Here is a 139011-nt window from a genome sequence, read left to right as displayed (position 1 = left end):
GTATGGAGAATTTTTTTTTTTTTTTGGGGGGGGGGCACAGATAGAAGATCGAGCACGATGAAAATGGGATACACTATTTTCCAATGGATGATTCAATTGAAAATGCACTTGCAGGAGGAAACAGAATAGTAAAAGTGGGGGCTTACCTGGCATGAAAAGAACGATTTAAATAAGCAACTTAATCATTATGGAGGCCATGGGCGGAAATCCCAGACGGGACGTGCGCCGCCGCGCCCCCCTACCAAAAATAGCTGGGGATCAACACAATATCAAATGCCCCCCTCCCCCTCCCTACTATTCTTGGTCTTTTAAGATGGAGAAAAATATATCACCTCACAGTCGAAATAATAAATGTATTTTAGAGTAAACGACCTTCCATTTTGATCGAGTGAAAACCGCGGCCCCTTTTTTATTTATCTATTTTTTTCCACAGCTTTGCTTGTCATATTTTCCAGGCCCTGGTCCCCCCTTACTTTGGGGACATATTTCCGCCCATGACTAGGGCAAAGAGGGATCCTTGTCTAAGCTAAAAAAATAAATAAAAAAAAGAAAAAGAAGAAGAAGCAATATAATATTTAGTGCTATGAGTATAGGGATTGTGTGTATACCTGCCCCCCCCCCCCCCAAGATCTCCACTCATTGCATGAGTTATATATCCATCAACACTAACCACTGTCAGATAATTGTCACTAGCCGGCATTATTTTCTGTAACAGTCTTGTTGAAGAGCTTTTATGCGCTTTTATGGGCCTATAGACTACCTCGGGGTCCGACGGGCGGAGGGACGGATGAAAATATAGCATTCTGCCTAAATACTGTAGGACCTGAAATTAGGCAAGCCTATATCTCTGCATGGAATCATCTTTGTATTTTAAACATAATGCATTTAATAAAACTGTCTGACCGACATTATCTTATATAAAAAACTATATTACAAAATATTTTTTTCACACTTCAGGCCTACTTTTGAAGAAATAAAAGATGAATCTTGAGGTTTGAAAAATATTTTATAAGGAAGGAAGGAATAAATGAAGGAAGAAAGAAAGAAAGAAAGAAAGAAAGAAAGAGAAAGGAGGGCTGGGAATAGAAGACTAAAGGAAAATGATGTAGGAGAATGTGAAGAAAAAAAGGAAAAGGTGGAAATATAAGAAATGAGCTTTAAGGGAGACGGAATTAGGAAGGAATGAAAAGGGAAGAAAGAGAGAAATTACATTTGAGGATTTAAGAACAAGACATCCATGAATATTAAGATATGAGAGAGATGGGGGGAACAAAGGATGCAAAATGGAACGGAAAGGATGAAGGGAAATGGGGAAAAAGGAACACACAAAAAAAGTAAATAAATCAGGATCACTAGCGTACCTATGGGGGGCAGTCTGCCCCCGGCCCCCCCCCCCCCCGACGAGTCACAACCAATGCAAAGGATGTATCCCTGCCCCCCTGACGTGCATGAAACACCTTTTTTGCCCCCCCCCCGACGAGCTTGAATACCTTTATTGCCCCCCTGACGAGCTTGAAGACCCCCTTTTTTTTGCTTGTCACTTTTTTCTGGTACAATATCCTTTATTTGTGATTGAAGACTTTTTTTTTGCTTGTCAAATTTTTTGGCAGACGGTTCCCCCCCCCCTGTGGAAAATCCTAGGTACGCCACTGATCAGGATCATAGTCAACAAGAAATAATAAGGTGGGGGGGTTCCCACATAAGTACCTTTCTCTTTATTTCTTCACCTTTCTCCTCTTTTTCTAATCTTTTCTTTTGGGGGTCACTGCTCCCGCCTCCCCGTCCATCCTCCATGCATACACAACTCCAAAACTTGCTAAATTATTATGAATCTTTCAGAATAACTGCATTAAACACACACATCAACCAACTCTTTGCAACTCCAAACACAACTACTTACCTCACTGACCATCAATCTCAGTCCCATTTCATAAACGCCTGTAGTGTTCGAACAACACATGCACATTTACATTTATTTATTTACATATAATACATTTATTGATATATTCATATTCCACAATCATCAAAGTACATTTCGTAATCATGTTTACAATGAAAAAAAATGCATAACATATGCAGGATTGAAACGTAGCAATGAAATTAAAAAAGTGGAGGGGCCTACTAAAAAGCAGAGCTTGTAAAATGTAGACCCCCTATCAAAACTTTATACAAGGGTAATATGATACAAATAGAGTAAAATAATCAGCAAAATTTTATAAAATTATATAGATATAAACACTGTAACACAAATGTATTTACACTATATACAAAATTAAATATTGACTTTAAAAAATAATCAATACTACCGTGGATAAGTATGACGTTCACAAATATTAGATTGAATCAATACGAATTCAGGAGAAATTTTTTGATGAGTAATTTAAATCGTATAAGACTAGCTGCCTCTTTCATTTCTCTGTCCAGAGAATTCCAGAGTTTTGGTCCTGTGAAAAATACAGTTTTGCTAGAAAATACTGTTTTACTTTTAGGTAAGTGATAGTCATTTGATTGTCTCGTATTATATGAATGTAAAGTATTGTTTCTCATAAATTTCTTTTGTAGGACATTAGGTACACTATTTCTATCTAGCTGATACATGAATTGGAATAGTTGCAAGCGGTACAGGTCATTGATTTTAAGGATACGTTTCTGACGAAACAATTCATCCGTATGAGCTCTAAAGGACATATTGCATATTATTCTCAGTACTTTTTTCTGAAGTAGCAAGACTTTATTTAGTCTCGTTTGAGAGGCATTACCCCATGCCAGAATTCCATAATAATGGTAGAATTAATGCACAATACAACATGGATAGCGCCTGTGCTGGTAGAACGTATTTAAGCTTATTGATGACTCCAATATTTCTTGACACAGTTTTGCAAGTATTGTTGATATGAGCATTCCACGTAAGCTTGTTATCAATAGTAAGACCTAAAAATTTTGTTGTTTGCACTTCTTTGATTTCAGTATTATCTAAAAGTATTTGATGCGGTAGATGTTTCAATGAATGACTAAAAAGCATATAATTAGTTTTTTGCAGATTCAGTGACAATTTGTTGGCTTTAATCCAGTTTGTTACTTTTTTAAATTCTGTATTCATAGTGCTCACAAGTACATGTGGATCGTGGTGTGTATAGAAAATATTGGAATCATCAGCAAAGAGAATAAATGAAAGAACAAACCATCAAGCAATCAGATTGGTGGATTTCAGTAGCTTTTAAAGGTCAAATCCACCTCAGAAAAATGTTGATTTGAATCAATAGAGAAAAATCAGACAAGCACAATGCTGAAAATTTCATCAAAATCGGATGTAAAATAAGAAAGTTATGACATTTCAAAGTTTCGCTTATTTTTAACAAAATAGTTAAACGAGCCAGTTACATCCAAATGAGAGTCGATGTCACTCACTCACTATTTCTTTTGTTTTTTATTGTTTGAATTATACAATAATTCAATTTATACGAATTTGACAATTAGGACCTCCTTGCCTGAAGCACAAAATGTTAAAATAATGGAATTCCACGTGTTTAGGGAGGAATGAAACTTCATTTCACATGACAATGACGAGAAAATAACAATATTTCATATAATAAAATACAAAAAAAATAGTGATGTCATCAGTTCCTCATTTGCATACCGACCGAGATGTGCATATAACTGTTTTATAAAATGAAGTGAAACTTTAAAATGCCATAACTTCCTTATTTTACATCCGATTTTGATGAAATTTTCAGTGTTATGCTTGTTGAATTTTTCTTTTTATTCAAATCAAGTTCTTGTTTGGGTGGACTTGTCCTTTAACTGATATTGCAAATGTATTATGACAAGTTTTATGAAACAGGGGCCCTAATCATCATCATGCATAGCCTTAAACTCTACAATCTCTCTCACACGGTCATACAATAAATATTCCGCGGGGGGGTGAGGCACTCGACCAAAAAAGTGGTGGGGGTGTGCCGCGGGCGAGACAAAAAAACGGGGGCCTTGGAGTGGGCTTATTGTAAAAAGGAGGGTCCTCAAACATGCTTCGAAACTACAAATGTTTGTGAAAACGGGCGTCCTTGGAACAGATCGCCAGCGTGTGAGTGCGTATGCATCCCTATGGAACGGGCGCGCTGTTTCACTCCCATAGGCTATGTACAAAATAAGCCCTTTCAAGTACGCGCGCACGAAATCCTCGCGCGCTGCCCAGCCAGCTGATATGCTATTTCAACTTTTACACTACTCGACGATCAACTGTAAGATTTCAATTCAACATGTGTTAAAAAGCTACATTTTTGGAGGTTTGCCTTACCTTTTAAGATTATGCCTCCATCGTCATATGGTATCTCCAAAATTTCACGAGAAATCACATTCCAAATTTCTAAAATCCTTATCATTTTGATGATATTCACATAAATCCTGAAAGTTCCACTCTTATTAGTGACATTTTCAGTGCAATCGCGAATGAGCCTGGCCCCTGGGACTCGCAGAGAGCGACCATTTCAGGCATAATATCTTGAAAAACACTACTCCGATTTGGTGTTCTCAACGTCTCAAAAGATATAATGTCTTGCTTAATAATATATCCGATCGGCATCAATAACCCATCATTAGTTGTCTTTTACTTCTACTTTTGCTACCCAGTACGACTAATGCACGTCAAATACCATATACGGTCTTTGACGTTGCCAAGTTTCTTCTGGGAACTTATAACACGATCATTGTTTCATTATAAGATTTGGAAGGTGTATATTTCATGAATAAAGTAACAAATTCAAATAAAAATAAGTTTGTTAGAAGTTTTAGATATTTTTTGTTAAGTTTTGTCAGAAAAATTATGACGATATGTTGAATTTACTTTATATAGATTTGAATCATTGAAATTTATAAATACCAATTGGCAATCGATCCTTCACCGCTAACGATTTACGATTTATTTGTAAACAAAACTATCTGGACGTCATCGATCACACTTTGAATGCGGAAATGGGTCTAGATCTAACGTTAGGTCCAAGACCGGACCAAACACAGCGAGACCACTTGAACAAATGTATTTGTTTTAGAGGAAAATTCTACTTGAATTATTCCATTACTCTTCTCATAATTAAAATTTGAGAGAAATGTTGCAACTAAAACGATTCACGTTCGTCTGACAGCATTTTGTGATCCTTTTTAGACTTGATCCTGGGGAGAGCCTATTTTAGAATGGGAGATCGAGTCGACGATACCAAGTACATGTACCATGCACGGATCATGATTGATCATGGAAAAAAATTATTTCTTCTAACTAGCTGTCATCATATAAGCCATGAGAGTACATTGGCCTATTTTTTCAATGGCATGAATTGCTTAAGTTGGCGGTCCTCTAAAAAAATAGGCAAACTCTTTCTCATTAAAAAAATGAAAAAAATAAATAACTTGTTATAGTAGCCTAAGTAGGAATATTTAAGAGGGATGGGTCAAGCTGAATGAAATGTTGATGACCCCCCCCCAAAAAAAAAAAAAACAGAGTCTTAGCCTTCAATTTTTGGTCGTCCCTAACCCCCCCAAAAAAAAAATAAAAAAGAAATAAATGAATAAATAAATAATTGAATAAAAAAGGGTCTTTCAAAAAATTTAGTAAGGGCGGTCTTTTTTTTCTATCTCGGCGCTTCCCTCTTGAAAACTTATAGATCATTTTAATCTTAAATCTGCCTTTTTTATTTGTAATGTTTCATGATTTTATGCTTTTCCATCATGCTAATCATTTGTAAATATTGTGATTGTTATGATTTACTTCAATAAAAACTTGAATATAAAAAATAGTGTTTTTTTTAATTGTGGTGGGGGTGGGAGGGTTAAAAAAATTGAAGGGGGTTTAACCCCTGTAACCCCCACCCCTGTGTATGCCACTGACTTGATAATACCGAACCAGATCCAGAGACAGGGGCCGGCCCCGGGGCCATCTTACTTTTGAGGATAAGGCAGTCCCCCCCCCCCCCGCCCCTTCTGGAAAGTGGTGTTAGGTGCCGTGGAAGTTTTGAAAATGGGGGCTGACCATGCAATAATCATATTTATATGGTAATTTTTATGTTTTTGTACATGGTTTTAGAAAGCCCTCACAGCCCCCCCCCCCTCACAGCCCCTGGTGTTGACTAGTATCATTGTCACTGATTTTTTTTTAAAATAACTTTACTTGTTAAATTTTTTAAATGGAAACTATGTTTTTTCTTATTGTGGAGGTGAAATATTACCCCCCCCCCCACCGTCATAAATACCCAAGCCAATCCAACCCCACAATACCTCAGAGGAAGGTCCAGTATTTTTAAAATCAAGAGGGTGCAAAGAGCAAAACTGAAAATTGAGTGGGTGCAGATGACAATTTTCTATGCAATTTCCTAAAACTAGCTATAGGCCTATAGTTATATTAGCAGTATGTTCAATTGAGATTTTTTTTCAAAATGAGGAGGGGGGGGGACATCCCTTCCAACCCTGCCTTTGACTCTGGTTTTTCAGTTCATCAATACTGCCTTTGTCCCGTTTCATTAATTGTTTGTTGTCAGTGATCAAGGATTTAATATACATCGGCCCCATTGCATAAAAAAGTTACAATTATGATTTACCATGCAAATACAACTTGTATGGAGTCCTTGATCTTGATTGGCTTTGATTAGTGTTAACATGGTAGTTACCATTTGATAACAAGGTTACCATAATACTAACTTTTATGCAATTGGGGCACTGGAGAAGGCAAAATTGAGGAAGGGGTGGCGTATTAATGACAATGGCCTTTCATTTGGATAAGGCTGCCTAATCAAGGAGTCATTCTCAAAATATAGCATGCCAGGCAGCATACAAGTACATGTGCCTCACCCTTGTGCCTTTATCCTTGATTATACAGCAGAATGTTAGATGTCTCAAGTAGTCATGGCAGGTCATCCCTTGCTTATAAAAAGAGTAAGATTATATAAACGAATTTCATTCAAAATTTACAATAAAATTGCAGTGAATTACTACATATTTTAGGAAGTTTAGATACGGATAGAGTTTCATTCACATTCAACTATTTATTGAACCACATTTGAAAATTTGCCCTCCAGTGACATTACATGCACAGATATATATATATAAATAAACATCAAGACAATAATTTTACTTGAAAGAAACCTTCCAATAAAATAATATTTTAATAAGCATGTATAACAACTGAGGTAGGAGGTAAAGTTCAATCTCTACATGTCTGTTGGGTTAATGAAACCCTCGTAACTTTATAAAAGCTATGAAATATGGATGAAAGGAGAAGGGATTGAACTCCTAAATGAAAACAATGGTCACTTGTCAGGTCTGCATTATCTACCCCCTCCCAAAAAAAGAATTAATATGAATATGAAAAAATCAGTCATTTTAAAACAATATATTTGCAAATTTCATGTGATCTACCACTCACACAGCCATAAAAATTGGTTATCTATCATTGTTGTATGCATATCAATTACAGTGTACATAACAATTAAAAAAAACACTGAAAAAATACTTTCACCTTCACATGCCTGGCAAATTCAGTACCCCGTGGATAAATTTTTTTATGCAATGATACAAGACTTAAAAATACAGTAAATATAAATTACAAATCAGATAAGTGACTACTGGTAATTGATTAGATTGGATATGACATGCACATGTAGCTCATTCCTTTATATTCTCAAAATTATTGAATTTGTAAAAATAATCTGAATCTCGTTGTTCTCTGCATTTTAAGTGACTAGAAATGTAAACCATAGTCATAATTCATATGATACAATATAATACATTGCTATTATAATACATATTTTCAGTTGTTTTTAACCTACTATTTAACATACAATTCAATTCAATTCAAGGTTTATTAGAAACATGAGTCGCAGCCAAATGGCTGAATTGTTCATGTATACAAAGTAAAAACAATAAAAAGACTCATTACATATTTTAAACATTAAAAAACAGTAACCTTTGTAAAAACTGACATGAGAAATATGTGTATAGGCAAGAATACTTTGGCAAAGAAAATTTATATACATGTACATAAGATAATGAGGAAATAGTAAATTAAAAATAATAAAAAATAAAATACGTAAACGTTTGTAAAAGATCAATAAAAATATATGGATATTAAAAAGAGTTGATTTCCTCATTCATTCAAGACGGGCGTATAAAAAGTGATGCCTGTAGTCTTTGAATTAAAGTTTGAAGTGAAATATATCTAAATTATTGGAACTAAATTTTTTTTTTCAATTTGAATATTAGATTATTATGACATTTTCCTACTAGTGTAGTATAATTAGACATGTCATGAATAATAACTGTAGAGAGACATTCCAGAAGTCTTTTTTTTTATTGATAATTGAATTTAATATTATTCAATTATTGGCATTTAACTCGACAAATACTTTTTCCATTATCCACCCATTTCCATACCGAACTTCTGACCATATTGAATTGCATAATAATGCAGGCAAGACTGCCAGAGATGTCTTATTTGTATTGAAATACATTCATGTTAATACCCTCCTTTTAAATAAATTTGTCAGCTTGCAATCAGAATTTGATCAATTCTAACTGCATATCAATTAAAAACAAATATAGCGCAGGTAAGTTTTGAAATTGTTTAAAATGCTTTGACTTGTCTCTTCTTCCAGATGAATAGTTCTGAACTAATCTAGGATATTTTCAGCTACTAACACCTAATAGATGTTTTGGGTGAATTCTATCTTGATCTTTATAAGTACATCAAAGGCTGCAAGAACTCTTTTCCCGTATCCTATGGTTGCGGACTTTAAAATTTCACTGTAGCATTTAACCTTGCAGCAAATATTCTGCACATGGATATTGGTACATATACTTGCACATGTTTCTCAAAACTCTTATTACTGACATCGTTTAATAATTATTGATAAAAAAATAATGAATTTGTCAGATTTGATGGAGAAATACTAAATTTGAAAAAAAATAATTATAAGCAAAAGATAGGGAATCCAATAAACCACCTTTTCTGACTAAGTAATTTTCAGTTGATTATTAACATTAGGCAGTTGATTATTAACATTAGGCCTTTGACCCATTATCCTAATGAAAGTACATGTATTACCCAAGGATCAGATGTAGTGTGAACATAATTGATGCAGAAATAAAGGAATGTGACCAAGTTGAACAAAAACTTGACCTTTTGACCCCAACTTCCTTTTGTAGTGAGTACCTCAGTAAATACTGAAAACATAATGAATGAAAAGTTTCACCATGTCCAATTTGTAGAACTTTTTCCTAGATAATGTTACAAGTAGACCGTTTTTTAACTATATGTGAACTTGAGGTTTACTGTGTTTGTAGCAAAACTGGGCTCCTAAAAACATTCACAGGACATGTTAACTACAATAAAGGCCAGTAGAAGTAGAACAACAAGAAGCTCTTGAAAAAGCTGGAATCACACTTGAAGCAGCTAAACATTCATTCGTGGAAAGAGCCTCCAGTTCATTGTTTGGAAGAAGCGTTAGGAAGATGGTCACGTCGAAATCAACAAGATACCTGGAACAGTAAGTAACGCAAATTCTTAGCACTGTGAATTACATGAGAGAATTATCTCAATTCAAAGCTCATCACCTGTACAAATGCAACATACTACTTGTTTATTTCTTTGAAATATAGATAAAACATAATTTTTTTAAAGAATGGTTTACAAGTATAGATGTTGATCTACTTATAGTTGGAAAAAAAGTATATATCCCCTTCCTTATGATATCCAAATCACTTTGATTTCTCATCTTCAAGCATTTTCTTCCATATTGACTAATTTTTACATTTAAGTAATAGTAACTGTGATAGAAATTGACACAATATTCAGAAAGTAATATGTTTCACCCTTTTACTTTCCTTTTCTTATCCCCTTTTCTTTGTGGTGAAAATTTTGGGAGCCATGAACCAGTGTGTACATGCAAGTGAGTGGGGGCATTTTCTTTCAACCTGTATAGTGGCAGATGAATTTAAAAGCACCAAATTTGAATTGCGGGGGGGGGGGGGGTGTCTTCTAATGAATGGCCATCAAAATATTAAATCAAAATTGTTATGTATATATGCTTTAGAGCTTATACATGTGAAGAAAGCTTCTTCTTGTTTAATAGTCATTCAAAGAGATTTACATAACAAGATGCAGCAAAGACATTGGCCATGATGAATGATGGGCACCTTAATTGGTCCACAGTACAGACAGATGAATAGGTAATTTTCACTGAGAATTAATGTCATACTGACCTCACTGTCTTTATTATCTCCGTTCTTCTTATCAATGGATAACCACTGAAGACCTGGCTCAAGATCTCTGGCAGTGCATGGCTCCTTGGGGTGGGGGGGGGGCTGACCAACGGGAATTGCATCGTCTGATCTTCACAGTCAAATGTAGTGTCCCATCACTGCTATAGCCCCATTCCTGCATAAGATTTTGCATATGTTGCAATTGCATTCTGTAGGTAATCAAGAAATGACCAGGTTTGCCAATCCTCACTTGAACTATGGACAGTCAACAGTGATTCACTAGGTCCATAGCAGAGTCACAGACTGGAGGTGGTTAGACAACAGAAACAGAAAGAAAAGTTAGCACCAGAATATTGCTTTATTTTTAATAGTTTTAATGATCATAAAGAATGTGAAATCAATAAATTCATCTCAAGGACATTGCCACAAAGGATTATTCATGATCATTTCATTTGCACCTTTAAATGACAATAGATATTATAATCTGCCACCAGATTCATGATTAAATTCATCAAAAGTGAGAATAATATATACAATCATAAATCTTTCCTGGAGACAGAATAAAGCATTGGATTTGTACTAAAACAAGTTTTTGAGCAAATTTTGATCTGATATGCACTTGCATAATTGTATTATTTTTTTAAAACTGTGCCGATTGTCACCAGTGTGGCCTCAAATTTTGCATTACCAGAAGACTCAAACGAAAAAGAGTAATAGAAATATCTTTAAAAATGTTGAGGGAGGCCAGCCTTTTTTTTCATAGCTAAAGCTATTAATTGGTAGAAATCATCAAAACCTACCCATATGTTCATGTTCCATCATCTTTCCACAGGAATGGATTTCTCACAACTCACGATGGGGCAATTCCTGAAGAAGAGGTGTGGATTAAGTTTGGGGGAGATCATGGTGGACAGGTGGAGGCTCATTTAAGTTGGTGATACAGAGGTCTGCAATGTGGAAAACACAATGCCTCATAGAAATCCTTGTTTGTTGGATGCTATGAAGGTTCCTTCCATCTCATTGCTTCAGAAAATGACTCATTCCATCACCAAGCAACTGACAAATGAAGAAGATTAAATGTAGAAGTCAGGATATTGGAGACATAAATTTCAAATTATTCTATTTTGTAACGTCACAGATGTGTAGATTATTACTGAAAATTGTGTGATATAATTTTTTAATTTTTTTATATAAAAAGTAATATAGCTGGCAGTTGTTTTAGATGTTTATTTTATCTGATGTAATATAGGTATGATTTAGATTTAACCTCTGATGTAACATACATATTTTTTCCTTCAATTTTTGAGACTAGGGGAACTAGTTGAAAGGATACATAAAATAAAAAGACCTATAAATATATTGGTAATAATGTCATTTTCATGTGTGAAATTAGATTTTTCAGATTATGTTGGTGACATTAGTTAAATATGACGTATCAACACTCAAATCAACAAAAGAAGAAATTCTTTGAATACATGTTTCACCAGAGAACAACTATCATGATGATAAAAAAGACGAACAGAATTTATGCTAATCTTCCCTGTACAAAACGTGCACACAGAAGACATGTTATATTAAAGATAAAAGGATCTTTGAAAAATGAAAGTCATCTTATGATGAAATTTAGTAAACAAGAAATGCCACAAAAGAAGCGCGTGCAGAGATAAACTATCATGTATGAACTATAATAATAAATGTATATTTTGGTCTGATACAATAGAAAATTAAAATTTAGGGCCTACCTGACCTATGTGTGTATAGTTTCTTGTGAATAAATGTAGCAATGTGTGTTATTGATTCATTGAAACTAAAAAATTGAGAAAACAAAGAAATAAAAAACACAAAATCCTTCATTTCAGACCCAATTCCCCGGACCCACCGTATAGACTCTATGAAGTACAGCATATTTTTAACGCAATACCCCCCCCCCCCCCCATGTATCTGAAAAAACCTCAAGCAGAATCTAACCCTAAAAAAATCAATTAAAAAATCTAAAGAAATAAAAAAACACAAAATCCTTCATTTCAAACCCAATCCCCAGACCCGCCGTATAGACTCTATGCAGTACAGCATATTTTTAATGCAATACCCCCCCCCCCCATGTATCTGGAAAAACCTCAAACCTCAAGCAGAATCTAACCCACCCTAAAAAAATCAATTAAAATATCTAGAATCTATAGGGCCTACTAGTACTACCACTTAGCCGAGAGGACTCAGTGATATTTTTTATGATTTTGATAATATTGTCATTTGATCAAATGGCAATATCAAAATCATAAAAAATATGATCACCGAGTCCTCCAGGCTAACTAGCAGTAGCACTGCTGGCCTTGAATCTAGTCACTAGTGCGATGTAGTCAATATAGCCGCAGTATCACAGATATGGGTAACACTGACTGTAAATTTGTATGCAAAAAAAAAACAAATGGCCAAAAATATTGCAAGTGTTGTCATGATTGTGAAAATAAGAGTCTAGACCAAGACTGTGAAATACCCTTTTTTACGAGTCAAAGTTAGCACTCAGCAGCATTAGGCGCAGCCAAATCATTACATGTACAGCAAATGCACTCTCAGTCTCACTCAGGCAGTCTGGCTCAGCTAGCTCTGCCTTAACCCAGGGAGCGCCGGCCCGCAGAGCGGTCCGGCGCCCAGGAGCTCATGTATTGACCCATACTCACGGGACAAGGGTAGATTATGGTCAAAATATCTAGCAAGATAAATTATGAAAACAGAAATTATGCACTTACCACGATTACGGTATATGGATGAAGGTCTAACGCGTGGCAATTCATAACAAAAATGGCCGATCGAGACGGGGGTAGGAGAAAACTTTTCGTTTTTTTGAGGTTCCAGTCTGTGCCCAGATGTCTGAAAAACTGCCACTCGTTAGACCATCATCCATATAGGCCTAATCGTGGTAAGTGCATAATTTCTGTTTTCATAATTTATCTTGCTAGATATTTTGACCATAATCTACCCTTGTAGACCATTGAGTATGGTCAATTACACGGTAAGCTCCTGGGCTCCCGCCCGCTACGCGGACGGGAGTTCCCTGGGTTAGCTCTGCCTCAGCTCACGAAACGCAGCTGAGCTGCTGTGTACATGAGCGGTGTCTGACCACACAGCCAGGCGGCCCGCGACCCGGCCCTGCCCGGCTTCACCCGAGGTAGCGGCGCCCACATCCTGTAAAAACAGAATGTGCTGTATCGAAAAATGAACCTAAAGTAAATTCTAATGTTGGGTCCCACGAAAAAATGCGCCAGATGAATCTTAAGTGCAATGAAAACAAAACTAAAATAAATACGAAATGCTGACAAACCGGACTTTTTACATTTTGGACCTTATAAAGTTCCATAATTAGGTCCAGATTTGCGAGTTAACATTGGATTATGCAAACGCAAACAACATCACAAAATGGAAAAAAAAACAGAAAACGTATAATCCCATTGCCATACTTACGACTTCAAACATGGAAAAAAATGTTTCCTCCACGGAATTCTTGCGAAATAAATAAACTGTTGGGGACAGACAGAGAGAGTTGGTCGTGTCAGCGCCAGATGCCACAACATTCGCCAAAGATTTTTTCATCGCCCCTGTAGAGATTGCAGCACAACAACGTTAAATGCATATGCGCACTTGGGCCGCGAGGGGGCGCTAAGCTTATTTTCACTCTGAAACAGCCGTGGGGCCGGGCGTGTGTGTATGGTGCAGCAGAGGTGATGGTCAGACAGTGCTCTGCGGCCGCTTTTCACCAAAAATGCAGCTCCTTGTAACAGATCAATACGACCGGAACAGCGTAACGAAAAATATGCGAAGCGTTGGAGCAGCTTTCTTTGTTCTTTTTTTCAATAAGAAAAAAATGCTACGCCTTGGAACGGAAATTTGAGAGTAAAAAAGGGGATACCTCCACGGCACATACCCACTATGCATTACATAATGAGTGCCCCCCCCCCGGTAAATATTATGGAAGTTGCACAACATTTTTGCAATGGAACTGCTTTAATGCTTGGTCAAACATCTTCGTACAGGAGGGGGAGGGAGGGGGATAAAAAACAAAAACGAAACCATTAATTGGCACTATAAAAGGGCTGCTAACCTTACAAAAAAAAAAAATCCTGTTGCTATCATCCCATTTTCATGCCTAAATTTCTAAAAATGCTATTAGGATAAAATCCTGATTTGCAGATCAGGACCCAATTGTACAAAGAGTCACAATTGATCCAATCAATCGTAACTCTATGGACATCCATCAGTGTCATAACTTTTCTCTACAGGAAATGTGCAAAATGTCCTTTGTAAATAAAGGAGAACTGTCAAGAGATCAATGAATTTATGGATATACATTAATATCTAAAATTTGAGGAAACATGCATTTTATATGTTGACTTTGATGGCTTTCCATAGTTGCGATTGATCGGATCAATTGCAAGTCTTTGTAAGACGGGCCCCTGATATGTGTGTTGATGGGTGCTTAATACAGGATACTTGAGTCAGATGGATCATAACATTTAAAGTGATTTATTATTTCTTGAAATCAATTCTCTGACGAGGTAAACTTTCACACTAAAGCTAGGCCCATGATGAGATTTCAAAGTTTAGTCTTATCTTCCAGACCTGGGGGTTGTTTCACAAAGATTTAAGTATGACTTAGAGTTGCATTTACATGCAGAGTTGCATGCGGTATAAAAGACATGGCCGCACTGGTCAGATCATGCATAGAGCACACACACTACTGCCTATTGATCAATAAGACTGCGCGTTGCGTATCATGAACGTGTCAGCATTTAAGTGCGACTCTTTAGTCATACTTAAATCTTTGTGACGCATCCCTCTGATATCATCAATTACAAATCCTACTTGATATTAGTAATCAGTCGATAGTTGTGATTGACAGATTTAATTGAATTGAATGTAATATTGGCGATTGATGGTAAACTTTTATTGATATTCACAAATAATTGCAAATTTGCAGTTGATTTCGCTTTCCACTCGGCAACAAAGACGTAGGCTACGTATTTATGCGCATATGGGACTGAAGACGAGATGTGTATTCTCAACCGGCTAGACTACGCCAATACACCCGGCGGGAACGGACGGAGGAGAGTCCGTCACGGTAATGCACAATATGTAGTGATAAGCGCATGCGCATTGTCATTGTATTTTTTTTCTGGGAAATTAGTGCCCCCCTACTAGTAGCCCCGGCTAGTAGCTAGCTGCCCCCTTTCAGTTCCGCTGCCCCTGCAGATTTGAGTAAAGGATGCTAATGACAATTACCTCAACAGACTAAAAAATATGAAAAAAATGCACAATAAGCGGATTCAAATGAGGCATGGAGAAATTTATAGGGGCACACAGCTAGTGCAGAAGATCGCGCGAACACGATGAAAATGGGATATACACTAATTTCTAATGGATGATTCAATTGAAAATGTACACTTGCAGGAGGAAACAGAATACTAAAAATGGGGGCTTACCTGGCATGAAAAGAATGATTTAAATAGGCAACTTAATCATATATTGAGGCCATGGGCTGAAATCCCAGAGGGGACGTGCACCGCGCCCCCTACCGAAATAGCGGGGGATCGACACAATATCAAATGCCCCCCCCCCCTACTCCCGCCACTACTATTCTTGGTCTTTTAAGATGGAGAAAAATGTATCATTTCACAGTCAAAATAATGCATGTATTTTAGAGTAAATGACCTTCCATTTTGATTGAGTGAAAACCTTTTTTTTTATTTATCTATTTTTGCTTGTGAAATTTTCCAGGCCCTGGTCCCCCTTACTTTGGGGACAGATTTCCGCCCATGACTGAGGCAAAGAGGGATCCTTGTCTAAGCTAAAAAAAAAGGAATATATAGTGTTTCAAAGAGTATAGGGAAGGTGTGTACACTATACTGCACAACTCTACAACTTGCTAAATTATTAAGAATCTTTCTGAATAACTGCATTAAACACACACATCAACCAACTCTTTGCAACTCCAAACACAACTACGTATCTCACTGTCCAACAATCTCAGTCCCATTTCATAAACGCCTGTAGTGTTCGAACATCAAATGCACAAATGCAACAAATCAGACTGATGGATTTTAGTAGCTTTTTACTGATATTACAAATGTATTATGACAAGTTTTATGAAACAGGGGCCCTAGCTAATCATTCATCATCATGCATAGCCCTAAAAACTCTACAATCTCTCTCACATGGCCATAAAATAAATAGGGAAGTTGCACAACATTTTTGCAATGAAACTGCTCTAATGCTTGGTCAAACATCTTCGTACAGGAGGGGGATAAAAAAAAACGAAACCATTAATTGGCACTATATAAGGGCTGCTAACCTTACAACAAAAAATCTTGTTTCTATCATCCCATTTTCATGCCTAAATTTCTAAAAATTCTATTAGGATAAAATCCTAATTTGCAGATCAGGGCCCTATCGTACAAAGAGTCACAATTGATCCAATCAATCGTAACTCTATGGACATCCATCAGTGTCATAACTTTTCTCTACAGGAAATGTGCAAAATGTCCTTTGTAAATAAAGGAGAACTGTCAAGAGATCAATGAATTCATGGATATACATTAATATCTAGAAAAAAATCTTGAGCAAATAAATATGCATTTTATATGTTGACTTTGCTGGCTTTCCATAGTTGCGATTGATTGGATTAATTGCAAGTCTTTGTAAGACGGGCCCCTGATATGTGTGTTGATGGGTGCTTAATACAGGAGACTTGAGTCAGATGGATCATAACATTTAAAGTGATTTATTATTTCTTGAAATCAATTCTCTGACGAGGTAAACTTTCACACTAAAGCTAGGCCCATGATGAGATTTCAAAGTTTAGTCTTATCTTCCAGACCTGGGGGTTGTTTCACAAAGATTTAAGTATGACTTAGAGTTGCATTTACATGCCTAGTTGCATGCGGTACAAAAGACATGGCCGCACTGGTCAGATCATGCATAGAGCACACACACTACTGCCTATTGATCAATAAGACTGCGCGTTGCGTATCATGAACGTGTCGGCATTTAAGTGCGCTCTTTAGTCATACTTAAATCTTTGTGACGCATCCCTCTGATATCATCGATTACAAATCCTACTTGATATTAGTAATCAGTCGATAGTTGTGATTGACAGATTTAATTGAATTGAATGTAATATTCGCGATTGATGGTAAACTTTTATTGATATTCACAAATAATTGCAAATTTGCAGTTGGATATAAAATATGGATTCCAATTTGAAAGTTATATTTGCAACTGAATGCATTGACCCCTTAAATGATGGTTTAACAATCATTTTAACTGAAGATTATCAGGTTCTCGACTAAAAGCTAAGGAGACTGATCTGTGCTACAAACATCACCTTCAGGAAGTATTTGAAACCTCTATCATCGCAATGAAGTCAAGATATTTTGCTGGAAGTATATTCATATAATGAGGGCGATTGTTACATAATAAACATCTTAACAGAGACAAGGTGTAACAGGAAATTAAGAACAAACTATTGTACTATCATAAATAAATCTTCAACTTTGAATATACAATAAATACCAAGTTATCATAAATTAAAGTAAAATTCATATATTAATTCTATATATTTACAAGTTATATTTTTTCATAAAATATGAAGAAATGGAAACACATAAACATATATATTTCTAGCTTTCCTCCAAACAAGTTTCCTTTTCTAAGGATTTAAGAATATTCAAGCAGGAAAATAATCAAAGATAATATTTCTTTTTGAAATTGCTTATTACAACAGGACAATAAATCATCATTGCACAAAAATTGTTAAAGCTGTAATTTCTATGAATATTTGCTTCAAAATCAACCGTGTTTACAAATTACAGGTTCCCTGGACCAACTATTATAACTTTGCTTTTTACAGGTTTTTCTCTTTTTATTTCATAAAGTTGATAAACAAGAATGAAATTAATCAAATAAATATTAGATTGCAATTTGTGATTGATAGATTAAATCAGCAATCATTTGAACATGGGTTCAAATTTGCAATTTATTCTTGCATTGATTCCAAATTAAAGCAATTAAACCTAATTCATAATTGTTGAACAATTTCAACTATGAAAATATTATCAGGTACTCAGATAAATGCTAGGGAGACTGGTACTTGCTACGAACATCATATTCAATAGGTATTTGGAACTTCTGTCATCAAAATTGTTTCAGATTTCGCTGGAAGAATATTCATGTTACATCTTTAGAGAGACAAGGGGCCCGTTTCACAAAGAGTTGCAACTGTTGTAACTTCGTCACTATGGCAACTACCGTGGCACACTTGATTGTGATTGGCTTGTGTTAGTTACCAAAATGGTAAAGTGTAACTCTTTATGAAATGGGCCCAAGGTCTTCAAGCAAATCAATAATGTAAACAAATATATATCATGGACAAGTCTACAACTTTGAATTTACAATAAATACCAATTTGCCTTAAATAAATACAATTCACATATTAATTCTATATATTTACAAATTACTTGTGGTAATAAAAAACATGGGAAAATGGAAACACATAAACAAAAATATTTCTAGCTTTGCTCCAATTAGGTTTTTCTTTAAAAATGATTTAAGAATATTTAAGTGGGAAATAATCAAGGTAATAATACTCTTTTTTCATAAAGTGCTTCATACAACAGGACAAATGTCTCTTGGCACTTTACAGATATATCATTAAAGGGGAAGTTCACCCTGAAGAAAACTTTTTTGTAAAAACAGCAGAAAAAATAGTAAAAAATATTGGTGAAGGTTTGAGGAAAATCCGTTAAAGTGTAAGAAAGTTATTAGAGTTCAAAGTTTTGGATTTGTGACGTCATAAACGAGCAGCTGCCTCATGTGTTATGTAATATAAAATGTATGAATTTCAAATTTTGTATGGTTCCTGATGACTTAATTTTGTTTTCTTTTCATGATCGGATGTGAAATGATTTGTCTATTGATATACAAAAGGTACAGTGAAAACTATTTTCAATTTTCTGAGAAAATGGCATTTTATTGTTTTTTTACCATTCGCTACGTAGGAATGCTGCTCGCATATGACGTCACAAATCAAATAATTGAAATTCTAATCACTTTTTAATTATTTGATGAATTTTTCTCTAACCTTCGGCAATATTTTTATTATTTTTTCTGCTATTTTTACAATAAATTTTTTGTCAGACTGAACTTCCCCTTTAACACACAATGGAAACATATAATCAAACATTCAAGCTTCTACTAATCTATTTCTCTAGAAGGCAAGCTTTCACTGACTCCTGTGGACTTCCTCAGGCTACGTGTTCCTTATACTTCCTCCAGTCTTGCAATAAGTGGACCGAAGATAGGTGAAAGCGAATAAGAAGAATCCATATTTAGAATTAGATCAGCACCGACTCAGAATCCTTACATACCATTTCCCCTCTTTGCCAGAAGTTACTTTCAAGGGGAACGTGTGAGTGATCACTTGGCTCGAAAGAGTCCACAGTTTTGGAAGATTCTTGAGAAGAACGTTGGTAGCAGCTAGAAAACTTGTTTGATAACCCTAAATAATAAAAGTCTTCTGCATTTGAATGCATGCACTTTCTTCACTCCCAGGAGAGCATTCCAGCGAGAGCTACCAAGCTCTATTGATTGGAAGCCAATCCTTGCATTAATTCTGGGCCCAGTCTTCAAAAGAGTTTCGATTGATCAAATTAATCTATGGAAATCCATCAGTGTCATAAATTTTTCTACAGGAAATTTGCAAAATGTCCTTTGTAAACAAAGGGGAGAACTCCAAATTGTCAAGAAAACAATGAATTTATGAATATACATCATATATATCCAGAAAATATTTTGAACAAACATGCATTTGCAAGATGCTGACGTTGCTGGCTTTCCATAGTTACGATTGATCAGATCAATCATCACTTTTTTGTAAGACGGCGCCCTGGACTTCTTTATTAGCAGTTGGAGCAGTGGTGTTTGTGGGATACCCTGGAGCACTGCTAGTACTACTTACTGGGATTAAACTAGTAGAAATTGACAAAGTAGTCAGGAAAGGGAATAAAGTGCATTAGTTCATCAGACTTCTTCTGAGCCACTGTCATGGTGAAGCTGTTCCTTTCGCCAATCCTGGATGTCTTTAGTAGTGCTTAGGGGAGTGGTGCCTCTGGGGTATACTGGAGCACTGCCTGCACTACTCGCTGGGATCAAACTGGTACAACTTGACAAAGCAGTCAGGAAAGGAATAAAGCTCTATAGTATCATCAGACTTCTTCTGAACCACTATGAAACAGAGTGAAGTCGTTCCCTCCACTAATCCTGGAATCCTGGATCTCTTTAGTAAGAGGTTGAAGCAGTGGTGTTTCTGGGGTACACTGGAGCACTGCTTGCACTACTTACTGGGTTCATACTGGCACAACTTGGTAAAGCAGTCAGGAAAGAGAATAAAGTTCTGTAATATAATCAGTCTTCTTCTGAACCACTGTCATAGTGAAGTTGTTCCTTCCACCAATCCTGGACCTCTTTAGTAGCGCTTGGGGGAGGGGTGCCTCTGGGGTACACTGGAGCACTGCTTTTACTACTTACTGGGGTCAAACTGGCAGAACTTGATAAAGCAGTCAGGAAAGGGAATAAAGTTCTGTAATATAATCAGTCTTCTTCTGAACCACTGTCATAGTGAAGTTGTTCCTTCCACCAATCCTGGACCTCTTTAGTAGCAGTTGGAGCAGTGGTGTTTCTGGGGTACACTGGAGCACTGCTAGTACTGCTCACTGGGGTCACACTGGTAGAACTTGATGATGAACCTAAAAGAACAATGGTAGAAGAGCCAGAAGGATTGAAAGTAAGACAGAATGCAATAGACATATGGATATACAATCAGTCCTTGTCAAATTACTCTTTCGAAGTACAAATCACCTGAGGAGCTATTCATAAGGAAGTCCCCCCTCAAGTGTTAGTACAACAGCTGGTGACTGGGTGAACACTCTTGGTCTCCCCCTCCCATCTCTCCCTCTTTCTCTATATTTCTCACATCTTTCTTACCCGTTTTGAATCTCCTGTTGGATCTTGTAGGTCCAAGGCTAGCGCTGTCTTCGCCACCACGTTTAACGCTACCTTCTGGGTGGACTCTCTTGCCCCCCCCCCTCTGTCTTTCCTGTCTTTCACCCTGGCTCTCTATCTTACTCTGTCTCTTACATGTCCTTACCTTTTTGGTATCTCCTGTTTGATCTTCTATGTCTGAGGCTAGCGCTTTCTTTGCCATCAGGTTTGACGTTACCCTCAGACAGTGTTGGCACCAGAAGCCTGTGACCGGATGAACTCTCTCGGTCTCCCAATCCCTTTATCTATCTCTCTCTCCCTTTCTGCCTCTCTATTTCTATCTGTCTCCCACACATCCCTTTAACCTACTCGGTATCTCCTGTTAGATCTTCTAGGTCTGAGGCTAGCACTGTCTTCGCCATCAAGTTTGACGTTACCCTCAGAAAGTGTTGGTACCAGGGGCTTGTGACAGATGAACTCTCTCGGTCTTTTAACCCTGAATCCTGTTGTCTCTCTCTTTTTCCCTCTCTCTTTCTGTCTCCCACACATCCTTCATACCTATTTGGTATCTCCTGTTAGATCTTCTAGGTCTGAGGCTAGCACTGTCTTCGCCATCAGGTTTGACATTACCCTCAGACAGTGTTGGCACCAGAAGCCTGTGACCGGATGAACTCGCTGGCCCGTATTCTGAAGTCGGGTTTAACTCAGGTTTAAAGTTGTGGTTTAAGTATGGGAAGCCAAAAGTATCAAATTTTTTATTAAATTGTATGTTTACTGTGCTCTTTCCTGATTCACCGATGGTGAAGACCATAATATATTCATACTTCCTAGACAATTATGAATGATTTGAGAGCCAAATGAGCTGAAGTATGATATCTCTACTATTAGTGATTTATGTAACAATTGGCTATCCATACTTAAACCACAACTTTAAACCTGAGTTTAAGTTAAACCTATCAGAATACGGGCCTCTCAGTCTATCAACCCCCTTGTCTCTCTCTTTTTCCCTCTCTATTTCTATCTGTCTCACACACATCCTTCTTACCTGTCTGGTATCTCCTGTTTGATCTTCTAGGTCTGAGGCTAGCACTGTCTTCGCCATCAGGTTTGACGTTACCCTCAGACAGTGCTGACACCAGAAGCCTGTTACCGGATGAACTTTCTCAGTCTATCAACCCCCTTGTCTCTCTCTCTTTCCCTCTCTATTTCTATCTGTCTCACACACATCCTTCTTACCTGTCTGGTATCTCCTGTTTGATCTTCTAGGTCTGAGGCTAGCGCTGTCTTCACCATCAGGTTTGACGTTACCCTCAGACAGTGTTGGCACCAGAAGCTTGTGACCGGGTGAGCTGGGAGCACCGTGCTCAGGCTTTGTCTGAGCATGTGGAGAAAAAGCCAATTTTGGGGTTTGTTAAAGAATGTGACAAGATCACACCACAATTTTCAATCAAAGAACTTGCTTTTAAGTGGAGATAATGGGAACTTTAGCCTAAGTATAATATTTTGAGACCACAGAAATTTAATACCTGTTTTTCCTAATATGGGTCTTGTAAATTCAATTCAATTCAATTAATTTATTTTTACTCAATAAAAATATAATTCACACAAGTTATGAAATAAAATTACATACTGGCAAGAAAGAACAAAAATACCAAATACAGAAAATGACGAGACTTTGAGTGTGGACTGGTATTAAAGATCTGATATATCATAGCACTTCCTGCCCAGTAAAGACAAGCAAGGTTCACAGAACAGCACATGCAAAGAAAAACACACACAGAGGGAAAACAATCATTAGCTAGTGTTAATAAAGTGTTTGCCTTTATGGAAGAATGATAGAAAAGAGGAAGAGGACTGAACAAAGACTTGTTACAATAACAAATGCAAAATCAAGCCGACTTCAGTAGCTTTTAAACTCTAATTGCAAATTTGTTATGAAACAGATCGAAGGTCTAAAACCTTGCTTCAACTTTGGTGAATATTCAACTAAGAAAAGGTTGACTAATGTGAGTTCATAATAATAATAATAATAGGCATTCATAATAGAAATATTCTTTTCCGAGGCGCGTTGTTATTATTATTGCCCCGGCTTTAGCTCGAGCTGCCTTTCAGCGCTCATGCATTCAAGGAATTAATCCTGCCGGGTACCCATTCACCTCACCTGGATTGAGTGCAGCACAATGTGGATAAATTTCTTGCTGAAGGAAATTACCCCATGGCTGGGATTCGAACCCACGACCCTGTTTCAAAGTCAGAAGACTTATCCACTGGGCCACAACGCTCCACATGCTCCAGCTCATCTGTATCAATAATTTCTAGCTCATTTGGTTGACAGGCGATTGCTCCTACAACAACTGCTCCAGGCTTCATTTCCTCTGAGGATTAGGGTAAGGGTTATGGTTATGGTTGCAATAGGGTTGGAAGTCATTCAATTAGTATGTGGAATTTAAAGTGGAGCAATTGTCGCCAGAGAAAACATGGAATCAGTTATTGGCAATATGGAAACAATAATGTTTGCCTGGAAAGGTTAAACTCACCGGATCTTTATTTGTTTCAGGGATTGGAATGATGTTGTCTAAGACTGGTGTTTCTTCCTTGTTCTTGTTGCTATCTTCTTTAGGCGGACTTGGAGTGGTAATGAAAGCTGGGGGTACTACCAGTCTCTCCGGTTTCTCGCCCCCGTAGAATGGATTGCTGTATGATGAATGGTGACTCTTCTCTTTCTGCTTATAAATCACATCACAATTATGGATTCAGGGTTATCAAAATTATCACGCAATACACGAACCAATTACTATATTGGCAGATTTGGCAACAATTAAAATGGCAACAAAATAGCAGCCTCTATAGCTCCACCCCAATTCCTCAAATACTTACTTCTTATTGTCATATATAACATTAATGGTTTTGTTCATTTGCACGACCCCATAGTAAAACAGCCTTGCAGCTTAATAGGGATTTTATCATGAATAAATTAAATATATCAATACATCAATACATTATGTTTTTTCAATGATTTACAATTTTACATTCTTATATTGGTTTTGATAAATGAATTTGAACTCAAACTAAAATTGGAATATTACTGATGTTATGATTATTATTATTTTATTTGGCATTCAAAAGACAAAGAATACAAACAGATCAAAGACAAGATCAATCAAACTTGTACATGATAGAGAAAATAAGACCTGGATGAGAGTTGGAGAGGCTGCCTGGGTATGGAAAAGGCTAACTTAATAGCCATAACCCACAGGTCTTCCTCCCCAAACCTCCCAACCCCATCCAGGTCATAACAGTAATGGTGAAAATAAAAATAAGATGAAGATATTTAGAATCGGCAAAATACAATGGTCATACATGTGACTTTGTCACCTCAAGTCAACCCCCACAATACCTCCCCAATCACATCATTATGTATCTATACAAGCATTAGAATGATAAGCATCAAACATTAAAGCAATCGTAAATTTAAATTTGTAAATAATACTGCATCTACCATAAATAATGGAATATAGGACAATAAGAATTGATAAAACCATATAAGATTAAATGACATGATGTTGAGGCTGAAATAGGCCGGATTAAATTTAGTGTACAAATTATGAATAAACTTGCTCTTTAGTTTATGATGACATGACTTACAGCTCTCATTCTGATGAGGCATTTATCCAGCCAGTTGCGTATCGTCTCCTTGGCGACTTCCTCTTCAATGTTATATTCCAATTCCTCTCTGGCCAAGAGTTCATCTAGCTGCAGTGATTTCCTGATGTCCACAGACCGGTAAGACAGCATACTGTCAAAACATAAGGCAATTGAGATGCTAAATTGAACTACACTTGCTTTTTCCACTTTTAATGTCTCATCTCGCATGATCTAATCCAACACGTCCACCCAGGACAAGAACATTTCAGTAGTTTAAAACTGAAATTTAGTATTTTGGTGAGGAATTCAGTACTTTATAAGAAATACAGAAGGACAACACATAAAAATGAACTTTAGAAATCAGCATTTTGCAAGATATGATCGTCCAGTTGGAATGACAGCTCTTTATTAAACACAGATGTGTTTTTCCATTATCCGGAACATTCAGGTTTTTAATCAATAGTTTTTTTTAAAGATTCTTTTTTATTCTGTTTTGAAATTTTTTTTTAAATGCAAATTTTTTTATTTTCAAGACATAAGATTTAACCCCCTAACAACAACATTCTAGTACGAAATATTGTACAATGCCTACTTAGCTTGTTGTACGCAAGCAAATGGGAGACTAAATGTCAAACGTTCGTACTGTTGCACACACGATGTACCATCCAAAATGTACCATTGCATGGCTTTAGGAGGTGATGTCACAATACGATTCAATTCATTGCTGTCAGTAAAAAATGAAGATGAAATACGCGTATCGCCTGCTGACTAAAAATGTGCAATGCTGCCCGCGGGATTTTGCTTTTCGCATTCAATATTTTTGCTCCCTTTTCATCAATTAATGCAGGGGACAACTCTTGGGTTTTTTTTAAATATTTTTGCTAAACTCCGAGGCCTTGGACATTACAAATAGTGAATATTCTTATTCGTGCAATGGTGCAAGATTTCGCATTCGGATAAAGAAAGAGACACTCTACTCAACACTGCTATAGCCTCGTTGAGTATCCTTCTTTCACCTCATGCGAAATCTCGCACCATCGCACTCATGTCTATTTGTTATTTGTATACTGATTTTATTTTATAACAATCTATACCATAGTTCTTCCCCAGAATGCAAGTATACAAACCTGAGGACATCGTGAAAGGTAACATCCTGCCCGTTTCTCATCTTCTCTATCTCACAGCACATGTGTTTGTACAGGAGGTGGTCCTTCTCCATGTCCACTTCAAGACGCCCTCGCAGCAGACGAAGCACAAACTTGACCCGGCTGACTGGAATCACCCCCTAGACAGAGAAATCAATGAATATTGTTATAATGATAATAATATGCAACATTTACAGTTGTACTAAAAAGTTAGTGAACCTCCCCACAAAATGCACTCCTTCATGCTGAGTTGCCTTCATGCTGACCTTTGACCAATCCTTTGGCAAGATTCTTAGTACGCGGAATGGATGTCCTCTCTATTCATCTATCACTCTGCTTTAAGATGCTTGTTAACATCAGGAATTTCAATCTGAAAAAGAAATCCAATTGTATCTATCGCGAATGGGAATCAAAATGATTTAGAAGCTGTTTTAGGTCCCAAGAATTGATTGATTTGCTCGACAATAAAACTACAATTTTCGGTAGGCCCAGAGAAACAAACTTCACCGAATGTAAGATTTTATCACCTGACTTCACAATAACATATCTAAAACATGGCAGAACTTGAACACTTTAAATATCTTCATTTTCTGTTGGGGTTCACTAACTTTTGAGCACCACTGTATATAGCGCTCAATACAATGTTCTTAGTGCTGCATACTATTACCCCAGCTTTAGCGTGGCTACCCTGATCAGATACTCGAGCATTCAAGGAATTTCTTGATACCAAGTACCCATTTACTACACCAGGGTGGAGAGTGGCAAATGTAGATAAACGTAAATGTAGTATGCCAATGTGTGTGGTCAGCCAGTCGTTTTTTTTTCTTTAACTTCATTTTAATCCCTTAAAGAAATACTGAAATCTAAGGCCTTACCTTTCTATGTATATCGACCATATTCCATGTGATTTGAAAGTTCTTGATGTCTGCATAACTCAGCAATGCATCTTCTTCGTTTGAGTAAAATAGAGAAAAGTTCTCCATAATGATACCTGATAAGAAGAAAGACCAAACATCAAGCCATTTGATTAATATATGAAACTAGCAGTAAATATATAGATGGATGGATGGATGGATGGATAGATAGATAAATAGATAGATAGATAGATAGGATAGATAAGATAGATAGATAGATGAGGATAGATAGACAGACAGACAGAGAGATATATAGATAGATAGATAGATAGATAGATAGACAGAGAGACAGACAGACAGACAGATAGATAGATAGATATATGTGGTATAGAAGACTCACCGACAAGTAGATTGATAACAATGTAAGCTATGAGGACATAGAAAGAACAAAAGTACACCATGGAAGCCTTGCTGTTGCCGCAGTCAGTCTCCCAGTAATTCTCCCCTTTCTTGCTGCAGAACGGCTCACTGATCTGTGGGAACAGAATCAATAAATTGTAGGAATAATTTGTTATCACTAATAAATTACCTCTTAAAGGTATTGTTTAACTTTGTGAGCAGCCGATTTAAAAAATTCTCAAACCAAGATGAAACACGTGTACAAGTGCATGTATTAGAACTAATAAACCCTGAAAACAACCATTATTGAGAATGAAAAGCTAAAACTACAAGGCAAACCCCGATTTTGTAAATAGGCGTCTTATAGACACCTAAATAGTACACATAAGTGTATGGGATGAAATTAAGATGGTGTTTCCGGTCACTTTATATTTCAATTTTTGAAGCACTAAATAATAATTTTCGAACGCAATTTTTTCTGGGCTTCATTTTTGTAACGTATCACAGACACAGGTGACAAGTGTGACCTTCTAGCTCAGAATTTTTAAAAGTCAAACCAATGTTAACCAATCACTTTAATGTCCATGAAATGTTTGCACTCTCAATCACCAAGTTCACCATCACAATACCCATTTTAAAGAATTATGTCACTTATGGCCTGCTAGAATAGTGTAATGAAATCCATAAGACACCATTTCCCTGTAATTTGGAACTCGATCACTAAAGACATAATTGAATGTAAGTAAGTTAATTCCTTCAAAAAAAGAATTGAAGCAGTTTCTTTATCTGAAGTATGCATGGTCATTTCTTTATTGTAAATTGTAATTTTTGTTCTTTTGTCTGTTGACTTTGTTCATATCATGTATATTTTATCTTGTCATTTCTTCACAATGTATTCTACATAATATTTTAGGAACTGCGCATGTACAAGGCCTCTTGGGTTTTTTTTGCAGTCCCCATTTCACTTTCATTTTTTTACTTTAGCTTGTTGAATATTTTGTGTATTTTGTATTATGTATATTTTTAACCGAAAATGAAATTAATGTGAATTGAAATATATTGATTGTGGAAAATTATTGAATTTCAGGGTCTATTCCTTTCATTCTAAAGGCTACAGCAAGCAATTATGCTGTCAAAGTACCTCTCATTACTCTGCAGTACATAGAAAAGTGATTTTCTAAATTTTCTTGAATGTTGTATGTGGCAGATCTTGTGATTACTTTAAAAGAGAAGATCGTTTCAAAGCATTTGATTTTGGAATTTTCCCCCCATGACAGCCCAAATCGCTCATTCAATCATATATTCATGCATCAAGTAAATATCTCACAAATAAAATCAATTTATCTCTTTCTTTTCCATCATCATCATCAATTCCTCGTTATCAAATCATATACTTTTAATTTTTTTTTATTTCCAGCAAAGTCATTAAATGTAACAGTATATATGAATTTTGCAAAGTGGGGAATAACAAAGTTACTATTATCTAGGTTATCCCATTACAAACAAGTACAGAAAAAAGCATAAGCACATATTAGGATCATCATAAGAACATGTCCTGCTTGCTAACAAACTAATTTCCCTTTTTTTACTTGTAAACATTATCAACAAAAAAAAAAATCAAGAAAGAAACATCTTTGGCTTCCCAAAGTTTTAGCACAGAGCTTTTTAGCCATGACTTTTCATGTACTTGAACATAAATTTGGTGGATTCCTATCGGTTGAAGTGGACTGGCGGAATTCGATGCGGCCAGCATGCATAAAATCATGCCGATTACCGGGGTCCAGAAGGCGAGAGAGAATTGTGCTGCATATTTCTTAGACCGTTTTCAGTGAATTCTTCCTCCGCATTTGCCATATTGTTTTCATTTTTGAAGCATCACAGTCACTCACATTACAGTCCACATAGCGCTGTGCGCTGCCTGCAGCTGCGCGAGAGTGACCCCGAAGTTAGAAATCAGCCTGCCCGCTGCAACCAACAGATGGTGAACCATAATGTGAATTCACCGCATTGCTTGATGAAAGACAAAAGAGTTAAGGCCTACCATACAGTCATGCATGATCTTATTCCAGTCTTCACCAGTGACAATCCTAAATAGTGTGGCCATCGCGTTGGGGGCGCTCTCAAAGTTAGCATGTCTGAAAGCAATTCATAGAAATGAGTCATAAACGAAAAGAAAAAAAAACATTGAAGATAAAAGAAATTAGATGCAGCAAAAAATTATTTCATGAGGAAGTCTTTAAAATCAAGGTTAATTGCCACAATATTTTCATACATCTAGATCTGGTACATTGAAATAAACTTACTTTTGTGAAATCATAAAATTTTAGCTGAAAACTGATGATCACTGACACAAAAAGTCACATGTGGGACAGTGTAAAAATGTTACTTCTGTGCTTATTTTGCTCATTTCTCGCAATTACACATTTTTCCCCAAGAGTCATTGGCACATATATTTTATTAATACATACAAACACTTGGGTGGCCATTTTATTGGATTCTGTGCAAATTCCTTTAAGATCGTTACCACAACTGGTATATATCTTTTAACAGCAATTAGGAGCACACCATCAATCTGGAAAACTATCCCGTGGAAGCATCTTGGTGCAGGGATTGTGACTCTCAAATTGTAATCAAAGGGGAGTACGTTGAAATCCTAAGGCAGCCTGGCGGCGTCCTTTGGCAAGGCATTAATCCACACTCTGCCACCCTTGACCCAGGTGCTAAACGGGTACGCGGTAGGATGTGAAAGTCATTGTAGCTTGTCCAGTACTGTTAGCGCCTCACTGGCGACTGACTGGAATACTCCCCAGGGGCTGGAGGACGTGCACACATTGTGTGCGGGAATGACTGATTGAATCCGATGACTGGGGTAATAATATATCAGTAAAGTGCTTAGACATGTCGTTGCAATGTATTACGCCCTACATAAAAGCGAACTATTATTACCATTATTTATCATTACAACTCTTATTTTGATTTTTCATGGACCATCACTGTGCAATAAGAGCTCATCTGCATTTGGGTTACTCCTGACCTCGCCAGATTTTAAGTTGTTCAACCTCAGGGGGTGCTTCTCAAGGATGTTTAGTGTCGCTAAAATCAGAGGAATACATCACTTGGGAGATTACTCACCTGCCTAGATGCTCTCCGTATTTGACCTTGCCGAAGAGAACAACACCCAGGAATGCATAGAAGGTGATCAGTAGGAACAGGCCGACGATGATGAAGAAAGACTTCACACAGGATACCACGATGGTCATCATCAGCATCTTCAGAGTTGGCTACAAACAAGAACAATTCAATTACCCCATTAAATAAAAAAATTATTATGTAACAAATTTATCTAATACTAAAGAGTTACATAAAGACAGGACAGTTATAAGTTTGCATGTTGCATATCATGTGTGCATCAGCACCAAGTATGACTTAAAGGAAAATGAATCCCTTGAAACAGGATAGCTTGTGCAAAAATGGAAAAATCATAGAAACAGATCAACGAAAGTTTGAGAAATAATATTAGTTATGCATTTGAAGTTAAGATCATTATTGTAATGTAGACCCTCTCATTGGCAATGCAACAAAGATGTGTGATGTCACATGTGAACAACTTTCCCATTACTTTTCTATATACATCACTTAAAATGCCTCTTTGGTCACATCAGAAGATCATGTGTTCTTTCTATAGGAGGGCATGTAATACTGATTTTCAAAGAATACATTATGGATAAAGAGTTCGTATCAACCTAAGAAACAGCAAAAACAGAAATTTTTTGGGTATTTCATATGAAATGATTTTGGGGGATAAAACATTATATTTTTCAACTTGTCTGTCACCAACATGTATATATTATGATTTGGGATTTTAAAAAGAGGATTTTACATGAAACCAGTGCTGTTTTCAGCCTTTTTTTTTTTTCAAATCTGTCAAAAAAGGGAACCTTTGTCATTGCTACCCACGTACATTCATGGACAGGTAGAAAATATACTCACATGTTTCCCAGTGATAGTAAAGAATCGGAAGAGAACTGTTGCTGCTCCAAATGCAAAGCTCATATTGTTCTATAAAGAAATTTATGAAATGGGGATAAGAATACATTTTGCATCTTTCTTTCTTTTTTTTATTCTTTATTATTACAATCTTCATAAAAAAACATTCAAATCAAGAAATATGAATATTTCAATAAAATACAATATAAAACAATTGAGAATATTAAGAATAGTAGAAGGATCACAGAAAAGTTTCATAGAACTTATAAATTAATGATCCTGAAATTAACACATAATAACACAATAAAAAAAAATTAATGCAGTATAAAACGAAATATATCTTGACGGTAATATTATCACGTAGACTTCTGATAACTGCATTGGATACTATTCACACAGCACAAATTCAAGTTAATCCTCAGTGAGCTACTCAGACTCACCCTTTTGGTGAATTAAATACATGTACAAGTAAACAAGTCATACTGAACCCATAAAAGTGCAAGGGGGGGGGGGCAAAATAGTTTTCTGTTTAATATGCCAGCATCCAATCATTCCTCCCTAGCTCCTCCCCTCCCTCCTCCCACCCCCATCAGCACCAAACATACATTACTACCTCCTCACCTTATCTTTCACAAACACCATCATCATTATCACCATCATTTTCATCATCATCGTCGTCTTCATCGTCATCATCATCGTCATCATATTCATCATCATCATCACCATCATCATCATCACCATCATCATCACCACTACCATCACCCAGCTACACTTATCATATTGGTGAAGCACAGTTTGAGTCATACCACACCCATCAAAGTGACTACTAGATCGTATCTTTTCCGTCACCACAACTACCTCCAACATCATCATCATCATCATACTCATCATCATCACAATCATCATCACCTCCATCATCATCACTATCAACATCACCATCACCATCATCATCATAATCACCATCACCACCATCATCATAATCATCATAATCACCATCAACATCATCACCACCATCATCATAATCATCATCATCATCACCATCATCATCATAATCACAGAGATGCCAACTTTTGGAAATCAGAATTAGGGAGGATTTGCAACTGCCACCAAATTATGTGCGCGTAGCGCACATCTCGAGCGCGGAGCGCTCGACCCTTGCGGCCGGGGTCCAGGGCCCGCCTTAGGGCCCTGGAAGCTCTGGGTTTCTAGATGCTCTCTGGTGCAATCTGACCCTTATTTTGGGGCATTTCACATGTTTTCAAATAAAAATTGTTCCCACTTTTTTAACATAAAAAATATCAAATATGCATTCTTACATGTAAAAAAATGAGGGGACAAAAGAAGTACCTGTTCAACAATAATAATTAATAAGGAGGAATTATCACTATCGGCTATAGGCAGGTTATGTTCCACTATAAATCCAGTAAAGAAAAGCTCAGCGCTGGTCCCTTGCTTGGTGAAATAAAGTCAACAGGGTACTAGTGGAGCTTGAAGATCTTGTCTTCGTAATGTCCGTAGGCCTATGCCGTTTGCTCCGGCTCCCGAACGGTGCTTCCGAATATCATCACGACCTCCGTACTCAACTGAAATGTCCACGCTGCAAGTTGCGCAAAATGCATGGTAAATTCCTCTTTCCGACTTCCGAATACACAGGTACTGGAGACTGTATTCAGTCTTATACTTCTGAGACCATTTCTTGGTCTTCTTTTGTTGATTTTCCGCCATTTCGTGTCAATATCAACCCATCAATACGCCAAAATCACACACCGATATTCCACCGCACGACTCGACAAATCCAGTGGCCGCGAGCGCACACGCCTCGCGAAGCTAGCCGGGCCTACCGGCCTGGTGCACAGTGGATTCCCGTTGGGCATATCACATGCACCAGCTTTTCGCTGCTCCTTATTTGTCTACCTTTAACACACAGAATTTAGTAGCAGCGAACGTAATGGAGTTACTACATGCTAAAGTTAGCAGACGATACATGTCCTTCCAATCCAATTTGATCAATTCAAAAAAATCGTAATTTCGGGAGGATAAGGATGGTAATCGTAAGGGCGGGAGTTGGGATGAATTTTCGGGAGCCTCCCGATGAAATCGGGAGGGTTGGCATCTCTGTAATCACCATCAACATCATCACCACCATCATAATCATCATTATCATCATCTTCATCTTAATCATCATCGTCATCATCCTGCTATTATTACCATATAAGTGAAGTGCAGAATGAGTCATACCACACCCATCAGAGTGACTACTAGATCGTATCTATTCCGTCACATCTACCTCCAAAATCACCTTCATCATCATCATGTTATATATAAGAATAATAGTAGAATTGTGAAAGCAGTTACATTAATTTATTAGTTATTTCCTCTTTAAGAATAGCCTAGAATGATCAAGTACATTCCACAGCATGTTTGTAAGAACGTTCCAGAATGTCTTTTTATTATGCAGGCCTTGCCTATTTAAAGGCCAAGGAGTTTTATTGTTATATCTGAATAGAGATTAGGAACAATAGGCTTAGCTATGTTATTGACACTGCTGATTTCAATGAGGTCATTCAAGAATGTTTTAGAAATGAAGAAGGCTCCTGAAAGAGGAAGAATATTCTTTTGGAAGGCAATGCTAGAACTTTCCATTATAGTGAAATCTAGAAGGATAGCTGTAATGGGTATATAAAGCTGCAGTTTCTTTAAGGATATCATCACATCATATGAGAGCAGGAGATCACATCACATCATATGAGATCACTTCACCAGATCAGATCAGAGCAGTTTATGCCCACCATCAATGAACTGTTTGCAGTTATTTTGAGAGAGAAATTATCAGTTCTCATCGAGATCATCAACATCATCAACCTGTTCAATGAACACGTTTCAACCCATGGATTGCTGAAATTGACTGTTAATCATCATCAACATCGTCTTCACGGACATTTCAACTCGTTACAGTGACTCTTATTATTCATCGTACTTCAACATCAGTTTCATCATCGCCATCATTGTGAATTTTCGCCAGTCAACTGGGATTTTATCATTTGGATTATTACTTGGATATAGTATCATCACTTCGGGATTTTACATCGGACACTTCAAGAGATTTATGTAAGATCATTATTTGTTTTATTTATGTATAATTATTTCCTGTAATAAAAAAAGAGGAAATAAAAAAAAATCAAATTTACTTGTTATTTGTTGCAGTATCGTAACAATCATAATCATCCTCCTTTACACCACCATCATCATCATCATCCTTATCCTCCTCCTCATCATCATCGCCATCATCCTCCTCCTCATCATCACCATAGTCACCATCATCATCATCATAATCACCATCATCATCGCCACTATCATCACCACAATCATCATCGCCACCATCACGCTCTACTCACCATATTAGTGAAGTGCAAAATGAGCCATACCACGCCCATCAACGTCACCACCAGATCGTATCTATTCCGTCTGCTGTGCCAGTAACCGATGGGACTCAGGGAGATGCATTTCAAGATGACTTCAAGAACAAACATCAGAGTGAGGACCACCGAGATGTAGGCTAGTACCATCGCTGTCCTAGTATCCTCCCACTGTGTGATGCAACAAAAAGAAATCTTCACCGCTTTGATCAATAGTGAGTTTCGCAACTGCTACGGGGACGGATTCTACAACATAGTAAATCTATTGAAAATGCCCGTCAAAATCACAATGAACAGCTGACAGGTCTTTGTCAAAAATTGGTGAACCAGGGGGGCGTTTCATGAAAGGACTTGTCAGACATTTTATCCGACAGTTACCATAGGAACAGTGCCTCTCAGCCAATCAGAATCAAGGAAAGATGTCAGATCTGACAACTTGTCGGATGAAAATATTGAGGAAACGCTCCCCAGGACGGCTAGTCGGCGCAAAAATTCTGAGCTGATGAAAAATGGCAAATATGGTCAGTTCTCCCAAGTCTGCGCACCCGCGTATCTGCGCGATTCTAGTAAAAGAAGATACGCAACGAGCACGAACTTTACCATGCAATACAAAGACAGGTATTCATAAAAAAATCCGACTCAAAATGATGGAAAAATAATGAATTCAGGGCATTTCATGTGACGGCCTCAAAATGCGGCCTTTCTCAACAAAATCCCCGAATCGTGTGCCAAGTGAATGAGTGCGCAGACATGGGGTACCAATTTTTTTTCAATCTGAAAATGACTGCCCGAGGCTTTTTCAAGAAAATCCTACATTTTCTTTCATTTTTTAATGAGAAATTTGGTACACTTACTCATAATAATATAAGGGACATTATTCACCGAAAGATTTCGTGAAATAAGAAGAAATTTATGTTAAATCTTAACTCAAATTGTTAGGTGCGCAGACTTGGGGCCCACCATCATACAGTTGTTTGTCCAGAGTCACAGAGGACACTGCTGTTTTGATTCACAGATTGTCAACAAAGGCTGCATGTAGTTTGTCATGAAGGGCTTTTGATTGATTGATTTGATAGCATTTTATTCCATTCATCATAAAAAACAAATACAAGGCACATACAAAGTTTACATGAATTACATGAGAAAATTTCAGATATTACAATGATAAAATCTGGAAAACAGCTGAATAAAAAGAAAAGAGTGTGCATGATTTATAAATGAATGAGGAGGCAAATAGAAAGGGATAGCCTTATTAGCGCTGCCACCTTAACAAAATCTGGAAAATGAATGTATAAATGATATTGTAAAATGCAAGATGTAATAAATACTGAATACCAGATATAAATATTGAACATAAAAGGGGAAAACACAAATTATAACACAATGACAATGTATATAAATAATATATCAACGAAAAAAAAAAAAAAACCTGATCATACATGATTTGAATATTTACTGATAAGTTGGGTTTTATATCTCCTTTTAAAAACATTTAATGATGGGCTAGACAATAGACTCTATGTTCCAGAAAGCTTCAACATAATGTTGCAAAAACTCCCTTATAAATGTGAAATGGAACTTCAATGATAGAGGTAACCATAATAAAGGTTTTCCCACCAAATTTCTTATGTTGCATTTGTATTAATGAATGGGTGTTTCAACCATATTTGTCAAATTTGCTCCTAATTGAATGATAACATCGTTAAATTGATGGGAATTGATGGGAGTTTAATGGGAAAACCTATAAAAGAAATAGTAATGATAATGGGAAAAAGCATTCTCTTGAAATGAAGAATCCCAACAAACAAAAGAGGCATCAAAGTGTAAAAAAAGAAATCCTGATGCTTTTAGCGTCCCATAATTTCAGTCCAGAAATATGGGGTGTCACAAGACGCTTGCAATCGATCGCAAATCAACTTTTGTTCCTGAAATCAATCAGAAGTCAGGCAGATAATAGCAAAATGGCAAATGATTGTTGGTCTACTTCTTGCAATAAAAACTATACATTGAGTTAATATCATTACAATTGATACATCAATCAGTTTGCGATTGATTGCAAATATTTTCTTTCAACGTCCCCTTAGTAAGTTAAACCGGGGTTCAGAATATGCGCCCTTACCTTAGATGAAAGGAGAAAGAAGTTGACTAGAACCAAGAATGCAATGAATCTCTTGAAGTACTTGTGCTGCGACAAATCATACAGCTTGGCCCGGAACCGAGAATGATCTAAAGTAAAAACAGTCAGAAAATAGTCAGAAAATTTGAAAAGAATGAATATAAAGCAAGCATTCACTATACGATTCAATTAAACATATCAAACCTTCAACCTGGTTGGGGGGCGGGGCTAACTTAGATTTAAGCAAAATACTTGGCCATAAGCGGCACTTGAATAGCAAAGATGGGTATGCATTTTAATTCAGAAGAATACTTAAGTAAAATTCTGAGTTAAGTATGGAATTGAATACCAGCTTAAATCAAATTCTTGAAGTCTATTTAGTACTCTTGATGGTACACGAATTCTATTTTCAGGTGATAAGTGCAGTACATGCAGATCTGGGCCCCGTCTTACAAAGAGTTATGATTGATCCAATCAATTGTAACTCTATGGAAATCAATCAATGTCATAATTTTTTTCTACAGGAAATTTGCACAATGTCCTTTGTAAACAAAAAGGACAGTGAATTCTTAAGAAAACATTGAATGCATGAATATACATCATAATTAGAAAATATTTTGAACAAACATGCATGATAGATGTTGGCACTGCTGGCCGTCCATAGTTGTGATTGATCCGATCAATCATAACTCTTTGTAAGACAGGGCCCTGAGTTGATCTTACCAGGTCGTGGTGGGAGATGGAGTGGTTGGGCAAGCTGAAGTCTGCCCTTTAGATCCTGCCATCTTCTCTGATCAATAGTCAGCAAAGTGGTTCCCTGGAAATACATCAAGAAAATATAAACATTGGCAACTAAACAGCGATGAGTATTGTTTATGCGTGTAGAGCGTGACCTAAAAATGTAAGTGATGGAGGAGTAAAAAGATAGTTACTATCACATCATCAAAATCGTGGAGCGTTGTGGCCCAGTGGATTAGTCTTCGGACTTTGAAACAGAGGGTCGTGGCTTCGAATCCCAGCAATGGCGTAATTTCCTTCAGCAAGAAACTGATCCACAATGTGCTGCACTCAACCCAGGTGAGGTAAATGGGTACCGGTAGGAAGTAATTCCTTAAAAAGCTGTGTGCGCTATGAACGCCTAGCTGAGCCGGGTACTATAGGAATGCCTTGAGCACCTAACAAGGTGGATATGTGCGCAATATAAATACCCTATATTATTATTATTATTAATCACCAACATCATTATCATCAACATCATTAATACAATTATAAATATCAATATTTTCATCACCACTGTCATTATCATTATTACCCTGTAACTCCTGTTCTTCATTAACCATCAGCATAAAATCATCATTATCATTATCATCATGAACAACACTGTCATCATTATCATCACTGTGTACATAATAATCTATATCATTATCATCATCATCTTCATTGTTATCCACACCATCATCATTATCATCTTCTTCTTCATTATCATCATCAGCAGCAGCAGCAGCAGTAGTAGCAACATCTCCCTCCTCCTCTTCTTCATCTTAATCAGTATCATTGTAATATCATCAACATCATCATCACCTCACCTCATCATCATCACCTTCCTTATCATCATCATCACCGCTCTCACCATCATCATCACCACCATCTCAATCATAATCATCATCATTCTCTTCCTCTTCTTTATTCTAATCACTATCATTGTAATATCATCATCATCATCATCATCACCTCATCATCATCATCACCTTCATCATCATCATCATCATCACCGCTCTCACCATCATCATCACCACCATCTCAATCATAATCATCATCATTCTCTTCCTCTTCTTTATTCTAATCATTATCATTGTAATATCATCAACATCATCATCACCTCATCATCATCATCATCACCTTCATCATCATCATCATCACCGCTCTCACCATCATCATCACCACCATCTCAATCATAATCATCATCATTCTCTTCCTCTTCTTTATTCTAATCACTATCATTGTAATATCATCATCATCATCATTACCTCCTCTACCATTATCGCTATCATCATTATCATCGTAATTATCATCATCATCATCATCAACAACAGTATAATTAACATCATTATCAACATCATCATGATCATCTACATCATCTTCATCCTTACCTTGTTTTCAAAGTAGTTTGAGATGACCACACCAACAAATAGAGTGAGTCCAATCATGCAACCGATGAAGACAAAGATGTGTATGTAGAAGGTATGCCACTATCAAGAACAACAAAAAGAGTGAAACTAGAATCAATCGTTAAGCCTGGCCCACACTTTCATATTTTGGGCTGCGTATTGGTGCGTTAGACAAAAGCAACAATATGCAGTAATTTTCCTTTTTACCAGTAAATAAAACAGAAATTCCGTTTGGTTCTATTACTTTTCATATAAAAATTCATGGAATTCACCTTAGCAAAATGGAATTCAGGTTTTTGTTGTGTACATTTTCAGTGACAAGACGGAATTTCCATTTTTCGATCCAAGTTGAAACAGAATTACAATTTTTTCGGAAACGGAACAGACCATTCTTTTAAACAGAAAATCAGTCTCTACAGCTTGACGCACGATACAACACAGCACGGTATTTCGCTGCAATCACACTTTTTTTGCCTATAAGCTCGTCAGAGATTGTACAGAGTTGAACACAGTAAAGCAAACCGATGCACACTTAAGTTCAGATATACTTTCATTGCATTAAATGCAAAGGAACAAAAAAGGCGCACTAACTATGAAAATGTTAGTAAATTTAATGTTTTACTTGTTTTATTTACCTTCAATTTAAGCTGCAAAGCACTTAGATTTTTTTAGTATTACACGCTATATAAATACTCCATATTTCTATTATTCATTATTATCATTTGTAAAGCCAGGCCCACACCTTTACGTTTTGGGCTGCGTACTGCTGAGGTAAATGAAAACAACTTAACGTAGGATTCTACGCAGTATAATATTGGTTGCAATAACACTTTTTTTTTGCCTACAAGCTCACTACTTAACATCAGAGATTGTACACAGAACCCAAGATTGAACACAGTAAAGCAAAGCAATGCACGCTAAAGTTCAGATACAATTTCATTGCATTAAATACAAAGGAACAAAGAAGGCAGACTATTTTAGTAACAGAATTTCATTGCCTATCTGATATTACCACAACTGAAATGTTGGCTTACCATATTTGTCTGATTAATGATGATGTCTCGAACTTCCAACCAGCCTTCCAGAGAGAGTACTTCAAACAATGCTAACAGAGCACTGCCCAAGTTATCAAAGTTGAAGTTACGTGGGTTGGCCCTGTAACAAAGCAAAAAAATAGAATGCACAAGTAGCTGGCTTGACAGTGGTACTCTGCAACAAAATGATATTATGCAACATTGATACAATGCATGATAAAAACATCTTGAAGTGCTGAATATTATCACCTCTGTTTTATAGCATAGGAGCCAAAAAAGCCACTTCTTAGTATTTCTGAGAATAAATTCCAGCAAGGTATGCATTTAACCCAACTGGGTCAGGTGTAGCTCAATGCCTAGCCAAAGGCCATTGGGGCCAAGGAGGGAACAGAACCCCAAACCTTGTGATCTATAGCGAGAGACTAATCCACCAGACCACAAGAAGAGGAGGAACAAAGAATAGGTGGAACATAAGGGGGAATAAGAGGGAAGGAAGAGGGATGGTGAAAGAGAAGGAGCAAGGCAGATGGGAAGAATGAGAAGTAGAGGGGGGAGAGAGAAACGGAAGATGAGGAAGGAGAGGGAACTTACCACACTCTTGGAACCAAGAAAGTAGGCAATTCTTCTTCTGGCGAATCTGGTTTGTGAGTCTTTACAACGCTAACAAGAATCCGGAATTCTCCTACGCATTCACTCTGAAATTAAGAACATATCATCCATATGTTAGACCTTCATTTTTGAGGTGCGCGATTGCGCTGGCGCTCCTACTGCGCTCTTTAAAAAAATGATGAGAGCAAAAAATCACGCTCCTAAAAAAAAAAAAAACTGCTAAAATCTTTAAATCCATGAAATGGCCATCTATTTTCCACAATTTTCCATAATTCCTTGAAATTATTTTGATTTACATGTAGTTGAAAACTATCAGAAAAATGAAGAATATTCACCTCTTTCCTGACTCTGATTTGAATTTGAACTCGGTAAATATTGTAGTCCCATATGTAGATTTTCATGGCACCACCATTGAAGTCTACATGTGGGACTACAGTATTTACCGAGAGTAAGTTCAAATCACAGTTGGGAAAGAGGTGAATATTCTTCATTTTTCTGATAGTTTTCACCTAAATCAAAATACATTCAAGGAATTGTGGAAAATAGATGGCCATTTCATGGATTTTAAGATGTAAAATGTGAAATTTTAGCAATTTTTTTTCTTTTAACAAGAGCGCAATATTTTGTAAACGTATTGACCCAAGCCTAGTTTCACCAGATTAATTAATAGCTACACAGCTATTGCATATACAATGTTACGAAAAATCTACAATTTATCATATGTGTATTGTATTGAATTGATTTGAGATCCTCAAGGAGAGTGATTCTGAGGAGCTCAATTGAGCTCCTCAAGAAATTAAGGAGAGCAATTTATTGAGCTCCACGAAATTATAAACATGAAGGACTGATGTTATTAGTCAATATTATTAATTCCAATTCCACTTGGGAGGGGAAAGAAAGGACAAGGCTCTAGAGATTGAATATTTGTAATAATTACAATTCAATACCACTTGCAATAAAACTTATTGGATTATCAACTGCATCTAGTCAAATGATATGCCAGATCAAAAAATATATTACAAACCTCTCTTTTAGAATATTTCATCAACGACCCTTGACCTTTTACCAATTGCACCCAATCAAATCATGTCATCCTCGCTAATCATCCTATGCATACATGAGCCACCAAGTTTTACTTTGAGAGATTGATTGATTCTCAGGTATGAATTGACAGACGGACAGATATCCTAAAATTACTTCTACAACCTCCACCTTCGACTGTGGAGGCAGGCGACAGCTTGGTTCATACCTCGTTTTTAATGGTAGGGTCATTGCACTTAGCCAGCCTTGTTGCGAAGATCTGCACACCGTAGCTGGCGAAGACAAATATAAGAGCAAGAAGGAGAACAGAGACAAGGAAAATCTCTTTGAAGCTACGCAGAAGCTCGTAGAACAGCTTCCTCAGATGGGGCACCAGTGCGAATATGCGAAGTGGGCGACAGCATCGCAGTACGAGAAATACCTACAGAGGACAGATACAGTATTAAGAATAATTATCAATAAGTTCTTTTGATAAAGATTTTATATCTGTGAACTGCCACTTCAAAAACCTAAAAAAGTCGCCCAAAATAATTGAAATGTTTTTATTGAGCTTGATAATACACATCCTAAGCTTTACGTCATTCAAGATCAAGATTGATGAACAATAACCCACACAGGAGTTTGAATAAACGAAGAAGAAATTCAGTGAAAGCTTAAAAAAATAATGAGAAAACACGGTTTGAAGTTTCGGGTTCACTCAAGTGAATTTCCCAGCAGCCCACAAAATGTGGTGCATAAACAATCCAAATCTTCTCTTTCATTTCACTTTACAATGACGAATTTTAACAGTATGATACTCTATCAGATAAACTCATTTTCTAAGTTTTATTTTTTGAACCCATAGAGGCAAGGGCAGACTATGCAATTCATTGTTATTCGAATTTCAGAGAAATTGTAATAACACTTGATATAAACGTTCCAACCAATAAAATCTTAGCGATCAGAGTTCAGAATAGTAGTAGGACTTACTGAAATCAAAGTTCAGTCAATTTCGAGCCTCCTTGTAGGAATAAAGGCAAATCTAATTCCAAATTGTAATAACTTCATCATCGGCTACGACTTTTAAGCCGATTTGGACATTACTCTGACCGCAGGGCTTGCCGCTGAGTAAATTTATGATTTTATTATTCCTAACATTAGGCCGCGCTTCAAATACAATAATGTTACTTCTTGGAACTTTCATGCTTTTTAATGCAAAATGCGATTTATTGAAAAACTTGCATCGTATCGGATTGCATTGTGTGCACTGGGCTTAAAACATCCATAATTATGACAGGGCTTACGTGAGCTAAAGAGGCAGGCTGGACATTCTTGGGCATCCAACACAGAAAGATGAGACTGATCAGATAGATGAAAACATCCAAGAATCCTCCAACATCTCGTATCAGAGCTTTTGGTGTGAAGAACAGACCGTCAGCTAGAATCTAGTCCATAGAAGAAAAAGAAAGAAAAAAATAGTATTGCCCAGTATTTCAATATTGATACCAAACTGGTGCTTACTTTTACCCCTAAAAAGTGCTGTGTAAATTAAGTCCCCATTTTCCGTATACATAATTGTTCTCTTCTTTAGAAGTTATGCACCAACTTGATACAAAATTGAAGACAAAGGGACAGGTTCACCCTGACATTTAATTGGTTTTGATAAAAGCAGAAAAATTAGAAAAAAAATATTGGTGAGAGTTAGAAGAAAACCAATCAAAGAAGTGTGGAAGTTATGAATTTTTTTTATTGTTTAACATCACAGACAAGCAGCTCCGCCACATGTATTTTATGTGATATAAATTTTTTTTTTAAATGCAAAGTGCTTTCACTTGTGTAGGGGTTATATATCGTAAGATTTATCACTTTCTAAAGAGAAGTTTTTTATTCACGTACCACTTCAAGAAAAATTTAGTTTACATGATATAAGGGGAGCTGCTTGCATATGATGTCACAAATTAAAATAATTTACAATCCATAACTCTCTTACTCTTCAATGGATTTTGATCAAACCTTCACCACTAATTTTCAAAAATTTGTCTGCTTTTATCAAACCACCTTATCAGGGGGGGGGGGAGGGGTGACTTCCCTTTAGTGTTTATTTGACCTTTGCATATTGAAAATCATGACTGCAAAAACCTGGTTAAAATTGAAAACGTAGAAAGAGGCACTTTCAGTCCTGTTGCAAAGGAATTGTTTTCACAATGTCTCTTCTATCGATATATTCTGTATGTCCTGGATTTGAATGTACTTTTTAATGAATCTTGTAAACAGAAAACAAATTAGCAATGTCTTGAAATTAGAATGCATCTTTTAACCCTAACAGAACTAGGATTTGTGGATCTTAAAGGGCATACAACTAAATAAATGTAAGAAGAAGACATACCTTCAAGATCATTTCTGATCCCATGAAAATGACAAAGATGTATTCTGCAATGAGCAGAACCTTGTGATCCATGACTCTGTTATCAGGACTCTCGTACATCATAGATATACAGGTCGCCGTGGTAACTACGATGGAACACCACGTCATGTATGTCACCATGGCAACAAAATCACTGAAAATGAAACCAATATAAGGCCTACATGTTATTTGTATTCCTGTACAACACAGATATTATTAGATACTACGATAAAGCTAATAAACAATCTTTAACATATAAATGCCAGTTGTAGTAACAAAATGAGTCTGAAAAAAATCTTTGTTGTATCAATTGTTCTTTTTCAAAAAACACTGAATGATTGTGTTAGAAAATTTGTAATTTCCGAGAAATAAATATTATGGCATTTTGATCAGATATAATGCCTTTTTAAGCAATAATAATGCATTGTCCCACATGTACTTAACTATCTATTGTTGGTGATCTTCAGCGTGATCAATTTTTAAAGATGATATTCATGACCTCACAAGGTTTGGTTGTACGTAACTGTACCAGATCTATATCAATGGCAATATGGTGCCATTCAACCTCCTTGATTTCAAAGATTTTCTCAAAAAAATTGTCTGCTTGAATAATATTAGTTTACAATGAAGATTTAAGTACATAATTATTACTATGACAATCAATAACTATGAATAACAGTATTATGGGGAGCAAACTCACTGGATCTCCTGATATCTCCTCTTGATGACCATTCCAGACTCATCAGTATGGGTTCTGAACAAACAAAGAAAGAAAATGAGTCAAAGACACTGTGGGTCATCAAATAAGGCTCGGGAAAGGGGGAAATAAAATCTTTCTTTTTTTCTGAATTGTGTTATTTACCTACTTCAATAATGGCACTTTATGTGAATCCAGTCACTTTTTGCTGCCACAGCATTTTTCCAACTTTATAAGGAGTATATTGGACAAATGCCCCTTACACCTCAAAATACTTTTCCCAACCTAACATTAACATTCTCATGAAAGGTATTATATGACACCTAGAGAGATCCTTGGGATTTGATTGGGTGTTTGATATCGTTCATTCAGCCTGTTTTGCAATCAACCGTGCAATTTTGGATCCATACCATTTTTCCATTGCACGCCCGCACCGAGACTGCAGCTGCATGCACCAGCAGTGCACATGTTGTAATGACGTAACAATCAAGACTGAACGTGCACTGCATGAGCATGTTTTGCATCGAAATTCATGAATTTCATATGACCCCCAAAAAAATCAAAATTTAGGTGTCATATAAAACCAAATAATTATTTTTTTTTCATTCGTGCAATGGACAGAATACTTCATTGGACAGAATACTTCATTCGGTGAAGAGATGAAATAATTATCCATTCAACTCGGCTATGCCTCCCTGAATGAATCATTTCATGCAAGAAGTATTATGTCCACTGCACTCATAAACATTCATTATTTGTATACTATACTATATTTTCTGTACCCAGCCAGATATAAAGGAGTACATGAGCAATGTGGCCCATCTGGGTCCTTTTTCATAAAGACTTGTCAAATTCACAATTACTATTAATATAATTAGCAACATTATTATCAGCCAATCAAAGTGATTCATTTCAGTAGTTTTTAACTGTTAGTGCAAATTGTTAATATAACAGGTGGGTGTTTCATAAAGCTGTTCGTAAGTTAAGAGCGACTATAAGAACGACTGGTGATCCTTTCTTGCGGTAAATGCAGAGCTGCCAACCTGAACAAGAACATTTCAGTATTTTCAAGGCTGAAAATCAGTATTTTGGTGAGGAAATTAGTATTTTCACAGGAATACCATAGGACAACACATAAACTGAAACAAAAGAAATTAGTATTTTGCATGAAACCATCAGTATTCTTCTTATTTTCAGTACTAAATACGGAAAATCAGTACTACTTGACAGCTCTGTAAATGGTATATTGAACTGGCGATGGTTTAGCGCGTAAGAAAGGTTCACCAGTCGTTCTTAAAGTCGCTCTTAACTTACGAACAGCTTCATGAAACGGCCCCCTGGTTTAATGAGAGAGCCCCTGGTATTTACTACCACTTCCTCCATTTCTTACTTGGGTATACACATAACAATATTCAAAGGGTAACTTCACAAAAATTGTCAATGCATTGATGCAGTAAACAGTAAATAGCTAAAATGATGATTACAGTCTTACGAAGTAAAACATATCCTGTAATTCATTGGAAATAATCATCGGATTGGCGTAATGAAATGAGAAGAAAACGACTACGCCTGGACCCCACCTTACAAAGAGTTACGATTGATCCGATCAATCACAACTATGGACGGCCAGCAACATCTATTATGCATGTTTGTTCAGAATATTTTCTATGATGTATATTCATGCATTCATTGTTTTCTTGAAAGTTCGCTGTGCTTCTCTTTGTTTTCAAAAGACATTGTGCAAATTTCCTGTAGAAAAAAATTATGACACTAATGGATTTCCACAGAGTTACAATTGATTGGATCAATAGTGACTCTTTGTAAGACGGGGCCCTGAACTTACAAGCAAACAGAGATATCCATTCATTCATGTGATGTGTACAGTATAACAGGACATCTTATCAATATATTTATAAAACAGTATATGATAGGTTGCAGGATGAGACAGGGACAGAGACAGAGACAGAGAGAAAGGGTGATATGAGGTGAACTTACGCATTGTATCTCGCATAGACGATTCCCATACAGAATTTCCTGAGCTTGCTCTCCCGTCCGACAGCAAAGAGAGGCATATCAAAGTATGGATGGTTCTCTCTTAGATCCTCCTCTTTAGCATTCCTTTCAAATCATAAAATAAATCAAAATCAATAAATGGCAAGAACAAGATAAATTTCATTTACCTTGTACTCCTAATACTACTACAACTAATACTACTGCCACAATACTGCTGCTATATTTACTGAATGTAATAAATAAAACAATCCTCCTCCTGCCACGCCGCCACCACTGCTTCTACTGCTACTACGACTACTATCACTACGACTACTACTACTACTACTTCTACTACTACTTCTACTGCTACTACCACTACTGCTACTACCACTACTACTCCTACTAATTCTACTTCTACTACCACTACTACCACTACTACTGCTACTACTTTTACTCATTCTACTTCTACTACTACTACAATTTCTACTCCTAATACTACAACTACTACTACTATTACTACTGACTTAAATGGGATGTCACTGTTACAGGTATTTCCAATGTTTTTTTTAGAAAGTAGGGGGTCGGCATATAGTGATCCTTCCCCATGAACGATGATGAACCACTGACTTTAATATTCACCATTTCATAGCAGCACTGTCAAGAGGGACACACACACACACCACCCAAACACTGCACCTAGCACACTGTATATAGTGCACTAAGATTACCACCACAGGATAACCACGTCACCTGAAGCAGTGGCAGCACCTGACACAGCACAACCCTCTCCAGGACAGCATGTACACTTCTGGGGAGAGTACCTCTTCAAGGTTCAAGGTGTGACTTACTTACCTCTTCTGTACAGCTTGCTGCTTCCTCTCTTGGATGACCTTGATGTTGAAGGATACATTCCTGTTGGCGATGTCACTGTTGTCTTTGATAGATTCCATGGGCTTGTGCCCCCGTATAGATCCCCTCAATGCCCTGTACCAGTAGAGTGGAAAACAATGGGACCCACATAAAGCATATGCCTCAAAGTAATATATCGTAATGGGACAAGAACAAAACTTATGTCATGATACCATTGATACAGAAATTGGACCCACGTAAAACCTATGTCTGGAGGTCATTTATCGTAAAGGGAACAGGAATTAACCTATGTTGCAATGTCTTTTACCACTGATACAGAAATTGGAACCACAAAAAGCAGATATGTCTCGATATTGGGATCTGAATGGGGCATGATGTCACAAACCTTTGAGATAGGAAGGGGACCAACATAACGCATAAGTTTTAATTCCATATACTGTCAACAATGCATTGGGATTGAAATTAACCAAAAATCAATATGAACCTATTGTAGCTTATGCAATTACTGCTACTCGTAATTATAATTTTGTATCTATCCTGCTTACAAAAGATAAAGGCATGGACATCTTGGTACATTTGGTGTACTATAAGACAGAAATAGATTCTATAGAATTAAAAAAATTTCAATCAGTAACTCTGTTAAACCTCTTTAATAAATATTACTTGACACAATTGCATTTCATAATCTAATAACAGTGACCCCAAGCTTTTTTCATTTGCACAATCAAGTAAACATATTCAGCTCTTTCAAAATATTGTGCATATTTTTCTTTTCTTTGCATGCTTCAATTTCATCATCACACTTGCCTATCTATCGACTTACACAATTTGAACATTCATAAACAAATTTGGAAAAGATATGGAGTTCTAAAAAACATCTCCTTTGGGAACTTTTCAATTCCAGAATCCGATATCGGGGGTGAGAACTTTGTAATGATCACCTTGAGACGGGGAAGATGGATCATATGCTGTAAAAAAGGGTATTTTCATAAATCCCAGGACTTGAGAATTTAATTCTAATACATATGTACTTACAGTTGTTCCTGTTCAGTAATATTCAGATAAAATGTTAATAGTTAGTAAGGTCCGAGGGATATGAATCATGGGCAATGCTTTCCAAGGTACGGTATTAAAAACAAGGTTAAAAGCTGGGTTTTTCGATTTCCATTCATGATTTTGTTAATTCTGGTTTAGTAAGGACTATATATAATGAGGCCCGATAAAGTTCATTGTAGGAAAGCCAATTCTAAACTACTGCATTTTTAAACATTTCACAGATATTTCATGCAGTTTGGGAGTCTGCTTTACTGACCCCATTTAAAAAATACTATTGCTGCACAACAACTCCTTATCATGACACATTATTATATAAATTCAATTATATAATTCATTTCACTACTAAGATAATAATATAATTAATCTATGTCCATAAATATTTATGTAATGTAGCAAAATGCTTTTGGGTAATAAATTCTTGGTCAATTGAAGTCCCATTAAATAGGATCTAAAGTTACCAAAGACAGCCTCTGTAATACTTCGTCAAGCATAAATCATAATTTATTCCCATACAAAATATTGAAGTACTTAATATTACTGAATATCTACAAAAAAAGGAAGAAAATTTTACCAAATAGTCAAATACTGATTTATCCATAATTTTTTTTTACTGCATATCATTACTTATAGCATGCATTTTTTTAAATTACCATATTTGTATTAATTCTAAGGGAGAAAATGTTGTTTGCTGCTTTTTAATCATATTCTTAACAAACAACTTTGAAAAACTAATGATAGCATAATAAAGATGTTTAATAACTAACACCAACCTATAATTAAGTCTACTATATTTTATTGAATATTGAAAACAGGGGAGGGTTTCATGTCAGTGATTTTCACTGACTACTGCAAGGACTTCAGTAGCTTATAACACCCGTCAGTGAACATCAATGACTCGTGAAACCCTCCCCGGAAGGCTGAGGGGGTGGGTGAAATGAATCACATCATATTGCTCGGATGAATGAAAATGATGAACAGCTATGATAGATAGGATCAAGCGTGATACTGTTATAGAGGAAAAGTATGAATGTGAGATGATATATATACAAGCCAGTTTGTAAACAACATTAGTCAGAGAGAGAAAAAAGAAACACCTCACCGTGTCATCGAATTAGAATCAATGCCGTATCAGAGGTTGTTGGCTGGATTTTAATATTTTTTGCAATACTATAAACTGACAAATTTCACAGAATTTGGGAAAAATACAAAATTCATGAAATTTCAAATAAAACATCATTTTCAGGCCAAAAACATTTTATGGCGAACACGCACCGTGACAATCGTGAAAATAAAAATAAAAATTAACCATCAATGGTGCATCGCGGAAAGTCTGCCGATCAAACCAACATAATATATTCTGTGTGTAAGCACGTACAAGCTTATTTGAACGCCTGTACATGTATCATGTAGGAACTTGTGATTATATATGACTTAATGCTGAATATTTTGTTGTACCAGTAGGGTATTAAGTAGTTGGCTTACATCACTTGTTGCTATTTACAGTAAAGCAAGCTTTGGGGTTATCAAGAACCTCTTAAAAATATCCCCGAAATATAATTATGTTGGTAAATAGGGCTCTTGAACCTTGTAGGCCAAGTCCATTTGGGGATAATAGACAAATTGAACTATCATGGCAAAATAGCACAGTACATGTAAATGTACCACACAGTCGCCAAGTTGCAGATAAATTATAAAATTCTTTTTTTCTTTCAAAATATGAATATTACAAAGTGGCCCATGATTACAAACTGGCTTTTTGATATTTTAGAATAATGAATGATGTTGAAATCTACAAGAGCATGAACACTAAAATCAATGCAAAGTGTTTATACAAAAAAAAACAATAGTATTTTGTTATGATTATTTTATGTAGAAGTAGTCAAGCTTGAATGAATACAGTAGTGTAATCTAAATGTAAACATGGACGATTTAAAACTTTTTTTTTTTGATGGAGGTAAATACCAAATGTTTGTATTGCTTTATGTCAAAAACATTAATACCTGTGCATAAAAAGATTTTGTGGATTTTTAAAAATCATTTTTGTCTTTCAATATTCTTTCTAACAATTAAGCAAGCATAACTTTGAAAGATATAGATATACATATTTATCTTTGATGAACTTTGAATTCCAGTGTGATATGGGTAGTATTTCACAAAGCATTTAGTCAGTGACATTCACTGACTAATTTACTCTGAGCCAATCAAATGCAAGGATTTCAGTAGCTTATAACACATTGTCAGTGAATATCACTGACAATTTGTTTACTGAAACTCTCCCAAGGACTCACAAAGATTGTTTTGAATTTGTGGTCCAAAACTATAGTTCATGCAGATACATACATGTACATTTGATCTGATCAATCATTTTTCATTATTTAATTCAATTAATTATGCCAAATGATGAATGAAGGTATGATCAAAAGATCACTAAATCTTTGGTTACATAGGCTCTATTGAAAAAATTAAATGAAAAGAAAATAAAATCAGCAAATATATACACAATGCATTGTAACATGAACCGACTTCTGGAAGAAGCAGCAGCAAAATGTATAAGGCAATATTCATGCATTAAGCTTTTTCCAGAAATTTATTTTTCTTTCTTTTAAATATTTATGAGTCAATGAATTTGTGATTTTGAAATAAAGGGATAAATTAGCAAAGTTCGGAACCTAGTTTTCCGGTTAACTCAATCTATAACGACTACTCTTAAAATGAAAAAATACTTGAATGTGTAACATTAGCATTTCCACTTTTTGATTGTTTGCAACCAAAATGTAAAATGACTATGTGGAAATTGCCCATGTTAAAAATAAACAATGTTTATATAAACAGAAGAATCAGATATGGATTTAAATTTTGATATTTTGATTCCTACTTTAATCAAACAATGATTTTTGAAGGACTCACATAGAAATTATAGAAACCCTGCAAAAACATTAGCTCATACAGTAACACATTTCATGCAGTGATCTAACATTTGCTCCTCAAACAATTGCTTCGTCTTGCTTTTCCTATCCTCTGACAAAGAGTTGGTGATAGGGTCAAATCAGGGGAGTGTTTCATCAACATTTTTGTCCGACAAGTTGTCAGATCTGACAACTTTCCTTGATTTTGATTGGCTGATAAGCAATGTTACTATGGTAACTGTTGGATATTACAGGACTTGTCGGATAAAATGTCCGACAAGTCCTTTCATGAAATGATCCCCTGGCTGTCCTCTAGAAGTGTCTGTCACTGTTCAAGCTTATGACTACACTGAATGAACATGTATATCAGATCACTTTCACGGTACGGATGGTAAAAAATGAAAATATATCTTAGGTTTCAGTGACTGATTTTTGCGAGTTTACCTGAACAGGATCCTAACCAATATAAGAAGTATTTGCAGATTTTTTTTTTTGGGGGGGGGTCTTCAATTGGGGGGACAAAAGGAGGGGTATGAAATAACTTCTCAAGAATGGAATGGACTTCAATTTCAGGATAGAATTTTTCAAAGCTTTCTGATACCTAATACAAACAAAAAATAAGGCACAGGATATCATCAAAGGTTGAATCAAATTTTCAGAGAATCAAGGAATGAAAAAAAAAATGAGTCCATTGTCACTGAACTTGTGCAAAATTTCAATCTTAGATGATACTCTATCATAATTCACAAAATTGAGCCTTTAAAAGTTTAATATCAAAGAGAGGATTAGGATTTGAGTCAGGGTTGTGGTTAGGTTATATACCTGGCTAATGCACAGGGTCCTCTTTCACAAAGACTTCCTATAAAAAACATTTCTATAACAAGTTTACTATCAGCCAATCAAATTGATGGATTTCGGTAGCTTTATATTGTCACTGCAAATTTGTTATTCGGACAAGTCTCTTATACAACAAGCCCCTGGGGGCCATTTCATAAAGCTGTTCGTAAGTTAAGAGCGACTTTAAGTACGACTGGTGAACCTTTCTTACGCGCTAAACCATCGCCAATGGTGTATTGCATTTACCAAAAGAAAGGATCACCAGTCGTTCTTAAAGTCGCTCTTATCTTACGAACAGCTTTATGAAACACCCACCTGATTTCCTTTAGAAGCAAATGTGAGGAGAGCAAACGTAGTGAAATACTTTTTCATGCACAGAGACAGTCATGCTTACACAAGGCTATCAATCTACGGGACGAACCACACGTCATGCGAAGAAAAACCTCCGATCCTGATCGGAGCGAGGTCGTGATATCATGCATCACCAGTGTGCAGGTGACCCCGTGTCAAAGGTCACGGATTGACAGAACATCGAAAACAGCACGGACAGCCCGAGGCAACCAATGGAAGGTTTATAGGAAGAAGGGGATAACTACTTGGTAGAATACCGCAAGCGCCTATCACGGCTCCCGTATTCACTCAGCATTCGGCCTCGTACGCCGACTGCGCTGAAACCGAGGCTGACCACCCGCTGGTGAGCAGAGTCCCTGTCGTGAGAAACAAACGAAACCTTGATTATTCTACTTATCTGGGGCCCGTAACACAAAGCTTAGCAATGATCATAGAACATTTTTCTACGATTGATTGCATAGACTACAATGTACAATCGATCGCGAAAATCAAGCATACGATTAATCACCAAGCTTTGTGTTACAGTGCCCTGACGTTGCAATAGAACATTCTTCCTTAAGACAGTGCTGATGCCAAGGCCATACACTCGGAGTCGCCAACCTGATAAAAAATATTTCAGTGTTTTAAAAGCTGAACATCAGTCTTTTCAAAGAAATATCGCATGACAACACATAAATAAACAAGTGGAATGCCTCTGGCCGTCTCACCTGCATCACGCGGTTCAATATAGCAGCAGTGCTGACTTTGAATACTACTCTAACTCGCACAAGATGTTCAGTGATCCATGGTTACTCTTATGTCCACTTTTTATGAGCTAGACCAATAAACTTACAGAGATATGATGGTTATTCACCAAAAAACCCCAACATGGCCAAAGTTCATTGACCTTACATGACCTTTGACCATGATCATGTGACCTGAAACTCAAACAGGATATTCAGTGATACTTGATTACTCTTATGTACAAGTTTCATGAATCAGATCCATAAACTTTCAAAGTTATGATGGTAATTCAACAGATACACCCAATTCGGCCAAAGTTCATTGACCTTTGACCTTGGTCATGTGACCTGAAACGTGCACAGGATGTTCAGTGATACTTGATTACTCTAATGTCCAAGTTTAATGAACTAGCCCAATAAACTTCCAAAGTTATGATGGTAATTCAACAGATACCCCCGATTCGGCCAAAGTTCATTGACCCTAATGACCTTTGACCTTAATCATGAGACCTGAAACTTGCACAAAATTTTCAGTGATGCTTGATTACTATTATGTCCAAGTTTCATGAATCAGATCCATAAACTTTCAAAGTTATGATGGGAATTCAACAGATATCCCCAATTCGGCCAAAGTTCATTGACCCTAAATGACCTTTGACCTTGGTCATGTGACGTGAAACTCATGCAGGATGTTCAGTGATACTTGATTAACCTTATGTCCAAGTTTCATGAACTAGGTCCATATATTTTCTAAGTTATGATGACATTTCAAAAACTTTACCACAGGTTAAGATTTCGATGTTGATTCCTCCAACATGGTCTAAGTTCATTGACCCTAAATGACCTTTGACCTTGGTCATGTGACATGAAACTCTAATAGGATGTTCAGTAATACTTGATTAACCTTATGGCCAAGTTTCATGAACTAGGTCCATATACTTTCTAAGTTATGATGTCATTTCAAAAACTTAACCTCAGGTTAAGATTTGATGTTGACGCCGCCGCCGCCGCCGCCGCCGCCGTCGCCGCCGCCGTCGGAAAAGCGGCGCCTATAGTCTCACTTTGCTTCGCAGGTGAGACAAAAACTGAAACTTTAGAAATCAGTATTTTGCAAATCAAACCGTCATTATTCTTCTCATTTTTCAGTACTCGTTACTGAAAATAAGTATTACTGCAAATTGCAGCTGTTGTTGATGTTTGGCTTATTTCTACATCAGCTACAGCACCAAACTTAAAATTGTCCATAGTGTAAAGTGCTTACCCTTGGTGCTTGTCTTAACACAAAATTGACACAAGTCTTCTACTCTAGGTTCATTTTTCAAAGCATTGTGCTTACTCGCTAAAACAGTTACATGTATAATCAGTGTTAAATTCCTACCAGAAAACACAATTAACACCATATTTATTCTAAAGTTTTACCTTATATCACTTCAAGGTATTGCGTAAAGTGCTTATCTAGCAATAAATTAAGTGTACGGTGTTTACCTGACAATACAGTTAACACCAGTTTTCTTCTGTAGTTTTCCTTGTATCTGTGTAGTAAACGCCGGTAGTCGTCTGCTCATCAGGTACAGGGGCGAGGTCGGGCAGGCGTAGGTGGCCGGGGGTAGGGCCAGCGCTAGGGTACCACTGCTCTCTCTGTTGGCAGATCTCTTCAGCAAGCGTTCCATGTCCGTGCCAGTCTCTACAAACTGTCTTATGAAGCTATCTCTGTATGTATCATCCAAAAGAAATAATAATAAACATTTATTACATAGCGCATTATAACGTCTCTACAGAGATGAGATTCCAAAGGACTTAGATATTATTGCCACGCTTTAGAAAGAGGGAAAGGAATCAAGAAAAAAATGATTAGACAATGAAGATCTTAAATCAGGACTTAAATTTCTCCAAGGCCAACAAATCTATATCATTTGGGTGTCATCAGGCAAAAAAAAATATCTGGCCCTTCAGGCTGGATGAGCTAAAAAAAACCTTTTTACACATAGTGCCTATGCAGGGACACTGCAAATGCATGGTGTTTAGGGACTGATGTGATTATGTGAAAATCACACATAAAGCATGATACAATTTAGACTTAAAGGTCAAGTCCACCTCAGAAAAATGTTAATTTGAATCAATAGAGAAAAATCAGACAAGCACAATGCTGAAAATTTCATCAAAATCGGATGTAAAATAAGAAAGTTATGACATTTCAAAGTTTCGCTTATTTTTAACAAAATAATTATATGAACGAGCCAGTTACATCCAAATGAGAGAGTCGATGATGTCATTCACTCACTATTTCTTTTGTTTTTTATTGTTTGAATTATACAATATTTCAATTTTTACGAATTTGACGATTAGGACCTCCTTGCCTGAAGCACAAAATGTTAAAATAATGGAATTCCATGTGTTCAGGGAGGAATGAAACTTCATTTCACATAACAATGACGAGAAAATAAAAATATTTCATATAATAAAATACAAAAGAAATAGTGAGTGATGTCATCAGTTCCTCATTTGCATACCAACCGAGATGTGCATATAACTGTTTTGTGAAATGAAGCGAAACTTTAAAATGTCATAACTTTCTTATTTTACATCCGATTTTGATGAAATTTTCAGTGTTATGCTTGTTGAATTTTTCTCTTTTATTTCAAATCAAGTTTGTGTGGGGTAGACTTGTCCTTTAAGGAATATAGCAACGTCGATCTGCCACTGCACAGTGGCTGCTGGGACAACGATAAAAATATTGATTTTTAATAGCTTTTTCAAAACATGCTGATTTCAGGTTTTGACACTGAATTCCTCCAAAGCATTTCTTGATTACTTAAAATGAGGTACCTTCTGCCAACATACATGGTGTTGTGTGAAAAATAAGACCTATTCTACATGAATGAATAGATTTAATACTCACCGTATCTTTGGTAATGTAAATTCTGATGGAATCTTGGAAAGCATGATCATCTGAGGCTTATCACTGCAAGAAAAAACAAACAAGTAAACTACGGAAATCTATGTTTTGACATTTCAACTATCTTAAGTTTATAATTATCAATCCCAGACAGTTAAAGGAAAATTCAAAGTATCAAATAAGCTGATAAAAAGAACTTCTACTTTAAGTGATTGATGTCACAAATGGCTATCCATATTTACTTTAAACCAGGGGGGTGTTTCACAAAGATTTAAGTATGACTTAGAGTCGCACTTAAATACCGAGTTGCGTACGATATGAAAGGCTTGACCGCATTGGTCAGATCGTGTCATGAGGACGCGCACTAATGCGTATCTATCAATAAGATCGCGCGTTGCATATCATGTACGCGTCGACATTTAAGTGCGACTTAAGTCATACTTAAATCTTTGTGAAACACCCCCCTGGGGGCTGTTTCATACAGCTGTTCGTAAGTTAAGAGCAACTTTAATTACGATTAGTGATCTTTTATTGTGGTAAATGGTATACACCAAAATGTTCATCAGTTGTTTTTAAAGTCTCCCTTGACTTAATGAAACACCCCCCGGCCCTTATTCTGAAGTTGGGTTTAATGTAGACCGTGTTCTAACTCCATGCTAAAATTATGGGAAGCCAAAAATGTCAATATTTTGTTACATTGTATCTTTCTTATGTTCACTGCGGTTTTGTCTAATACTTGAAGGGAGAAGACGATATCTTAATTTACCCTTCCCAGGCAGTTAAGAATGATTTGAGAGCCAAATGAGCTGCTACATGTAACCTTATCATTAGAGATTTATGTTACATCTGGCTTTCCATCGTTAAACTACAACTTTAAAATCAAACTTGAGTTCAGGGGGACGTTTCATTAACATTTTTGTCCGACAAGTTTTCAGGTCCGACAACTCTCCTTGATTATTGGCTGAGAGGCACTGTTACCTTAGTAACTGTCGGTTAAAACAGGACTTGTCGGATAAAATGTCTGACAAGTCCTTCCATGAAACGCTCCCCAGAACACATGCCAATAACTTCAACTTACGGGAACTTTTGGAAGACCCTGAGCCTCCGCGGTAGGACCTTGTCTGCCGTCTTCTGTTCTGACGCTTTCATTTGCTTGATTCCTTTGAAGTCTTCTCCCAGCTCCAAGTTGTCCAAGATGACAGCAACGAACAAACTGAGCACAATCTAGAGTTAGGAGTGTAAACAAGATCTTGATCAAAATTGTTCTCTACAGTTGCATGTATAATAGTAATAATGATAGCCAGGGATTCTTTTTTTAATTTTTTTTTTTTGGGGGGGGCTAGTTTTGAGTTCACCAGCCCAACTTTGCTTCATTAAATTACATTTTACTTTGGACCCTATAGGAATTTCAGGGCCTCTTTTATTAATTTTCCACAGCTCTGCAGGGTTTTTCGGGGCAAATTTGTCAGTTTGTAATTTTTCCCTGCAATAAACTGACTTTTGTAAAGCACATTGTCAATTAAGACTGCTCTATACACTTTACATAGTATATTTTTTATACTAATTTTTTTCTCAATAATCAGGTGTAATCCTTTCATGTTTCAATTATTTTCTCTGAGAGTGATTTCATTTTGATCATTTTGATCGCCTTGTTCTAAATCTTTTAAAGTTTGTGTACATAACTTCAACGTTAGAGAAATCTTGATCTTATATTTTAAATGTTGACAACCATAATTCACAGTGAATATACTTTCATTTGAAGTTTAAGAATCTTTTAGTTTTTATAGAGGAAATATAACAATGATTCAAGAGTGGTGAAACTTCAGTGCAAAGCAAATTTCTTCATATTCAAAATTAATCCAACATTAATCCAAAATCCATAAAACACTTTATGAATTTATAAATTGATGCTCAGAATTGAATCCTACATAAACATGTATTTTATTTGTATTATATAACCACTGAAATCACATTTTTCCTTTAATAACACTGAAAATATAATACTTTTAATGGCTACTGCTGAATTAAAAAAAAAAATTGAAAAATATTGTATTACCTTTCAAGTCCAAAATGATAACCAAAATTGTAAGAAATAAGCATTTAGCCCAAAACAACAAAATCACACAAAACACCCACAATCTGCATGCATTATGAACAATGTAATCAGTCACAAATCATGCTCCGTTCATTTGATAGAGAGTGCGAAAGTAAAAGAGTCCACTGATTGCACCCAACATGTTTAAAAGGCAGTGCCAACGAGACAATAGGGAGTTTTCGCAACTACTTTGCAGACGCTTCCTGGAACGTAGATGATCTATTGTCAAAAGCCCTTCATGACAAAACAGCCTTTGTCGAAAATTGGTGAATCAAACAGCAGGGTAGTCCCGGCCCAGGGAGCATTTCATCAATAATTTTGTCAGATCTGACAACTGTCCTTTATTTCAATTGGCTGAGAAGCACTGTTACCATGGTAACTGTCGGATGAAACAGGACTTGCCGGATAAAACGTCTGAAAAGTTCTTTCATGAAATGCTCCCCTGGAGGGCGTTTCATCAACATTTTTGTCCAACAAGTTGTCAGATCTGACAACTTTACTGGATTTTGATTGGCTGAGAAGCACTGTTACAATGGTAACTTTCGGATAAAACAGGACTTGCTGGATAAAACGTCTGAAAAGTTCTTTCATGAAATGCTCCCCTGAACTCTCGACGAACGATATATTTGCGATTTTTCGTCAGCCCCGAATCTTTGACGACCTGCTGTCCTTGTTATACCAACTTTTGACGGACATTTTCAATAGATTTACTATGTTGTAGAATCCATCTCTGTTGCAATTGCGAAAGCTCCCTAATAAATCAAATCACAGCTAAGTGTTTGAATTGATAACTGAGAGTAGGAACCACTACACAGAAAATGCCCCCAGATAATCATCTCAATTCTCAACATGCTGTAGCAATGTCAAATAGTATCACGGAAAATACTTTAAAGTCTAATAGAAGTGTAGGCCTACAATCAAACACCGAAATGACATTTTTGTCATGTAAGTAATGAAATGTATTTTTATGACTTCACCTGAAGTTTCAGTGGCAAATCCCACGGTTAGGTTTTCCAAATTTGTACCATCAATTGCTATTTTGATTTATTTTTTTAATTCATTACAATTTTCGGAAAAATTACTTTTTGTAAAAAAAATAAATAAATCGGTTACTATCCTTTTCCATCCAGGGAAAATGTTTATTTTTTCTTTCTTTTCTACAGCTCACCAGCCCAAATTTGCTGCTGTACATTCTATCAAAGTTTGTTAGAACCTTGAGGTCTTTAGGGGCTCTTTCTTATATTTATTTCATGGCCTTTTTAGGCCTTTTCTGCTGCAAATCCCCCCCCCCCCCCAGCCCAGAGAATTTTCCCCCATTTTAATCTGTTGAGCATTTATAAGCAGTATACATTTATTTGAACAAGAGACAGAACATGCACATGCAGTGCCAAATAGACATACATGTACCAACACTCAACAGCGTATAATTTGCAAATATCATAATTTGAAATATCAGAATAATACAGAAAATACACATACATGTTAACAGATAACAGTCATCAGATTAAGCCTGGGCCTTGTTTCATAAAGCATGACATCAATAGGAAATGTAATTCATCTGTATTTAGCCAATCAAATTGTACTATTTCAGTAGCTTACAACAGTGGATTCCAACTTCCCATTGATAACACAAGTTTGTGAGACAGGACCCCTGTCTAGCTTTTTCCTAACACAGGACAGGGAACACACATTAATTGACAAAAAATGATACCAAACAACAATATCCACACAAACTCTAGTATGATGCTGAATAAATTAAGGTAATAAAAGTTTGTGAAAGAGACAAACTCTTTCTATGAGGCTGAGAAGAAAAAAAAATCTAATCAGAAAAACACAAGAAAATGATATTAGATATTTAAATTTAAGATCTCACACAATTATTGTCTTTAAAATAAAGAAAAAAAATACATAAATTGAAAAGCAGCAACTAGACATGTAGCAAATTTTACAGTTAATTTGTGAAGCATTTAATTTACATTTACACTATTTACAATCTACTATGGCTTCCAAAATGTGGATCAATGTGGCTTCCAAATGTGATCATTGTTTTCAGTGAAATATATATTTTCTTTTTATAAAGGAACTGAATATTATATTCATCATTGGAGTTTACATGTAATACATGTAAAGTGAGCTGGCAGCAACAGAAGAATTGAAGAAATTAGAATGCAAGATTGCGTCCAGTTCTGCGAAAAAGGTTTTGGAAGAAGGGGATGCTTTCATGCCTGTCTCTCCAATTTATGGCTGTCATGCAGTAATTCCTTAACATTCAGTTGAATTTCATTCTATTGCAGAAATTAAAATGTCTCCATGGTTCGAAATATAACCTACATCATTATCTGATAAAGGGGAATATGATAAATTTGCATCAATAGTGTACTAGTGTCCCATATGTTTTCATTTTTAAGTGTACTGTTAACAGAAGAATGTACTAAAAAATTAGAAGACCTTTTTTTATTAACACCTATAAAATAAAATGTGTATTTTATTGCTGTATATTCTGAAAAAGTATGGACAAATTTTGCACCCAAAATGTAGTTCACTCTTTCTATCGATTTAAGTTAACACGATAATCAAACCTGTTACCTACATGTCCCATTGATATTTGATTTTTAAAATTTTATAAACCATTCACAATAAAACAATGACACAAATTGAAACAAAAATGGTTAACATAGTATTTGTATAAATCGAAACCAACATGAAAACAACAGTGTACCTAATAAAATATGCAACTCTAAATACACTGCATATGTGACACAGAAACTGTAAACATTTCAAAACTGGTATATTGATACGAAATCATATTTGTGCAAGATTTTGCTGTAAAATATCACTTCACTGCAAACAGTGTAGAGTAATCAGTGTACGTCATGCTGTGTTTGGAATCCAAAGAATGTAGCTGAGGTGGGGGGGGGGGGGGGTGTTTCACAAATAGTTAAGTATGAATAAAAGTCATGTTTATGTGCAAAGTGCACTATGCATGATTTCAATGATCAAAACACGATAGGGATCATCCCAAGTGTGTGACCTTAATATACAATCATCAATCTTAAGTGCAATTTAAGTCAGCCTTAAAGGATAAGTCCACCTCAGCAAAAACTTGATTTGAATAAAAAGAGAAAAATAATGCAAGCATAACACTGAAAATTTCATCAAATTCGGATGTAAAATGAGAAAGTTATGACATTTTAAACTTTCGCTTTATTTTTCACAAAACAGTGATATGCACAAGTCAGTGACATCTAAAACAGTAGATAATGTCCTTCACTCACTATTTTTTTTTATTGTTTGACCTGTACAATATTTAATTCTTTAAATATTTGACAGTAAGGACCAACTTGACTGAACAATATAGTATTAAATAATACTAATTCCACAGGTTCAGGGAGGAATTAATCGTTGTTTCACTGGAAAATGAGGAGAAAATTAGAATATTTCATATTTAATAAAATACAAAAGAAATGGTGAGTGGATGACGTCATCAGTCTCCTCATTTGCATACCAACCAGGATGTGTATATAACTGTTTTATGAAATTAAGCAAAACTTTCATATGTCATAACTTTCTTATTTTACATCCCATTTTGATGAAATTTTCAATGTTATGCTTGTTGGATTTTTCTCTTTTTATTCAAATCAACTTTTTGTTGGAGTGTACTTGTCCTTTAAGTATGAATAAAAGTCATGTTTATGTTCCAAGTGCACTAAGCATAATTTCAATGATTAAAACACGATAGGGTGCATCCCATGCCTGCAACCTAAATTGCAGTGGAGCATTAATTGTAAACTTCATACAATCATCAATTTTAAGTGCGATTTAAGTCAGACTTAAATCTTTGTGAAACACCAACCAGTGTGTGTGCTCTACAGAGAAAGGTTGGCCTACTTTATTTATTATTGAGCAATAAATTCAATCAGCTTTTTTTTCTATACAATACAACCATTAAAATGAAAGAGTGTATAATTGTACTCGGGAAACGTGTTTAGGTGCAGTGTTTTAACATGTATGAGCAACTGAGGCAATTTTTACAGGAAATCACAATTAATTAGAGTGGCTATGATGTTTGTGCTTATATGCATACTTAGTGTAAAACTAGTGTTTTAATTGTAAAATAAGTCTACCAGTATTTCAAAGGAATATTTCTCAAGTCTAATTCAGACATGGCTAGCAAGTTGGTTCTATTACCTTGAAAGTGATTTCTACATGTGAGTTAAACTGATGTTGACAGTTTGCTTGTAGAGCAAGGGATATATACAGAGGTACAATACCAAAGATTTGATGACAAAAAACACCTACTTTTTTACATTAACCTTTATATATCACAGAATAAAATATCCATAGACTTTTAAGTTTGGGAGAGGCTTCTCTTTTAAAGGAAACCAAAACCAAAGGAAAATCAATCTTATTGGAAAGAGAAAACGAGAGGGGCAATTAAAAATGAGTTTCATCAAAATTGGTAAGACAGTTGTGGAAATTTGTAAAGTGTTTCATCACTTTCTATAGGGAACCTCATATTGGACAACAGGCTTCAGAATGGCTGATTTGTGGACAACTCTCCATTTGTTTTGTACACAAATGTCCAGATTTTCCCCTTTATATTATTGCCTCACCTTGACTTCGCTACATGCTGTGTGCCTTGATTATGTAATGTAAATTATTATTTTCATTGATAATTTGTCACAATATCAATTAAAGTCAGATTACTCAAGAGAAATGGCATATATTTGATATGATTAACAGCTAAATAATCAGTAACATTTCTAAAGTTTACTTATTCCATATCTTGAAGCATAATTCAGTGTATTTGCTATGTATTATTCTTGATATATTGCATGAATTGGCGGTGAATAGTCATAACTATGACCTGATTCCTTAATAGGCAGTGCAGTGTCAAGTGCAGCGTATAACCTGTGCTTCTGAGTGCAAAATTAGTGGAGAACAAAACAATAAATAAAACAATAAAAACAAGAGGGAGAAAGAATGGGGACAAGGAACCTACATGAAAAGAAACGTAATAAAAAAGGAGCGCACTGTATCTTCGGGGGGAGGGGCAGGTGTTCAATCAAACCAGATCGATGTTAACAAATTTTTAGGACTTGAAGTAAAGGTCCTCACCAATTTTCTGTTTCTAGCCATTTGAATTTGGGACATTTCATGATATACATGTATGCAAATAGGGGATTTTTTTTCTCATGTGATACTGATGACATTTTAGGCGTAATTGTCGGAAATAACATGTTCTCTGCACCCACTGTTTCTCCATCTATTTTGAGTGGATATATTTATGTTATCAAGCTGGTTTAGATATAGTTAGTTTATTAGGATTATCAATAAAAAGCTTCATTTTGTTTAAATGGCAGGAAGAAAAATTTGGAGGGGTTATTTCTCAGGATAGGTGTTATAACAGTTCAGGGAAAAGGGAATACTGTTGATGTCATGTTTAGTGCAGATTTTTCAAAGGAATTCAATAATGTTAAAGTAAAAATATGAGTGGTACGTGAAAAATTTGGGGCTAAGAGGGACAAGCGCTAATTTCAAAACTTGTGAAAAGTACCAGCAGTTTCCAAGCCCTAGTCATTTGGATTGTGATTATCTTGAGTATGCGTTACAGAATCAGAATAATTACTTTCAGAGTGAAAATTTTGTACGTAATCAGAATCTACGTCAGTTTCAGTGCTGAATAGCTCGACTCCTTTTGGCTTTAATGTGCATGCGTACATATTTGTGGAATAACATTCTTGCGAATGTGGTGCAGCAAGAAATTCAAGAACCCACGAAGAAGCTTTTGCTTCGCTCACCACAAAAATTACAAATATCTTGTGAAAATAAGAGCATTTATGGGAATCAAGCCATGAAGCCCTATGCTGAGATAGGCTAGGTGCTATCAAGTTATCTAGTCTATTTCAAAGATAATCAGATTTTTTTTATTAAGAGTGCATAATTGAACACAGTTATGATCTTCGCTATGGCTAAAGCCCTAGAAATAATAGCTGCGCGTTGTATCCTCTGGAAAAGACACATTATGAATCCAGCTGAATAATTCATAAGGGAGCCAAAGATTTTAAATTAGGGAAAAGATGTTAATTATTTAAAATATTGAATATTCAATTTCTAGAGTCTATTAACAAAGGACAATGGGGGTTAATAAATGGGACAGCCTAAAATGATATTAGGTATTAAACAAAAATAAGGTCCAAGCCTGTGGTATGAAATAAACAAGGAATCAATCAAAGCGGCTAACTGAAATTTACAATTTCATAAGAGAGAATTTCAATAATACCTAGATTTCATTTGACAAATCACTGGGGTACAGTTGCTTCTTTCCATCTGCATGAATGTCAAGGGAATTACATGTTGCTCTAAAAATAATCTAAGTGATCAGAGGGGATTACTTTTTTTAATGTGATAAAGCTATTATCCACAAAGTGAAATCGGTGATTTAAAATACGTTGTGTGGTTATAGGAGTCCAAATAATTGAAGTCTTCAAAAATTATCCAAATGAAGACATGCAGAAAGCAGTGTGCACACATTCTGAGTTGTAAAAAAAGTAAATAGTTTGTGCGCTCCTTTGATGTTTATGATATATTTTTGTATTTAGTGTACATAGCAACATGTGACATTTGAAACATTGTAGCATAATGACTGACGATAATACTGTACACATGTTGTATGTGTTTGTGAGTGTTTTGATCTTGGCGATAAATTTAAAGTCACTGTTCTTATTCACTTAGCCAAACAAGCTAATGATCATTTGATTGGTGATCTCACAAGAGTTTTAGCTTATGCTTAAGATCGGAAATTTAATAAATCTAATATAATCTGTAAAGACAACTTTATTTGCCCCACTATTATAGCAAACCCTATTAAAGGAGAGGATTTAGACACAAAATACTATTATTATGATCTCACGTTATCAAATACAGGAGGATAACAACATCCGCTAAAGTATGTGCATGAAGTGCATTACATTTTTTTTTCCAATTTTTTTGCCTTGTACATGCAAAAAAGCAATCTTCAATCTTCAAACATGCAAAAAGATGCAAAGGAAGCATAAACAGGGAATAATTTCACAGCTCAAATTTGCATAGGATTTCTGATTTTAAGAGAAAATCTCTCAACTATGTTCTGTACAGTTGAATGTAAATACTGTATTGCCACACAGACAACATTTTGTGTAGCAGTCATAAAAAATATGGAGCAAAATTGCAATGCGATTATGAAAAACTATTCCCTGATGAATGAACTAAATCCTATTTGAAATTAATGACATTTCCATCAATATTTTACAATGAAAAAAAAAAACAGATGAAGGAGATACTTTGCATGCAATGTAAATCTGTGCAGCACAAATCAAGGCAAGCAAGACAGCTACCGTACAATAAAAAAAAATTCATGCATCGTTACTAAAACAGACATTCTACACCACAACAAAAGAGATGGAGAAGAAGTGGCTAAATCATATGCGCATATCGTTTTTATTTTATTTTCTGACGAAAGGCACTATGAAATTGGAGCCCCGTTCGGGGGCGCATTCCGGGACGAGACAAATATGAAAGAGAGTGATAGAAGTATAATTACCACAGTGGCAAAGAGGTGGTATGCAATGAAGTAGACGGCTATTACAGGCGCCAAGGCGTTGTTGTCTGCCGCCAGCATACACTCATACATGACGATAGCCCAACCCTTTTGAGTCAGGATTTGGAACATGGACATGAAAGCCTGCCCACGGAGTCATCAGGGGAGACAGGGAGAGAGAGAGATTGAGGGGGGGGGGAGGATGGGTAGATGGAATGACAAATATAGGAGATGGAGACAAAGAGAGAAGGAAAGAGATGAAATGCAAGAGAGTGAGAGAAGGGGTGGAATGAGAGAACAATGTGGAAAGCATCAAATAGAGACGCATAGTGATAGAGTGATAAGAAGACAAACAAAAGGAAAGGGGCAGTGGACAAACAGGTATTAAGACAGAGATCGAGGGAATCAAACACAAGGTGTGAAAACAAAGAGGCAGAAAAGAGGGATGAAGGGACAGATGTAGAAGGGAGATAGGGTAACACGTATAAAGGATGGCAACGGATACAAGATTGCGACAGCGAGAGAGAAAACAAGACAGACAGATAGACAACACGAGAAAGACAGAAAAGATGAGTGAACATCAAGGGAGGGATGATAAATATGTGTGAAGAGGGAGAAAATCATAAATGAAATATACAAGAAGCAAAAAAATGGAAATGATAGTAATGATAAGGAACGTTGCGAATAAAACCGAAAGAATCAGAGAGATGAAATGAGGAGGGGCAATATCAGATGTGGAATGAGGCAATATTAGAAAAACGGACAGGAGATCAAATGGGATTCAGAAAGGGATGTGTGGGTGGGGGAGGAAGGGGGAGAGAGAGGAGAATTAATGAGGGGGGAGGACAAAGGGGTGGAAGTATAATGAATGAGTGGGGAAGATTGAGGAGTTAGTGGGAATGAATGGGTAGAGGAGGGGTGAAAGGGGGATGAATGGGTGGGGAGGAATGGGTGTGAGGGAAATTAATGGATGGGGGAGGAGGGGTGAGAGGAATGAATGGGTGGGGTGAGAGGAATGAATGGGTGGGGAGAGAATGAATGGGTGGGGGAGATTGAGGAGTTAGACGAAAAGAATGGGTAGAGGAGAAGGGGGTGAGGTGTGAATGAATGGATGGGGGGAGAGGTAAGAGGGAAATGAATGGATGGGGGGAAGGGGTAAGAGGGGTGAGGGAAATGAATAGGGGAGGATAGCAGCAGGATAGCATCATAGGAATAGTATGGTCAGATTGTGTATTCCATGTGTGAATAAACAAACAAATACATAAACAAACAGACAAACATTCAACAAAACCATAGAAGCAGTTTGGGAGATAGAGAAGAAAGGAAGTCAACAAACAAGAGAATATAAGGAAAGAAATTGAAACAAAGGAAGATGTTAAAGTGTTTTCTGTAGTTTAGTTGTGTCACGGAAGCCATTTTCCTGTAAACTAATATTACGGTCGTTATCAACTAAAATTACTATTACAGTTGTTTAATTCTGAAATATTCATTATTATGAACAATGTGTGCATCTAACATCAGGAGTTATAGCTAGCCTAGTTTATAGCCTCGAAGTCTATCCTCTTACAATATGTATGACAATGCAAAAATAACAAAAGTTTTAAAATATTGATGCAAAATGTATCAAATTGATCCAATTTTCACCAGTTGCTTTATTTTACTCCATTTTAATTATTATTTAATACAAAAATTCAATTTATTAATTTTGATATCCATGAAAAGAAGTCTGAGAATTTTATACTGAGCATTCTAAACTTTTGCATGCCCAAAAAATTCAGAAAATAGAAGAATGTTCTATAAAATGCATGCAGAATTGCACTTCTTTCTTTTCTTTTTGTGGATAGAGTAGAGAATTCTAGATAATATCTGTCATTCATTTTAAATTCAATTCAACTTCATTCAGAACGCTTGAAGTGTTATCATGCAATGTCATATTTACATTATTCCACAATTTACTACAATAAAATCTAAAGGTTGTAATAACAGGGGAGTGTTTCACGAAGAGTCTTGTCAGTGAAATTTACTCATAAATATGTCCTCAGCCAATCAGCTGCCATGATTTCAGTAGCTTATAACATTCATATAAAAATCATATTCATGTGAAAATCATGGCCAAGACGGTTCCTGAAACACACCCCTGAATTAGAGATGTATGGATTGAATACACACAATTCTCTGTAGCAGGAACTTGTTCTTACATATAATGCATGTAAACATTTCCAGCGATGCTAGTCAAATTAATCAGGGTCAGAAAATTTTCATTGAATTGCTTTGTACCGGAGTCAGAACTATAAATAGCTTGGAAAAATATTACTTGGAACCAAGTAATATTAGGGTTTGATGACAATTCTCTGTGAATGTATCAATGATAACTGAAGAAAAATCAAAAGTTTCACTTAAATATCAATAAATTAATTATTTGCAAAGGAATGAAGAAAAAAAGATTGTACAGGTGTTTCCCCCATTTTACCTTAAATGGGAATGTTCTTGATAGCTTTAATAATTTCTCTCAAATATATTTTGAAAGTGTGGCATTTATAGCAGTAGAAATTACTGCCTGGACCAGCTTGCAAATCAGCATAAATAATATACATGTAGGCCAGGAAACTAATCGCCTGCATATAAATGTAATAAGATCAATATTCCCGAGCAGAATGCATGTATTCAACCAAACTACAGAGATTAGACAGCTTTATATCTGTGATGGAACTATGCTGAATTATATGCATGTGCAAGACAGCTCTTGCTTCCTCCAACTTCTCAAAAATTCTGGGTCAATTCATTGTCAAAGTAATGAAATTTTCCAAGCTTAGCTTGGAATTTGACATCACAAATAAAGACAGGTTAAATGCCAAATTGCCTGATTGATTAATTGCAAATTGCCAAAACCTGAAGCAAATTTGCAACTGACCGCAAAAGGAAACAGGGGGTAGAGAAAGATGTGCATCAGAGAAGTCGCATCACAAATATAAAGCTACCTATCATTTCATGAAGAACTGGGTCCTGTAACACAAAGGTTAGCGATCGATCGTACGCTTGATTTTCGCGACCGATTGCACATTGTAGTCAATGTAGTCAATCGTAGATTAATGTTCTACGATCATTGCTCAAGCTGTGTGTTACAGGCCCCTGGAAAGGGAAAGAAGAGCGAGTTAACCAGAACACCGAGAGTCAGTTGTATAGCAAACACGATTATATCAATCAAGTCAGTCAGTTACTGCGTGCCGTTTGGGTTGCAATGGAGAAGATAGAGGAGGGTGGCGGGCTTGACGGTTTGTTGGGCTTACCGAGGAGGAGAAGACGTGAATGAGGACAAAATACAGGGCGACGAGGACGGTGAGTTCCGGCTTGCAAGCCAGGAAACACTCGTCAACGACCTCGACCCAACCCTCCTGGGTCAAGATTTGAAACAGGGACATGACTGCCTACAAAATGAGTGAGGATTGAAGGATGGTATATCACACTGACGCTCTTCAAAAGAAGGCAAAAGCAATTTTGTGTCTCGCCCACTTACTAAAATAACAAGAAATATTGTGATTTGCGAGGGCACGCAACAGAATTGTATAAAAACTTCATTGTGAAATGACTGGGATGGAATAGCACTTGTCATACGAGCCTTGCACGTAAACTTTAACGCTGACCTCAAAATGACCTTTGACCTTACCATGTGACCTCCCACTGCAGCAAAACATGCCCGTCGCCTAAGTACATCTACCATTCAAGTTTGGTTGAAAAGCGACTTATGGTTGCGGAGTTAGGTGTCATAAGAGAGTCTTGCATGTAAACTTTAACATTGACCTGAAAATTACCTTTGACCTTACCATGTGACCTCCGACTGCAGCATAACATGCAGGTCCCCCAAGTCCATCTACCATCCAAGTTTGGTTGAAAAGCGACTTACGGTTGCAGAGTTAGGTGTCATAAGAGAGTCTTGCATTTAAACTTAAATATTGACCTGAAAAGTTACCATCCAAGTTTGGTTGTGGAGTTATGTGTCATTAGATTTGTGACAGACGTACGGATGGACGACATTTGGATCCCTAAATCTCGCCTTCACCTCTGGTGGGCAAGACAATAAACCCCAGTTGTCTTTAACAATTTCAAAATAAGGTTTTTTTAGAATCCAATCAAACGAACACCCAAGTGTTGATTTGCATAGATTAGATATATGTGCCAAAGGATTCGGGAAGAAATTGTGCAATTAAGCAAGCATGGGATTTGAGTCAAATGCTTGGTATTATTCCAAGCAATAATGATACACTGTCCCACATGTGCCCATCTGTGTTGGCGATCAGCAGTGTGATCGTTTTTCAGCTTAGATTTCAGGATTTAGTTCGACTAGTTGAGTTTAGTTTATGAAACTGTACCAGATCTAGCTCCATTGTAATACAGTTAAATTAATCTTCGGCTCACAGCTTTTATCGTAAAATCAGTGAGTACTGCAACTACATTCAATTGTCTTTAAATTGTTTCTTCAAAGCATCTGGGGGGTGTTTCACAAACATTTAAGTATGACTTCAATCGCACTTAAATTCCAAAGCGTATCTGAAATGCAACGCGCAATCTTATTGATCAATACGCAGTAGTGCGCGTCCTCTTTGCATGATCTGACCAATGCGGTTATGCCTTTTATACACACGCAACTAGGCATTTAAGTGCGACTCTAAATCATACTTAAATCTTTGTGAAAACCCCCCTGGTTTGATTTCCGACTTCAATCCAAAGTGTCACATAAGGCAGACATGTATTTAATATCATACATGTATAATGAAATTTACTTAAGTCATTAAGTTTGGACTGGATATCTTTCAGTCACCCATGAGGGAAAGGGATTATAATGTACAGGTTAGATTTTTCCTGCTTGCAAAGGATTGTAAACAGTGCAAATTGAAAAAAAAAGTTGTTTTATGCTCAAATATTTACAATACTGTAAATGTGGAGGAGGTGGAATCACTAAAAGTTTCTTGGTGGGTATGACATGAAGCTGTTGGTAAGTTTCGAATTACTTTCCAAGCGACTGGTGACCATTTCTTCGGAACTAAATCAACGCCAATGCAAATCTGGTATGCATCACGAGTCATTCTTAAAGTTGCTCTTAACTTACGAACAGCTTTATGAAACACCCACCGGGAGTCATTTTCAATACAGAGGGGCTTTTTGGTTATTAAGCTCATGTAAACATTTCTGAGGAACTCCTTAAGATAAATTTGACGAAACGTTTGGTTAATAGCGAAAGTGGAAATAACACAAATGGCTATTACCTGGACTAGTAGGACACAAGATAAGATCAGACTACATGGCCTTTCTTTCATTCATTTCACATCTTTGAATCTTAAAATGCTTTGTTACCAGGGTTGTGTAACACATAGGTTAGTAATCAATTGTATGTTTGATTTCTACGATAAATCATACATTGTAGTCAATGCAATCAATCATTAAAACTATGATGTACGATGGTTGCTAAGCTTTGTGTTACGAGCCCCAGCACAGAAACTTTAATAGTGTGATTTTTACACCTGCAAACAGGGCCTTGTAATTATATAAAGAATGGAATCAACAAGTCCTTAATTTTCAACGTTCAATTTTGTTTTCTAACAGAAAACTTTGTATTGAAAAAGCAATCAATCCCATCTCACAGCTGTAAAGAAATGTCAGTAGAATAACACATATGACAAAAATAAACTATTTTCTTTTAAAGGTATTATCCCATACAATTTTCAATGCATGAATGTCAAATACTTTTGCAATAAAATGAAATCTCAACATCATCCAAAAGTCTTATTCCATGTCTTGTCAAACTTCTGTCAATCAAATAGTTCATGTGCTGTTGCTTAAGGAATTCAAGTGTGTTTTTCATGACCGTTGTAACAATGACCTTTAACCTTAACATGATCCTAATTCTTGGTCCCATTTTCAAGCACATCTATCTGGTTTTTATAAATGGTTGAAGAGTTAAAGCTGGAAAATATTTATATTGTGTTTTCAGTGACCTCTGTCACAATGAACTTTGCTCTTTTGACCAATCATATGCAAGCATATTAAAGTCAGAGGTTGACCAATCAAATGAAGCTTGACTTCACGTAGGAAAATCAATTGTCATCCGTACATTTTTCTGTGTGGCCTTTAACCTTCAACCTCCATACAACTTCCAAACATTTCATGGAATGCATTTTACGTCCTACCTATCTTAAAGAGGTATATGAACCATTCTATCTTGAGATAATGTTGAACAATCAATTTTCACGCATACACCTTTCTCTGCGACCTTTGACCTTTGTGGGATTTTTTCATCATTCTATGGAATGCATTATAAGTTCTATCCTAATGATATTAAGATTCTTTCTGTTGTTAGAAATGAATGAAACTTGACACAGCGGGAGTGTTATACAAATTAATTTTTGGTGTATTCAATGTTTTCTGCGTCATTTGACCTGTGACCTATGTTAAGATGGGTAAGTGTATTAAAGATGGCTGGCATACTTACATTTGGGAATGTATCAAACTGTTTGAGATTTTCCACGTAGCAGAAGAGTTGTAGACTAATCACCGAGACTAAGATAAGTGAACTCATTGTGAACAGGATCAGGGTTCCCAACTTGATGAATGGCCCAAAGATCTAAACCAGACAAATATCATTATCGATATTATCATATAATTATCATTATCATCACCAATATCAATATCATTATCACTATCATTGTCATTATCATTCTCAATATCACTATTATCATTATCATCAATACCATTATCAATATCACTAACACTATCATTATCATCATCATCATAATCATCATCATCGCCATTGTCATCATCATTATCATCATCATCGTTATCATCATTATCACCATCATCAATATCATCATCGTTATTATCGTTATCATCATCATTTTCATCATTATCACTATCATTATCATCATCATCGCCATTGTCATCATCATTATCATCATCATCATCATCATTATCACTATCATCATCAACATCATTATCATTATTATCGTTATCATCATCAGCATCATCATCATCATCACTATCATTATCATCATCATCATCGTTATCATCATTATCACTATCATTATCATCATTAGGAATGGGTTCTCCCGTTATGTTTTGTTCTTGACTGGTGACTGCCCTACCTTTCTGCTAAAGTCTTCCAAAGTCGGTGAAAGCTTGATAAGACGGAAACAGCGCATAACCTGTCAAGAATCAAACAGAAAAAATAAATTAAAATCAGAAAAGAATGAAATAAGAATAGAATTCATTATGTTACATATCAGCTAAATATTAATGAAATGTTCACTGTATGGCAGTGAGTCCAAACTTTGCCCGTCCATACTTCGCGGATGGTCATTATCTCAAAAACTAGCCAATATCCTGAAAATCTGACATCATCAACGTGAAAAGCGACCTAAAATTACCCTTTGGTGAAGGTTTCTTTAGGATGAGTTCAGTATTCATGAAAATATTGACAAAAGATCGGCAAATTTAAACTCAACAAGCATCACGATATCACCTTTTTGCAAGCAGAAATCATCAAAAATGTGAGTTAAATGTGGTAATAACCAATTCTATAGCATTTTATCATCAATCTGATATAAATATCTCACTTTTTAAGCTTGAGTTTTTGTTTAAATCTCCACAAAAGCTTTGGTGCGCGAAGTTAGGTCACACTTTTTCTGAACGGTTTTTCAGCACAGCCCGCATTCGCCGATTGGAATAGAATTTTGAGATCGCGATACCGGCGAAACCCCTTGACCTACTTCAGATTTTTGTCCATGATTTTACAGTTTACGATCTTGCCGTCAACGTGGTAACTATTTCTCGAATTGGTTTTGTATAAATTATGAATATTTTGTGAAAAAATATTAAGCCTGATGAATATTTTTGAAAAGTGCGCGAAATTTGGACACCCCATCATACTGTACTGTCCAAATCCAATGGGCTAGCTCAAAGAGAGTATGTAGACAAAATGATGAACTTGTACCATGCATTGCACAAGATAAAAGAGCATATGTTGACAAGATAATACTATTATAATTGGGAAAGTACAATTTTTGGACTTCATAGAGAATGGATTAGGCCAAGTAAAATAAGAAAGTAGTTGATCGTCCTCGCGCGCATCACTTTTGGCCGCCGCATGAAAATTTTTGCTATTTACTATTTTCTAAAAAAAAAAAAAAAAAAAAAAAATTGTGTTGTTTCTCGTCCTCGCCATCTTCCCTTTTTAATTGCAGCATCAATTTTCTTGTTATTAACTATTTTTATGGCTGCTGAATAACGAAAAAATTCACAAGATTACTCTGGGATCTCTCTCGCAACTTCAAAAACAATTGCAAAGTCCGATATCGCCGTAATTGCAAGAAAGAAAAAAATTCTGATTTGTTTTTTTATTGGATTTTGAAGATACCATCATAAATTAGCGAGGAAATAAAGTTTGCTAACTCGGAAAAGATCGCGGATTTCTTCATTTTTAGTGCATTTTCGGGGACCCCGCTTACTGAATCTGAACTAATCCGTCGCATGCTCTTGAAATATGGCGCAGATAAATCAATTCTAATGACGTAATTTGTATTTCAGCTGGGTTTTTTGGTGAGTGATAGCGCCTGTACTTAGATGTGTGTTACGGTGATTGTGTGCTTGTGACTCTGTTGGGAGAACTGCATGTGTGCTAGGATGATGTGATTGACTGTGCTGGCGTGACATGTGAATGTGTGAAATGCATTGAATTTCTGCCGAGTTTTCTAATGTCAGGAGGCAATGCATCGAATATTCAATGAGGGATTTAATATTCAATATCAATTTTAAAAATGAATAAAAATTGAGCAGTAGTATTAAACATTATGTAAACGAACAAGCACCCGAAAACTGCGATGCGAAACCATACCCAGAGCTACAAATGAGATTGGCTCTGGAAAATTGAACAAGACTCCATGACAATAAAAAAGACCCCCATGCATTTTTTTACCCTTACATAAATTAAAATGTTTAAATTATTCACTTGACATGAACATTCTGTTTGACAACAATACAGTACCAGTATACATCAGTAATAATTCATCAATAGATTTTATTTTCCATAGATTTCCAATCAATCGTAGATATTTATACATATATAATATGTATATATATATTTCTAATCATTTATTATTACTATTGAGCATACATCGATCACATAATTCGAGCTTGACATGGCCTGACAATCATTTGAATAAAAAATAGCAAAAAAAATAGTAAATAGTAAGGACCTCCCTCATCACTGATGTCAAAAATCGGACCGAGAAAATGCCTCCGTGTTCTTAAAAAAAATAGTAAGATAGCAAATAGCAAGGACCTCCCTCATCACCGCTCTCAAAAAACCCGGACGATCAACTACTATCTTTTTTTACTTGGCCATATACTTTCCACCTTTCATGCAGGTAGACTGAAAATTATACTTCAGAGTCAAGCTTGAAGGGAATATTATTGATTTTCTGAACTTTCCAACTAAATCCTGAATGTGAACATTGGCGGCGGAAGCCCCAAAAAATAAGGGGGGTCAACCTGAAATTTTGTAATGGACTCAGGTAAAAAATTGACAAGCAAAAAAAAAAAAAAAATAGGTCATCAGCCTGAATTTTAGGGGGGGACGAGAGACATTTTAAGGTGGGGTCCACGTGAACTTAGGGGGGACGCAGGAAACAAAATTGACAAGGAAAAAAAAAGGTTATCAACAAAAATTTTAGGGGGACTGTCCCCCCACCTCAAATTTAAGGGGGAGACATGTCCCCCCCCCATCCCCCCGCTTCTGCCGCCTATGAATGTGAAGATATGAAATGTGAAATTTCAACAAGTTTGAGGTGTTTTTTTTTCTTCTAAATACGTTCAGACTGCTGTCAAAGTAGGAAAAGTTTCATGCTTGTAAAAGTTGTTTGAACGTCACATAAACATTTTGACTCATCCCTAGTTTTACTGAATGTGCTTATTAACGAACCTGAAAATAAGCAAGCTGTGATGAGTAGAGTCTATCAGGATACATGATGCGAATGGAGTTACCGATGGCGAGGCAGAGCTCAAACTTGTGGAGAGATCGCTTGAAGTAGCCACGGAAACCAAGACACCATACCTTAAACAACACTTCCACATCAAACAGAAGAGTGAATCCAACCTGCAGAGTCATAACATGAGAAGAGTTTTTCCATTTAATGTGGGGGGATCATCCCAGGATAGCTCTGAAGCTGCTGAAAGGGATAAATCTTCAAGGTTCAAGGTGCTTCTTTGTCTAGTGGATATGTATCTTGTCTTTCAATCAGAGGGACATGGGTTCGAATCCCAGCCATGGTGTTTTCCTTCAGCAAGAAATTTACCCACATTGTGCGGCACTCAACCCAGGTGAGGTGAACGGGTACCAAGCAGGATCAAGGGGTTTTAGCAGCTGGAGCTAAATCTAAGGTAATATATATTGCGCCATTGAATAGTCAACTAGGTAATCTGCACCTCATAAATGTTATACATTATTTTAATTTTGTCTACTTCTAAGTACACCCACCCATCCATTCATTCATCCACCCACCCACCCATCCATCCATGCATCCATCCATAAACCCACCCACCGATCCATCCATCCATCCAACCACCCACCCACCGATCCATCCATCCAACCACCCACCCACCGATCCATCCACCCACCCACCCATCCATCCACCCATCCATCCACCCATCCATCCATCCATCCACCCACCCATCCACCCATCCATCCATCTATCCATCCATCCATCCACCCATCCATCCACCCATCCATCCATCAATCCACCCACCCATCCACCCATCCATCCATCTATCCATCCATCCATCCACCCACCCATCTATCCATCCATCCATCAATCCACACATCCATCCATACATCCATCCACACATCCATCCATCCACCCATCCATCTATCCATCCACCCACCCATCCACTCATCTATCCACCCATCTATTCATCCATCCATACATCTATTCATCCATCCATCCATCCATCTACATGAATTACCTGTGCTATGTAGAGTCCTTGATGATACCTCGTCTTGAGCGGTTCATTGTCTTGGTAAAACATGTTGTAGGTTGATGCTAGGACAGCATCAACGGCCACCATACCCAAGATAAAGAAGTGACAAGAGCGGGACTCCAAAACCCTTTGGCAGCACATCGGGGCAGGACCACGGCTGTTATTTTCATCCACGATGGTCAATTTCCATGGTGTGTAGGTTCCGTCGTCTTGCAGAACCTGGAATAAAGGTCAACAACTCTTTGGGTACTCGTCAGGGCATTCACAAGCTTCTGATTGGATGAAAATCAACTTGCATTCAATTGTTGGAGTTGTATTTGATTGCAGCTGTTTTTAGAATCAGGCCCCCATATAGTCAAAGATACTACAAGGGGAAGATCAGACAGTACATAGACCGCCAAACTGAAGAGCACCCCACAGCGTTGAGTAAGGAACAATCGTTTTATTACCTTTGTATCGCGAGATGGTTGTGTAAAAAACATATGAGAGAAATGGTGAAGAGTTGAATAGACTATTTTTACATTCTAACATTTTTTTCATTCAATTTTTTTTCTTGAATTAAAGATGAATATATTTCAGAGGTTTCTGGGTAATAAAAGGTCGAATTATTCCCATGCACCACCCTCTCATCCCCCCATATGTTTATACACAGCTGCATGCCGATGTGCGATGGTTTACTTACTCAACGCTAGTGGGCGTCCTTCCCCATGAGCATTTATTGGGTATTTGGGAGCGTTTCAAAAAATTGCTGAAGTGTCTAATCTTCCTCTTGTAGTATCTTTGCTATAGAATACACAGTTATGTCATGTGCATGTACAATTATTCGCAAAATAAAGCGAAGCTTCAAAATGGGGCAACTTTCTTATTTCATCAATCTGTTTAAAGTTACCTTTGAATCAAAAGACTGAGCAGTGCCACCTCTGGTCCACATCTGCCGGAACTGCACCCTGATCTCAGCAAAGGTCTCGATGATAACAGCTATGAAAACATTCTATGGATAGAGATAGAAACAAAAGTAGACATTGTGATTCAAGTGATTTCCCTTAAGATGCTGTAGGAGGGACAGGCACACTATATACAGTGCACCAAGAATATCACCACAGGATTCGACACAGCATATCTCTCTTCAGGGCTCCATAACACAAAACAAAGTCATTGATTTTTACGATTGATTGTACATTGTAGTCGATCCAATCAATCGTGAAAATTTGTTCTACAATCATTGCTAAGCTTTGTGTTACGGGCTCCTGGGCAGCTTGTACACTTTTTGGGAGAGTACTTCTTCAAGGTTAAAATAAATGAATGTGTTTGGTGCAACAAATCGGAAAACGGCATTAAAAACTAAGATACTGAACATTTCTACATTCACTCATTCTAGTAAAATAGCTAGCATGGACACACCGTTAGAATACTACTATTTATAATAGAAACGAAAGACTGTGGGTGCTAAATAATGAGCTATGATTGGCTGTCAAGGTAAACTGATAAGGCTTTAAAATTGCCCTGTATATATACTTACCTTTACAAGCCAGGCCAAGAAGAAGATCATCGTGATGAAGAAGAAGTAGCCCCGCCACGATGGGAAACTGTCAGTCACTTTATACATAATAAAGACCCAGCCTTCCAGAGAGGCACTCTCATACACTGTGAAGATGCTTACACCTTCAAGAATAAACAAAAAAAAATATCATGTTGAATCATGCAAAAAAAAAATATTTCTACCACCTACAGAAGTACATACAGTAGTGCCTAAAACTGCAACATATTGGAGGGTTCCATGACATAATGGAAAATCTGGATTCATAAAATGTAACCTCCAAAACTACCGGTAAATAAACCCTAATCCTTATCTTTACATTATTCTGAACAAAAATTACAAACAATTACATTCCCAACTCTAAACCTATGCCCTCTGAGATATCAAGACCGGAGCATGCGTCGCAGGAGCAAATTTTTACGGAATCAGGGCACTTGTTCGCCCCCCGAGCCCCCTTGTTTCTTTTCTGTGTATCGAATGATTGAGCATCTGGGGAGCGTTTCATGAAAGGACTTGTCGGATAAAATGTCTGTTTTATCCGACAATTACTATAGTAACAGTGCTTGTCAACCAATCAGAATTCAGAATAGTTGTCAGATCTGACAACTTGTTGGACAAAAATATTGATGAAATGCCCCCCAGGACACTGGAACTATGAATGCAGCCTGTGAGACAGGGTGCTAAGAAATAAATTTATATTTGTATCACCTTTTCAAGGTATATATAGCCCTAATTAATGAAATAATGAAATCGGCTAAGCTGGAAAGCAATCACACTGAAGATAACCAACACAGATAAGCATAAGTGGGACACTGTATCACTGTCACTTGAAAAAAGATCACACATCTGGCTGGAATTCCATGCTTATTTTAACTATTTTTCAGCAATTACAACTTTTCTTCCAGAATTATAATTTTAATAATAATAATAACAATATGCAACATTTATATCACACTTTGTTTCTTAGTGCTGCATACTTTTACCTCGGCTTTAGCAGGGTTACCCTGATCAGACACTCGAGCATTCAAGGGATTCCTTCCTACCAGGCACCCATTTAACTACACCTGGGTGGAGAGTGGCAAATGTAGATAAATGCTTTGCCAAAGGACGCGAGTGCTTTGGTGGGATTTGAACTCCGAACCTTGCGGTTGCAAAGTCCAGAGACTTATCCACTGAGCCACAACAGATAGATTCTGTTCAAAATGATTTTCATATTGTTACTACAGCTGGCATTTAAGTTTAAGAATATAGGATAATTAGGATATGAGATAATCAAGTGAAAACCAGGGGCCTGTTTCATAAAGGACTTGCAACTGTTGTAACTTTGCCATCATGGCAACTACCATGGTAACCTTGATTATGATTGGCTGCTGAGCCATGTTACCATGGTAGTTGCCATAATGGCAAAGTTACAACAGTTGCAAGTCCTTTATGAAAAGGGCCCCTGACTCATACTGACCTATATGTCTGAAGCTATTGTATCCCTGTACAGCTGGAGTCAGTATGATATTCCTGCATACCATCCCGTTTGGACACTGAGAACCAATCTCTTTCTCTAAATTACAATGCGTGTCTGGAATAGCTAGGTAGTTGACATTCGTACTCCTGCAAGCAAAAGAAAAAATTGTTGTAGACACGGAATAGAAATGATTAGTAACAACAAATCAATATTTGTGCACTTGATGGCGCTTACATGAACTACAGGTTAGGTCTACCAAGAGAAACATATGCATTGGGTCATTTGGGTGAATATCATGTGAGTCAATGTGACTAGCCACACCAAAATCAACCATATGTCGCCAGGGACGGTTCTCTGTAGACAAAATAGTAAATTGGTCTTCAAAAAGCAAAAAAAATTATAGAAAATCATTTTTAAAATTTCTAAAATTTAGTTTTCAGATTACCTTGAATTCATAGAGTGTGGTCTTACTGACGAGCAGTAAATATAAAACATTTGTACAAGTCTTCAGAAGGTTAGCATATTTCCAGGTGCTTTAAGTGATATAATTATTTTCAGGCCAGACTACCCCTATAACAGAATTCTTACTCGGGACTGTAACTGGTTTGGTTGTCCATTCCCTTAGTTCGGTTGTCCATTTCCTTAATTTGGTGGTCCATTTCCTTGATAGTTTGGTTGTACATTTCCATGTTGACACAATGTGTTGACAGATCACCAAACATCTGAACTCCTAGCATTCCATACAACACCAAGAAAAACACCAAGAAGATGGTGACACTCCATACCTGCTGACCAGATCGCCTGTAGGGAAACGAATCATGTAGATGTAGATATGGATAAGTAGTCTGCAGGCACAGACCCTGATTGGCATGCGGTCATAGATTGATTAGTCTGTAGGCACAGACCCTGCTTTTAATAGCATATAGTCATATATGTAGATTAGTCTGTACCACAGACCTTCATTGGCATGTAAAAAAATGGATTTCAGTCTGCACTCTGCATGCACAGACCCTTGTTGGCATTTTCATCAACTAGTTGACCTTAAAAGAAGTCTAGCAAAGTTCTATATTGTTGTTTTGCTTTTTGGCTTTCTCATTAAATCACTTTTTCCTTTTGGGCATTAATAAAAAATATAATAAAGCAAAAAGTTTGCAGGAAAAAGGAAATAAAGTCGAGTATTTTGTGTATTGGAGCAAATTGAAAGGGTTATTCCTTATCCTACAACGCAATGCCATTATTTACACAGACAATGTGAAACTGCCATGTGTACCTTCTCATTACTATATTGTATAGCTTTGGAAAACTAATTTCTTTGTTTTTATTCAAACTTTGGGCAATTTTTCCCCCGAAATGCTCAAAAGTGCCCCGGAAAAAGAAAGAAGAGCTCCTAAAAATCCCAATGCACTGCAATGTTAAAGCTGGGTGGCCCACAAATATTTTTGCCTGCTTTTCAGACAGCATAAAAAGATGAAAAGAGATCTTAATTTTTTTTTACTTACTTGAAGATTGATTTGACTCTAGCTTTGGGAAGTTTGAACTTGAGATAAACTCTGAAGGATCTGATCATGATGAACGGCCTCGGGGCTCGGAGGATGGTTAATGGTGTGTATTTCTCCACCTTTCCAGCAATTTGGCAGATCTAAGATATTTTTTTTTATCAATAAGAAAATAATTAATGAAGAGGAAATGAGGAAATAGAAGTACTTTTGCAATGTAATAAGGACTTTTAATAAGTGCAGGTCAACATTTCGATATGATCAAAATTATGCGATACTGAAAAATATTGAATATGATAGTCTCATGATGACATGTATGTTGATGTATATTGCAGTAACAAAATATGATAAAATGATATTGTTGATCATGAAACAAGTGAAAAATAAAGTGACTGTAAACACCATCTTCATTTCACCTCATACACTAACATGGGGATTCCCAACTCAATGGGCATTCCTTCACAAAGTCACATGAAATATTATCATGAATTTCTCCCAATATAATCAACATACTTCATTTACACGTCAATATAATTGCAAGAACATGGACAGATATATGCGCTACTCTCATTCATATTGCAACTTTGCCACACAAAGGTCACATACACAGCCGTCAAAATATGACGAGACTCACGTTGAGTCACTCGCAAGCAGCTGCATGTACATTATGCATTATTGAGTCTCCCGTACCCAGCCAAATCCCTAAATCATATCCGGATATGCACCGGTCCCAACTCCCAACACGTTCGGTACAAGAGGGTGAACTGTAAATATCATACCTGTAACAGAATAGAGACCCACAATGAGAGGACCATAGAAGTGTCAAATCGTCCCCAGTTATCTCGAAGGTAGGCATTTTCCCCCTGAAAGGAAAGATAAGAAAAAATGAATAGGCATATATCTACTTTTGTCTGTGTTCAATACACTTAGAAAATAACAAACTCATTTATTGTTTTGTCCCGTCTTGGGTTGAGTCTGCATACATGTACATAATTATGATGCAGCCTTGTTGCACTCCGCCAAGTTTGTTGAGAAATGTGGGGGTCGCCGAGCAAGCAGGTTACTTATTGGCTTTTGGGAGATTTTGTTTTGAAGGTTTCCAATATAGAGTTGTCTATATTCAATCCATTCAAATACTTAATGGTTTGAGGGAAGAAACTGTATCAACGAGTATCTCTTTTAAGTTTAACTAGTTGGTGTCAAAGTTTGAGGCTATGAATGTTTAACAATATTCTTTTTAAATCATTATAACCATCATGATTGAATTCCCACATCTTGGAAATGATCAAAGCTTTCAATAAGGGATCAAGCATATTCAGCTATGGCATGCCTTAGGCAAGCAAAAATGAGTAGTTGAACAATGAATTAATTGTTTCTAAATATGATCGATCGGTCTTGAATTCTCGAATACATGTACACACATAAAAAAATCATACAATATTGGAAGCGAAGTGTTTGGTTGTGGATTTTGAAAAAAAAAAACGAGTCAGCCTCATATCAGGTGGGTCTAATGAGTACAATAAATTTCTATATTTTTGGCAATTATGTTTGTCTTTGAATTTACAAAATATTTTGGTTTTATGAAAATGATTTAATTATCAGACAATTCCATTACAGAGTTGACATACAGGTATATTCTACACCAAAACTTTTTACATAATTTTGGGGGCAAAATATATCCCCCCTCCCTGAACCATGTTATGAACAATACATGTACTTACAAAGATTACTCCTCTGGTGGTCATCTTGGCAATCATTTCTGCGAAGAATAGGAGGGTGACGACAGAGTCAACGACGAGCGTCATGTACTCCATGAACCTCATCACCTCGAATGTCTTTGGCGTGTTAAAGCAGAGCGAGATGAAACTGACCATGGCAGCCCCTCTGAGCAGCTTCCGAACCCATGGCTGATTCACCCATTGGATCTTGGCATTGTCGGTGATGTTTTCGTCCGCACCATAGTCGGCGATGGCTATGTCATCGCCAAGTCGCGTCGTACTCTGTTTTCTTTTCTTCAGCACCATGGTGAGAGTCTCAGGTGGAGAGTCTATCAAATTCTCTCCTCAATGCAAATTCTGTACAACTACAGACTACTGCGGAAGACGTAGGCACTCTTCTGGTGTTAATGTACAGCCACTTTTGTGTCTATTACATGATCATCCTGCAACATGAGAGAAAATTTTCAGATCTTTCAATATTTTGTATATTCATTCCCAACAGAACAAAATAAAATGCTACTCATTACAATGACATTTGCATACATCATGAATCCAGACATAGGCCTATGTATGAATTTATTTTGGCCATCAGTAAAAACAAAAAAATAAGGTTCATCGCTAATCAGTACCGCAATGCATTATGTGATCGAAAAGGGGGCAAACAAGCTAGCTAATCGCACACGAACTGCGGACAGTCCAGTGTGCGGAGCTGGCTTGTTTGCCCCCTTTTCAATCCCATGACGCATTGCGGTTCTGATTAGCGATAAACCTTATCTGGGAATTATCATCATCATCATCTGTGAAAGCAAAGGCCACCAGGTTGGTGAAATTGAGGGAAGGATCCACTAAAAAGCAAATGCTTATAGTTTGTGGACCCCTCATATATTTGCCTACAAAGACTGGGAAAACACACAATAGAGACCACAAGAACAAAATGCATTCAACAAAAACAAAAGGAAAGGAAAAGAAAAACAAACATGAAACGACAAAGATACTGCAATTGAAGCAGTGTTACCAATATGTGATCTGCCACCCATTCACCAACAATATAAGACACTGAGGAAAGGCATCCTGTAAATTTAATAGCCAAAATAGTAATGTTGTCTTCAAAATACCATTTTGAAAATTAGGTCACCTGAAACTGAGTAATCATTGGTCAATTCATGTCACATCAAACCTGTGCTTGTCATCCAACCCCTTTCAATTTTCTTTACACCCATTGTTTCCAGTGTCCAGTGGAAACTTTTCAGATATTTCGCCTTAAGTTCAAATGGTTGCTAAGATACAGTCTCACTACGCAACCAAATTTGAAGCTTGTCGGATGACAAAATGTATGGAAATTGGTTGATATGATGTTTTGTTAACCCTTATTTTTCTTCATACTGCTGTAAAAATGATAAATTTGTAAAGTTGCAAGACATGATGAATTTCTTTGAAACCACTTGGTCATTGCTTGGAATTTTCCCAGAGGGAGGCCAGTCAAATATATTGCTGTACACGTGTGTGACCCACCCCCCAAAAAAATAAAATATGGGAGTTTTTTGTCACGCACTTGTATACAGCAATATATTTGACCCCCGTTCTTTGATTCTCTCACTAAAAATGTCCACACATATCAAGTTCCCGTGCCGTACTTGCATGGATGAGTTAGAATTTAATCAATTTTCATTTCAAACCTTAGACTATGCTTCATTTTTTAATTTAAGCTCCATAAATTCAAGATTCATTTGGCAACTTGTAAAGACAGAGACAATCTGCACTGCAGAGCTGTGGCATTTCACACACAACACACAGTCATACTCATAATATACAAAACCTCACTCGTCAGATGGAATGCAAATCCCTGCAACCCCATACTGAGCTATGCACTGCAAATAGCCCACCACACACGATAGCAATGAAGTGGAATTCGAGTTATGCTCACAAATACACACACCACTGATCCGCGCTCACACAGTTCACCAACACACACAGCGGCAACTCCTATACAGCGTAGCGCTAGCGCAGCCGCTACGTTTTCTCATCATCCAACTAAAAATAATGCAATGCTTCTAAATATGTAATCCTATTTTCGGTCATATGCACACGTATTTTCATTTATAAATATCACCAAATGGTGTACAAGCTATTGAATATCGAAAAAATGCAACATATTAACCTGTTTTTGTGAGAAACGCTGCAGAATCTCTCCGAAGAGAGGAATCTCTCCGAGTCAGTCGTCAGTAAGTTGCCATTATGTCGCCATTTTCAGCTGTGTGAATCGTTCATTTAGTGAAATAGGGATGTATTTTTTTATTAGTATTTTTTATATCTTTATACTTAAAACATAACATTAAAAAGTATGCTAGAAAAGCAGCAAAAATATAATTAATCATATCATAGAGGAATTTATTTTTAATAATATTGCTGCAAGAGTGTATGCAATTTGATTAATTTTTTTTTTCAACACGACTATACCCTTATAAAATATGGACTAGTCCATTAATACCATACGATCCGATCCCATATGCATTTGAGTGATTATTCTACATCTACTGTAGATGACAAAAAACTCTTGCAGTATTAGCATTACATGTGGTGTCTTGTTATAGTGATTATTTTTCGCTGACAAGTTTGTTCCAAACCAATCAGTAGCGTATAACACAAAGTCAATAAAATCACAGACAAATTGTTTTGTGAAATGCTTCTCGTTTCTTGCCTATTTATAAAAATGATGTTTCTCAAATCCGTCTACCGACTTTCTTTTTGGTTGAATGATGCTTGGAACCGTCTCTTTACTAATAAGTAAAAGGCCTAATCATATTCTACAAAGTTATTGACCCTCAAATTCTTTCAATTATAAAAGATTATACAAATGCATTGAATTTCTTTTGAATGTGAATAAAAATGATATCGTATCTAAATCAAAGGCCAAATAATGACAGCAAGTTTCGCAGCAGAATTACATTTTTTTCTTCTCTTCATTTTTCCTCCTTTTAATCTATGCAATTCAGTACCAATATTTCTTGATTTTTTTTCTCTCCCTTGAATACTCCTTCATTGTACAGGCATAGTTATTCTAATGTATTTTCTATTTAGCCTTGGCTCTGAATATGTTGTTTTGTTTCTTTTGATCCAGTGGGGCAACGAATGATCCGGTCCGAGCAGGAGTGGTGATAAAAAATAAAACAGAAGTGTGCCCCCCCCCCCTCCTTCGAAATTGAAGACCTTTTTTTCTTTTTTCTTTTTATTTTGCTTGGTCAAAATTTTCCTTGGCAAATATAACTCAATCTTGCTCACGTACGTAATGTAGCGAAATGACCTTTGCAATAAACTTAAAGGACGGTCCAACCTAACAGAAAGTTAATTAAGAAAATAAAAGAGCCGGGAAAAAAACGAGCGTTACAATGGAAATTTTTATCCAAATCGGAAGTTAAATAAGAATTTTATGACATTTCAAGGTTTTGCTTCTTTTCACAAAAGAGTTATCATGGTTATGTTCATTTTTCTGGTCGGTATGCAAATCATGGCATTATCCGCTCACTATTTCTTTTGCATTTTATTGTTTGGTAATATTTTGTTTCCTCATTGTCATACGAAACAAAGTTTTATTCTTCAATTCACAGAGGGGTGCATCCAAATTCTAGGTGCCAGGTAAAAATGGCAGAGGTAATAATGGCAGAGGTAATAATGGCAGAGGTAATAATGGCAGAGGTAAAAATGGCAGAGGTAATAATGGCAGAGGTAATAATGGCAGAGGTAAAAATGGCAGAGGTAAAAATGGCAGAGGTAAAAATGGCAGAGGTAAAAATGGCAGAGGTAAAAATGGCAGAGGTAAAAATGGCAGAGGTAAAAATGGCAGAGGTAAAAATGGCAGAGGTAAAATTGGCAGAGGTAAAAATGGCAGAGGTAAAGATGATAAAGATAGGCTACATTATGATCCATGACCGGACTCTTGTCGACGAAATGGGCTATAAAAACTGATTAAATATTATGTTGTTTTTCGTCATTTAAGATCTAAACTCAATCATTTTCTTGCCAAAATGATTTCAATTAGTGACTGCATGATGAAAGGATCTTAAGCTCGTAAGCAGAACAACGCTTTACATACAAACCCAACGATTTTTTAAATGTAAACACCAATACGTGCAGCCATAAACCCTCTGAAACGAACAAGTTCGGGTCTACGTCGAACTACTTTCATAATTTAAACTGGATAAAAAAAAATAACTGAACATGCTGTAATAAAAGTTTTTTTTTTAATTTCCATATCATGATGGATCATGATGAATAGATCCGCCAGTGATGTCACTGGCGGATCCATGGGGCACAGCTGGCCCGTGGACCCCCCCCCCCCCTTGAGAGGTAATTATTAAAATCTTAGCAAATATGCTAACTCAAGTGTGCCCCCTTTTTAAAGCGAGACCCTTTTCTGCTTGCTATTTATTTTGTTTACGAGTTAGTAGGCGGAAAACTTTTTTGCACGTTATTTTTCAGGAAAATGTGCCCCCCCCCTTGGAAAATCCTGGATCTTCCCCTGATTAATGTGATACGTTAAATGTAAATGATACAATTATTGTTCAGTCTTTATAGAGCAATACCTCAATGCAGCTAGTCCAAGTGGATGCCAGGTTCCCAGAGGGTTTGACGTCATATATGGGAAGCTGCCCCATGACATTTTATGCACTAAAAATGGTTCATAATTGCTTTAAAAAATATTTCAGTAGCGTCAGTGAAATGATTTGTCGCTTGATATATACTGAAGATAATTTTTTTTTGGATTTTTCTAGAAAATTACATTTCATTAATATTTTCTATACACCAAATATGGGAAAGCTGCTCGCAAATGACGTCACCATTGAAATATAAAAGTATAGCTTTTTAAATCTTTGATTGATTTCCTAAAACCCTCACCATTATCATTTTATTTTTTCTGCTATTCTACAATGACTTTTAACCGAGGTTGAACTTCCCCTGTAATGAATTAAGTACAATTGCGATCAAGAATGTGCTTCAAATTTGAATACTAATACAGCGATTTGACATGAGAAGGCCATCCATGAGAGTCCAGAAAAAATAGATATTCTAGCCAAAAGATTATTAATTTGGTGCAGACGATCTATCTATGATTTTAAGAATGTCACCCTTTCCATTATTTTTATTTTCTTAAAACCTTTCTTAGTTAATCTATGTAGGGCTTACATGCGGGGGCTTTTTGATTTTTTTTCATGGGGGTTGAAGACTCTTTTTACCAATACCATTATGACCTCTGCCATTTTTACCTCTGCCATTATTACCTCTGCCATTTTTACCTCTGCCATTATTACCTCTGCCATTTTTACCTCTGCCATTTTTACCTTTGCCATTTTTACCTCTGCCATTTTTACCTCTGCCATTTTTACCTCTGCCATTTTTACCTCTACCATTTTTACCTTTGCCATTTTTACCTCTGCCATTTTTACCTCTGCCATTATTACCTCTGCCATTTTTACCTCTGCCATTTTTACCTCTGCCATTATTACCTCTGCCATTTTTACCTCTGCCATTTTTACCTCTGCCATTTTTACCTCTGCCATTTTTACACCGAGCCAAATTTTAGGGGGGGCATTTTGTATAGGACTCTAATTTGACAAGCAAACAAAACACTTCCAAATCAAAGTCATTTTCTTTCAGGAAAAATTTGACAAGCAAAGAATAAATAAATAAAAAGTCCTTACTTGAGTATGTGTGACAAATTCCACATTTTGTCGTTCAATCAAGTTGTTTCTTATTGTCAAATCTGGAAAAGGAAATATTATATAATTCAAATAATAAAGAAACAAAAGATATAGTGAGTAATTATATAGGACATCATCGACTATTTTATTTTGATAGCATTAAATTGTGCATACCAGAGGCCGCGGAACCGGGGGACGTCTGCCCACCCCCCCCCCCCTCAACATCCCACCACTTTCTTCCAAAACCATGTCCAAAAACGTCAAAGTCAAAGTGACAATCTGACTGTCATTTTTTTTTGCATAGTCAGCCCCCCCCCCACCCCCACTTTCAAAACCACTCCGTGGCCCTTGCATGCAACTATTTTGAGAAAATAAACAAAGCTTTAAATTGTCATAACTTTCTTATTTTAGATCCGAATTTGATGAAAATTTTCGCCGTAATGCTTGTTTGATTTTTCTCTGTTGATTCAAATCAACATTTTCCTTGGGTATATAGACTTGACCTGTAAATTTATCATGGCCAAATTCAGAGGCACCTATCAATAAGCCTATGCGACTTAGAGAAATTTTGCGCTTATATAGAACAAATAGTTGGGCTAATAATATGCACTTTAAAAGCATTTGAGGATGAATCTATGCATTAACCATGTAAAAAGTGGTATTTTGATTATTAAAAAAAATATATCTGTCATTAAAATGTAAGAGGGATAATTGTAAAGGTAAAGACCTCCCCCACTCCGAAAAAATGAGGAGGATATATGATATCCCCATGGACACCCCCCCCCACACACACACATATATATCGCTAGCGCGAAGCGCGAGGTGAAATTTTATGTTCCGACCACTGGCGGATCCAGGGGCGGGGGCACAGCCGGCCCGTGCCTCCCATTTTGAGAGGCACAATTATAATTTGTGATATGAAATTGCCGTTGAAAGTGTGCTCCCCCTTCGAAAGTGAAGACTTTTTTTTTTTTGCTTTCAACAAATTTCGCGGACGAAATCACCTTAATTTTTGGTTCAAACACTTTTTTTTTGCTTGTCAATTTTCCTCGGGAAAGTGTGCCCCCACCCCCGTCCCCACCTTTGAAAATTCTTGGAACCGCCCGCGGTTCCAACCCTTTTTAGATTTAGGCCTGTATTCAAATGCGACGATTGATGCAATTTTTGTAATATAAAAAAGATGTGTTTTTTACATATAGGCTTAAATGATGCTAGAGCGAAGCGCGATCGGATTTTTTTTAATATTCCCACCCGACGTTTAAACACGCTTTTGATAAAGAAGAAGATATGGTTATTTGTATTTTTTAAGATTTAGACATAAAAAAGGAAGCATTTTTTTATGCTTTATGAAGTCATGAAAATGTATCCTCCTATCAAAAATGCGAGCACAAAGCAGAAGCTTAAATTTTGCTTATATTCAGATCTGAAAACAACAGTTTGAGCACGTTTTCTAAATAAATAACAAGCATTTTATCTCAATAAACAATTATTGATGCGAGCACAAAGCACTAGCTGTAATTGTTGATATACTAACACGGCAGGGAACCTTTCAAGTATTGCCACGTATAGGGAATGTCAAAAGGGTAAAGTATCTTACTCAAGTCAATGATGCGATTAAGATCAAAGAACGGCGGTCTGTTTCATTAAACTTGTCATAATAACAGTTTGTATATAATAACAGTTTAAAGCTACCAGAATCATTTATTGTTATTGGATTATAGTTAACAAGGTATATATTTTTTTTATTCGTTATTATAACAATATAAAATAGGACCCAAGACATTATAAGCATTCATCTTTTGTAATCATGAACAGGACATGCATCCAACCAATTAATGCGAATGCAAAGCGGAACTGAAAATATTTGTTAGCCTACAGACCCGAAAAAAGGACACTTTAAGAACTGTTTGTGAGAATCCATGAAGAAAATATTCAATTGACTGATAAAAATAATGCGAGCGCGTAGCGCGAGATGGAAGGCTTTTGATATTTAGCACTTTTTGAAATCATGAACATGATACTTTTCGGTAAAATAAAATGGCGAGCAGAATGATTTTATTTCATTGACTAAGCGCTGGTCTTCAGATGGGGGCACTTGGGGACAATGACCTCCCCCCCAAAAAAAAAATCACGACCAAGGAAAGAGGGAGAAGGGAAAGAACAGGGAATGAACAATTAAGACGATTTTTAATATATCAAAATCTATCACACATTAATAATTTTGCATTAACTATGTAAAAAATTTTGCTCACTCGCATCGCTCACTCGCAACTTGTAAGAAATTTTGCCCAATACGCCATATCTGGCCCCTCAAACTTGTTTTCTCATAACACTATCCTACCTTTAAGAGCAGATTATCAAACTCCACATGAGCGCAAAGCTGGAGCGAAATTTTTGTCTTTCTTTATATTAACCGGAAAGATTTTTTTTATTTACCAATAATTATTACCTTCCTTTTTTCATTTAGTATCTTCTTCCTCTTTTCTTTCTTAATCTTTCACCTTCCTTTTCTCCCTTTGTTCCCTTTCCCTTATTTTTTTTTGTAGGTCTACCGCTAAAAGGAGCAGCCACTTCCGCCCCTGTAGATTGTGAATTAATAATAATTCCTAATTCACTCATTATTTTCTCTTCTTTTTTTTCTAGTCGAAAACTAAATTTGTTTTATCAAAAGGTATCCCGTGCGCGCACACATAGGCGGCGGAAGCGGGGGGGGGGGGGGACGTGTCCCCCCCTAAATTTTTTTCTGGTAACCTTTTTTTTTTTTTTTTTTTGCTAGTCAATTTTTTTTCCCGCGTCCCCCCCTAAATTCACGTGGAACCCCCTAAAACGTGTGTTGTCCCCCTCTAAAATGTAGGTTGATGACCTTTTTTTTTTTTTTTCTTGTCAAAAATTTTTAGGGCGCTTGTCCAATTTTTTACATGTGTCCATCCCAAAATTTCAGGTGGACACCCCCTAAATTTTTTGGCTTCCGCTGCCAATGCGCGCACATCATCCATTGTTTTGTGACGTGTGCATAAAGTGTTGCGCATTAGTCCCATGCGCGCGCAAAATTTAGAAGCGCAATATAAGATTGCATGACAACCGAAAAACAAACTTTGTTGTATGTATATTTCATTATTCAAAAGTCCGTTAGACTACTTCCTTTTCAAATCTCGTTCTCAAATAATCTTTATGCATTTCATATCACATTTTGTTATGAGGGATGTCAACTTATTCATTGGATCTGTTGACGTCACTGAATGAACTCGGCTTAATCATAACAAACGTAAGGTCTTTGGCAAGCATGGATGCATCCCAAGATAAAAGTGGAGCGCCCAAGGGAGAAAGAGACAAGGCCAAAAAAACTCAAAAGAAGCAACAAGTAGCAGGTGTCAACACTCGCGACCGTGACGAGCAACAAACCAAGAGCTACAATCGAGGCCAGACTAATCTACGATATGGAAGAGAGGACCAAGTCAACTCTCGACCAGCCCCCCATCATCTCGTAAAAGCTTCGTATGGAAGCAATTCACCCTTTGGAGTTCGGCATCGCTCCGTGTTTGGGAGCAAGTCATCGACGCCAGGAAAGAAAAGAAATAAGAAGAGCGTCGGTCATGCGCCTGACCTGATGAACTCTACCGTTAATCCCCCGACATCGGCCAGTGTTGCTCTCTCCGATGATGTAGACGAAGTGGACATTGATGACGACAATGATTCACAAACATTCGACGTCGACTGTTTACCATACAACGATGTTCCAGAGCCTGCCGAGGTAGGCTTAGAGTTAGAGTGGAATGACGAAGTAAAGGAGAGGGTCCCGGGAAGAGCCTCGGACATCGACCCACCACGAAGTGGTTTCGCAGGACGATCAAGGCGCACAGTATCACCTTATCCTTACAGGCTCAAGCTGAAGAAACAGAATCACGATGAATGGGCCATCGACGAGGCATTCGATTGGGACGAAGGAAGTTTCTTTGATGATGGTGCAAGAGCATCACCGGCCCAAAGATTCACCGAGCTCAATTCGAAAAGTAACAATTACAAAGAAGAAAACCCAAATTTTCGATGGCACGCAAATGAATCCGTGGAAGTCCGTCTAGATGATCTTAAGCTTCAAGACGGAAGAAGTGATAGGGATGGTGATCAACGCAACAGCCACTTGAAACCTTGCCTCAAGAAGAAGACGAACGACGACCAGCGTCACGCCAGAAACGTGTCTTGGAATGACGACAACAATGATTTCGACACTACCGCTGACAACGACCTCGACGCGGAAGGTGACGATGGGTCCGATGAGGTGGAAGAAAATGGGCCGTCTCATGCTTTGGCTGAAGAACGAACTGAAGATATTCCAGACGTTTCTTTGCAGCAAACGGAACCACCATTAGCCCGTCAAGGATCGACTGAGAAACTTTCCGCGATGAAGACCCCGAAAAACTCTGCCAATGAAGGAGTTAGTTGTGTAAATACGAAGGAAGGGATCGCCAAAGCAGAAAGCCATAGCCACTTTGTGATAGATGATGGTGACACTGATGGACTCAGCAAGCCGAATCCTAAAGGAGAAAGGAGCAGCGACATTTCGAAGTGTCTTTCAACAAGTAAAGGTTTGGATCGATATCAGGATTCATTCATTGATAAATTATTTATTTAGATCTACTAGTATCTATCTATTCATTTATTTATTTTATACCACTTTAAACTGTTTTCCAAACATGCCAAAGGCGCCCTGCAGTTTAACAAGTAACTCTACATCAATAGCAAAACTATGTAACAAAACAATAAAGTAAAAACAGATCATATATACATATAGAATGAATCAATAAGTATCATTACATCAAGTTATTCAGTGTATCAGTGTATGACAATCAGAATCTTAATGATTTACAGTGTTTGATTTTTTTTTTTAATGCATGGAGGGACGTGCGTTTTTGTATATCACAAGGGAGCGAATTAAATAAGACGGCAGCAACATATTCAAAAGATATTCTTTTATAATCTGTCCTAGGGCAGGGTATTTGAAGGGGACATTGTTCAAAATATCGTGTTTCATAAGTTACTTCACGTTTGCAGATAAGTGGTCCCAGATAGGCTGGTGCTAAATCGTTTGTATTTTGAAAGCAAGAACACAAAATTGATATTTGATACGTTCATCCACTGTTTGCCATTTGAGTGCAGACGACAATTCGTGTTGACGAGTAAGATAGTCCTTGTTCAAAATTATTCGGGCATATCTGCAGTTTTTTAATCTCATTTTTTTCTTAATAAATATATCTAGATCCAAAAAATAAATACTTCCAAACAAAACTCACTTTTGGAATCGTGTGTGAAATTTTGAAAACTTTACAAAAGATCGGAATTGCATGCTTCCATCCCGGTGACAAAACAGAAGAGTAATGCAGTTGGCCCATAACCTAAAAAATAGGTATCTCATTTGAAAATACGGGAATAATAATATTTTTCCCTTGGGTTTAGATACAAGCTCCCCACAGAACTTTTTTTTGGGGGGTACATTTATATACAATGTTTTAATTGTTTGTCCCACTCAAACGTGAAATTTGCATATTTTGAGCAGCTTAAAAATAGTTTTACAAAACGAGTGTGATTTATCAATCATGATAATAATCAATTTATTATAAATTATAGATATTTTCTCGTTCCTTTTTTTTGGGGGGGGGGGGGGAGGTTACGTCCTATCAGTGCAGGGGCCTGTTGCAGAAAGAGTTGCAATTAAACGCAAGTCAAACTATCAAGCGCAAGTCCCGAATGCGCGCTGTTGATTGGTTGAAAATCAAGTTACGCATGATTTTTAGAGTTGCGTTTGATCGCAACTCTTTCTGCAACGGGCCCCATGTATTAATATTAATTTGAGAAAAATAACTTGCGCAAATGACGTTTGTCACGAAGAGCACATAATTTATGCACAATGGCTAATATAAGAAGAAAATCAGTATTTCCGCGCAAACCGATTTCTGCTAGCTTTACATAAAAGGCAATGAGCATTATGTTAACAATCATACTTCGATCCTTCTGATAAAAGAGACCGATATTATTTTCCCTATGTTGTAAATATTTCATTTGCCAAGAAGTTTTCAAAGTGATTTTTTATTGATACGCACTGAATATGATTTTATAGGCAGGAAAGGGAATATCGATAGTTCATTGTCCGTTGAAACAACGAAAGGCAATAGTCATGTCGGTTGCTGGATTGGGGAATATAAAGGCCCCTCGGTATTTGGCGCTATTTTTGTCTTGTCTGCAGAGCAGAGCGAGAATAAATGAGAGGCGCCGCTTTTTCGACGGCGGAAGCAGCGCCGTCGTCATCATTGAAAATTTTAAACATGGACAAATGTTCAAAGCATATGAACCTATTTCATAAAACTTGGGCATAATGAATTTCAGGTCACATTGCCAAGGTCATGGGCATTTAGGGTCAATGAACTTAAACCACGTTTTGGGATTCAACATGGAAATCTTAACTAAGGCTAAGTTTTTTAAATGTTATCTTATCTTTGAAAGTATATGGATCTAATTCATAAAACTTAGTCAAAGATTAACAAGTATCACTGGTCGGCTTTCATACGTTTCAGGTCACATGATTAAGACTAGAGTATGATACAGAATTTCATCAGAATCGGATGTAAATTGACTGAAAAAAGTTGTGACAATTCGAAGTTTTACTTATTTTCACATAGCGGGCTTATTATGCACAAGACAATATGCAAATGAGAGTTTATGACGTCAGTTCCACAATTTACTTGAAATATGGTGTGTGTGGTGTTTTTTTCATTATTATGTGAACAAAGATTTATTACTCCTGAACATACGGAATTATCATTGTTGACACCTTTCATCATTCAATTATGAGGGTCAAATTTTAAAACCTGTAAAAATTTAAATATTGACCAGATTCTTCCACTAAACATTTTTTTTTAATTTTGCCTGTTTTTCATATTTTTTTCAACTTTTATTATTATCTCTAGTTTCCCCAGGCAGCCATCGTCCAGGCAGTCTGGTCAAGGAATGGACCGATGATGCGATCTCGAAGCTGACCAACGACGAGAAATCGCGCTTGATCGAAGAGCAAGAACAACTTCAGATCGGGCGGTACGACGATCCCCACCTCAGCCGGGCGGACCGCATCAAACTCCTGTGGGAGGATTGCGCCAGGAAAGAAAGACTTCTCCATAAACTGCGACCCAACGTAACATCTGCAACAAGCCTGCACGGAGGCCACCCATGCGCCGTTGTCACTCCCAATGTGAACAGATACAGTCTTTACAACTATTGAATATTTTGGATAAATGTGAACTGGTCGATGGCATCGGTGTTGACATTGAATATACATTAATTTAAGCAAAACCAACCTTCGGCTAGGAAAATTGAGTGTTAAAGCTGATAGCTCAAATGGGAAGAAGAGATACGAGAGGAGATGGGACAAGTGAGATATTGACAGAGGAGAGAGAGAAAGGAGGGGGGAAGAAAGATAAATGTATAGTTCAACTGTGACTGTTGCAATAGCTTTGATATTTTAAACAGAAATTCCATTGTGTGAAAGAAATCGAAGTATCCAAATTTCATATTGAAAATCTTCAGAACCTACTTGTCGAAATTTAGGTGAATTTTTTTTTTTAAGGATGATCAAATTCATTTATTTTCATCCAGTTAAAGTGGGTGAAAATTAGAAAAAAAGTAAATGTAAATTATGGTTACACATACAATTTCTTGTACATATGAAATAGAACTAATTAAAACTACATTTCATTTCTTTTGTGTCTTTTCATTAATCAGTTAGCCAAGTTACTTTCATCAGAAAGTTAGGACAGCGATCTATGAAGAGATTTATCCTAAATTTCCACTGAATCCTGTGATAAGCTATTGAAAATTCTTGCATTTGATTGGCGAAAATCACTGACTAGTCTCTTCATAAAAAAGTCTCCCCTTGTCTATGTTCTGAGGGATAAATGATACACTGTAAAAAAGCTGTTTGAAATTATTAGTATGTCTGTCACTCCAACAATTCTTGTTTAAAGTTTTAAACAAGTTGTTAAAAGTTTGAAAAAAGTTTAGAATGATAAACTTAAACAATGTGCTTAAAACTTAGAACAGCATACTTAGTGTAATGTGGAGGAGTAGGTCATGATGGCACATTGCTTTCCTCATGTAAATGTAAGTCTATATAAATAACAATTTTGTATTAAAGAATATTTATTAGTATTAGCAAAACTTCATGTGTAAAATGTTTATTTTATATATTTCAATGTATAAGAAGGTAATTTGCTTTTTGTATAATTCAATAAGAAAATATGTTAACATATTAGAATCCTATGTCTTGCATTTCGTCAAATAAAGGCAATATACATAATTTCCGCTCTTGTCATTTGAGAATATTTTAATTTGTCTTTAAATATTATTTACAAGAATCTCATCATCCTCTCCAATCATAAATTCATATATATGTATATTAACTCCAATCATCAAAACTGAAACATTCATAAACAATATTCTCATATGAGTGAGATTATTACATTGATAAATGCAGCGATTCCCTTAATATCCCTTTTTTAAAATAAATCTTCATGAGCACTCTTTGAATGTCAAAGGTCAATTGGTGCCAACATTATCAAATACAAATATACCATGGAAATGCATGTACAGTCTCTGAAGAAAATATTTGTACATTTTATAAGGAAACTAGATAACAGAGCAATTTAACTGAATGTGTGAACACTTGATGCTTGGATTGGACTAATATACAATAATGAAAGAATTTAAACAAAATGTTGCAATTATACATGATTCCATAAATCAAACACAACTCGACTTTCAAACAATGGAATGCACGTTTTAGGGACTTGCACTTGACTTTTCAATTTGTATTTAAACACATGAAAACTAAAGAGTTCATGTGACCAAATGTTCTCTTGGAAAGAAATTCATACTTAGTACATTTACAGGCTGTATTGGCTGCATGTCTCTCGGAAAATAAAATTTAATCTGATATTAGGGTTCTCTGGGCAACCGATCCAGGCCCGGTTTAATCGACTGCCTGTGCCCCGTCTTACAAATAATTAGAATTGATCCGCTCAACCGCAACTATGGAAATCCAGCAAAGTAAACATTTAAAATGCATGTTTGTTCAAAATATTTTCCAGATATGAGCAATACTCGTACATTCATCGCTTTCTTGAATGTTCAGTGTGCTTCTCTTTGTTTGCAAAGGTCATTATTAATTTTTTAATTAATAACAATCATTTCAGGAGTCCCATAAAGCGCAGTAGAGTATATACTCTATGGAATAGTTTCTGCGCTCTATAAATTTATATATTATATAATAATATATATACATATACATAATAATATATATATTAATAACAATCAGTTGAGGAGTCCCATAAAGCGCAGTAGAGTATATACTTTATGGAATAGTTTCTGCGCTCTATAAATTTATATATTATTACTATTATTATGCAAATTTCCTGTCAAAAAAAATAATCACATTGATGGATTTCCATACAGTTGAGGTTGATCGGATGGGGAGGTGTCAAAAAGATTTAGTGTGAACGCAAGTCATTCTTTTTGCCTCAACTAATAATTTGGTGCCTTTCAAGTCTATCAGGCCATGGGGAGATTGGTAAGTTTTGATACTGTTAAAGGTCAAGTCCACCTCAGAAAAATGTTGATTTAAATCAATAGAGAAAAATCAGACAAGCACAATGCTGAAAATTTCATCAAAATCGGATGTAAAATAAGAAAGTTATGACATTTCAAAGTTTCGCTTATTTTCAACAAAATAGTTATATGAACGAGCCAGTTACGTCCAAATGAGAGAGTCGATGACGTCACTCACTCACTATTTCTTTTGTTTTTTATTGTTTGAATTATACAATATTTCAATTTTTACGAATTTGATGATTAGGACCTCATTGCCTGAAGCACAAAATGTTAAAATAATGGAATTCCACGTGTTCAGGGAGGAATGAAACTTCATTTCACATGACAATGACGAGAAAATAAAAATATTTCATATAATAAAATACAAAAGAAATAGTGAGTGAGTGATGTCATCAACTCTCTCATTTGGATGTAACTGGCTCGTTCATATAACTATTTTGTTGAAAATAAGTGAAACTTTAAAATGCCATAACTTTCTTATTTTACATCCGATTTTGATGAAATTTTCAGCATTATGCTTGTCTGATTTTTCTCTATTGATTTAAATCAACATTTTTCTGAGGTGGACTTGACCTTTAATTAAATGCCAATGCATGCATGGGCCTATATTCTGAAATGATGGGTTTTATACTGCACACAACTGGGAATGAAAGTGCAACACTAAAGGGGGTGTTGCAAGAAAATATTTGCGATCGATTGCAAATATTCTGCTGCAATTTTACAACTGACAGATCAACGTCAGCTGTAGCAAATCAGATTGAGCTTCTTGTTTCAAGGAGCAACTTAGCAATCAATCACTAATTTGCATGCAACTACAAGACATATGATTGTTTTAGGGACCAAAAAATGACTTGCAATTGATTGCAAGTTTCTTGCAACACCCCATTAGTCAACTTAGTCACACTTTATCTTTGTGAAATCCCCCCCCCCCTCCTCTGGTGATCATTTAAGAAACCAAAGATTTGATCTGATCCGGTGTTCTCTTGGCAATTGATCCAGGTTCTGTATAATTATTAGCAGGATGATTGATGGCTGTATACAGAAGCTCATATGCACTGCAGATTAGAGCTATGGATCGCTTCTGTATCTTCTCCCTGTGGAAATGAAGAAAAGAATAGAAAGACGGGTATTGCACAGCTGCCAACCATAATGGCAAAAAAAAAATGAACTGCTTGCTTCTTTTCACTCTATTTTCAAGCCTGCAATCCTATTTTTCTTAAAATATTGAAAAATATTTTTCTTGAAATATTGAAAAATACAGTGCATTCAAGGAATTAATCCTGCCGGAGACCCACCTCACCTGTGTTGAGTGCAGCACAATGTGGGTAAATTTCTTGCTGAAATTTGCTGGATCAACTACTTACAACTACCCAGGTACATTAGCACATAATGCAACACTCTCAGCAGTTTAGTCTGGTAATGTAGGACCCGTTGAATGATATTTAACCCTAAATAGACTGGGCTATTTTGACGCCTAAGAAGACGGGGGGCTGATTCAGCCCCCCCTTATGATCTCGGCCGTCGATCGCGCGATCGCGAGGACAATTGGCATACGCATTACCCATGGCATTACCTACAAAACTATATCATCAAATTCTGCAAAAAATCTCATGTATCATTAATTATGCTAATTTATGCGTAAAATCATAAGTTTGCTCTAATCAATAAAATAATGCCCCTGAAATGCTAATATTTGTTTCACATACTCTAGACAGGCATCTGATCAAATCTATTTAAAAAAAATTTCAACATCACATTTATTTTCTTATGTATTCTATTGTTTTCTAAATTTGTTATGTATTTCTTTGTTTTTCGACTTTTTGTTTTTTATTGTTTTTTCAATGGAAATTATTGGGGACTTTATTTTGACCATAAAAAAGATAAAATTAATTGACTTTAAGCAGTAAAAGGAAAAATAATGGTACATTTATGAATTTTGGCTAAAAACACTATTTGCATTGGATTTGTACACAAATTCATGTTTTTGAGTAATTTTGGGTCTGCATGCACTTACGAAATAGTGCGTAATTTCGGAACCGCGTACCCGGTGGTCACAATTTTGGTCTCAAAAGTTGCGCGAGACTTAAAAGTAAAAAGTCAGCGAACGACGCGGTCCAAAAAATTTGCGCCCCCCAGTCTTTTTAGGGTTAATATATAATACACTGCTCAATACTTTCACTTTGCAATGATTATGTCGCCAGGTAACAAAACAGAGACTTTTCTTCTCAAAATATTGAAGTTTCTCCACACAAATAAAATTATAGGTTATTCTACTCCCACATGTACAAATAAAATTTAGTTGATATTTTTGGATTATTTTAACTCGCAGATACCATAACTCCACAACATTCATTTATCTTTAAAGGAGATATTAATGGGCATTCCTACCTGACTGTTGTACTATGCAGTAGCTTGGTCTGTGGTAATGTGAAGCTATCGGGCGAACCAAGGTAAGAATCAAAACGATTCTGATTTCATGAAAAGATCAATAAAGACAGAACAAGGCATTATGGTCAGTTTACCTCTTGATCCAAGTATGGGTAGTTAAACGGGACACAAAAAACCTTGAAGAATCCATCGTTCTTCATTTTTTTTGTATTAAAACTAATAGGGATTGGTAAAGAAGAAATGCATATTGAGATTTTTATCCTTTACACATGTGATAAGAATCTAGTTAACTGGGAGATATTATGCACAGTTCTTCTTTTTAACATTTCATTTTCATCTTTGTCTACCTATAACTTAACCATTAGACCATGGTTTAAGTAAACATTTATCAAAATAAATACATACTAGTAGTATATGATTCATTATTAAGTACAAGTAAAAAACAAAAACTTGCAGTGCAATGTTATACATCTAGATGTCATATCATGTGCCGTATTGCACGGGCTAATGAATGATGATCATTGAAGAATATATTTCATGGCTTTTCTACAAGGATTGCAATAACTATTTTATTTGTTATGACCAATATTGCACTCATCTACGATTTGTGCAATATTCCCCAACTCATGGAATATTTATGATATCACCCCCTGAGCCATTCAATATGATATATAAATAACTTACAATGCCATCCCTGACTGAACTTGAATCCATTCCATGAACAGATGACAATGGACCCTGTGTAGTGTTAAAATGAAACATGGAAATGATTGACAAATATCAGGTAATATACAAATGATGCATGGGTTAGAGTGGGTCAGTAGGGACTGTGTGCACAAGGTAACTTTGGCATGGTTTAGACCATAATGCCAAAGTTACCGCGTGCACACAGTTCCACTGACCCACGAAAGAAACCCATGCATCATCTGTTTTATAGAATGGAAAAAATTTATTGAATAAACCATAAAAATTAATGATTTACCGGATGCATGATAATTTCATGCGTACGGTAAATTCAATTTACCGGACGCATGAAAATATTTACCGGACGCATGATTTTTTTTACCGGACGCATGATTTATTTACCAGATGCATGAAAATTCCAAACTGTAATGCAGACACTTTGATAACCCTGGACAACATAAATATGGGCTTAATTGGATAATATGTTGGCACAAAGGCATTATTATACACAAAATGCCAGGTACAGCTTTGCATTGACTAGATCTCGAGGCAGCCTCCGACCTCCAATATACAGATGATGCATAGATGTGAGTGCATTGGTAGGTTTTGTGAGCATTTAAGGTAACTATGGAACAGCCGAGTGGGTTTAGACTAGTTTCCATAGTTACTGCATGCTCACTAGTCCTACCTATGTACAAACAAACCTGTGCATCATTTGTTTTATAGATTTTTTTTACAACCATGCATAAGTAATTATTATAGAATGGATGAGAAAATCCCTGCAATCTGATTGGTTGAGAGCTATGCAAGAATTTTTACTGGGCTGCACGAACGATATCCCGATAATCAAAACGATATCCACTGTAAACAAGCTATCGCCCGAAAAGGTCATTGTGATGTCATCGCGCATGTACTGTTACGCTTGTTTACGTCAAAATTTTGAATTTTCGATCAAGGCAGAATGAATCAAATAAAGGATGCAAAATGATCTGTAAGTACAAATACGGTACTGTAATTGTCATTGGGATTAAAACTGCCCGCATACTTGTTAGTTGAGAAGCCTAGACATACGATCTAATGTTAGATCTACTGCCCTGAGCTGTGAACAGCCAAATTCTCCACTGCACTGCACTGCAGGCCGGCCAGGCAGCTGCAAGCGCTGGCCCCCGCCGCGGGCCGGGCATACACACACAGCTATTGGAGGTCGGAGGCTGCCTCAAGATCTTGTCAATGCAAAGCTGTATTTGGCAGTTTGGGTAAAATAATGCCTTTGTGCCAACATATTATGCAGTTAAGCCCATATTTATGTTGTCCAGGGTTATCAAAGTGTCTGCATTACATTTTGGAATTTTCATGCATCCGGTAAATAAATCATGCGTCCGGTAAAAAAAATCATGCGTCCGGTAAATTGTTTCATGCGTCCGGTAAATTGAATTTACCGGACGCATGAAATTATCATGCATCCGGTAAATCATTAATTTTTGTATTTTATTCAATAAATTTTTCCATTCTATAAAACAGATGATGCATGGGTTTCTTTCGTGGGTCAGTGGAACTGTGTGCACGCGGTAACTTTGGCATTATGGTCTAAACCATGCCAAAGTTACCTTGTGCACACAGTTCCTACTGACCCACTCTAACCCATGCATCATTTGTATACCGACGCACAGCTAACCATGCATTTGTAAATTTGCCATGCGTAAGTAATTCCCGGACGCATGGCAAATTTGCCAGATGCCATATGTTCGTAATTACATATGCATGATACCCATTTAATAATAAATACCAATTTGCCTCCTCACACATATTTCTATGCTATTATACAACTTGCTGACTCGGCTTGATGTACAGAAGCAGATGGGAGGCTCAATGTGAAATATTTGTACCGCTGCACATGTATGGTCCAAACTGTATTGTTGCATGGTCAAATAGGTAATAAGAGAGTCAAAAGGGGCCTAAGCTTTCGATCCTAGCAGAATCTTCTTCGGAGGCAAAATGACAAACATATAAAGTGGGAACAACCATAATATAGACCACAGACATTCAACAGCAACACTAGAAACAAGGAGACAAAAGGGGCATTAGTGAGAAGAGATGACCAATCAGGTTAATGAAGGGGATGAAAGAAAAGGAGTATGCAGACACAAAGGGAAGTTAGTGTAAGGCCAAAGAAAGACCTCAAGCCGAGAGGCAGGCAACATCAAACAGGATCTGAAACAAAACAGTGTTAGAGGGTATGAGGAAGAGATGAATAACAAGAGAATTAGTGAGAGGTGGGTCAATCAGGTAACAAAGAAAGGTATAATAAACTGGTAAACTGGTGCATAAGAGTGGGGAAAAAAGGGAAAGAATGGAGAACAACTGATAATGTGCAAAAGACATAAGTATGTATGTTAGAGCATTAAACAAACTAAGAGAAGAAATAGGTAATGTCACAATACGGGTCAATCCATTGCGCTGGGAAAATAAAAGCAGGTGCATTATGCGTAGTGCCCTCTGGTTAAATGTGCACTGCCACTGCAGATATGATCCCGGTGGGGTCACTCAATATGACTTGGGGACCGCATGACCGTTACCAAAATCGCGGGAAAAGGGGTCAATTTCACTGAACGTCCGCGGACAGAACTCTCCTCGAAGTAGTGAAAATAGGGGTGCTCACTGTCCTCGATCTGATGGAAATAGGGGTCAGGAAAAAGGGGAGAACGATTACGGGAAGTAAAATCCGTCGCCGAGTCACCAGCCGCAGAGGGTGCGCGCATCATGCTCTGTATCTTTATATGGACAAATCTACATTTATTTTTACAAAGAATTCTACTTTTCTTATTTTTCAAGAAAAATAAAGTTCTTTTGGATTATTATGACTTGGCTCTTGGTCATCTTTAAGGACTGAGCACTCTGACGCCTGTGTTGCAATTTCCTCTAATGAGGAAAGGGTGTTAAATGCCCTGTCCTTGAAATACGTAAATAGGGGTAAATTTGCGAAATGGGCAAAAGTGTCCTTACAATCTTATAATTAGGGGTGTTTCAAGGTGCCATTTTACCGCAATTTTGTCCTTGTTTTGCGTGAAAATAGGGGGGTAAATTTCACAAAATGTCCTTGAAATTGACTGCAATAGGGGGTCACTTGCATTTGTGGTAACGGTCATACGTGTCCCCCTCTGCGGCTGAGTGACCCCACCGGGGATATGATACACACTTGGATCACGGCTAGCTATGCATGCTGGTCAGGGTTTTTCGGTTTCTGCTTCAAAACTTCCTTCCCTTATTTTCACAGATTCAGTTGGAAAACTCAACTATTCTGCGTAACTTCTGAGGCATAGTAAAATTCAAATGGGAAATATTCTTATTCGAGCACTGGTACTAGATTTCGCATTCGCTTAAAGAGAGAGACACTCTAGTGGTATTCAATACAGCTACACATTGTTCAATAAAGCATCTTTCTTTCATCTAATGCGAAATCTCACACCATCACAATCATGCCTATTCACTATTGGTATATACATATATATGGGTAAAGGATTATATGTGGGGGAGTCGTTGTCTAGTGGTTAAGACTCTCGTCTTTCAATTAGAGGGACGTGGGTTCAAATCCCAGTCATAGCGTGTTTTCCTTCAGCAAGAAATTTACCCACATTGGGCTGCATTCGACCCAAGTGAGGTGAATGGGTACCCCGTAGGATTTATTCTTTGAATGCTTTAGCACTTATAGGGTCATAATATGATACCAAGTATTAAGCGCAGTAGAGTATATGCTGCGCTATACAAATGGAACACATTATTACTATTAAAGGATTATAGTAAATGCTTACCTCTGTGGTAACATGCTGCTGTGCAATACTGTAGATCTGGATCAGACCAACTCGTGTTAAAACAAAAGATGCCTGCTCGTTGACTAGTGTGTCTACATGAGCATCAACCTAATAGGAAAAATCAAATCAAATATTAGGTTACACAAGTATTACTACAAAAATTAAAGTGTATACATCATACAACATCATCTTCATCTTATCAACATCATTATTGGCCATTACTATTGCAGTAATCGTCATCAATATTAAAATCTAAATCTTCATCATCATACAAATTGTCATCAATCATCATCATCCATAATTTCCGTCATCATCATCATCACCATCATCATAATCATCTACCATCACATATCATCATCATCATAATCATCATCATCCTCATCATCATAATTATCATCATCATTACCACTACCATCATCATCATCATCATCACCATCTTCATCATCATTACTCTTAGGCTACTCACTTGAGCTTCAAGCATCTCCAGTCTCTGGTCCGTATACTCATACAGTGATAGCGTCGTCTGCATCGCGTACAGACAGTTGATCATATACGCAGCCATGTCCGATGGGTTCAGCTTACTGGCTGACAGAGAACACATCTGAAGGAGGGGATCCAACACACACCCAAGGATCTATGACACAGGCAAAATTAAACACTTTCCAGGATTAGTCTCCGGACTTTGAAACAGAGGGTCGTGGGTTCAAATCCCAGCCACGGCGTAGTTTCCTTCAGCAAGAAATTTATCCACATTGTGCTGCACTCAACCCAGGTGAGGTGAATGGGTACCTGGCAGGAAATTATTCCTTGAAATGCCAAGCGCTGGAAAGGCTGCTTGAGCTACAACTGGGGTAATAATATTCAAGACAATGAAAACGCACAGAGATGTTATTCATAATGTGTTATACGCTATACATGTACAAGAATTGACTATTATCATTATTATTCTATTTCTATATATTATCGAAATTTCAGGTAGTAAAGATGAATACAGAACAAGAAAAAAGAGGCTGGTTGGAAGTTTCACTAAAATCACACAGCGTGCACATCTCATGCTTGAGTGAACCCGTAACTTCAAAAATTGATTTCACCCTATTCATTGAAGCTCTGGGGGGCGTTTCATGAAAGGACTTGTCAGACGTTTTATCCGACAAGTCCCATTTTATCAGACAGTTACCATAGTAAAAATACCTCTCAGCCAATCAACATCAGAGAAAGAGGTCAGATCTGACAACTTGTCGGATGAAAATGTTGATGAAACACTCCCCTGGTGAAGTTTCTTCTACACTTAAACAAGTATTTGAATGGGTTTGATATTGTTGACCAATTTTGACAAGTCATCATTTAAAAGCTTAGTATGTGCATCGTCAATCTCAATAAATATCTCAGAATTTCATGCAACTCTACAGGAAAGAATTCACGGACTAACCTTGGCAAAGTCAGACTGTCTTGTATCCATGGAAACAACTGATGAATCATGGGAAGTGAGTATCTCTCGTAGCAGACTCAGAGTATGGGTCAATGACCCTGTGGGACCAAGATCAGCTGGCGGTAGTTCCACCTGTCAAAATAAACAGTTTTCTTTCTGTTAGCAAAGCAAATGTATTCTTAATGATTTGGTTTGTTTTTATTTTATTGAATGGTTTATGTTTATGGTTAGAGTGCAATATTTAGATGAAATCTTAGATCTCAACATGAGTGGGTTAGAGTCCGGTTCATGCCGTAACACGTTCAACCAAAAAATTGATGTTGCGATGCTGATGGGTTCTTATATAGCCTCTGCCGGGTGCCCATGGTGCTTGCTAAAAAATAGGAAATGTCTCACAAGTTTCAATGTCTTAGAACTGTGCTTAGAATCATCAATCAGTTCAAATACTGTCCTAGTAGTGCTACAATTATTTTTTTATTATGCAATGCAAGTAAGCACCTGCCACTTCCTGGTAACCTGAATAATACAATAATACATAAGATGGTGGTCTGCACTCAGAGAGGAAGAAGAAAAAGAAGTTGCACATACCTTATCAACTAGTTTTGATGACATGACATTCAAGGCGTTGAAGAATACCTTCTGCGCAAACTCCTCCATTTCCTCCAGGGTGGCCAACAGGGAAGCTTCCTTGCTCAGCAGTTGACTACAGATCAACAAAAGTAAAAAGAGATTTATTTTTGTATGCCCAGTTGGGTAACACAACATTTGCTACTGCGACAATTGCTCTGGGATTTCTTTTGTCTAAGATGTAGCGCTAGGGTACGGGTTGCAATAGGGTTTTATGTTATGTTTAGGGTAGGGTATAGTGCTATATCCAGGGTTACAGTTAGTCATTTGATCTTTGTGTGGAATTTACAGCAAAGGCAAATGTCAAATGGAACCATCCAGTTCATCCTATTTCCAAAAAGGGAGTCACTAGGCAATTCCATAGAAATAATCAAACTTTGTGAATCCAAATTCTGTATTACCCCATTCCTACATGAGACACGATGTGTGATCATTATACCTTTTCATATGAAGCTCAAACAGAGACCAACAGTTTCAGGAAGTTTCTGTCATGAAGACATACTTATTATATGTGGCCTGAAACAATGCAGGATTGCAGGGTAGGGGGGGCATCAAGACCTCCCAGTCGTGTTGGGTTTATTTTTCCTACAAGTAAAATCAGGGATGGGTTCATGACTTCATTGAAGAGGAGGGCACACAAAATGGGCAATTCAGATTCATCAGGTTATTAAATTAAGGTTCATACAGGAGTATTTATTGTCCAAATAAATAAATAAATAAATGGAAATTTGCATTTTTACATGGTAGTGAACATATATAACATAGCATGGAAAATTAACATATTTTACAGAAAATCAAAAAGTCATGATATACGAATATACACATGCATTGCATTTGAACCAATTAGTGCTATTGACACTAAAATTAGGATTGAAATGGAAATTGGAACTGAAAGTAAGATATTGGATATTGAAATGAAATTGAAATTAGAATTGACTTTAAAATCGGGGGTGGTATTCTGAGATCCATTTTATCTCAATCTCAGTTAAAATCAGTGAGATAAAATACCCTTAAAATCTCCCTAAATTGGTATTCTGAGAACAATTTTATCTTCATTTTATCTCTGTAAGACACACCTATTTTTAAATCATTATCCAATTAGAAATGCGCTTTTATAGCTCTCTCATATCACTCAACCAATGGAAATCCATTCAGCCAGGAGGTGTGGCAAAGGAGTGAGATTGCGTCAATTTATTGACTTCAAATACGCTTGCACTATACGCTCGAGCGTCTTTACAGAGATTTCTTTTTAAAAAATGACAGTATTCTAATCTGTTTTTGAAGTCTATATCGCATCTTCTCAAGCATCATTTCAAAGACAATGTTAGTCAAGAAAAGTCTTATGAAATACACTCTGATTGTACAGGAATAACGTTGAGGTGTTATTCTCAATAAATATATATTTTTTTTCTAATTTTCATGTCAACATTTGGACTAAATTCACCGACAAGTAATGATGAAATCAACGTCGCGGAGATAAAATAGCCCCTACACTCTTTTAAGTTTATTTTATTTTTTTATTCAAAGTAACAAGCACATCATTCGCGTTGCAATGGACAGATACGCGATGGGTATGTCTACACAGCTACTGCTCTGTTGCATATATTCATAGATATGCAAGATAAAATTTTAAATTTTATCTGAGAGATAAAATGTCATCTCAGAATACCAATTTCATTTAGGAGATAAAATGAAATATTTTAAAGATAAAATGACCTCAGAATACCGCCCCAGTACTATAAGTCTTCACAGCATTCAAAGATCTTCAGATATTTTCACAAGACCCGCTTCCCCTCCTCCTAATGAGTAGGACTATGCAGGATTTTTTTTTAATGATACCCACAAGGTCTATCAAATAATGTATAACTTGATTTGAAGGATAATGGTTTCAATAGATAGGTTATTCTCGATGCTAACAAATATAAAATTTAGTTAGCATACATGTTACAAGACTTACCCAATCGTGTATCTGTAGAATTTATGTAGATTAGTGAGTTTATAAAGCAGCACTGGTCCGGGCTCAGCTACAATCACCTGTTCAACACGAACCTTAAATACAAAGAGAAAATACATTCATTTAAGGTTCCACTGCATGTGTACATTAACCCATCTGATGTTGACACCATACAGCAAATTTCAAGTTTTGGAACATTCCCCAAACCTGCTTCAGTCATATAATTACTAGATTACATAAATATGTATGCCATAAACTTGTTCTGATGTGGAGGATATGAAATTTTGCACTATACCAATGAAATTATTTAATTTTGATTGGGTGCCCGATGACAATACAATATCTGCATTTTATTTTCTTTTGTATGTATCAAAACTACTAGTATTCCAAACATGCAATGGGCTGTAAATATGAGGATATGATCTTTGTCTCAAGCTCTCTGATATCCAATCACTGAAGTTGTAAGATAAGTGCTCAAATCGCCACCTTTGGAGATATAAGAAAACATTGCTGAGAGGAATATCTAACAGATATCTAATTGATGGTTATAACAAAAAACTTTTTAAGGCAACTTAATTGAACAGATTTATCAAGCATAGTATGAAAACGGCCCCTGGCTTATGTATTAATTCAATGAAAGAAAATGAACTGAAAGGGCAGCTGGATCACTCTTCAACACTTCATGGCCAGGTGAAGGGAAATACACTCTGTAACATCAAATTGGCAACATTTTGAAAGGTATAAAATCATTAAATAGCAATGACAAACCTCAAGAGAATATGGACAAAATGACAATCTATCCAAATTTACAAACCTTGAATGGTCTGCAGATACCCTCTGTAATGTGGCTTAGAATCTCTTGAATTTCTTCTTCTCGTGCTGATAAAAGAACAGCGAAAAAGAGAGAAAAAATATATAAACCTAAAATAATATCAAAGTGAAATCCACCTCAAATAACTAGATTTTTTGTACGAGAAATATGTTTATTTCAATTTTTACAGATGAATAAGATGAATCATAACTGAAGAGTAAAAGTAGGTTTTACAATATGGGAGGATAAACTATAAATATTCAATATTGTTGTGTTTTTTTTTAAATGAAGAATTCAAATAATTGCACTATACTTTGTAAAATTTTGGTGGTAATTTCATTGGATTCTATTCAAACTAATTTTGATATCATTAAAACAAATGACATTTACCTTTAATGAGCAAGATAGGTATCAGTTTTTACTGTCAAAATCAGTATACACAGAAAAATTGGCCACGGTTGACTTAAAGGTATTGTTTAACTTTGTGAGCAGCCGATTTAAAAAATTCTCAAACCAAGATGAAACATGTGTACCATTGTATGTATTAGAACTAATTCACCCTGAAAACAACCATTATTGAGAATGAAAAGCTGAAACTACAAGGCAAACCCTGATTTTGTAAATAGGCGTCTTATAGACACCTAAATAGTACACATAAGTGTATGGGATGAAATTAAGATGGTGTTACCGGTCACTTTATTTTTCAATTTTTGAAGCACTAAATAATTATTTTCGAATGCAATTTTTTCTGGGCTTCATTTTTGTAACATATCCTAGACACAGGTGACAAGTGTGACCTTCCAGCTCAGATTTTTAAAAGTCAAACCAATGTTAAACAATCACTTTAAAGATACAACCATGCTAAATCGACCATTGGCTCATTAGCATATCTTTTGTAAGCTTTGTTAATTTTTTTTCACTAATCTATAAACAATAATATAGGATATTTATATTGCGCACATTTCCACCTTGTTAGGTGCTCAAGGCACTCCTATATTACCCGGCTAAGCTAGGCGTTCATAGCGCACACAGCTTCTTAAGGAATTACTTCCTACCGGTACCCATTTACTTCACCTGGGTCGAGTGCAGCACATCGTGGATCAGTTTCTTGCTGAAGGAAATTACGCCATGGCTGGGATTCGAACCCACGACCCTCTGTTTAAAAATCTGAAGACTAATCCACTGGGCCACAACGCTCCACATGAACGTGAGTTTCTGCGCAAACCATTCCTGGTATGCCTGAGAATTTATTGTAATTACTCCAAAATATATAAATGATTCAGTGTAAAGAGTTTGTTCTTGAATCAAAGAACACATTCCATTCTTGATAAATGTTAATTTTATGATTGAAAAAAAATACACGTTTACTTTTGGGGGGAACTCACTGAAAAATGAAATAAACGGTAACATGATGATTCACTGGAATGCTGGAAATCAAACAATTTTTTTGTGCACGGCCCTAGTGCAGAAACATCCTTAAGCAATGCATCTATACCAGCTGCTAAGGGCATTCTCATGCCCGTGTGAAAAATGATGAAATGAAATACTCCAAAAATTTGCTTTTCCCAAATTGATTGCGGGTCAGGCAGCTGCTGTGCAGCGCCAGATTGACAAGGAAAGTGTGTTGTTAAGGGCATTCTTGCAGCGACATGACTAATTTCTAACCTGGCTAAAAGGAGATGAGGAAGAAGGATGAGGGTGATGAGAACAAAACTACCACCACCAATGACGATTACAATGACAAGAATAACAACTTACATTGTGCTGATGCGAGCCTCAATAAAGCTTCAAGATGTTCTTTCTCTGATGCCGATGCTTGGTGTAGCCATGCCAACATATCGCCAACGTAACGCATTGGATCATGGGAATGAAGCTCTATTGGTCGAGGGGTACCTCCAGGGCCTAATAAACAAACAATGCACTTTTTTTTAATAATGATAATAATAGGCAATTTTTGTATAGCCCATATCACATAATGAAAATTACAAAATCTTCATGTGCTTCTTAAGGACTTTGATATTAAAACCCCAGCTTTAGCTCGGTGGCTGTTATTATTTCACACGCATTTCAAGGAAAAAATTCCCCCAGGTACCCATTTACCTCACCTAGTTGAGTGCAGCACAATGTGCATTTAAACCCACAACCCTCTATTTCAAAGTCTGGAGACAAATCTACTGGGCCACAACGCTCCACATGTGTAATATGTTTTTCAAAGAGAGTTTGGGTAGGCTATATTCTTTTGGGCTCATAATCTTAAATCTCAAAGGAGGAAGAGCAGGAGGAGAGAAGAAGAAGAAGTAGAAGTACAAGAAGAGGAATAAGAAGAAGGAACAGAAGAAGAAAAAGAAACCATACTAACCTCCTCTAGTCAAAGCATCAATAAATCCTCTCACCATAGCCGTTCTTCTCGCTGTGCCAAACTCATCTAGAGCATACCTATATCAAAAATATATTAAGAATATTAGAAGTTTGCTGAAAAAAAAAAAATGCTTGGTTTTAGAATAATTATGGCATAAGCAGCAACTTTCTTCTGCCTAGAAAGAGTTCTTTATAGGAATTAAGAGACTAATTTCAGACAATATGTGATTGCCATAATTGACATATTTCTAAAATACCGCTCTTTCTGAGTTGCCTTCAAAGGTAACATAATTTCAGATACAAGTATTTGACAGTCAAGTGACAATCACCATACCAATCTACGTTTTAAAGTGAAAAAAATTGTTCTTTTCAGTTATTCAGGATAAGTAAGATTATAGTAAAAAGATCCACTGTAAAAAATTGCTCTTCAGAAGCCTTAACATTTCAAATACAACAAAATACAACTGAAGTATTTGTTGTGAATATTTGCAATGTAAACCCACAACTCCCATTAATGCATGTCTGTATGCAGTCGAGTTGCTCATTTTTCTGTGAAATCCCATGAATTTCGTGTTCTTCAAAACTTTCCTGAACCTTTTTGGCTAACTCCCTCCCTATGTAAGAAAGTGATTCTACCACAGATTAAAACGCTTGTCCTCCCATTAATGCATGTCCGTATGCAGTAGAGTCGCTGATTTTGTTCAATTTGGTCTCATAACAATTTCTAATTTTTCTGTGAAATTTCATGAAATTTGTGTTCTTCAAAACTTTCCTGAACCTTTTGGTGTATTCCCTACCTGTAAGAAATAATATTAATAGTCAGTTCTTGTATAGTGCATAACACATTATGAATAACGTCTGTATTCGATTCAAAAGGACATGGATATTTTTACCCCGGCTGTAGCTCAAGCAGCTTTCACGTGTTCGGCATTTCAAGGAATGTGGTATCTGGTGCCTTCTCTCAACACTTTGTATTTTTATTTAAAATAGCCCTTTAAAACAATCTTACTTTTCAGATTTAGTAATTAAATATTAGAAAGTTACAATGTTCTAAGAAAGATCATATCATAAATTTTCAGCTGATTCCATTCCTACAAGGGGTTTCATACAAACAAGAGATAAATATCTAAATATTTCATTTTGATTGTGCACTCATTTGATTTAATTTAGATTAAAAATCTGTTAATTCATTCAAACATTCAAAGAAACACATTTTTTGTTTGTATCCTTCACATCATGATTGTTTTAGGGTACACTCATTAATATAATCTAGTAATAAATGGGAGTAGCAACATGCACTCGGAGGGGTGTTACGAAAATTAAAGATATATTAAATCAGCTCACCTGAAGAGGACAGGTCTGTCTTGAAGAGCTTCCATCGCCTTACAATGAAGTAAAGTCACCTCAAAGGAATCTCCCGTCATGCTTCGACATTCACCTATTAACCAGAAAAAAAAAGATCATTGACATATTAGCAATTTTGTTCGAGATATCATGATCTGCGCAGTGATAGCAATGAATTGAAAACATGTATTCTACTCTGCAACACTGGCATAATATTACTACAAGACGGCATAAAGATCTACATGGAAGTCGCATATCCATGATCAAACTGATCTTTTGAAGAGAGGCCATATTCACTACATTGCGATAAGTGACGAGGTTTGCTCAATCACTGTTTTTTGTTGGGGGATATATAATAATTATATTACAGAAATATTCCACTGGCTAGGGGCCGATATTGCACTCATCTTTGATTCACGTAATATTTGCCTTAACCCTTGAAATATCTCTGGGGAGCGTTGCATGAAAGGACTTGTCGGGCGTTTTATCAGACAAGTGCCATTTTATCCGACAGTTGCCATAGGAACAGTGCTTATCAGCCAATCAAAATCTAGGAAAGATGTCAGATCTGACAACTTGTCGAACGAAAATGTTGATGAAATGGTCCCTGGGGAGCGTTTCATGAAAGGATTTGTCGGACGTTTTATCCGACAAGTGCCATTTTATCCGTCAGTTACTATGGTAACAGTGCCTCTCAGCCAATCAGAATCAAGGAAAGATGTCAGATCTGACAACTTGTCAGACAAAAATGTTGATGAAACGGTCCCCTGATTACATACTCAATACAATATAAATACCTTGTGTCCATCTGTAGAGTCTCTCATATGCTGTCTCTTGGTGCAAAGCCATAGATTCCATGATTTCCAATCTAAATAATAACAGAAGAAAATGCAAGACTGTTTAATAATCATAATAATAATAACGGTATATTTACCGTGGGTAGCCACTTCAGTTTCGAAAACTGTTCTCCCAGCGGGGCCCTGCTATTATTATTACCCGGCCAAGCTAGGCTACCTATTCAGGTGCACACAGCTTTTTGAGGAATTACTTCCTGCCGGTACCCATTTACCTCACCTGGGTCGAGTGCAGCACACTGTGGATGAATTCCTTGCTGAAGGAAATTACGCCATGGCTGGGATTTGAACCCACGACCCTCTGTTTCAAAGTCCGGAGACTTATCAACAGGGGCCACAACGCTTCATTTTTGAAGTCTTGTTTGTCATAACAAGTCAGTGACAAATATACAAGCCCTCCGGTTAGTTTCATGGGTACATTACTTTTGGAAAAGAAGCCACACACATTTACATCACCTATGTGTAGGCAATGTGTCAGTATCCTCTCAGCAGGCAAAGCAAATCTCATTCAAGTACGAGTGTATAAAACAATTTAAAGAAGTGATACCAAAACGTAATTTTGTAGATGTGATTTTACTTTTGAAGTTCATGTGACCATTCTGCCAAATGACTTTGTGTTTTTTAATATCCTTTCTTCAAACTGATTTTTTACTTACATATGCTTCATTGAGGCAGATTAATTATAGGAGTTATATCAATGATAAAGCTTTACAATGAAATGCCATATGTCAATCAAATTTGTGATTTAATTACAATAAATCAATGATAATGCTTTTTACTATTTTTCTGGGACGCACTGTATGCAACTAATTGCAACTAAATCTACAAAATCATTGTTCGCAGCAATTACTCTAGCCTTGAGACAAGGCTCCCCTGTCTGTAATGTTTATATCAAATGCCTGATGACTGAAAACAAGACTAACAGCAAAAGACAGGATGAATCAGCTCAGCCATAGAGCCTTCAGGAACCTGCCTCGGAATTCTTATGTTAACCATTATTTCCCGACTAGTGGTCTGCTGATTGAATCTTAATACTTTGCAATCAATGTGCATCTGATTACTTACCCTGCTGTCTGCTGATTGGTTTTTAATTATACTTTACGATCATTGTGAATCTGATAGCTCAAGCTACTGTCTGTTGATTGCTTCTTAATAATACTTTACAATCATTGTGAATCTGATTACTTACCCTGCTGTCTGCTGATTGCTTTTTAATAATACTTTACAATAATTGTGAATCTGATAGCTTAAACTACTGTCTGTTGACTGCTTACTACTTTACAGTCATTATGAATCTGATTGCTTACCCTACTGTCTGATTGGTTCTCAGTAATACCTTACAATCATTGTGAATCTGGGAGCTAAAACTGCTCATCATAGTGAATCCGATAGCTTAAACCACTGTCTGTTGATTGCTTCTTAACAATACTTAACGATCATTGAGAATCTGGTAGCTTAAACTGTCTGTTGACTGCTTACTACTTTACAATCATTATGAATCTGATTGCTTACCCTACTGTCTGATTGGTTCTCAGTAATACCTTACAATCATTGTGAATCTGATTGCTTGAACTGCTCTCTGCTGATTGGTTCTTTATAATATTTTACAATCATTGTGAATCTGATAGCTTAAACTACTCTCTGCAGATTGGTCCTCCACTATACAATCTTTGTGAATATGATTGCTAAAACGACTGTCTGCTAATTAGTTTTCAAGAAGACTTTACAATTGTCAGTCTCACTGCTTGAACTACTGTCTGCTAGTTGCTTCTACTTTATGATCATTGTGAATCTGACAGCTTAAACTACTGTCTGTTTACTGCTTACTACTTTACAATCTTTACCCTACTGTCTGATTGGTTCTCTGTAATACCTTACAATCATTGTGAATCTGATTGCCTAAACTGCTCTCTGCTGATTTACTACTTTACAATCATTGTGAATCTGATTCACTTACCCCGCTGTCTGCTGATTGGTTCTCAGTAATACCTTGCAATCATTGTGAATCTGTTTGATTCTCGTCAGAGAATTGAAGAAGTCCTGGAAAAGGAAAGAAAATAAGACATAAATCACTAACAAAAAACGTTAATATATACTAGGTCTAATAGCAGATGTTCCAATTCTCAAATTTCCTAACACTATTATTGCTACATATACACTTGGTCTAATATCAAATTGGTCCAAATCACCATTTGGTCCAACCATCCTTTGGTTTGTTATTTAGTCTAATACCCAAATGGTCTCATTTTATTTTGCATTTTGTTACACAAAAATTTGGTTCATAAACTATTCATCTAATCATATATATTGCTAAAGTGGCATATTATCAAGTGAAAATTAAACAAAATGGGCAGTATTCAGATAATTGAACCTAGGTTCAAACCTAGTCTAAACTAGAATTTAAAACCACACTCCAATGGAATGCTGGGCTTCTTAATATTTCTTCCATATCTGTGGTAATAATAAGGTATCAATTTATGCATTAAAATCCATAATATTTTGGTATTTTCCTATTCTTTCCATTTCAGCAGTGAGGTAGGCAGATTCTTCTAAAGAAAGAAGAGGAAGAAGAAAGAACAGGAGGAAAAGAGGAAAAGAGGAAAAGAAGAAGAAAAGAAGAAAAGGAGAAGAAGAAGACAAAGAAAAAGAAGAAGAAAAGGAGAAGAAGAAAAGAAGAAAAGAAGAAAGAGAGAAGAAAGAAAGGAGAAGTGAGATGAAACAGAAAAAGAAGAACAAAAAGAAGAATAAGAAAAGGAGAACAAGAAGACAGGAGGAAGAAAAAAAGAAGAAGCGAGAAAAAGGAAAAGAAGCAAGAAGAAGAAGTGAGAAGACAATGGCGACAAAAATGAAGAAGCAGAAGACAGAAGAAAAAGAGAACGAAGACAATGACGAATAAGAAGAAAAAGAAGATGAAGAAGAAAAAAGAAGGAAATAGAAGGAAGAAAAAGAAGGAAGGACTGACCTCTTGTAATTGTCCATCTCTCGTTCCCCGTAACACTCTTGCTTCTTCTGGTTTCAGCTGGTATTTAGCTAAGAAGGCATCAGCCACGCGGGCTCTCATATCCAACCTCTGCCTGTATCAAAAAGACAAAAAAAAAACATTATCCCTTCTGTCACTCTGTGTCCTTCAATTTATTAATATTATTAAAACAATTATAATAATATAATAATAAAATTACTACTATGGCTGCCATGATCGGGCGCTCAAGTAATGAATGTTGTACTTTAGCATTACATGTATTTCTGAAAAACTGAGGCAAACTGAATTTGTGAATTTGCATTATCAAAATGTGAATCCTTCTGAATCCAAATTTTGCTGCTTAAGTTTGGAAGATTCTGGAACGCATAGAAACAACTTAAATTCACAAATTTCAACTGGATTTGAGATTGATCACTAATGCAGAAAAAATATTGAGATCAATATAAATTTTTAATGTTACATGTTAATGAATCAGTTGAAACTATTTGGCCCGTATTCTGAAGTCAGGTTTAACTTAAACTCGGGTTTAAAATTGTAGTTAAGTATGGGAAACCAAAAGTATCATCATTTTTATTAAATTGTATGTTTCTTGTGTTTACTGTGCTCTTTCCTGATTCATCAATGGTGAAGACAATCATCTATTTATACTTTCTAGACAATCATGAATGAGTTGGGAGCGAAATGAGCTGAAGTATGATATCTCTACTGTTGGTGATTTATGTAGCAATTGGCTATCCATACTTAAACCACAACTTTAAACCTGCTATCAGAATACTGGCCTTTGTGGTTTAAACATTGATATACGTATAAGAATTCAACAATAATAATAATAAACAACATTTATATAGTGCTTAATACAATGTTTCTAAGCGCTGCATAATATTACCCCGGCTTTAGCATGGCTACCCTGATCGGGCGCATCGAGTATTCAAGGAATTCCATCCTATAGGGTATCCATTTACTACACCTGGGTGGAGAGTGGCAAATGTAGACAAATGCCTTGCCAAAGGACGCGAGTGCTGTGGTAGAATTTGAACCCTGGACCTTATCGTTCAAAGTCCAGAGACTTATCCACTGAGCCACAAAAACCTCTTTTGTTACTAACCCTTCTTTTTGAAGTTCCGTAGTTTTGTTTATCAGATCAGATGTTTGGTCTCTGGCAAGCTATTGATTAAAACAGAAAACCGATTAAATAATACATAATTAATATCCATGAGCAAATCTCAAATTCAACATCAAAGCAAGGAAAACTATTTATCATTATATTATTTAATTATCACTTTACATTCAGAAATTTTAAACCGTTGTATTCAGTGACATAAAATGACTTGAAATAAAACTTGAACTTAGACAATCATACAAGAAAGTAAGAAGAATAAAGTTTTTGTTTAATCAAATACCACTTAAAACTACTTAAAATTTTTTGCATTCATTGAAAAAAATTGAATTAAAATAAAATGCAATTTTCTTTAAAAAAAATGAAAACAAATCTATTTGTGCTGGGATTATCAACAGAAACACCATTTCATACCTCTTCCTGTTACAAATTCTTAGAATAATATTTTGATTCATCATGCTCCATTAACAAAATACTCAAAAGTCATTTTACAAATTAAAACATCTATGAATATTCATAAACTCTTTAGGTGGTCTGTCATGAATATGCGAAAATTCCCAGATTTGTTTTTCTATTTGGTGATTTTTTTCTGCATATAAGGTATAGCAAATTTTCAGGTACCTTCTGTGAAGTGAAAAATTAAGCAATTAAGTTAATTACGCATTTCTCGAAATTTTACGGGATAATCGCCGGTATTTGAATCTTTTACCAATTTTGGTAAAATCGTCTGAAATCTTTGAGATTTTAAGGCGTTTTTCGTGCTTGAAACTTCATTTCGTATTTACCGCATTGCATTATCACCACCATATCATTATAATCATCACGATTGTCATCACAACACTAATAATCCCATTTAGCAATGGTCAAAATTTATTCCTATGATGTCTATGGTCAAGATTATCAATCATATCTAAAAAATTCATTTCATACAACATTAGCCGACACTGAATGAGATATCATGACAGACCACCTAATTCGTCCTCATGACGAATTAAAATCTAGTTCATTTTATGGTTGACTTTCGTGAAGTCTTCAAAAAATGTTCTCTAATTTTTCTGCTTTGTTTGTCAAATCAACTTATTATCAAAGTGAACTTTACCTGCAGTCTCTTTGTCATATCTTGACAGCTGTTGTTCATAGCTTCTACATCTTGATTAATGCTATCCAGTTGCTGTATGATAAACGGTTCAAAACAATCAGACATTACATTATGTTATCTATATCAATTTCTGGTCAATATTCTAATATTTTCTATCTTAACCACATCAAACTGCAAAAAAAATACATTCATAGGTAAATCTTATCGCATTAAAAACAATACTTTAAAAGGCAATACCAAATTCATAAAGCACTTTTGAAAGTGCTGTATATGCTACAAAATGGAAAACTGAAAGAAATACATTTATAGCAATATCAAAACATAAGGGATCATACATGTATAATGCGTAGAACATTTTTTGTAAGTTTTCTTAAACATCTAAAAAAAGAGGAATTAAAATATCAAAAAATGCTACTTACATCAGTAACCACACTGAAGGCATCAGCAAACTGCTCACTGATGGCCAAACTCCTTCGTTCTATGTCTCCCCTTAAATTCCTGCGACTGCGAAGGTTGTTGTCTGTGAAGAAAGCTGAAAGGGCCTTCAGAGCCTCGAGTGCATCCTGACCAAAAAAAAGAAAGAAAAAGAAAATGAGATATAACTGTAAAACAAAAAGATGCAAGTTATTTGAGGTAGGCCACAGTATGATCATTGATCATCATTCAATAAGGTTTTAAAAGCAAAAAAGGAACCCATAATGTTGATTTTAAAAAGTGAAAAAGAGAGAGGGGTATAGAAATGGGAGAGGAAAAGAGAGGGAAAGAGAAAGACAGAATGGTGCAAGTGTACATATTAGCTCCAATCACTTCATGTATATGGCAAGAGTTTGTTTGGTAATCTGGTAATTCACTCGTGTATTAAAGCCCCCATTCCACTATGCCGATGTTGGTATGATAATTATATGTTGGTATTATAATTATATGGATTCTCATATTACTGATTTGGTGATGTGATCAGAGGAGCAAGTTATTGAGTTTTCAGCTTTCGTTTTGAGTCATGAGATCGTGTGAACTTGTATCTTTATGTGTGTGAGGCCGTGAAGATTCACCTAATTTTCAAGTTTGACAATGTTTCACTTTGAAATCTTATAATTTATTCTAAAACATTTTATTTTTCTATCAATTTTTAAGATAAATAAAATATCTGTATTTTTTTTTATGATTTGATTTTTTTTTGAAGTTTGAACTGTCTTTCCTCTTCCTTCCTTCCTTCCTTCCTTCTTTTCTTTCTTTTTTTCTTTCTTTTCAATCCTTCCTTCATCCTTTCTTCTATCCTTTCTGCTGGCCTTTTTTGTTCCATCTATCTGTGTTTTCAATCTTTCATTGCTTTCTTTCCTGATTCTCTCTCTCTGTTCATTTTTCTTTCCTTCCTTTTCATACTTTCCTTCTTTTTTATTTCCTTCCTTCTTTTTTTCCCTTAATGTTTGTTTGCTCCCTTTTCTCATTTTCTCGTTCTTCTTGTTGTTCTTTCTTTCTGTCATCCCTTCTTTCCTTCTTCCATTCGTTTCTTCCTTCAGTTCTCTCTTGTCTTCCTTTCCATTGTCTTTTCAATTATTTTTTCTTTTCTTCCTGGTCTTTTTCTCTCTTATTTATTTTTCTTTCTTTCCATTCCTTCTTTCTTCATCATTTCTTCTCTCCTTCCTGAATTCCTTTCTTCATTCCATCAATCTTTATTTCCTAGCTTTCCATCCTTTAATTCTGTGTTCATTTATTTTCTTTATTCATTCTTTCTTTTTTCCTTTATTGCTGTTCATTCTTCTTTTTTATTCCTTCATTCTTTCTTTCCTTGAGATTTTCTTTTTGCTTCCTTCTCCCTTTTCCTCTTTCTTTTTGTTCTCTTTTCTTCTTTCCATTATTTTCTTTTTTTTTCATTCTTTCTTCCCTTCATTCTTTCCTACCTCTCATCCTTTCTTTCATTCTTTCCTTCAATGTTATTTCCTTCTTTCCTCCCTGTTTTAATAATTATCATAATTAATTAAATAATTTTCATAATCATTTCTTTCTTTTGAAGAGTGGTGGAAACATTTTTCTTTCCTCCTCATTTTTTCTTACTTTCCTTTTCTTTCTCCCTTTCATTCTTTCTTTTCACACATTAATTCATCTTCCATTTCTTTCTTTTTCTTTCTTTATTTCAAAGCATGAAGGAAACATTTTTTCTTTCCTTTATTCTTTCTTTCATCTTGATTTATCCTCTCTCTCTTTTCATTTTTCCCCTTTATTTTCCATATTTCTTCTCTGTTCTCTTTTCTTTCTTTTTTTCTCTCTTCATTCTTTCTCTTACCCATTTATTCACCCTCCACCTTTTTTCCTTTTTGTCTTTGTAAGTTTTCACTTTCTTTCTTTCCTTCCTTCCTTCCTTCTTTATTTCTTTTTTTTTATTTCTTTCTTTGTATTCAGTATTATTTTCAGTGATTCTCTTTTTTTGTGTGTGTCATTGACATATACAAAAGTACATGAAAAAAATTATGATAGAGGAAATTGATCATATGGCATAATACCAGGCATATTGACACTAATGTCAGTCATGGCAGGCAAATACAAGGTACATAGGCCAGTTCATGTTTAAAAGGAAGGGGAAAAAAGCGATGGTATGTAAACCTGCACTTCTTTCTTTTGGAGCGGTAAAACGTTTTGAAAGAGTTTTTTCGGGCAAGTATTTTCCAACTATTTAGGAATTCACTTGCCCGGGCAAGTGCTTAAAAAAAGTTATGTAGCACCCTAATTTAGGACTTCTTATTTCTATTGTTTTATTTTCCTTACCGCCATTCCTTTTGGAGGACGAGAGTTCATAACGGAAGGTATATAAAATATATTTTTACTTGTTAGCACCTCAGAACAATTTTAAAACGTTCCTGGTTGTCCGTTTAGTAATCTAAGATATTTACGACTTCTATTCTGTTATATTTTCCTTTCCCCCATTGTCTAAATAATAAATATGCCATTTATATTTATTTTTATATTATATTTATTTTTGGAAATTGGATTTGGAAATGGGATTTCACAAAGGTATATAAAATATATTTTTACTTGTTAGCACTTCAAATCAATTTTAAAACATTCCTGATTGTCCGTTTAGTAATCTGACATATTTAAGACTCCTTATTTCTATTCTGTTTTATTTTCATTTCCACCGTTCCTTTTTGAGAAGGGGATTTCATAACGAAAGGTATATAAAATATATTTTTACTTGTTAGCACCTCAAATCAATTTTAAAACGTTCCTGATTGTCCGTTTAGTAATCTGAGATAGTGAGGACTTCTTATTTCTATTCTGTTTTATTTTCCTTTTTGCCGTTCCTTTTGGAGGACGGGAGTTCATAATGGAAGGTATATAAAATATATTGTTACTTGTTAGCACCTCAGAACAATTTCAAAACGTTCCTGATTGTCCGTTTAGTAATCGGGGATATTTAGGACTTCTTATTTTCATTCTGTTTTATTTTCTTTTCCTCCGTTCTTTTTGGAGGACGGGAGTTCATAATGGAAGGTATATAGAATATTTTTTTCATTTATTACTATTAGCACCTCAAATCAATTTTCAAATGTTCCTGATCGTCCGTTTAAGCAGCGCGAATGCACGCACGTAATGCACGTGGGCATCGCTAAATTTGGGTGTTGGAAAATATTATCAATTTAAAAAAAAAATGAGCCACACATAATTCCTTACTTGGCGAGAGCCCTGCTTGTTGCCATATTTCCGTCTTTGTTCTTAGCCTACTTACAAGACGCATATAAAGGCCTGGTCACACCGCCGAGCGTTGTTGGAGCGGTCGTGGAGCGGAAGTGAGAGAGGGTCGAATTTTAAAATAATGAAACATCATTGAAAAGTTTCAAAATATTTTTTTTTTCTACAAAATAAAAAAAAGAAACACTATAGATTTTGCATTTTAATTTAATAAGTCAACATTAATATTCCACTTCTAAAAGAATCCAGTTTCCAATTGATGAAACATGATTGAACAATCAAACATCTCGACTCTATAACCTTGGGAGGAAAGAATGTTTTTGTGACAAATATTTAAATCAATATCAGCATAATAATCTACGGTATGGCACAATATTATCAAGTAAAAACAATACAGATCCAGTTTAATCCAGCATGAACGACTCACTTTCGACCGCTCCCCTCACCAAGCCCTCCGCATCAGGTACCGGTACTATAGCTTGACTGCCGAAAGACCGATGGGAGCCCACCGCATCGGGCAGCTCGACTGCCGAGAGACCGGCTGTGACAAGGGTAGCTCGCTCCTCTTATATCTGGACTGCTCCTCGATAGAATGTTATATTTTTTTACATTTTTTGGCAATTTAAATATATTCTAAAACAATTCATCTACATAATTGGAACTTACTTCTACTTACCATAAAAAAATTTCGATCATTTACGCATCCAAAAATTTGATGAACTTTCAAGCTCTGATATCCACACTTTACAGGCGAGTATCCACATTGAAACTTGTATGTACAGAAAGTGCACACCTTCAACTGTCTGTAAAAAAGCATGAGATTACATCAACTACGTGCGCATGCGCATTAAACCCCATTTTCAATGAGCCGCCCAGACAGAGGCGATCCCACTTGCAGCAAAACCTGCGTGAAAACCGTGCAGCCAAAACCAGCACTCGCGATGCTCGTATCGTATTCGCACATACCTAATTAGATCAGTAGAGGCGCTGGTCCAAAAATTGGGATTGTCCCAGAAAACAAGGATATCCTCATAAACCAAGACAAATCATGTCTTGATAAATTGAGACTGTCCTTGTTTATGGGGACGATTTTTTCACTTCCCCCTACAGGACAAAGACAGCAATTACGGAAATTGATAGTGCTAACAAGTGGAATGCCTCTGGCCGTCTCACCTGCATCACGCGGTTCAATATAGCAGCAGTGCTGACTTTGAATACTACTCTAACTCGCACAAGACGTTCAGTGATACATGGTTACTCTTATTTCCACTTTTTATGAACTAGACCAATAAACTTACAGAGATATGGTTATTCAACAAAAAACCCCAACATGGCCAAAGTTCATTGACCTTACATGACCTTTGACCTTGATCATGTGACCTGAAACTCGAACAGGATGTTCAGTGATACTTGATTACTCTTATGTACAAGTTTCATGAATCAGATCCATAAACTTTCAAAGTTTTGATGGTAATTCTACAGATAAATGTACACCCAATTCGGTCAAAGTTCATTGACCTTTGACCTTGGTCATGTGACCTGAAACATGCACAGGATGTTCAGTGATATTTGATTACTCATATGTCCAAGTTTAATGAACTAGACTAATAAACTTTCAAAGTTATGATGGTAATTCAACAGATACCCCCGATTCGGCCAAAGTTCATTGACCCTAAATGACCTTTGACCTTAATCATGAGACCTGAAACTTGCACAAAATATTCAGTGATGCTTGATTACTATTATGTCCAAGTTTCATGAATCAGATCCATAAACTTTCAAAGTTATGATGGGAATTCAACAGATATCCCCAATTCGGCCAAAGTTCATTGACCCTAAATGACCTTTGACCTTGGTCATGTGACGTGAAACTCATGCAGGATATTCAGTGATACTTGATTAACCTTATGTCCAAGTTTCATGAACTAGGTCCATATATTTTCCAAGTTATGATGACATTTCAAAAACTTAACCTCAGGTTAAGATTTCGATGTTGATTCCTCCAACATGGTCTAAGTTCATTGACCCTAAATGACCTTTGACCTTGGTCATGTGACATGAAACTTTAATAGGATGTTCAGTAATACTTGATTAACCTTATGGCCAAGTTTCATGAACTAGGTCCATATACTTTCTAAGTTATGATGTCATTTCAAAAACTTAACCTCAGGTTAAGATTTGATGTTGACGCCGCCGCCGTCGGAAAAGCGGCGCCTATAGTCTCACTCTGCTTCGCAGGTGAGACAAAAACTGCTAGGTAATTGTTTTTCATGACTTACCGTCTTCCAATAATCTTGTTATGAAACGTGATATGTTTACATTGACTAGCACACTTGATTGGTGTCAGCACTTGACTAGTGAATGAACTTTCCTTGATTTCTTGTGTGAAGGAATCCTTATAACAAGGCTCCACATTAACTTTTTTTGGTGGTGGCCCGTTCGGGCCACCAAAACCTTCAAATAATTTTTTTTGGTGGCCCATTAGTAAAGTTTGGTGGCCCGAAAAATATAAAGAAAAACATTGATTTAAAATGAATAAAACAAAGTGAATTATTCTGCAGTCACTAGTTAACACGTACCACTGTTCTTTGTACATCTTGTATGTAAATCGTGCTTGCTGTTATTTTACTCTGCTTATTTTGTGGTAATATATAAATTGTTCTATCATTGTAAATATGAAATGATTGAAAGAGAATAAAAGAATTATATTGTTCCCAGGTTGTGCATTTTTAATCTCCGTGTCGACACACACTCATAATGGTAAAGTAAATAGTGCATTTAGCAAACTCAGATAGATTTACAAAACAATTATTTTTCCTTTCTTCCTTTTTGATCATAAAACCTAGATTATGCAGGCCCCAAATCCAGTTTATTTTCTCTTTTCCAGCATATTATAGCAGGAGAAAATCACAGAAAAATATGCTGCAGAATTTGTAGAACAAAAGAAAAAATGAAGAAATGAAAACAAAGAACAGGAAAAAAACATTTGAGAAAAAAAAAGAAAATGTAACTTTGTAAGAAAAATGAATAAGACAAAATTATAAAAAAATGGGGCAAATTATTATTATTATTCAGTAGAAACATGTTCTTTAATCAGGCATATTCAATGGGAAGGGGTATAAATGGTTTAATCACTGTAAAAAAAAAATGAAAGAAAAAAATGAGAAAACGGCAAAAATTATCTGGAAAAAACAGTGAGAAAATTCCTTCCCTATATTTGACAAAATGATGGAAAAATTCACATTTCATATCAATGAAATGCCTTCCCAAAGTATTTACTTCCTTAAGAGTGGTTTAAGAAGTCATTTGTAAACAAGAAAGAAAGAAACTGCCTATTTATTTTTGGCTAGAAGAGACACAGCTTCGAAATAAACCAAATATCAACATACATACAAATGCACATACGGGACTGTGATGTACTCACCTATGTGTTTTATGTGTATTAATGCATTTGGAAATCGGTCTTTTTGAGTCAAAAGAGAGGTCATAATTCCTCCTTATAATGCTTGCAGATAATCAGGTTTCAGTAATACGGACTGTAGAAGGGCATTTCATTGGTGTAAAATGTGACTTTGACGTAGATTTTCAGAGTTCTGGGGAAGATTTCTTAGCAGTAACATTTCGCATCGCAGCTCCCTGAGTCTGAATAGTCTGCTCGTGCACAGCTAGCTAGCTGCAGTGGTTTCATGCACGCAAAGCTCAGCCAGACAGCAGGCGCGGCCGGCTGAATAATAGTTACTGTATGCTAGCGGTAGTAGGCCTACGTACTGTCATGACTATGCAATCTTTGTGTGTGTGTATTTGTGTGTAGATTAACAAAAAAGGCGCATGACGAATTGGCTTGCAATTTGAACTGCAGAAAGTTGACAAATACATGCAAAATCGGGAGAAAAATTGCGCTACTTTGAAAATTATTGGTTGCCCGATTCGGCCCACCAAAACTTAACATTTTTTCAATAATGGTTGCCCGAGATGAATTTTTGGTGGCCCCGGGCCACCGCTAATGTCGAGCCTTGCTTATAAACTGAGACAGTCCCTGTAAACTGGGACGATCCCAATTTTCTGACCAGCGCCTCTACTGTAGTCACTCATTCAATGAACAAGGTTATAATATAACCTTGTTCTCAGTTATATCTCCATGTGTGGCAAAATAAGGGTGGCAATGTTTGGCTTATTTTCTCTTTTTCTTTGGGGCAAATGCTTGATTTTTTTACACCGACAGTTTTCATTACACCTATTATTCATACTACTTGGCTCTTATTTCAATTTGATTCTTTAAATCATTTTTTTCTTAATTAAAAATAGAGATCAAAAAATGAAAATTTTCTTGCCATATTACTTTCCACCAATAGAGGGCGTACACAAAAATATGCCCAAAATTCAAGTTTTTGAGCGCTCTGGTGAATACAAAAATTATTCCCAAGTTACTAATGAAAAATAAATTGCAACTGTATGAAAATTAGTAATTTTGGTCACAAAAGTGATATTTTAATGATTTTTTTAAGTGTGTGCTCTGTACAACATTGGCATACCATAGTCCTACCTGTAGATTCACCACAGGTCTCACAGGCCTAATTCATTCCCCATAGACTCATGTGTTAAATTGGCACTTTAAAAAATTCATAAAAAATAAGGATGAAATTCGGGGGTCGAATGTTTACTACCAGTGGATAGGATTTATATCTGGCAATCCATATCTGACCAGAAAAGGGTCCCTCGACCGGCTCATTTCAAAAATAAATTGGCGTGTTTGAAGACACCGTCGGGGGGAGCAGATTCATCAACTCAAACAGCAAAATGGCCCTAATCCTTCCGCCAGTCAAAATATAGTCCAAAATTGGTGATATTTCTTCCCAATTAGGGAAAAGGAAGTTCAGTAATTACCAAAAATAGAATCAGTGTTAGATGTACAATCATATGCATACACTTTGTCAATCAGCCATATCAAAATAAAAAAAATAGCAATGGGTTGGCTCGAATGAATATCTATGGCCTACCACTAGTAATTAGGCCCGTGAGACCTGTATAGGTCTCACAGGCCTAATTCATTCCCCATAGACTCATGTGTTAAATTGGCACTTTAAAAAATTCATAAAAAATAAGGATGAAATTCGGGGGTCGAATGTTTACTACCAGTGGATAGGATTTATATCTGGCAATCCATATCTGACCAGAAAAGGGTCCCTCGACCGGCTCATTTCAAAAATAAATTGGCGTGTTTGAAGACACCGTCGGGGGAGCAGATTCATCAACTCAAACAGCAAAATGGCCCTAATCCTTCCGCCAGTCAAAATATAGTCCAAAATTGGTGATATTTCTTCCCAATTAGGGAAAAGGAAGTTCAGTAATTACCAAAAATAGAATCAGTGTTAGATGTACAATCATATGCATACACTTTGTCAATCAGCCATATCAAAATAAAAAAAATAGCAATGGGTTGGCTCGAATGAATATCTATGGCCTACCACTAGTAATTAGGCCCGTGAGACCGGCAGGGTGGTAGCAGTGAACAAGTGACTGTAGTGTAGATTTAGAGCATTGTACAGAGGGCCACTCTAGGCGACACCGCAATACTTACCCGTGTTAAGAAACTGGGACTCCACTCACGCGCATTTGGGCCGCCCTAGCTTAGAACTAAGCTTTCTTTCCGTAAAAAAAATTATTCTTATGATTAAATAAATATTACTTAATACATGAATACTGTTAAATCGGTACTCACCGGTTCTCTTCTTGAATTTTCTGCCAATTTCCCACGCTGCTGGCTACAATTCCGCGTTAAATTTTGTCGCCATAGACAGCTGTTCATGCAACTTTATTTATAAATGGAGCGCCCTTTACGAGAGTTGTTAATGCCGCGGAGAAATCGTTAGGCATTTTGGCCTGTGTTCAAGGCGTAGCTGTTCTATTTTTTTATAAAATTATGTGTGAGATCGAAATCTCAGCGAGTAAACACTCTTCCATATGGAAGAGTGTATACTCGCTGTGATATGATCCCGATAGGGAGGCGCAACACCCCCACCCACATGGGCGCAAACCCCAGGGCCGGGGGACATGTCCCCTCACCCAAAATAGTAGGGGGCACATTATGAAATGTCCCCCTACTATTTTTGGTCATTTCGTTCAAAATCGAAATGTATTTTGGAAGAGACGATCTTACTTTTGGCATGCCCCCTTTTTTTTGCTTGTTTGCTTGTCAAATTTCTTTTGGTCAAGATGACCTTCTTTAGAGGGTGATAAACCTTCTTTTTTTGTTTGTTTTTTGCTTGTCAAATTTTCCAGCCCCTGGTCCCCCTACCTTTGGGGAGAGATTTCCGCCCTTGCAAGTAGACATACTCTTGATATTGTTTGCGAATCTGCACGGGCGTCGATCGAGGGCTGGGGATGAGGAAAAGCGGTGAGACGAGAAAAAAAATAGAACTTAGAAGGGAAAAGGCGACAGAAAAAAAGTGAACGAAAGAAAAATTAATGGAAAATAAAAGGGAAGAGAAAATAGGGAGAAATGTGATGGGTAAAATAAATTATGGGAAAAGAGGACAGAAAAAAAGTGAACGAAAGAAAAATTAATGGAAAATAAAAGGGAGGAGAAAATAGGGAGAAATGTGATGGGTTACGTCGAGATTTCATGTGCCCGTGCAAAAAGAAATGAGCAGAGGTTGACATGTTGTCCGTTTGGGCAAATGCCTGTCTATATTTCTCGGACTGGCGCTCGTGTTGCAAAAATTATTACCGTAAGCTGATGAATCACTGCTTCATGTATACCGACAGTGACAGGATTTAGCCAGGGGCGGATCCAGCCTTCGCCAATAGGGGGGGGGCGGAAATTTTTTCAGCCATATTTCCCCCGATCGGCCGCTCGAATATGATTTTTTCCGGGATTTTTTTGTTTCTTTGAAGGGGTAGTCCTAAATGGTCACTTTTTAGATTTATTCTTATGAAACATAAATGTATAATACCATAACCCTTATTTGTATAATGCGAGTGGAAAGCGAGAGCTAAATTTTTTTGGAAATTTTATGTACTTTTTCCTAAAATTTTAAACATTCTGGGAAATGTTTGTTTTCCTGAAAAAAAAAATGTGTATGCAAGTTAATAATTACTACGAACGTAAAGAGTGAGCAGAAATGAAGTGATGGAAAAAGTATTGTTAGATACTTGCTTGCAGTTAGCCATGAAGACGTTACACATTTTAAAAAATCAAATAATGTGAGCGCGAAGCGCGAGCCGAAATTTTTTGACATTTTTACCTGAGGAATGGAAATTCTTAGACGTTTTGTAACTTAACTGAATAGGTATATAATTAAACATGCGAGCACGAAGCGTAAGCAAAAAAAATCGAGATTTAGACCTGCTGAACAAGACATTCTATTCAATTAGTATTGTAAATCATGAAAAGGATGAGTAAGTGGGGATCTTCCTTACATTAATAATGCGAGCGCAGAGCGCAAGCAGAAATTTTGTGTATACGTTTTGAACTGCTCAAAATTGTACCTGTTATGGACTGCTTGCATTTAGCCATGAAGACTTTGCATATTTCAACATTCAAATATTGCAAGCGCGAAGCGCGAGCTGAAAAATTTTGACCTTTTTTACCTGAATAATGAAATGCTAAGCACTTTTTGTAATCTTGGAATGACTCTAAGTATTTTATTGATGCGAGCGCGAAGCGCGAGCGGAAAAATTCTGGACGCACTATTCATGTTTTATCATGAAAAGGATAAGTTATTTATCCGCGAGCAGACACTTTTTGATATTGTGATCTGAAACTGGATAATGATTTAAATAGAGAACAATCTGCGTATCTGAATTAACGTGTGTTTTAGATTTCGACCTAGAATTTGGGTATTCTAAGTAACTTTCTTATCATGAAAATCAATAAAGAGAGCGCAAAGCGCGAGCTAAAAATATATGATATAACAAAGGGTGAATTTAAGCTCTGTAATGCAAACACTTTGTGGGAAAATTGTGAATTGTGATGGATCACAGTTAAAAAAGAGCTGATGTATTTTATTTTTATTACTTTGAGTTTTTACATAGGACCGGAACATGCTATGAGGGCATTATGTCATCATATGAAAATGATGACCATCTTCCTATTTCTCTCGCATGGGAGCGCGAAATGTGTTAATATTATGGCCTGAAAACTGGACATTTAAAGCACTTTGTAATTATGCATAAGAGGCATTATATATCTATCAATGCGAGCAGAAATCGCGAGTCGAATTTTTTGATAAACTGTCATCAAATTAGTTTGATTTAGAATTAATATTGGGATATACATAACCGACTTATCAAAATGCTAGCGTGCGGCGCTAGCTGATACGTTTTAACAATCTGACCTGAATAGGGAACTTTTTTGAGAACTTTATGGAATACAGGAAAATAATAGGTACCTGAAAATTCAAATTTTGCGAGCGCGCAGCGCAAGCAGAAAATGATAATGTTCAGACGATAACACAGACATTTTTACAGAGCACTTTTTAAAAATCAATTTGTAAATGAAACAAAATAATGAAAGTTCAATTTCCCAGCTGAAATATGTTTTGTATAATGACTTCAAAGTTTGATTTTTCAAGCTCCATACTGAGCAAGATATGCAAATACCCTAAAAGACAATAAGGCGCGAAGCGCGAGCGAAAATTTTGTATCCTAACAAATAGATTAAAAAAAAAATTATTTTCAGAGTCTTCCCCTAATGTTATTTCATTTAATCATGTTCCTCCTCTTATGTTTGCCTTTCTTCTTTTTTCCTCTCTTTTCCCTTCCTTTTCTTTTTTCCTTTCTTTTTTTTTCTTTTTTTGCTCCGCCAATAGGGGGGCCTGGGCCCCTCGGCCCCCCTGGATCCGCGTATGTTAGCGGTTGTAGGTATAAATCGCGCTCTAACGCTCTAAAACTGTGTTCTTTATCAAAAAGCTGTCTTTCATATTCATTTTGTTCGCAAAAGAATATAAAGTTAATTTCAATCATTGTATATAGTTATCCTGTTTATGATAAAAATACTTAGAAATTGGGTTAGGTTAGGGTTATCAAATTATCAGGGCAGAAAATATATATTTTTTTCTCATTTTGCGCGTCGAGCTGGCACTATTTGATCTGTGAGATTATGTTTTTGATGACATTCATTGTATTCACAGCAATAATTATTAAACATTGCGCACGCGCCGCATGAATTATGTAGATCAGGTGAATAACTTACCGCTACACACGAGCAGTTGCTCTATATATTCTATGTAATATAATATATAGAGCAACTGCCCATTTTTAATGGTCCATAATATACCCACTTTCTTCTTTTTTGGAACGAGTATGAATTTATCTACTGATATACTGAATGTACAATAAAAGTCATTATCATGTATTTCTTGGCATTTCATTTACTTTTTTTTACCATAATTATATCACACAGCTGCTCGCATAGGCCTACGCCGTCACAAATAACAAAACAAAATCTCACTTTTTTTCTTTTTTGGTGGGGGATGGATTTTCCATACGCATACGTACATTTTTTCAAATTATTTTTTTCTGCTATTTTCATAATAAACTTTAAATGATTTCGCCTTTGCACTATTATTTTTTTAAAGACAAAATTACATCATCATCATATCATCGTCACCAACTTCATTCTCATCTTTATCACCACTACCACCATCATTATCATCATCATCACCGCCACCATCACCACCACTATCATCTTCACCAAGATAATTTTCATCATCATTATCATCATTGCCATCATCGTCTTTTTTTTCTTATTTTTTCTCCTTCCTGCTTTTTTTCCTTCCTATTTTCCTCTTTTTAGAGGGCACACCACCACACCCCCTTACTGGATATCCGCCTCTAACGTTTGTTGTTGTATATAAGTTGGCGGATGCCTCATGAAATGAAATAAGATAAAATAAGGAAAGGGAAACTAATTAGAAAAAGGACTGAGGAGAAGAAAAAAGAAAGCCAAACAAACAAGAAAAAACAATATCAAAATTTTGTTGTAAAGTCTTCTACGTCAGTTTGATAATTATGTTTTCAATGAAATGAGAACATAAAAAAATGAAACAAGTAAGATGGGCTATACATCGTAGCAAAGAAATAGAGGGAAGCTCCGAGACAATAAAAAGGGTGAGAAAAAGAAAAGACTTTGAAATACTCACAACACGAGCATAATAAAAAATTATGGAATAAGCAAGGACAAGTAGCTGAGGGACACCCCCCCCCCCTCTCTCTCTCTCTAGTTATTTATGTATCAAACTCGCATACACAAGAATTTCTTACTAATCAAAATATTGCGAGCAAAAAGCACGAGCTGACATTTTTTTAAATATTCAAAACTGATAGAGAGACACATTTTAAACAATTCATGAATCATAATAATTATACAACTAGCTTACCAATCGAATCATTCGATTGCGACAAATGATCTGAGAATTAATGCTTTTAGGAATTCATTAAATTAAAGCAAAGTATCTCAACATTAAAATAATTAAGGCGGGCGCAAGGTATCAGCTAATACACCGATAATTTTTTTTGGACATTTGAAGTATTTTCGGTAATCATGAAAAAGATTGATATTTCATGAAAGCTCAAATCCCGAAGAGCGGAATATTTTTATTAATTGACTTTTTAAAAAAATGTTCTAAGCCCCATTTAATATTTGATTATAAGTCGATGCAGTAAAAGCTGAAAAAATAAAGTATTTTGTGTTCCTCTATCATAATTGTCTTTCTCTTTAACCCTGGTTCTTTTTTTTCTGGAGGGAAGCATTTTGGTTAAAAAAAAGAGAGAAAATTAAAAGATAATTGCTGGCTTGTGGACGCCCGGTGTGGACGGTGGTAGGGACACCCCCGCCCCCCCGTAGTTACGCCAATATGGGGCATTTCTGCCCGATCCCCCTATTGAGATTTGTAGTAAATATTTTGGAATTAAATACGTTGTTCATACTAGTTATGCGACCCCTCCCTTATGATGATCACAGCATTATTTGTAATGGGGATATTTCGTTCATAATTATTCTTGTCTCTTCTTTCTCCTTTTTAGCCTTTTTTTGCTTGTTAAAACCTTTTTTCCTTTTTTTTTGGGGGGGGGGCTCGCCAAATTTTACGTGGGTCAAAATTACCTTCATTTTTTTAGTGACAATCTTTTTTTCATTTGTCCAGTTCTACGCGAGACAAAATTACCTTCGATCATTATTATAGTTAAAAACTTTTTTTATTTTTTATTTATTTATTTTTTTTTTTTTGGGGGGGAGGTTGCCAAATATCACGCGAACGTTTGTCAGCTTTTACTGTTTTATTCGACTTATAATCAAATATTAAATGGGGCTTACCACAGTTTTTTTTAAAGTCAATTCATAAGAATATTCCTCCTCGGGATTTGAGCTTTCTTTCATGAAATATCAATTTTTTTCATGATTACCAAAAATACTTAAAATTTTTTATCGGTGTATGCCTATAAAGCTTTAGCTCATGCGTTGCGCCTGCCATATTTTAATGCTGATCAACTTTATGCATTAAATGAATTCCTAAAAACACTAAATTCTCAGATCATCAATTTTGTCGCAATCGAATAATTCGATTGCGTCTCTCTATCAGTTTTGAATATTCATAAAAAATATCAGCTCGTGCTTTTTGCTCATAATATTTTGATTAGTAAATTCTTCTCTTATATAATCGAGTCGGATAGATAGATAGATAACTAGAGAGAGAGAGTTGGGGGGGGGGGGTCCCTCAGCTACTTGTCCTCGCTTATTTGTTATTATTTGTTATTATGCTCATGTTGTGAGAGCTTTGTGTTTTCACATTTTTTTCTTTTTCAACCTTTTTATTGTCTCGGAGCTTCCCTCTATTTCTTTACACTATATTATAATGTAGTCCTGTTTCAATCATTGGCGGCGGAAGCCCCAAATTTTAGGAGGGGACAACCTAAAAAATTTTGACAAGCAAAAAAAAAGGCTCTCAACCCAAACATTTTAGGGGGGACGTAGGAAAATAAATTGACAAGCAAAAAAAAAAGGTCAACAACAAATTTAGGGGGGAACGTCCCCGCTTCCGCCGCCTATGGTTTAAATTCTTTTTTTGTTCTCATTTCAATGAAAACATCATTATTAAACTGACGTACATGTAGAAGACTTTATTACGAAATTTTGACATTGTTTTGTTTCATTTGTTTGGCTTTCTTTTTTTCTTCTCCTCATCTTCTTTTTCTTCTTACTTTTTCCCTTTCCTTATTTTCTCTTCAGTATTTCATTCAGGTATCCGCCAATTTATACAACACCAAGCATATAGAGGCGGATAATCAGTGAGGGAGCATGACGGTGTGCCGCTCTAAAAAAAAGGAGGAATATTGGAAGAAAAAAAAAAGAAGAAGGGATGGGGAAAAAATAAAGAAAAAAAAAAGATGATGATGGCAATGACGATGATGAAAATTATCTTGGTGATGATGATGGTTGTGGTGACGGTTGTGGTGATGATGATGGTGATGCTAATGATAGTGGTGATGATGATGATGACGAGATGTAATTTTGTTATTTTGTCTTTGAAAAAATTAAGTAGTGCAAAGTTGAATTCATTTAAAGTTTATTATGAAAATAGCAGAAAAAAAATTGGTATGCGTTCGAGGAAAATCCATCCCCCACCAATCTTTTTCAAAGGTAAGATTTTTTTTTTTGCCCGGGGGGGGGGCCACTTCCATTCACGAGTGGATACCATGCGCGACCATGGGGTCTCGAAAAGCACCCTAAACACGTAATTTCCATATTCTGAAAATGCATCCCTTAACAAGTATTGGCGTGTGAAACCCTACCCTTAACAAGTATTGGAAACAAAACGATACTCTTGGCAAATATTCCCTGAAATGAACCCCTAAACAAGTACAGGAATGTTTTATTGTTACGGGTCCTTCGGTCGTCGGCTTTACCTTATTTGGTTTAGTACGACCCCACCTTCTACACCTCGCGCAAATCGGACTCTAAACACGAAGTGTTGGAGCAAAAAGGACATCCTTTATAAAACATTTTGATTTTGTTTTATCATCCCCGCAAATTAGACCCTAAACACGACGGTTTTCCTAGCGAATTAATAGATACCCTTTTTTCGTTATTTTTGTGTTTTTGACACCCTTATCACGTTACGTAGGTAACGTGCCCTAACGTGAAAAGGACATCCTTTTTACGTTTTTTTTTGGTCGCGCATGGTATCCACTCGTCAATGTAAGTGCCCCCCCCCCCCGGCCCCCCGGTTTTTTTTGTGACGGCGTAGGCCTTTGCAAGCAGCTATTATTATGGTAAAAAAGTAAATGAAATGTCAAGAAATAGATGATAATGATTTTTATGGTACATTTTAGTAGGCCTATATCAATTCATACTTGTTATCAAAAAGAAAAAAGTGGGTCGTTACGGACCATTAAAAATGGGAAATTTGGGCATTTTATATTTAGGATAGAGCAACTGCTCGTTATAGACGTCACAATAAATCAAGCATTCTAAATTCTATCAACTCCATTTTTTGTCAAATAACACCTTCATCGATATTTTGAAATGATTTTTCTCATATTTTCATCATCTTTTTATCAGGGTGAAATTCCCCTTTAATTTACAAAACAGATTCGCAAACAATATCAAGAGTAGTGGGAGGCAAGGGTGGAAATCTAAGGTAGGGGACCAGGGGCTGGAAAACAGGCAAAAAAAAACAAAAACAAACTAACAAAAAAAAAACAAAAAGGAAGGTTTATCACCCCCAAAAGAAGGTCGTCTCGTCCAAAATACATGTTTTACTTCGATTTAAATGATGTAGGCCTATTTCTTTCCATCATATATAAAAGAACAAAAATAGTAGGGGGACATTTGATAATGTGCCCCTACTATTTTGGGTTAGGGGGAAGTGTCCCCCTGGGATGTGCGCCCATGTGGGTGGGGGGTGCTGCACCTCCTTTCGGAATCATTATGGAACAGTGTGAATAGTCGCTGTGATTTCGATCTCATACCTATAAAAAAAATAGAACAAAAGAACGCCTTGACCACAGGCCAAAATGCCTAACAATTTTTCCGCGGCATTAACAACTCTCGTAAGGGGCGCTCCATTTATAAATAGAGTTGCATGTGTAGCTGTCTATGGCAACAGAATCCATCGCAGAATTGAAGCCAGAAGCGTGGGAATTTGGCAGAAAATTCGAGAAAAGAACCGGTGAGTACCGATTTAAGAGTAATTATATATTCATTAACATTTATTGAATCATAAGAATAAAGATTTTTTACGGAAAGAAAGCTTAGTTCTAAGCTAGGGCTGCCCAAATGCGCGTGAGTGGAGTCTCAGTTTCTTAACACGGGTAAGTATTGCGGTGTCGCCTAGAGTGATTGGTACTAGGAGTGCAGAGGGCGGCGATATCATGAGCAGTGCCAGTTTAAAAAAAAACTTCATTTGGCCGATGAATATCATACCAGGCTTCATTGGGGAGTAAGCCTACATACAGTAGAAATAATTTTACTCCCCAAGAAGCCTCCAGGCTAGTCTAAGACAGAGTCGGACTCAGAGAGTTACACTACAGTTTGACTTAGTTTAGTACGACACATCGTCGATTTCAAGACATGGGACTGAAGTCAAGAGAAAGAAAAAAAGTTTTTTTATACCTTGTCATTTTCAAGCCTTGTTTCAAGGATTTTGTTGAGTTTTCGGGATAGTGGGTTACTTGTTCCTTGTGAGGTATCCACACCACCTCCTTCTGTGACAGCTGATGTCGATTTTCCAGACATATTTGTACTTAACTAAAGCCGGAGAACGACTTTTCTACTTCTTTCGCCCCTTTCTGGTACGTGGCGTATATGGCAAGCCATAAGTGTAAGAAATAATGTACAGTAAAACCATTGAGATCTCTATAATGAGTAAAACTTATCTTTCTTATGACACAAATTCCCAGATTCTCAGTACAGTATTGAATGTTACGTATATGATTTAAAATTTGGAATAATTCCCCATTATTCATTTATTTATCAATTTCTTGACAAAACACAAAAACAATAAATTTCTTTCATTTTGAAGTAGTGACACGTACCATTCTGCTAAGTTTCTCCCCCGGTTTAAGTCCCGGATCAAGTGCCCCAATTGGATACCCCTTATCTTTTCTAATTGGTCCAAAATTCGAAGTATGCTTATATAAATTCTTAGCGCCCTTTAGTTTCTGCAGGCGCAGTGCCCCCCAAAAAAATCAATTAGGAAAAAAATGTTCCTTTTTTTAAAATGTGCTC

General features: G+C 36.3%; 2 protein-coding genes and 1 long non-coding RNA gene across 3 annotated transcripts; all 3 read right to left on the bottom strand.

Annotated features, from left to right (window-relative positions):
- Positions 1-8344: 8344 nt before the first annotated feature.
- LOC121430069 lies at positions 8345-13907 on the bottom strand. The gene is made up of 4 exons (XR_005971997.1): positions 13702-13907; positions 11043-11298; positions 10243-10545; positions 8345-9519 (listed from the first exon to the last, which is right to left on the bottom strand). It is a non-coding gene; the product is annotated as an uncharacterized LOC121430069 (long non-coding RNA).
- A 6172-nt stretch (positions 13908-20079) lies between these two features.
- Positions 20080-85543, bottom strand: LOC121429455 (sodium leak channel non-selective protein-like). Its single transcript, XM_041626470.1, has 39 exons — positions 85459-85543; positions 83304-83743; positions 82362-82445; positions 81586-81725; positions 80675-80887; positions 80087-80232; positions 78610-78752; positions 77980-78081; positions 77076-77309; positions 76036-76209; positions 73202-73261; positions 72553-72684; positions 66072-66212; positions 57473-57618; positions 56398-56460; positions 54984-55208; positions 53034-53132; positions 47609-47740; positions 46760-46882; positions 44768-44821; positions 44050-44221; positions 42968-43108; positions 41893-42105; positions 40626-40729; positions 40035-40155; positions 38983-39081; positions 37556-37649; positions 36836-36942; positions 34696-34887; positions 31304-31372; positions 30446-30594; positions 29355-29448; positions 27315-27447; positions 26936-27051; positions 26043-26200; positions 24916-25066; positions 23808-23996; positions 22507-22645; positions 20080-21035 (listed from the first exon to the last, which is right to left on the bottom strand). Exons 2-39 carry the CDS (start codon positions 83604-83606, stop codon positions 20881-20883), a joined length of 5310 nt encoding a protein of 1769 aa, XP_041482404.1. The 5' UTR covers positions 83607-83743; positions 85459-85543; the 3' UTR covers positions 20080-20880.
- A 13836-nt stretch (positions 85544-99379) lies between these two features.
- Positions 99380-138578, bottom strand: LOC121430012 (conserved oligomeric Golgi complex subunit 6-like). Its single transcript, XM_041627281.1, has 19 exons — positions 138397-138578; positions 120521-120664; positions 120102-120173; positions 118991-119049; positions 117868-117979; positions 116863-116945; positions 114849-114919; positions 114052-114145; positions 112709-112785; positions 112108-112251; positions 110353-110417; positions 109542-109633; positions 107546-107660; positions 106958-107089; positions 105995-106162; positions 105529-105636; positions 101720-101773; positions 101036-101115; positions 99380-99741 (listed from the first exon to the last, which is right to left on the bottom strand). Exons 1-19 carry the CDS (start codon positions 138517-138519, stop codon positions 99594-99596), a joined length of 1941 nt encoding a protein of 646 aa, XP_041483215.1. The 5' UTR covers positions 138520-138578; the 3' UTR covers positions 99380-99593.
- Between the last annotated feature and the right edge of the window lie 433 nt (positions 138579-139011).

This window comes from Lytechinus variegatus, chromosome 16, assembly GCF_018143015.1.
Source record: "Lytechinus variegatus isolate NC3 chromosome 16, Lvar_3.0, whole genome shotgun sequence".
Taxonomy (NCBI): domain Eukaryota; kingdom Metazoa; phylum Echinodermata; class Echinoidea; order Temnopleuroida; family Toxopneustidae; genus Lytechinus; species Lytechinus variegatus.
This window is presented reverse-complemented; position numbering and strand designations above follow the sequence as displayed.

Bases quoted from the DNA above. Each gene is read 5' to 3' on its own strand.
- LOC121429455 (XM_041626470.1), bottom strand. From the start codon at position 83,606: ATGGTGCTGAAGAAAAGAAAACAGAGTACGACGCGACTTGGCGATGAC. The intron at 73,262-76,035 runs GTTCGTTAATAA...GATTCTTGACAG, and splicing joins CACAGCTTGCTTATTTTCAG to GTTATGCGCTGTTTCCGTCT. The intron at 37,650-38,982 runs GTAAGGATGAAG...ATGTATTTCCAG, and splicing joins CAAACTACTTTGAAAACAAG to GGAACCACTTTGCTGACTAT.
- LOC121430012 (XM_041627281.1), bottom strand. From the start codon at position 138,519: ATGTCTGGAAAATCGACATCAGCTGTCACAGAAGGAGGTGGTGTGGAT. The intron at 116,946-117,867 runs GTCAGTCCTTCC...TTCCTTTTCCAG, and splicing joins GAGATGGACAATTACAAGAG to GACTTCTTCAATTCTCTGAC. The intron at 114,146-114,848 runs GTATTTATATTG...TCTGGTTAATAG, and splicing joins ACTCTACAGATGGACACAAG to GTGAATGTCGAAGCATGACG.